A 144,179-nucleotide genomic window follows, 5' to 3' on the forward strand; every position below is an offset into this window, starting at 1 on the left:
AATTTCTTAACTTGTTATAAGCACTGGCCTATTGGGAGGAAAAGAGATCTGAAACGTACATAATCACAAAGAAAGAGAATTGTGGGTGTAAGGATGAGTCATAATATACCTGTTACTCAAGCTTTTAAAATTAAGCTAATTCAAACCCAGCAGAACGAATATAGTATCAGAATGGGATACTGGAAGTAATGGTGGTGATACATTACTACTACTAGTCAATTTTAGGTTAGGAATGCGTGAAGGAACATTTTTAAATAAATACTTTGCGGTAACTACTATCTGCTCCTCGAAAAATATTCTATATGAAGTAAACAATTTGACAAAATATAAGAGGCATAGCAATTAAATAACGAGATTTTATAAACATCGTATTTACAGAAAATGGTGCATTTTAAGCAATCACTTCTTCACGGTAACCCCAATGGAATATCATTAGCAATCTAATTCTTGGGAAAAGCCTGAAGTCCATCGGAATCAGATCTAGGTTGTACGAATGGTATGTCAGCGTTAAAATGTTGATGTTTATCTGCCATCGCGTATTCTGGCTTTTTGAAAATGGTCTCTTCTTTTATTAAGCCCCTGCTTACTTTGTTTTCAGGTTTCTAGGTCATATTGGCCCATTTTCTTTCAGACTTTCTTAATTGTTCATTTCTCATGTCACTCATTTTGCTGAAATGTTATTTACTGAATTTCTGTAGCATGAACTATACCATAGAACGAGTTACAACTTGTACTGTATGATTATTAGCTAGCAGTTATTGTCTATCACGTCGTAATCAGTGCTGCTAGTACATTTGAGGGGAAAAAAATTTGAGCTACCGTTCACTCGTGGTTCAGTATTTTTTTATGTTTCAAGTAACATTGCATCAATACAATTGTTTTTTTTTGTTACTCATTTTTAATTTTTTACAATTTACCAAATGGACTTTTGTTTATCGGATCCATGATACAAACATGGTTCCTACTAAACGTTTCTACTGTTTCTTCATGCAATCTCACATAGATACTCCTTACAAGTATTTTAGTAGGAATTTCACAACACACTCGAATATTTTATACAATCATCATTTCCACCATAAGGTTATACGCTGGAAATTTCCACTATCACAGATAAATTGTTATAACCAACAATAAATGTACTCTTTGCTTAAAACTGCTTCTGTCGTTGTCATTTTATTAATTTAATTATGTTAAATTAACTATTTAACTAACTATTTACTTTGCACAGATTAGTTTTTTAATTAATTAAAATGTTTTGGTACCCTTTCAGACAGTTGTTTATTTTATTATGTTCCAAAACCGCAAATTATAAACATATAACTAACTTCCTGTGGTCGAATATTAAGATGCCCATCAGATGACTAGTTTCGAGTCGATAATATTAACAAAGGATACCACAGAAGTTTTGACTAGCATCCAAATCAGGTTTATCCCACAAATTATCAGGGTTAATAATTAACAATACTGCCTCCACTATCGGGAAATTAATTTGGGTACTGTCGCTAGTGATTCTCCTGACAAGTGTAAATTGTGAGCTGTTATTCGTTTCTTGTTGACAGAAAGGAATAGTGCTGCGGAAATTAATCGAAGAATGAGTCGAGTGTGCAACGATGTTGACTGACAACCACAAAACTTGGCGAATGTCTGCAGCTTTGGAGTTTCTTGATCGTCACAATACTGAAATCTATTGAAATCCATTATGACATTTATTCTGCATGACACGCCGGAAACAAAACAACAACCACAACAATAGATGCGTAAAAATTTTCCAGCAAGACCCAAAAAATTCAAATAAACCTTCAATAGCTTTAAGATTAAGGCAACTGTTTTTTGAGATCAAAAAGGTGTATTGCTTGCGGAGTTTATGCAACCCAATTATGCAGATTAATGCAACGAAGAGGCAGTCTGACTTCTGGAATTGTTCTATTCCACGACAATGCCTTTCCTCACAGCAATCGTGTAACACAATGACTTCTTCAGTATTTTCAATGAAACAATTTCAAACAACCCACAAACAGTCACGAGTGATCTTTTCTCTGAACTGAATTAGTGGATTGGATGGTGGCGATTCCAAACTGATGTGCAGCTTAAAGAAACCGTCACAACTCATTTCCAATCAGATACATTTTATGAAAATAGTATACAAAGCTTGTTCACAGATATGAGACATGCTTCAATCGTCATGGTGATTATGTAAAGAAATGACAATAAACTTTTTTTTGTGTAATCACCAGTCTTTTCGTTACAGCCCATCGGGATTTGAATAAACAACCCACGTATATTTGCTCTTGAATTAAGGGAATGAATTAGATGTGACAGATCGTCCAAATTTAAGATGTGGTTTGCGTTAGAGGAAAAAGAATCTTCATTTAAAATAATCTCCCAGCAATAAATATTAGTAGGTTACCTTCACAGCATTGGTGAACCTAATTGGAAAGGCACATTTTCTTCTGATGATTACAAAAGTAAAACAATTCTCTAACTTTGGAAAAATACAGTATACACCCACTTTCCATTTTGGTTTACAGAAGCAAATTCAATATAATAATTATCTGCACTTATCAAAGAATCTTCAGTGGGTTCTCTCTAGTTTAAAAATATAAACTATACACGAAAACAGCAAAAATGATCAGAACGTAGCTTAAACCATCCAATAAAAAAATGACTGGTAAGAAATTCTCACGTGCCGACAAGTATATTTATATATATTTTTTTCGAAGAATGAAGAATTTAAAAACTAGTAGTATTATCAAAGATTATATGCTGCAGATATTTTTGGATTTTGCATTTCTTGTCTACGATGCCAAATTTATATCTTTTGGCTAATCACCTGTTTGTTTTATGTTTAGATATCTATACAAGAACAAAAAGTTATAAATGATAAAAAAGACCTAAATAATTTAAGTGAAATTTATAGCTCTGTTTTATAAATTCTAATACAACTACAAATATTTTAATTGATGACTGCTACGTATTTAAGATGTTAAAATCAATGAAAAAATAAATTACTATTTTTACTTTGATATTCATGCTGTAGGTGATCTATTGATTAATATAAATACGCAAATTGTCAGTGTCATTATCATATATTGATAAAGACTGAAAGTAGTTGAAACGTCTAAATTTTTATCTATCGTTCAAAAATTATAGAAAAAAACTAAATATATAACAGAAGATACGTAAAATAAAGACGATTTAAAAACATAAACATATATAGAAAGGAGGAAATAAGAAATTGAAGAAATTTATAAGAATGTTTAGACATGCAATCCGAGTTTCAACTGGTACGTGCATGAGGACACTTAGAATATTTTTTAAATGCTATGTATTCTCTTCATTATTATTTCCAATTCGAATAAAAAGATCACATATATTTTCGTATACAAAACATGCATTTTAAGCAGGTGTAATTTTTATTATATCATTGCGAGAAATAGCTTAACCGTATATTCTGAGAAACTGCTATAAAAAATCAAAACGAAATGAATGTCAATTCGAGTTACTCACAAACAGAACGAATGGCTTTTACGGATAGCTAATATCTTTCTCAGCGAGCTATGCACATGAAAATCGCCTGCTGATATCAGAGATAAGATCGTGATAAACTAAATTGTCTGTATACCTACAATCCACAAAGTTTTTATTAATTTTATTGTATCTGGAAAATACCGACAATAATCTACAATAATATGTTTTTGTCAAGCGGTATATATTGAGGATTTAACATGAACTTGTTTCCACTTCGCTACAATTTGGGAAGTGATTCCCTACTTATATGCGATAATAAAAATTTGTTAGAACTAATAATCTTTCTGGTTGATGGTAATGTATCTCATGTATTTTATTGTTGCCGCACGGAAACCTATCAAAAAATAAATTTTACACAGGAAAGGAAAACTGATTCAGCTTAACATTTCTATTTCGATGAATAAAGTTCACAGAAATAGTACAACAAATATTATTTTCTTTTATTTGTGTAACGTTTTCACATGATTAGTATTTTTCATAAAATTTTTATGTAAGATATAGAAGGTTTTATTTGTTCTTAATAAGACGACATATTGAAGGATTCGTGACAAACCTTCGTAAGCACAAAACTCTACAGTAATGAGAATTAAATAAGAAAGAAATCTGGACGTTTTTTTTAAGCTTACATCTTACATGGAAATAATACTACGTATAACATACATAAATGCCTTTGTTCCGCCCCCAACCTATTTATAAATCGAAAAAATTATTTATCACCTAGTCTTATTATATCCCATTTACAGGGTGTTCCGGAACTTGATGCAAAAAACTCGGGAGTGAATAGATGGCGTAAAATTAATGCTGTGACATAAAAACAATTCTGATATGTTCTAAATTATACATTCGAACATTATAAATTTTCAATGCATGTTTGCGTAAGTCCATGAAGTGTGTTTGACGGAATGAATAATTCTACACTATTATTTGTAAGCCAGGGGCGGCTCATGGCCAATAGTTAAAAATCCGTAACTTTTACAGGGACAATCTTTAAAATCTAAAGATAACAAATCTGTTTTTCAAAAAAAGTACTCTTTGTTTAATTCGATAAAATTCATGGTTTAGGATATATGTTTATTTTTAGATCGCTGTGCCATAGAAGAAACCATAACTTGTCATTATTTATTGAAAATACTAACAGGAGGTATGAAGACACAATCAAAAATTTCTTGGAGAACTTATGAATAAGTAAATAAATATTTGTATTACATACTATCGAAGATCATTTTACATATAGTATATGCAACACCGGTAAACATAAGAAACGAAATGATCGATGGGCAGAATCTTGGAATGCTCTTCCAAGTTCAAAGAAATATCCTCTGTAGACTCCGGAAGTGTGTAGAAGTGCAAGGTGCCCACATCTAACATTTATTATAGTTTTTATTTGACAAGTTGTAAGCTAACCAACAAAATTTTTCTATATTTCAATTTTTTCCTTAAGTAAGTAACACATGTAATGTGGACAGTATGCAGTTCAGTTAGAAATGTACTTTTTATCTCATGTCAGTATTTTCAATGATAATTACAATTTGTGATAATTTTCTTCAAAATGTTTTTTATTCAATTACAGTTTCCTGGTTTTGTACAACGATCTAAAAATCTACATACCTCCTAAGCCACGCATTTAATCGAGTTAAACAGAGAGTACCTTTTGTTGAAAAATTCATTTAAATAATACAGCTTGTCCCTGTAAGAGTTACGGATTGTTAACCATTGGGCATTAGCCTCCCCTTGCCTTAAGATAGTAGTGTAGAACTATTTATTTCGTCAAACACACTAAATTGACATACGCAATCATTCTTCAAAAATTCATGGTGTTCGAATGTATAATTTAGAAAATATACTGAAAAATAAGTTTTGATTTTGAAACTTCAAAGGCCTATAAGAATTTTTTTTCAAATTAACAAATAAACAAATTAAAGAAAAATAACTAAATAACGTTTTTTTCTTAAGCTATGTTACAAATTCTGGTAAATCGTTGCAGCAAATTTTCCAATGTCTGCTTTCTTGGCTATTTAGAAATTTCTGTTGATAAATCCTTTGTGAACAGTTCTTATCACTGGCACCCAGTACAAAAATCATATTTGTCAATTCTTGTTTCAGAAAATTCATGATCTTAATTGCTTCCTCCTACGTCTAGATAATAACTAATCACTCTTGACTTGTCAAATGTTAAATTCACAGGTTACTTGATAAAACTATGAATATTTTCATTTCATTTGTTAGTAAGGTGATGTTTGCTCAATTTAGTTTTGTAGATACTCTATTTATTTTATTAGGTAAAGGTATAAAAGAACTGGTTTGATTTTGTCACAAAACTAGAAGTATTTTAAACGTAACATTCACTGGTTACTTGTTAAAAAGGTGAATATTTCTAAATCATAATCTAAAATGCAAATTTCCTTAGAACAGTATACATTACTGGATGTAATTTGAAGCGATAAAGTAGTTTTTTAAGATGGTGAAATAATATACTGCATGTTCCATTTAAAAAATTGAAGTTTTTGCTAATTGAAATCTCCTGAATTAAGCTTATCTAAAAAACACCTCGAACTCCAAACGAAACTTCTACTCTGTTCAGACATTTCAGCCATCCGTTACCTTCGTACTTACCAAACAAGTTCAGTTACTTCTCACTGATAACGTTTACTAGGCAGCAATTATTGTGCACCAATTTTCGTCAAAACTTTATAGTTTTCGCTACAACTTGGCAACGTCAGAATTTATAGGAGAAGAAAAGACAAATATACCTTTTTAAAAAAAACTTTACTTCATGTTGTCACGCTTATACTGAACACCCTGTATTCTTCAAAATATTTTAGAAATTTGTAACCTTGCAAATATAACTTTTATTAAAAAAGTTATAGCACTTTCACGCGCTAATGGGCCACCCTGTTTGTCTGTGGAAGAATGGAGGAGTAATTGTTTGTTAAAACATGTGTAGATATATATTCTACAAATGTATAATTACAGAAATTCAAGAATTGGAAGGATTCGACTGGATCTAAATAAAAGAAAATTCAAATAAGCCGAAAAGCAACAGGTGAAGTGCGACCATCCAACTTGAAAATATCAAAATTAGAAGATAGAATGTACCTATTTTGGTAATGGTTATAGTCACCGCATTTGAAGATATTTTAAAAGCTAAGCTTCCCATCAATTCTGGTGGAATATCTGTAGAGGACCAAGCAGAGTCAGCAGATTATATTTTTGAATATGAAGCTCAACAGATAAGGATTGTTAGTCGATTCACATTGACATTATAGAAAATAGTAATGCTGAGAACAAAAATGTAAATTCAAAATAATATTAAAATACATACTTCAAGTGACATAACAAATAATATATTGGAAGCAATTGGGAAAGGCATAGAGCCAAATAGATATATTGCTGCTTCAATTGAAAAATTAACCGAAACTTATAAAGACATAAAATTAGAGATTAGATATTGGAAAAAATTATGATATTCCATAATATAAGTTTGAGCATCCTAACTTTAATGCAGATCAATTCATTTAAAAATCACAATTGATTATTTATATAACTTATTTTAACTGCTCTGTCAACTTCCAATATTTCTGTATTTTTGTAATATAATCGGCCTCATTTAAACCCTATGCCAAACATTGGGTGATAGTATTTATATACACTTATTTTAACAAATTTTAAGACAAATATACTTTCAATTACCAGTGACAAAACACTCCTAACGTTCACTGTTTTGGTGGTCATTATTCTAACAACGTAAATGTTATTATAAATCGCTGTAAGCCACGTTGAAACTATGCGTTGATATGTGTAACATCTATCTATCATGAACATTAACAGCGCTGTTACCTCCAACATTTTAAGCCCAATAGATATCAAAATGGAGAAGGGGTAGAGGAAATATCGAGTCTCGCCCCCGTAAAGTGGCATTCTAAACGTATTTTGTTATACTGAAGAATTTTAAAAGATTTCCTGGAGAAGAAGACAATCACAAGTGTTTATTATACTAATTCAGCTCTAAAAATACGAGAGGTCGAGAGAAAAGCCGAAATAGCTCAGACAGATTACGAGTTAGTCGAGAGCTTAATTCTCCATATTTGGCCCCTAGCGATCTTCGTATGTTTCCAAAAGGTGAAGAACACTTGTGTGGTGAACGATTTTTCTATGTTAACAAAGACATATATGTGATGATTCAGTGGTTGTCGGTTAACCTTAATGGAGACTATATTAATTGAATTGATGTATTTGCCAATTTTTTAATGTGATGGCGTCGGAGGCTAAGCAGAAGGATCAGTATCGTATTTTATGCGCTCTATTTATTTCGTTCTTCTTTTATTTTTTCCCTCCTCATGTAGTCATCGAAAGGACAATAGTCCGTATATGACAGATTTGAGTTCCTGTAAATGGATTCTAAAATGTACGACAGTTCTTAGTGAAGAATTTGTCAGCAGTGTTATTTGACTTTTCACATGACAACGTTTCATACCCACTAAAATACAGAAAATTTGTCTGAAGAGAGTATTGGAAATGTTGCTGTTAACCTCCAGCATTATTTGGCCTTTTTCGACAGTTATCTGTATTTAAATGGCTAAATCAGTGACGTTATTACATTGGACTTTATTCATATTTTGGTAAGCATATTTTCTACTTCTCTACTGCATGTTATTAAAGTAGTTTCCTAGAAACCTGAAGGGAAATATTTAATATAATTCGAACAAGACGTTATCTTTAAATTTACGAAACTATACCGAAAGTTAATCACGTTAACACTCCTCTGATAGTAAGAGGATATTCGTGATGTTCTTAAACAAAAGTGGTAAGTACTATAAACCATACATAATTATACATTAAACCATATTTCTATATTTCATGTTACGTCGTTGTATTACGTTAGGATAAATCCAAAGGCCGAATAAATCATGGTTTGTGATCATGACTATTATTTAATTAACTTGATTCGATCGTGGATATACCATAATTTGAAAGAAATAGTTAGATTTATTTATTGCTTACAATTCTTACTATATTATGTTTAAAAAAGCTAGCAGTAAGCAGAGAAGCAATAAAACTTGATTCTCTATTTCAAGAAGATAAAAGTTGACATAAAATTTTCTACAGTAGTACAGTGATGTTTACCTCAATCTTCTATTTAAATAATCTGATTTTAGTATCATCTCGTTACGTGAAACTTATTTCATATATATTCATAACGGTTGTTATGAATATTTTCAGTGAAATCTTATAATATAGTCGATTGTCTATTATTATCACTAGATTTACTATGAGATATTACAATATAACTCGATTATACACATGAAGTAGTTCTAGTTTCAGGTGATTTTGTATTTTTCAGTCCAAGAAATATTTAAAATTATGTAGATTAAGGTTGATAGACTGATCTATAAAATGCCTGTCTTGACAGATAGATATTACCACAAAGGTTGCCTAATTTTGAGCTTCATTTCAGTTTTTTTTAAACAAAAGAAGAATTGTTAATTTAGAATTATTTTTTCCTAAAAATAAATACTATTGAGAAAATAATTTGGCTTGAAAACTATATTGGTGACTGTTCTTTAAGAGCTTCAAATTACATTAATTTGCTTACGAATCTTAAACAAGGGTATGCAAGCATCGATAAGCTCAACGATTAGGACGTCCACTATAAATAAAAATAAATAAATAAAAACCACATAATGGAGCTAGGAAAAAAATTATACACTATTTTAAGAGAGTATTTGAGTATGGGCGCACGTTTCCTCACAACGGAACTAAAAAAACAATTTAATCATTCACAGCGCTGTTTGGAGCTGTTTAGGCAAAATAAAAATGATATTTTGTACCATGAACTTAACAGCAGTTTGACAAAAGCCGTCCGAAGAGATAAAAATGGGAATGCTCCAGCTCGGGACGGAGATATTTCAGGTAAACGAAAAGGTAGTCCAAGAGAAATGAATTTCCAAAATTTGCGGAAGCCGTATTTTATAAAATTCCAAATAACATAATAAAACATCCTTGAAATTGGTTAAAATTCTACGCCTAATATTGTCACTACCTTTTGTCAAATTAAAATAATAAATTCGTTGCTCCAACCTTCAATCTTCAAACAGATAACGTGGTGTTTGTGACAAGTTAAAAATGGCATTATTAGTAGCTAAGTAGAGATTACAAAAAAATGGTATAATTCTTTGGTGCTGCTCAGCAGAAGGATGTAAAGCAAAGTGCCATACCGATGGTGGTAAATTAGATTAGGTTAGGTTAGGTTAGGGTAGATTAGATTAGGTTAGGTTGGGTTAGGTTAAGTTAGGTTAGGTCAGCTTCATTTTTTAATTAAATATTCCGTCACAAGTCTAATTTCTATGGCAACCACGATCATGAGTTGGCAAATTATAGAAAAAGTTAAATTTTTATGGCGGGTATTAAAACTAGAGTTGGCGCACACCCAAACAGTCGTCTGGCAAGTTTTCTTTTTATCTGGTAATACTTACACAAATTATTCTTAAGGGTCTGCTATAGTGGAGGAGAATAAAACAAACCATTTCGACACGAAATATAATATTGAATAAAGTTTTTACATATATACAATTACGTAATATATAATATACAAGTATAACTATACATTTTCAAATCTCCATTCTTATATAATTATGTAATCTCTAACATGTTAACCTTGCACATTTGAACATTCATGTTAAATACCTATGAGTTTTATTGATATTTAAGAGCTTTTTAAAACCAAACATATATGTCGTATAATTCTATTTTTATTAAACAAACTAATTGAAAATTCATCCTACGTGAAGAAAATATTTGTGAAATTACGTAATGTAATAATGTTTACTTACTGTAATTCTATAGATACTAGTTTGTGTATTTTGTGTTTTATAAAAAAGCATCGAGTTATGTAATATGATGCAGAATAAACGTTGGATTAGATGAAATGAGTGGATTATTCCCTATAGTCGACCCGTGACGGATCAAATTTTTTGACGTTTATTGGAAATAACATTGTAACATAGTAGTGGAGCTATTTACTAGTGAAAATTCAACTCTACAGCTTCGGTAGATTAAAAGAATATTTTATGGTTTTTGTAGGTCAGAATCATTTTTTTAAAATGTGTTAAACTTTTTAGAGTATGTAGTTGCTTTCATTCTTCAGTTCAACTACTCATTCAGTTGTTTGTATTGGTTAAATTAGTTACATCACTGACCATTACGGTAATAAGAGGACGTGGAAAATGTTACTACAGAACGTGATAAAAAATATTTGAATCCCACTGAAATTATTATACAAAGGTTAATAAGAAAGTAATTAGTAATTATTCGACGTCCCAACAAAGTGAAACATGTATTCGCTACCAGTTTTTTCGATATTAAAATTATTCTAGTTGAAAAAAATTATTAGCATGTGTGTGAAGTGAATAGAAATAATGTAATTCAAAAATATCGAAAGATTATAAAAAAACCATCACAGAGTTGGAAAAGATTGTCCTAAAATGAAGAAAGCTGAGCGAACGGAGGCAACTTCGATATTTTTATACACCTGCATTCTCTAATAAATCGAATCTTAACAGATCAATAACACCTGAGTATGTTATTGATCATATTCATCAACATCGTCATCATAATATGACTTTTACGGAAGAATATTTCACAAAATTTGTGGGTTCACATTCTAAGACAAAATCCAAGCGTCGAAAGTTATGAGATTTTGCAGATTGATTTAGATAGAATTCAATTAGGCAAAAGTAAATGAGTAACTTCAATCTCACTAAGTTTAGTTGAATCTTATGAGGCAACTTAGTTTTTCTTATCACCTTCATTGGCTGATAGATCGAATCGGAACAGTTAACGAGACAAACGTGTACAACTGAATTGCGAGATAGATGCTAGATAGAAAGGATGCTTAAGATCACTACTTTTTTCTTGATAAAACTGCAGGTTGATCTAACAGTATATTCTACTTGCCATATATCAAATCTGGTGATCTTGTTGGTAATTCAGTCCTGAGTATTTTATTGATCATATTCATCAACATCATAATCGTCATAATATGGCATTCATGGAAGAATATTTTACAAAATTTGTAGGCTCACATTATAAAACAAAACCCAAGCATCGATATTTATGAGATTTTGCAGATTTATTCAGATAGAATTCAGTACATATCAAAATAAGCAAAAGTAAATGAGTAACTGTCGCTGGATTTCGTTAAATCTCATGAGGCTCGTGCCGTTTGAACCTTATATCAGTATACGGTACTGAAAGAACGTGGCAATTGAAAGGAATAAATTATGGCGTTGTCTTTTAGAATGATCACTTGATACTTCAAATTCATTTTCTCGAATGTGGTGTCACAATAATTTCGGAATAGTACTGTCAAACTTAGCAGCTATAGGAGAGCAGTTCTAATTAACTGCCGAAGAAAGTTTTTGCATTGTAAATTCCGAACTTACAAGGTAAACCATTCCCGAGAAATCCTTAATTGATCATTCGCCTAATGTTTTTCACTTATTTGCGAGAATAAAGAGCTGATTAACATCACGTTGTTTTGAAGACGACAACGAGCTGCAGTTGCCCGTCACGAGATCTTAGGAGGTAGAATTCATTGATGAAGGATGGTACATCGTTATGTTGTTATTTATATACTTCTTTATTCAATTTCAAAACATTCGCTATCTGTATATTCCTCTCATATTGATCGGAAGAAAATGCAATACTAACAGCATCTACTATTTTTATAGAATAACAACAATTTTTGGTTTCAAAATGCTCTCAAACTTCTAAATATATTTAACATCGACTATCGTACATTGATGTTAGTTTACACTAGGTACAAGTTGTTGTGATTAGTTATCTCACAAATTTCATGTGTGTCAAGTGTTATTAAATATCAAGCACTTAGTTCTCATTTATTATCTGACCAGAATAAAAATTTGTATATTATTTCGATCTCTTAAGACCAATATATACTATACTCAGTACTACATTAAATTGTACCTATATATCGGAAGTATTTTCAACCGTTTCTAACCACAAAAACTTTTTAATATTAGTAATATCCCGTTTTACACATAAAAATATAAGGAACCCTCATTTTCTTATTGGCTTTATGTTTTTTAAATCGTCGGGCTGAGACTCCATATTTCTTTTCATATGTTTATGTCCTTTTCATTATAGTATTCTCCAGAGTTCTTTCTTTATTTAATCCTCTATGGGGTAAATCCATTGCTTCCCTTAGTTCACTTCCTCAATTATTATCTTTAACAATTATTGACGTTTACCCTGATATTAATCGATTTATTTTGTAGCCCATTACAATGTCTTCTATTTTAGCTTTGTGCTTTCTACGTATTCCCCAATTCTTTGTTTCTGATATTATTATAGGAAGAAATATGTATTATTTTTTGTGCGAAAATGTATTTGTTTGTCACCTATGCTCGTTTTATATCTTGGTACTGTATAATCTTGTTGGTTTATTGGTTATACCACACGAAACATCGGTTTTTGTTCGATAACTGCATACATTGATATATATTCCAAAGTAAAGTATATGATGATTTATTAAAACTATATCAAATATAGAGAAAGACTAGTATATATCAATTTACTTTATGACGGTATTGATCTGATTCAACTATATGTTTAATCGTTCTCAATAAACTTGGTGGTTGAAACTACAGACTTTCAATCACGCGGCAAGGTTCAGTTGTATTTTTGTACGTTTCAATTTTTATTTTTAAACAAATAAAAATTAAAGTAGTTAATACAATATGATGATAAAAACAAATACAGCTTCTACATTCATGTAAATCTAATAAAACATGTTTTATGAGGTTTACATTGGGCTAGTCACACAAATTTTATGAACTACCAGTATATTGATACTAAAGAATTTTTATTGGAAATTATTTGGGTGACAAATCATTCAATATTCACGTGAGGATATCACGTGAGGAATTTATATTTTAGATTCCCAATAATGTAGAGATCTTGATTTGGAGCAAGTAAAAACAAAAACAACAAGAAAAGACTGGTTTCACTAATATAATTTCCTCCAACAATCTGTTTTAATTCATATAAAATGAAAACTATTATTTTTGGTTTTTCCTCTAACTCATTTGCACTGGATTCTTTGCCACAACAATCAATTTTGTTAAATTTAAGAAGTGGGTTACTAATTTTAATCGGTTAATTCTTGTTTTGTTCACTGCATTTTCGAACAAATCAAGAGATGACACTCCAAACCACTGTTTTTTAACTGTATGTATGTCAAACTGGAATATGAACATTTTGCAACATAGTCTCGACTAACATCTGAACAGTTGTCAAGTTTTGGTAATAGATATTTGTTACCATCCTCAAAAAATTTTGCTGCCTGATCGTTTAACAGTTTGTTCTAAATTGACACAATTGGAAGATCATGTTATTAAGTCAAGGTTGTATGCGTTAAGAACCAGTACTTTCGAAGTTGCGTCTTTTTGTCATTTTCGTGGTTGTGTGGGAGAGTTTGAATGATGTCAAAAACTGAATTTTGGTAAGCAATTCACATGCACCGCCAGGTAAAATATTAGTATCCTTGTGGTAGTAGTACAAAAAGGAAAAAAGTGTTATGTTCAATTGGGGTAAACATATCTGGCAAAAATTCACATTTAAAAACATTCTATAGAATGTCTCCATTTACTTCAAATGATGATAAAATTGGTTTTTTATTGGCATCTAGAATAATATATTACTGATAAATCAAAACTTCGAGAGTAATATCTATTAAAACAGCCTTTACAATTGAAAAAGACCTAAAATAAAGACGATTCAACAAAAAAAACTTATAATTAAAGTTCTAGGAATTAATAAATTGAAGGAAAAATAATGTATATTATAAACAATAACTTTTCAGGTCTACATATAAGTTCATCAATATGGTGAACTTTGCTGGGAAACTGCTGCTGTTGGTTGTGTTTACGAGTATTACATAAAAAATTAACCATTTTTGACTATTTCTTTTTATATTTCAAATATGGCATCATCTGTAGGAGACAACAACTAGGAAATTTTATATTATTCTTCAACATGTAGGAATTATTCATATAACTTTGATCAGTTTCGTAGCAGTGCACTACTATTGAGCAAGTGTAAATACGTGACGTTATCATGTTACATTCGCTAACTATATGGCAGATTTAATCTGCCTAATTTAAATCAGGTTCAAGTGGAAGCATATATTTATGGCTTTTAAGGTTAATATTTGCGGTATGATGAAGTAAAAATGTCTTTATATTCAATTCTAGCTGAATTCCTTTTATATCCTTGAGGATATTCATCAATAATTTGCAAAAAACTACTCATACAACTTGTACCGTAGTATATGCACTAAAAGTTACCTTTTTATCATTTTTCTTCTTATTATTTTCATCTTTATTGACTTTGATTACACTTTTCAAATTATTATCTTTATTTACTATGATATTTCTGTCACTAATACTCCATTTTCCATCTACTTTATCAGTTCCCTCGTCCGCAAACTCTCTTAGTTTAGGACTTAGCCCAAAAAGTCGATTGTTAATATTTTGAGCATATTTTTCACCTCTTAAATAATTGGATAAAGATAGGTTTGGACTGTGCGCTGAGAAATGAGCATCCCCTCTTTCTATTAAATTGGTAGTGTAAGATGGAGGGTAATCTTGAGTTGTGTCTATGTACCGGTAAGCCATAGGTATAAAGTTTCTGGTTTCTGATCTACTTCTTGGTTTCTTCAACAATCTTGGCATTGAATTAGTCCATCCATCAAAAACTTTGCCTCGATTTGATGTACTGTCTAATTTTTTCGATTCATACTTGAGTATCTCCTTCTCTTTAGGCCTTAGAATAGAAGTTATACTCGGTTTTCCCAATATGTTGAAATTCTGTAATTTCTTAGGATGCGGTTCGTTTAGGGAACTTTTTATAATCAGCCTATTTTTATCTAAATTTTTAACTGGATCGAAGCTCACGCTCACTCTCACAAATTGGCCGCTATAAATATCTTGTTTTTCTTGAATAATAGGTGGTTGAGGAGCTCTACCTTTCCTTCGACGCTGTGGTCGTTTAGGGGGTTCCAAAAGATCTTCCGCACTATTCCAAACCTTCTTCAATTTAGTTTCATCTTTGACTAGATTTGATTTACTGTTGTCTAAATGTAAGATGTTCTCTATAGAATTGGACTTGGTCTCTATTTTAGCTTTTGGACCTAGTTTCGAATTAATAGTGTTGTATTTAATGTCGTTGATTAGTTGACTTTCTACTCTTTGTCTTGAATTCACATCTTTGAACTTGTTTTTTGACACGTTCTCAATTATATTCACTGGAGTAGTAACATCATCTATGCCGGTATGTACTTCTTGCTTCAATGTTCTGTTTTCTGCTTCTCTTGTAATTTCTATATGAGTTACTCCATTCTGATCAGTTCTCTGAAGTAAATTAAACCGAGTGTTCAAATTAGTCCCATAAGCTTTTTGATTTGCCACCGCTTTCAAAGTCGTAAAATTTGTATAAAAATTTTTCAGATGTCCAACATTATCAAAAGCAAATACTAACGCTTCATTTTTAATAACAAAAATCAGTATATTGGTGCATTTGACATCAGTGTAACATATGCAATCGACTAGATTAAAACTTTCTTTTTCCAACAACTCTTGCTTCTTTGCTTGTGGTTCGAAAACCTTGGCATCTGGTGTTTCGATATCAGAATCACTACTTGAGGAGCCGTTGGCAGAATCAGTCTCAGTATTCGGTTTGCTTTCGCCCTCCGTTAATTTTTCTGTGGTAAAACTATCGTTGTCACTAGATACTATGGATAAACTATCTATATCGGATTCGAATCCTTCATCTGGTGACGTTGAATTTATTTTTCTATCCGGTTTGGATAGTAGAATTAAATTCAAGTGGCAATTATTGAGCTGCAAGTCGTATTCTAGTAGAGGCGGGGACTTCCTTTGTGCCTTTTCTACTAGTGTTGACAGGGATGTAGTGGAGACTTCTCGTAGAAGTAGGACTGGCATTTTGCGATAGCATTATCTGAAACAAACAGAAATCTTATTAGCTTCATTATCAAAAGTTAGTTTTGTGAATTTTCAATAAATATATAAACAAATCCATATGTTAATAACATATTGATACCTATTGATACGTAATATGATAAAGCTGTTAAAATAATTCACATTTTCAATTCAACCAATTTTTGCAGACTATTTAAATATAAATCAACCAAATACTATAGTAGAAAATCTCTCTGCAATCAACAAAAATATTTACAAGATACCTTGGATGATGCGACAAAACAGGATAATGTTTGAAATGATTACAAAGAAAGAGAGAAAGAGAATTTGTCCATAGAAATGCTCACTGATTCAAATGTAAGGAAGATAAAAATAATCTGAAATTTTTTATCCACCTGATATAAATCGCCGGTTCTCTTCATTCTCAGACTTTTCATTCTTAGACTGAGGTAAGAAGGTCAATATATGTTAATAAGAATTGACAAATCTAAATCTTAACTAACTAACAAAACTCTAAATCTAATTTGCTAAGAATTTACTAGGTGCCAACAAGCTGGTCTATGGAAGAGAGTTGTTTTCAATAGGTCCCGTAGATCTTTAGGCACTACATTGCAGTTGTCCTTAAATTGGTTGAGTTCGTAGATGCGAGGACTCATCGTAGAGTCACCACAGAATGATAGGATCGTCGATTGAGACTATTGGCTCCTAGAGACACATTTAGTACCGACAGAGAAATCCTAATTCATTAGTTAGAAGAGCATGGATGTATGTTGGTCAAGTATATCATCGAATACGAATTTTAAACCTATTACTGCCAACATTGTATTGTTCCTTAAATCTGAATATTGTCGTCGCCGTTTGTTCTGGTGTTGCAAGAAAATACAGTGAGACCAGCAAAGTATTCTTCATGCACTATTGTTAGGGAAAGGTCAGGAGGCGACGTGAAAGATGACGGTATCTAGAATTTGATAGGAAGCCTCAAGTCTACAGCACCATGGGTGTTTTAGTATGGGGTGCTATTATGATAATAGATTTTCAATGAAGGCAACATAAAAGCACGCTGCAGTTCAGAAAGTAGTATAAATGTATGTCAATTCATACCTTCAATAAACCACACGTTGCCAGAGCTTTCATGGATCAATATCATATCAAATGTTTTCATGGTTACGAATATTGCTGAACTAGTCATCAATTTAAAGAATCTACATGATTATTGAACTTGCAGTATCTTTCCGAGACTTTATGAGCACTCTCTAAAGTTAAAGAGATAGCTTCGAATGAATATCATAAAAAGACCAATAGATACCAATCAGCATGGTACCTAGCTGCATTAGTAAGTGAATCGCAAGTTCATAACACATTATTGATCCAGCTATTTCAGTAATATGAATAACGAAACTAGAAATCATTCAATATTCAGTATATTTTCCACAAATAAATTATATGTAGGTGTTTAAATTTGTTTACAGTTAGTGTAAGATCATATTTCCGAGTATCTCACTAAGACATACACTAAGAATAGTGGAGTAATGTGAAACAGACTTATATCTATCGCAAAACAAAACTAACATAGGTTTAAATAATCCTGTTCAACTCGCATCCAAAATCTTTACTGGCTCAAGTAATGAAATCAAATTTTCCAATCTATATAAGAAAATGTAAAAGCTTCTTAAATATGTAGATGCTGTGAGAAAATATAAACGTTTTGTTATAAAGTGCCTAGTGTGACTGTTTACTGTTATTTAAGTCTCGAGACCAGAGTTTTAATGCACTAATTTGAGATTCAAACAATTGTTAGTACTTTTGTAAGGTGTTTAATTAATGAATAAAGTTGTTTCAAAAAGAATTTAATCAAAAATCTTCTGACTAAAATTGGTTTTGTTATAGAATAGCTTACTCTATATTCAATTGCTAAGCAAGCCTATCCGGGGTTTAAAAACCACGTTCTGTCAGACAGTTTCGTAAACAATTATCTTAGAGATTCCAAGCTCTCTATACCATTTTCAAAGAGCTGCTGCTTTTACAACTACGTTTAAAGCTTAGTTATGGTTAATTTTCTTCATAAAGAAATACCATTATACTTGTCTACGCAAGTTTTTACTCTAACAGTATTATTACGATTCAAAAAAAAGCTTAATTTACTCATTGCTCCAACAACTTGAGTGCTGTTAAAAAAATTCTAGCAAACTATAGGAGAAAATTAGCTCAATATTAAAGCTGTTGATTGAAAAAATGGAGTTCAAATAAATATGGGAATGTTATTGGATATATGTATCCTCAAAAATAGGGATAATATCCGTGTCCATTCCTTACATTTATTCAAAAGCTCATAGTTTGAGCAGCTTAAGATGTAATTTTATGATTTATTTTTTCTCAAATATTTTTTCTCAAATTCCGAGAATTAGGTACAGATTTCATATACACCTCCATGATTTATTTTTTCTCAACTATTGGGTTGGATTGCTGATTAACTTTTTTAACATTTTTCGAGTTTCTTCTGAATTCAAGTTAAGTATTTTATCTCCCAATATTATTCGTATTATTTCCAACAAACACCTAACAATTTATTATCATCTTACCCAGACCTTGTATATGAATTCTCATATTTAATTAATATATATTGAACGTGAAAACCCTCAACCGAATCTCCAAATGTTACTTCCTGTCCATTTCTCTTGTGACTATATGGTTTTCCAAATTTAATCTTCCTGCCGCAAACAATTAAACCCAAAAAGCCCCTATCCGGGAAACACACTTGAAGCAACTGGTTTTAATAGACTTTTTAGCCGTTTTTACGTATTTTTTGTAAAGTGAACAACAGGTATGTTTCTCGTTGCACCCTATTTCCTTGTTTGATGCATCAGACCAAAACGAGTGATTTAGCATTCAAGCCAAATAAAAGAAATAATTTCTGCCTAACGTATTATATATTATATTCATTTTGTTATCAAATGGCGTGTTATAGTAGTTGAGACATTAACAGATCAAAAGGGGTCTAATTTTTAAAACTGAAATTTTTAAAAAGTGGATAGGAAATGAAAAATTAATTCAACCCGCTTTAGTCATATAATTAACGTTTAATGTAAAACTATGTAGTAATGCAATTCAATCAAATATCTCAAAACATCAAATGTTAAACATAGTTTAGACATACTTGGTGTTATCAGGACAGCAACGTGCCTCCTAGTTTCAATTCTTAAATCTGAAGCGAAGTTAATTTTTTTTTTCAGTTTCTATTATCATTTTCAAGATAATTCATAAAATTGTTAATAAAACGATATGAATTATGACTTTAGACAAATGACGAAACTGTAATGGGAGTACCACTCTAGATTTCATCTATATAGAAAATCCAGAGTAAGCCGAACATTGTCACCCTTACCTTCCAGTAGGACAGTTTGTATAGACTGGTTTCCATTTTCTAAAAAATACGTACTAGACCTGAAGGTTTATTAGTTTGAAAACTGTGTTTAACCTTCCATAAAAATTGGCGGATTTTCAATGTTTTAGTGGCGAAAATTTGTATGGCCATAAATAAGAAAGTTACAATCATTAAGGAAACAAACATTGTGCAGAATGTTCTGGTTTTCGATTATAAACCAGTTTTGAAAAATCCAATTTTATTAATTTGTAATTTTTTTACTACATCGTAAGACATTTCTACTTGTCAAGCTACAGTAAGTACCGTGAAAAAGTTTGATGGAGTTTCTTCTCTATATTAACGAAACTATCCATAATTTTCATAATTGTCAATAAAAAAAAGATTTAAGATAATAGAAGTTATTTCTGAGAATTAGGTACAGATTTCATATACACCTCATACCTTACACGTTGCCATTTGATCCTAATTTTTTAGTGATTATCTGCAATTTGCTCAATTAACCAAAATATTTAATTTTCTAAGACTAAAGTCTTTTTCACCATCCACTTTTAGTTGTCTGTAGTTAATAATCAATAACGTAATATAAAATGATGCGTGATCCAACTCTGGAGATGCGCTCAACCTACTGCGATCAACATAATTCAAAGATTTCAATCCAAAACACTAAGAAATCAGGCGGATGCTCCGTGGTATGTCAGGAAACATACACTCCACACTGATTAGATAGAAGAACTATCCATTAACGGTCCACGCACGAGAGGACTACGTAGAACTTGGCCCCAAAACCTACTAGAACATTGATAAATAGTATATGAGAATTAGCACTAACGAATGCTTCCCTTTTGAGTCAAATACAGTCAACTAATTTACTTAATACTCACATGTGATGTAGACTGTAAATATGCAAATAATGAAAAAAAAATCATAAAAGTTCTCTCATAAAACTCACAAAGTTTTATGAGCTACATCTAAAAAAATATTTTATATATTTTCAAAATTTACCTATAACCATTCTTGTTTAAAGCCCGCCTATGGAAAATACCATATGACAAGACATCACCATATTATAACATATCAGAAGAAATGTACGTGACTTGTGGACATATTTTGTTGTTTTTCTTGCAGAAAATATGACATTTGTACTAGGATGTCATATTATAGATAAAAATGACATAAATTGTTGTGACATTATGAGCTTTTTGCAAACATTATTTTTAAAAATAGTTTCTCTAGGTGGTGAAATACAAAAGTCATTCTTTACTTCGAATAAAACGCGTTTTCCTTCAAAATGCATATAAATTGAAGGATATGAAAATATTTCAAGGTACAAGTTTTTGAATAATTAATTTATAAATATTGTTAGATTGCTAAAGTAGATTATGATCCCTCTGAGAGCTACCAAATAATGTAAAAAATTATTTGTTTACGTACTAAATACGTTATTACATATAGATTGAAAATGTGAATTCCAATAGTATTAATTTTACTGACTCTCATTAGTAGAAGGGGAATTTTCACTAGTGTTGACACTAACAACAAGACCATAATAACAATCAAGATTTTGGATTGCCAATAAGATCAAAAAATGTCAGGTTCTATTGACTTTTAACAAAATATTGCATTAACCTGAAGGTATTATTTTATTCAGATATTTGTTCAGTGAATAGTTTTTCGTAATCTGAAATTACCACCAGCAGATGGTCAAGAAATACCGGAAACAGTTCTTCAAGTTTTTATGATATCAATCGCAATTTGCGCACTATGTACAGTGTAGATATTGTTAATTAACGATAATATATTATATGTGATAGGTTTTATATCATTCCCTTGAATTATGACATTATAAGTGATTACCTTTATCGGTTATATTACAAGATCACAGATAATATTCGATTTATTTCCATGTCCCGAGAGTACCTTTTGAGAGTTCTTTCGAAAAACACCTAGAATAAAGAGATTTATTTGGACTTGTAGGGCGTTTTGGTTTTCACCAAGGGACTGTACTAATATGTGCTGAATGAGCAAAAGGCCTCAAACCACATCAATTCCACGGAACAAATTCGATAAAAGTTTCTGTCCAATTCGACTTATGTATCAAGTTATCTATTGAACTCTCCATAGATATTTTCTGTAAGAGTTCAGCAATAATATTACAATTTTTCTTATTCTGTACCTTCCACACGTTTCACGATAGTATATCATTTTTTTATTAGTAATATTAGCACAAAATTCCTTATTTCTATGTTCACGAAAATACTATTCCCAAATATTCTAATATATTTTTTGTGATATTTTCTGGTGCTAAATTTCAGTTTCTTGATTCTATCACTGTAGCTATAACCGTAAGCAATGTTATGGAGAAATTAACAGTACTAATAATAATTATTCCTAATTACCTAATTTTTTTAGATGTATCCGTTTTATCGATGGGGTCTCATATACAAATTTCAAATTCTCATAATACTTACTAATTAATAATAATAATCCAGAACTTTATCAATACTATACTAGCATCGGTTATTACTTCATAATTTTCAAATCAAAATATCCCATAAACGGTACATACTATCTAGTCTTATCAAGTGTACCTTTTTGGTGTAAAATTAAATGATGTTTAAATTCACAGGAAATTTTGCTTTATAAATCTAGCATTAAAAATGTTATGTTCAATACTACTTGATACATACCGTGTAACTAGTACCCTCTATGAGAGTCAAGACTTAAAAACAAATTCATTGGATGTATCGGCTTCCTAAACATATTCGTGTGAAATTTCAATAAAATGCTGCCAGTAGTTGCGGTAAAATCGTAAGATGTTTTTTTTCTTCAGCTCCCTTTATCTTGCGTTACAAAAATTTTATTCTGAGCAAACCTCAAATCATATATTTCCCAGTTTCTATCTATCCTAGATACGGGATCAGAGTACAGATTCAATTTAAGTTTGTGAGTATGTGATAATCAGTGTCAATTTTTGTTGCGAAGAGAATGTTGAACAATTTCTGGGAGACTTTAAAGATGTTGAACAACGGTATTAAACCTTGAGAGCACCAGTATTCGAACCACTTCACTATCAAGTTAACTACATTGATGCACATTGCATTGACTGGAAAATCTGATGAATATTGAGTATGCGATTATGGAATAGTCAGGACAGTTGCGTTTAATATGAGAAATTGAGTCAAAAATACACAAATTGTGGTAAATGTCAAACAATCTGAAATGATGCTTCGCAATAGTTGCGATATAATACAATTAATAATGATGATGACTACGCAAATATTATAATTTTATTTATTGAGTCTCACTTGATTATCTATTGGCATTGAAAAAAATTGCTTCATGAGGCAAACTTAGATAATTACAGTTGTTATTAGTTGGGTCTAGTTGGGTCTAAGTAATTGCGTAAACTATATAAATTTATCAAAAATCACCTTGTTGTACAATTAGTTGAATATCGTAAGTAAACAAATAGTGGAAACATGTTAAATAGTACTAAAAACCAGTATATCCAACAATTATAACTTTAAAAATATGTTTAAAACTTCCTAGGCAACTCGTAATATTAAACAACAAAACTAATTGGTCGTTACGTGATTTCAAACAAACATTTAAGGAAGTATTTATCATTTGTTATGGCTGGTCTTTCCGAATAACATAAAATGATGCCGTATTAATGGAAAGCTTCGAAAAACTGTATTTGCAGTGACTGATTTTCTCTTCATACATAAATATTAACATCGATAGCCACTCTCTACTTAAATAGGTTGAATAAATATTTTATTAACAACACATCGCTTAGTAAAAATCAATAGAAACTCTCTTAACTACTAATAAAATTATTTAGTATATAAGAGGTGTCACCTTTTCTTTACTTTAAAGGAATACGAGAATGGTCTAGAAGTACCTATGCCAACGAAGAAAACACAAAAATTTCGGAAAAAATTTATTTATTTTTCAATGTAATCACCTTTCAGTTCTACACCCTAAGAATTGTACAATTCCTCAAAATAGCCAATAACTGTCGATATCACCTCTCCATTGTTGGAAAATATTTGACCAAGAGATCTTAATCTGGCAAATAGAGTGCATGAGATAGCAAATCGAATTTTAATTCATCAATTTTGGCAATTGCATGAGTGGAAGTGTGAGCTGGTACATTGTCTTGATAAAACAAAACTATCTTGTTAGCCAAATGCGGCCGCTTTTGTTTGATTTCTACGCTTAAACGTTACAATAAATTCGCATAATACTCGTTGTTGATAGTTTTCCTTTTTCAAGGTAGTCAATGAAAATTATCACACGGCGCATCCCAAAAAACTGACGTCATGACCATACCTGCAGATGGAACGGTCTTTGCCTTTTCAGTTCGTTGTTTTGATTGTTCTTTTGTTTCGGGTATGAAGTAATGGACCCATGTTACATTTATGGTTATGATCCGGCGCGAAAATGGGAACAACGACGCTGTTTTTGTTCCATTGTGAGCAAATACGGCATGTCAAATTTTCAGTGAATATGCGATATCCGCACTCTTCGAAATGCTTATTATGTCTGCTATCTCGAGCACTTCCAGTCGACGATCATCTAGTACCGCTTTTTGGATTTTCTCCAAAATTTCCAAAAGTCGTTACCTCAATTAATCTACCACTGCGATACTGATCTTCGTAGGTCAAACGGCTTCGTTTGAACTATGCTACCCAATATTTTCCTGCTGATAACTAAGGAGCAGTCTCAACCAGCTCTTAAATTGGTCGGGCTAACGTTTTTCAAATAGAAGAATTGTATCCCTTAATGATAACCAATTTTACCATGTTTACAAATTCACTGAAAACCTTCACTATTGATAGCTGCCAAACAAATACTAATCAATGTGGCGTCTTCAAACTTGAAACATATGCTGAATAGACTGAGTACTTTCCAATTCATTTGTATTTTTGAAGCAACTACCGCTATCCTTAGGTCAAGCTAGGTACTTCTGGGACCACCCTCGTATATTCACTGGATTGCATTTTTAGGTGTTGAATCGCACAATGTGAGCTGGTGCATAATTTTCGGTAGAGTTTTCAGATAATAATAACATGTACTGTTACACTTTCACTACGTAATATAATCCATATAATCGATTATGATTTTTATACAGTGCAATTTCATCATTTCTGTTATAAACGAGATAGAATAAAAAAGATCAAAGAAAAAAACTGCATTATTAATAGTATAAGGATAATCACTTGTCATTACTACTAGCAATTTCAATGCTTTCTCGAAGATTCATTGATTGAATGAATAAAGAATATCACTATTTTAATAACTTTCTATGTATTGATTGTTGATTAAACACTTTTAAAAAGAGAAGTCAATGACTATGTTAATTGTATTCATAAATTGTACATTGATTTTGTAGACGAATTCTTATGCGAACTCACTAATCTGCACATACCTTGTCAGGGATATAACGACGACATAGTCATTAACGCAAAGGGATGTTTTGATAAAATATATGTGGGTGACATAGTTCATAGAGAACTCAACTCAGCATTAAGTTGTCCACCTGAACAAAACCTACCTAATTACATTCACCATGAAGAAGAAACTCAATCTCAAACCCCTTAAGCTAGACGAACTAGCATTTGTATGAAAAAAGAGGGGAATTATCTGGAGCTTCCCCTAGATAGAGAACTCTTCTGGAACAATAACATGCAATAGATAACCACTAAATCCACGAAAACCTTGACGGCATACAGAGACTTCACAGGAAAGAATTGGAATTGTAATCTGAAAATTATTGATGAGCAAATAGTCTGGTCTTGGTCCTGGTCTTGCAACCTCATATGTGTCATGGATCTTGCTTAGTTCCGTCTTGGTTTTGCTGCAAGAGTCTTACAGGTCTTGCAGTTTATTATTGATCATAAACAGTATAAGTATACGAAACCATCTTATGAAAGCATTTTGAAAAATATGAAAATCTATTATCTGCACCATCCCGCAAGGGATGTGAAATCTGTATTTTTTTAATGGTAGGTAACTGATTTCTCTAAAACTGGAAATTGTTTATGAAATGAAATTAAAACATTTTCATTCATGGTCGAATTTCACTGGAATCTATGGTAAAATTAGTTTCTGATTTATTAATACTAATAATAGGTACTAACCATTTTTTAAAATTGAGGTTGGTTTTTTTCGTATTTTCGTGCCAAAATACTTACACAACGGTTCAAAAAATATACCTTGTATTCACCATATTTCGTACCAATTCAGATAATTGTTTTAAGACATGTAAGAAAAAATTGATATCAACATAAATAGGTAGATATTTAGAAAAAAAACGCCACGCAACAATTGTGAAATTTTCTTATTAATCAAAAATCATGTCGTTATATCATACATAAACTTGGAAAATGGAAATATGAGAAACAAAAAGATATATTGAAACAGAAAACGTAAACAGATTATTTCATTTCTGATGCTCAAATATATGGTAGACAAATAATAAAATTTTCTCTTAACCACCCCCCTTTAATCAACCAACAAACCTCCATTTTGAATGGGTTTACAAGATCCTCGTTTCACAATGAGTACAATTTTTTATTTTATTAGTAAGTATTATCACAGTTAATATTGTTAGTGGAACAATTTGTTCAGAAACAAATTTTCATTTAAATTAGCTATACTTATTCAATTTTCTAAATATTTTAATGATATTTTGAGATAAGAATACAAAAAAGCGGTCTTGGACTTGCACAAGTCTCGCACAACTCGGTCTTGGTCTTGGTCTTGCACACTCGGTCTCGGTCCTGCAAAAAAAGCAAGACCAAGACTTAGACAGCAAGACCAAGAGCAGTCTAGCTCATCACTACCAAAGATCCTGTGGATGTATATGGCTATAATAGGACTAACCTTCACGCATTGGGCAGGGGACTGAGATACTAGATCTGTTCTGAACTCCACGAGAATTTATCTTTCAAGTTATAAAGACTAGCTTGCATATATACATCCGGGGACATCAGAACATATCCAATGGCTGCACTAGTAGTGATTATAAATGATCAAATCTAGGACAGGATAAAATGCTGAAAACGTTTAGCTTCGAGAAACACTATATTAGAGATGAACATAAATGCAATCGAATGGTATACATACTGCTCAGACAGATCTGGAATTCTTATTTATTCTTTGTTTCGTTTCACAAATCTTCAGCGGTACACCAACTATATATGAAGGAATATATGCAATTAAAAAATGTAAATTTCAATTTAGAAATAAGTTGTCTTGTTCGATACAAGCAGCCATTAGAGCTATGAGGTCCAAATAAGAAAGGATAAACCGTTCAATTCATAATTTTGATGTGAGCGTTTCAGAAAATGACTGGCTTCAAGCTACTAAATTGTGCAAGCATTAGTTACCAAAGTAGGTGTCAATTTTCATACAAAGACGTTTTTGCATCCCAATCAATATAGCGTCAGCTATGTGTATTAGCATATTCCCAGGGATTGACCGGATATATGACAACGATCTATATAAAGAAATTTTATCGTTAGAAGAGGTATTTTTCAAATATTTATATCAGAATGTTGAGTATTCCGTAAAAAGCATTTAAAAAAATACTCAACAAAATGTGATAAGCAGTAATTCTTGACAACTATTGTATTTAATTAAATATAGTTAAACGCTTCCGAAAAATTACGCCATCACCAATCATATAATGGTTCTTTTGTTTTTTCTCTAGCGAATCAAACAATAAGTATATATATTATATAAAAACATTAATTTCTTCACGATTATTTTGCAAAAAAACATTCTGAAAAGTATGTGATGCACTCAATCTCTATTAACTTTATTAACAGAAATAATCTCTCTAGTAGTTCTGTTGGAAATAGACAAATGCAATTCACTTGTAATTATTTCACACTTTCGTTCGAATATCGAGCGATTCCATACAAAAAGACAACATACATACATCATTGTCTTGTTTAGAAAGCGTGAAAAATGGAATATTAAAGAAGAACGCGTGCTTCAATATTATGAAAATCGTTCGAATTTTTGTTAAAAGGTTTGTACACAAAGAGTTTATAAAATTATATACTAAAACTGGAAACTTTAATAACAATATTCCATACACAATAAAATTAGAGTATAATTTATCGAGCTAGTACTGTTAATATTTTTATTTCCGTAATGAATACTATACGAGGTGTTTGAGAAAAGTGCGATCAATGAAGTTGTGGGACTCAAATATAGTGCATGCTAGTTTTATTTCATATTTTATTTCGTGATTTCACGAGGTGTTTTCTGAAAACTTGAGAGAGGCTTATGAGAGTTTTTGTTTATTAGGAACGGAAATTTTGAAGTGACACATTTTTAGACTAAAAAGACGTTGAATAGCAGAAGGAAGGAAGAATTTCGGCATTTATTTTGGGGGCATGAGTAATATATTGAAAAAAGAGAAAAGTTCTAACCAGATACAATAGCATGGTACATAACTTTAGAACGAGTTAGTCGCAGTAATTTGTTAAATGCAGGCATATGCTTCATCCCAAATCAAATTATAGAGGGAAGATGTTGAAAGAATGAAAATGAACACAAACAAGATGAAAGTTATGATGATAAACGAAAAAAAAAAGATTTTAGAGGGACTACCGTCATATGAATATCTCTATACAATGACAAAAAAACAATATAATGAACAAAGAATGGACCAAACAGAGTCAGTATATAAACAATATTATAGTTTTCGATATATGAAGTGATCTTAAGTCATAAGCATATAGTTATTTAAACAAGAAAATGTAACAGAGAGTTGGCTAATTCAGGAAATTCTCGACACCCAATTTGCAGCAATAACGTTTGACAAAAATAAAGAGGAAAAGAAAATATGGAAGAATAAGAAACGAATGAAATATTGAAGAAACAGTTGGATTGATATTTATATTTGATGAGAAGATACTATTGGAAATATGGAGATTGGTAAACATATTCTTCCAAGTTTTTTTGTTACGAATTTCAAAATACTGAATGGTAATCTTTTTTACAAGTTATAACTATTTTAACCTTTGCCTCCAACCTTTTGATGTCATTAAAATTTCTCCTCTTCATTTCATATTAATTGAATGAATAAAATAAATAAACTGACCCATTGGCATTTCCTGTATGTGTTATGTATATAGAGATGAATAAAAAACTGTGACTTCGTTACGTAAGAGTTCATCTTCTACTATATAAAACACGGAAGAGAAAACGGATGTTATTTGACAAAATTTGAGATAAATTTCCCCATTTTTCATTTATCACACCTTTATTATGACAATTTTTATGTAATTTAATTGTGATTAAATATATTAATTTGAAAACAATAATTCGAACAAAAGCTCCTTGGTAAATATTCATATTTATTCATTTATATAATACTGGGATGAATCGGTAGCGAAATTTTTCTATTTTCGACTCTGGAGAATCAAAAGATGAATATCGTACAGATATTATCAACAAATCTTTTTGAATATATGTGAATAAAACTAATTCTGTCATCGGTTGAAATACTCACAAATTGAAAATCTAAACCATAAAATTCAACCTTATCGATACTCAATTATAATTATTTATTGTTATGAAATATCCTTAGTAAGTTCATCATCTTCTAGAGTTTCATCTGTGAAGTTCTCAATTTAATGACAACTTTATTTTTATGTAACTTCTATGCAGTCCTGAATATATGAGTTTCTCAGGCATTACCTTCACATTTTCCTATAAATACGTTGTCGATAAAGTTGTTATATATTATGATATGACATATCACTTTTTTTCTATAATTATTTTGATTGAATCCATTTTTTGCCCATATTTCAATTAGAACAAAGACCAGTTCACTTTATTTTACCATATATTTTTTGCAGCTCGTTTCTTCCATATTTTGTGCAACCAAATATTAGTATATTTAAACGATTCTTCTTTGAATTTTTAGAATATTTCAGTTTATGAGGCAGGCTAGATATTATTCTTTTCTTGTCTTCATAACATAAATTTATATATTTATATGATACACTCCGCTTATAAATACACATTTTTAAGCATTGTTATCGGTTTACGAAGCGGATGATTAGTGACTTTTCAGTTCATCAATATCTTAATATTTTGAATTACATGTAATTAATTAATTAGAATTCTACATAACTTTCCAGAAAGATATTCCAATTATTCTAGGTTGAGCATTTAACAAAATTGTTTGAAATCATTGAGGACGGGTCACTAACAAAATAATGCAATGTCTTGAGGATGAAAAGTACTGCTCTGCTGCGTTCTTGGATGTGAGCCAGGCTTTTGACATAGTCTGGCACACTGGACTGTTGTATAAGATTAAAAAGCTCTTTCCCCTTAACCTCTTCTTCATTCTCGAATCTTATGTAACTGACTGCCAATTCCTTGTTAAATACCATGAAAACTCGACATTCCATCTGGACCTCCACAGGGAAGTGTACTGGGTCCTTTTTTTACCTACTTTACATTTCGGACTTACCTATCAACGCCTTAACGGCCACATTTGCCGACGATAATCCCGTTTTATCCTCGCAAGAAGATCCTCAAATAGCATCCCAACTTTTACAAGCAAAACTGGATGGTCTACAAGTATGGTTAAAATTGTGGAGAATAAAAATCAATTAAACAAAATCGATACATATAACATTCACAAATAGAAGAGGAAATTACACACCCGTGATTCTAAACTAGGAAATAGCACAACGGGAAGACGTAAAATACCGAGGGATCGAAAACTAACGTGGAAAAAACACATCTTCACTAGAAAGAATCAACTTGGCCCTTAAGCTGCAGAAGCTCTACTGGATTATCGGACGAAACTTCAAGCTATCTCTTAAGAACAAGGTCTTGATATACAAAATTATTCCCAAACCAATCTGGTCATACGGAGTGCAACTCTGGGGCTTGGCATCAAATTCGAATATAGGAATTATCAAAAGGTTTCAAGCAAAAACTCTTAAGCTAATCACCGATGCTCCTTGGTTTGTACCTAATACTGCTATCACTCATGATCTGAATGTTAACTTGGTTAAAATAACAATGAAAAAATTGGGTGAAAACTATAGTTATAGACTCAAAAGGCATCCAAACAGACTTGCTAAAAACCAAGTGTCGTGAAATATTATAAGACGTAGACTTAAACGATTTATTAAATATATATATTATTGAGTTATTGTTCTATTGTGAACAAATTTTAAACTAAACGAAAAATTTAAAAAAAGTGTAATCAGTGTAGATATGTTTTGTGATACCCAATATTGATAAAATAGACAATTAACAGCATACTTTCCACGATTCACTAAATTTTAAGGAATTTATTCTTTTTCTTGGTGTATTCCTTTACATTCAAGCACGTATTTCTAGTCGGAATTGTAGAACAGTGAAATCGCGAGAATATCTAACGATAGTAGCAATATACCTATAGAATTTTATTGCCAAATTATACTGAATTTATTAAAGTGAACACAATAAGAAATGTTTAGAAATAAAAAAGTATCGATCGCTTCTTGATACTTCGCCAATTGGCATTTCTATAGTCGAATAACGGAACTAAAAGAGATACATGTCTGTGTGTTTTAGATGATAAATAGATCTTCCCACATATTTTTGGAAATCAATTTATTTAGAAAACGGTAAAAAATAACATTCCAATTTGATCAAAAGGTAGGTAGAATTTATACAAACAATGATAAAATATACTTACCCTGTTCTAGAACTAACTATACTGGTAGCAAATAAGGATTATAAAAAATAATGAATTACCTAAAAATTATGAAACTTACTCACTGAAAGTTTGTGACTAGATATATTTTCAGTTTGAGATAGAATACTTATGAGAAAATGATTCTAACCTAAACTTTTTTCACTTTCAAGAAGAAATTCCAGCACATTAGATTGTCTTTTATATGTATTTATCGCAGTTTCAGGGTATCAGATGAACTGACAGAATATCTAACGATAGTAGCAATATACATATAGAATTTTATTGTCAAATTATATTGAATTTATTGAGGTGAACACAATGAGAAATCTTTAGAAATAAGAAAGTATCGATCGCTTCTTGAGTACTTCGCGAATTGGCATTTCTATAGTTGAATAACGGAACCAAAAGAGATATAAGTCTGTTTGGTTTAGAAACAGTTAGCCGGATAGGGTGAAAACAAAAAAGGATAAATAGATCTTCCCACATATTTTTGTGAATCAATTTATTTAATAAAACTGTAATAAATAACATTCCAATTTTATCAAAGCATAGTTTGAATATGAACTCTAGAACTAACTATACTAGTAACAATTAAGAAACAAACCAAGTTACTATTTGAAAGTTTGTAACTACGTGCAGTTTGAGATAAAATAATTATGAAAGAATGGTTATCTTTGATTTGAATCCAGCTACCAAAAAGAAATTCCAGCACATTAGATTATTCTATTTATTGAAGGTTCTGGGTGTCAAATATACTGTGATGTAAAAGATATATTTTGTCCCCTCTTTTGCTGTGGCTCTCAGCATGCTCAGTGTTTACAGCTTATCTGTTTAGCTTATTGTACGGTCAATTTAGTCATTCGACGTATAAATTCCCATGAAGCTGGAAACCAGTAAAATTGTTTAAAATACAATTGAACATAGAATTTGAATGTTCCTCATCATTTCTGTGTATGGAAAAAATATTATTCAAGGTCAGATGTTTTTTCCGCAATTTTCAGCAAAACAGTGTGTTTTGCGAAGACGAAAATTGTAGATCATAAAATTATTATATTTTTTCCTACGAGTCACTGTTTCTAAGATGTAATGACTCAAAAAGTTGTGAAAATTGTCGTATTTAATGATTTCATTAATATATTTTCAGCAGTAAACTTTTCTTACAACATTGAAATGAACCGAGACTTGTTGTGAGTATTTGTAAGAAATTTCTGTTGACTGGTGGAAACTGTCATAAGTTCGTCAAATAAATTATCAATTGACGAAGATGTTGCTAAAGTACGACGATGTTGTTCCGCAGCTTTATCGTGCAATTATTATAGCCATTAAATACGACAGTAACTCTGAGACATTATAACTTTTACTACTTTTTGGATCGGTACAACTCAGAAACGGTAGCTCGTAGGAAAAAAGTAGTACATTTTTTGTAGATAAGTTTATGGTCTACAATTTTTGTCTGAAGTATTTTCATGATAAAACTTACCGTTTTACTGATAATCGCAAAAAACCCATTTGTTTGACCTATGACCTTGAATAAAGCTTTTTCCGTAGACGGAAATAATGGAGAACATCCAAATTTTATTTTCAATTGTATTTTAAACAATTTTACTGATTTTCACCTCGATGGGAATTTATCTAGCTTCACTCTGTAGTTTCAGGTATAGGATAACACTGGCTGCCAAAACTTTCCACCTTCTCTTTCATAAGCTTGGTGTTATGCTCTGAAGCTCCATAGTATAATGATCATTGATGATATAGTACGTTTTATAATAAATAGTAATTTAAAGCAGCCTTGGCAGAAAGGAAAATATGTGAAATTGGAGAGAGAGACACTATTAATTATCTTTTTCATATTGGAAATAAAGTTGACTCTTGAAGATCGTTCACGCTCTGGTCGCTCATCTGCGTGTGATATTGAGGTTGTAAAGGAAGCTCTAGAAAACTAAGCTAGTACCAGCATTCATGATTATAGGACTTCCTAAGACCTTCTAAAGATACCATAATGGCATACGAATTAATTGAGATCAAAGTGAAACGTCGAGTGGAGATATGTAAACAACTCTTCTTGCCCTGTAAAAAGATCATCGTTTTATTTAAACGCATTTGTTACTACCGATGAAAAATGCATGAGGTTTTATGTGAGAAATATCCAGGTTTAATTAACCGAAAACGAGTTCTCTTACAATCAGACAATGCTAAACCAAATACTGCGAATGTTACACGGAATGAGATCGAAGAACTATTTATTTAGATCCATGGCGAAATTATTGCGTGGGAAAAATTTTATCCTAAATTTTTGCATTCAAGCCCAAAGAATAGTTTTACCAAGATCTCCATAAACGTTGGTTTAAAACCATTGTGCTGGAATTGGAAATATATTTTTTTATAGTAGTAGTTGTTAAAAACTGTAATTCTATTGTAAATCATAAAAATTTAATGATAATATCCTCCTTCAAACAAAATTTTGAATATTAATTGAAAATTTATTATAACTATCGTTCTACAGGAAGTTTGTTTCCGAGAAATATAATGAATAATTGTTTAAGAAATCCTTGACCATCCGTTAATTTTATGCTGACAATCCCGTAAATTATAAGAGATGCTCATCTGTAAAGATTATGACTCACTGATATGATTTCCTCAATTACAGAATTGAAATTTGTTATTTGTTGATTCTTGTATACGAACCGTGAAAAAATTATAAACTTAATTTAGAACACACACAAGGCTTTTGAGTGATATAATTTATGTATATTAAGAAATAATTACTTTTGGTGATTAAATTTATTGTCAATCACGAAATTAAAAGTACAACCCCGTAGGTGATCAATCGTAAAATAATCATACTCATATTCAAATGATGGATTACAGTAAAAACTTTTGACTGAATTGTAACTAAAGTATTTTTCTCTGCTTCCTGCATTCCAAGCAAATACTGGATTAAATCCTTTTAATTCCTTTATTATTTCTCAGAACATTCTAGAATAATAGTAACGATACCTATAGCTTACTGCAATAAACAGTGCATAGAAAACTGGTTGAATTTGAAAGGAAATTCTTAATAACATTAATATGTTGCAAACAGAATCTCTGGTGTTGGATACATAATATACATTAGCTTTAGAAAAGTACGCCATGTGGAAAGGGGTTCAGTGAATAGGAATTGGAATCAAATACAAATTAAAATGAACGTCAGCCCTTCTAAAAATTGGGTTTCCAAATGATTTCTAGATAATGCGAAAAAGAGATCAAGTTTTATAAAGTTTTTTAAAATTTCTTCCTCACAACTTCCAAGAATCTTTTTTTCACATATTTCGCGAATTACTAAATAGACATTGAAATCGAATTAACTTAAATTGAACTTGCAGTTCTAAGTAAATCAAGTATTTATACGGCTTCCGATATTGAGAGCCAGAAATTCAATTTTTGATAATCAATCAAGCATCGAAAATGTTTCTTGCAATGTATTAGCCAAGGAACTTAGTAACTAAACAATGAAAACAAAATCCAAAATCAAGATCAAAATATTTATTTTTGATAACCACTCAATACCTTCAAGAATGTTTTTTATAACGTATTAGACAGAAAATGTAGTAAATAGTCACTGAAATCAAATTAAAATCAAATTAAACATCTAGTGCCTCGAAAATATAGTTTTTATATGGTTTGTAGTTAATCCTGGTTGAGATCAGGAAGTTCACTTTTTGATAATCAATCAACAGCTTCAAAAATGTTTTAACAATGTTCTGGTCAAGAAACTAAGTAACTAAAAAATGAAATCATATGAGCATAATGTTGAACATCCAAGGCTATACAAATGAAGATTTCAAATTATTTCTAGATAATCCAAAATCAAGATGAAAATATTTATTTTTGATAACCATTCAACACTTTCAAGAATGCTTTTTACAATATATTAATAGCAAAAAATTTCAATAAATGGGCACTGAAATCAAATTAGAATCAAATTGAACATCTAGTGCTTCAAAAATCAAGTTTCTATGTGCTTGATTGATAATGCTAGTTGTGATCAAGAAACTCACTTTTTGTTAATAAGGCTATACAAATCGAGTTTTTAAATTATATCTAGAAAATCTAAAATCAATATAAAAAAATTTACTTTTCGATAACCAATCAAAAGCATTAAAAATGTTTTTTAGAATGTATAGATAAAGAAATTCAGTAAATAGGCATTGGAATAATTTTAGATTCAAATTAAACATCCAGTGCTTCAAAAATCTAGTTTTTATATGGTTTATAGATAATCCTAGTTAAGATAAGGAAATTAGTTTACTTTTTGATAATTAACCAACAGCTTCAAAAATTTTTTGACAATGTATTAGCCAAGAAAATATAACTATATTGAAATTATATGAGTATCCAGTTGAACGTTCAAATCAAGTTTTCAAATGGTTTCTGGAAAATTCAAAATTAAGAGCAAAATATTGACTTTTCGATAATTAATCACAAACGTCAAGAATATTTTTCAATTTCCATATAACCAGGTTTTTATATTGTTTATAGACCATCTGAAATTGAGAGCAAGATATTGTCTCCTGGATAATCAACCCCAAGCCATGTTCTTTATGATTTATACCCTCATATTATTAAAAACAGTACAGAGACATAATACATGTAAGAAACTGTCATCATAGTGTTCATTTTGGATTTCAATACCATACATTTTTCAAAATAACAAAGATACAATTGTTAGACGTATATATCGAAATTGTAGGGATGTTTAAAATTAATATATGCTTAAGAGTACTCCTTATTAATAGACGATTTTTATTGAAATGGGAAAAGGTATCATAAATGAATAAATTTTTTGTTTCAGCATCTTGCCTCCTTTCCTTTATTTCAAATTGATCTTCTCTATTTTATATTAAAGAAAGCGTGTTTCTCATATATAATTCAAGCTTATTCTGACTGCATAGTACATTATTCTACGCCATGCCTTGAACGTTTTGTGAGAAAACTTTTTCAAATCAAAATGTCACACTTGTATATTGCATATACGGTAGCTATATTTCTCAATTTCAGAATACAAATAAATGTTTTATAATGTTAGCATTTCTCGTATCATCTGTGATAGCAAGTTAAAGAAAAATTTATGAATTCAAAGATACAGTTTTATAATAAACTGCAATTAAGCGTTATCTTTGCGGAAAGTACAGTAACAGCTAAATACTAATAACTATTCAAGTTACGCATCCAATATTCTAATTATCGAAAGCAACAATTAAAATATACATACAGTTATGATTACACATTTCTGAATTTAATAATCCAAGAGGTATTGTTTAGAGAAAAATTATAAGATATTATTATCTTCAATGGTATAAACCACCAATGTAATTTTTCCGAATGGTCGATAGTACATATAAACACAATAATTAATACTTTTTCGTTTCCAAATAGAGTTATACAAAAAATTTTGTTCTAATCAAATAATTCTTTGTGAATCACAAAACAACATATACCATTTTTTGTAATGTTCCTCAAAATAGCCAATAACTGCCGATATAACTTCTTCGTTATTGGAAGTGAATTATTTGTTTAAATTTTGAAACAAAATATTTGAAGAGAACTGAATCGGGTGCGTATGGTGTCAGAAGTAGCAATTCAAACTTTAGTTTTGGTTAATGCAATAACGGATTTGTGTGCTAGTACATTGTCTTGATAAAGGACAGTTTCTTCTCATCCAAATGCGGCGGCACCATTTCTTCGTTTCTTCAATACTTTCAACGCCAGCAGATGAAACAGTACTCAGCTTCATCTCTTTCTCTTGCTTATTACATTGATACTTCGGTAAAATGTCAACTGTAACAACTTCACGACACTATTTTTGTACAAACGCCTTATTCATTTTACACACAGTTTCTTTGAGATAATATGCGATGTAGTTGTTGGATTTTCTTTATTCTTTGAAGTATTGTGTCACAAAAAAATGAATTTTGTGATTTTCACAATGTACTGAAAATACAAATACCAACTAATTTAGCATTTTCAAATTTGTGGCATAGATATTGATTGTGTATTTGCTAAAACAATGATCTCTTTCCAACAACAACCACAATCCCTAGTTCGTACCAATTACTTCTAGGACTCTTTCAGTATACAGAAATGTACTACAAAATACGATAAAGGCGTAGTTCATTCAAGCGATGAAAGTTTTTACACTTCAAGTAAATTAAAGCTACGACAAGTATCACTATAGTCATCATTCATTAATGCATGTATACCCTACACGTTTTGTGAAGTAAGAACAGTGTAAACTTTCATCCCTATGATTATGGTATCATACATAAAACATTCGGCGAGTACCGATCAGATTCTAGGGGACCTGCTAGTGGGTGAGTCTCTCATCAAGTGTGAGCAGAGACATATGACACATAATCAGATATTTTCGATTCGTAACGTACGAAGTAGGTTTGTTGGAATAATAACCACTCAATATTAACTGCTTACAGTGGATAATGATAGAGATTTATAGAGATTTTGATATGAATTTGACCTTCAAACAGTCTCTAGAATATAACATTGATAACATTTAAGTTGATGACTGCGTTTCCAAGCAAATTCTAGGGGAGCTGCTAGTGATTGAGTCTCTCATCAAGATTGAATAGTGTGATTGACATATGTTACTTCATTCTCATAGCTTCCCAAAATTTTGAAAACGGTTTCATTAGATCCATTCATTCATTCATTATTTCACAATAAAAAATAAAATGTTTTTGACGATAAACAGACAGTTATATAATAATTCAATAATAATCACCTTGCGAGGTGATGTTACTACGAAGTCAGACAAATAACGAAAATTGCACTAGTAGACAAACACTAAATCGGATCTCATACACATCGCGAATATTTGCAAATGCCATCACGATGTGTTTAAAAGCAAGAATGATCGCACTTGTCCATATTGTATGTCTGTGTTTGTTTTGTTCTCAGATGACGTCCAGAAACGAATAATTGTCTTTCATAGTTTGAAGATACCATGTAAAGTAAGAAATGACTAGGACAATCATCTGAAATTAAAGTTTTAAGTTGTAATCAAAATAGAGTTAACATCCATCACATTCTCTTATGTATTTAAGCTTTTCGAAGTAGTAGATATCCGTCAAATAACCATACATATGCCACACAGGCTGCGATAGTTGATTTTTGTTAATGGTAAATAACAGCGAAACCGATTCCATCAACATTTGATAAGCATTTGCGCGGTACTCATTGAATGTCATTTCTCTCGTACCATCTTTCTGAGAAATATCAGCAATACTTCAGAATTCATGATTTTCAACTTCTAATTTCAAATCTCTCATAGTGATAATCAAGTATTATGAACTGGTAAGTTTGTCAATTGTGAAATTAATTCGTCAAGTCGGGATCAATGTTGAAAATGTGAATTAGTCTCTCTTCATCTCCATGCTCTAGTTAAAATCATTAATCGAGGAAAATAAACAATGTTACTGAATTATAAAACGAATTGAATTAATACATTCGATTTGCGTACTATTTTCTCTGTATACTCATGTCTAGGTTATTTCCTGTCATAACACACATAATTTAAGCATTCGAAGATATTGTCGGTAGTTTTTTCAAGATTGTATTCTAAGATTAAGCCATCTTTGGTATTAAACGACGAAGACGAAGATTACACGTAAGAAACTAGACAAAAGTGCATTATCCGAGAAGAGTAAAATAACTTCCGTGGTAATCGGTTGTCACAAAGTGGCAGATCAGTTTTTTTATTAAAAAGTTTTTATTGGTACTCACTCTAACACTGATTATCTTCAGATTTTATTTGAGATAAGTCATAGGCGAACATTTCTTTGTTTTGACAGGATATCTAAATATGCTAAATTATTAGGAAAAATATCATTTCAATTATTCATTGGAGTAGTTGGACTTCCATTGGGCTGAGGATGCTGGACTCAATACAGAAGAGAGTAATTTGACTTATAGCTGCTGATCCCTCACTATTTTACCGGAAAAATAGTTAAAATCATTTCAAAAACGTAAAATTTACTTACAGCTTCTCAAAAATACATTTATATCGATTGCTATTTTCCCTTGGCTACTTTCAATGAGTTCGAGTTCATTCTATACTTTGTAGTGCATACGCATTGTACTAAGTTTTTTATTAGTCCATTTCATAATGTGTTCTAAAATATTTTCGCTAAATAATAAACCCCAAACTGGAAGAGGATCTGTTGTATCACACAAACTTCGTGATTTGGCAGTCAATATGGGAATTTTTATGACAATATCATGTTTTGGGGTCTTAGATGATGAGCGAACTTCAGAAAAAGACCATCTAATATCGATTCTTGACATAAAAGTGAGCTGAGGGACTTTCTTGAAGCGTTCCATCATTTTCAACATCTTCAACAAATGTCTTAGCTGAGGAATATAAGAGAGTGAAAAGGCATAAAAATATAATCGTCAATATCCAATAATAGTCGATAGGTAACAGAAGAATATATGTACAGAAATGTAAAGGAAACTTGATTATATGGGAACTATTACTTCCTAATAATTATCTGAAAAGCTATTGAGCGAAGATAAAATCTATTCTCATGGATGCTAACTTATAATGTGATGATGTTAAATTTATTGAAAATACTACAAAGGGTTTTTGATGTATACAGTGGAATAAAGTTTGAAACACCCCCATTTTTAATTGCTTTGTTCATTTACCATTAAACTATATTTTCGAATTATATGCTAGTATCCAGGACAATGAATTTCAATTTTACTCAAAAGCAGATTTCTTAGCAATTATCAGAAAACTTTGTTGTCAATAGCATATCTTATTTAAATCTTTCTCAAAGACCATACCAAGATATAGTTTTTTTTGTTTGTATTTGTTAAAAAATTACCTCATTTTCTTTTAACAATTCCTATAGAATATTCGATAATGCACTACAAAATATATGTTCATAATATTTCATTATAATAATTAGAATAATTTTCCAAATGTGAAATAATTTTCTAATAATGTTGGATGCCATACAAAAACAATCAAAATCATGTTGAAATATCTCATATCCTATTTAAGATAATTTTGGACAGTTCCTATACATGAAATTAGTCCAAATAGATTTTAGACATATAAAAAACTACTGTGCAAACTTAATAAGAGTTTGTTTACATACAAAATAAATAATGAATATAATAATTACTTTTCAACAAGAATCAGACAAAATTAAAAATAGAAATAATGCTTAACATTATTAAGTTCGACGTCTATGCAAACAATTGTATCCTCCAACAACGGCAGCGGTTCTAGCAGCAGAAACACAAAGAGGAGGCTTGCTGAAGCCCCATTGCGGCGTCAGAAGGCAGCGTTAGAAATAACTTCCTAAGCCGGTATTATTTATCAGATTTATAATAGAAGATAGTCGTCGTAATCTTCGAAAGATTTCGAGCCGTTAGTTCTAGTCGACGCGCGCGGTCTTCTTTCTCTAGTATGCCTCCAAGGATTTTTCTCATTATTGAATAGGAATAGAAAGAGACGGCATAAAAAGATCTATGTTCAAGATCATAAGCGTGCATTCGAAGATTACGGATAATTTGAAAAACATTATTTTGTGACGTTTATTCAAATTATCATTAATAATATATTTTTTATGAGAATTTTTATATTAAATGAAAAAAAAATTTCAAATAATTGATAGAGAGCTACCTTAAGCGTAAACTCAATTAGATTAGATTATATTCCGTACGGAAGGAATGATTAATATACCTCGTATATCACTCTAACTTTAACAGATTTATTGTGAAGTGCTCTATCAGATCCTAAAGTGGTATCTCAATTAGCTTTCACTTATCCTTTCGGTTTCCGATGTTGACTTTTACCTCTAGTTTAATAAACCTGATCTCAAATAGTGCTTCACATGCTACAAATGCTTTTTCCGCCAGATTAATTCTATTCAGGTTTGCAATGCCCCAAGTTTTTGTACTACTATCACTCCCTGGTCGTGGTTTGTGTGTCGAAATTTTATATTCTTTTTCCATCCAGTTATTGATGTTATGAGAAGGCTTGTTGAAATACCTGAAAACAGTATGTCTACAATGTTTTCCGCTAAACCTTTTTCGGTTAAAATTTCGGCTCCTCCATTATCCATCCAAGTAACACGCTTAGTCTTTTATTACCAAATTGTTTCATAAATATCATGTTACATCTTTGTGAGAAACATTTTAGGTTTTAAAGGTAATTTGGAGTACGTATCAGCTTTTACTTTTCGTTTTCGATATATGTTTTATAAATGTATTCTACCTGATTTCCAAGCTTTCATAAAATAGCTTTATTGTTGTTTTCTAGAAAAATATTATATAATAGATCCACAAGTCCGTTGTTAGCATCGTTTATACACAGAAGCTGTTGTCTATAAGAAGTTTTTTTATCCCCTAAACAACTGTTCTTATAACCTTCAGAAGATTCGTGGGAATAGATGAATCTTTTCAGCTTTATTATATCTGTAGAGTGTCGCTAAATCAGTTGATCGATTCATAATATGTGATGTCATTGTAATATGGGCACTCATATGATGTGTGATGTGTCATTTGAGTCTCCTTACCAAACTGTTAACTGAGAAAATTACTGAGAAAAATTTAGAGATAGAGAACAAAGTTTGCACGTAGAGCCATATTTTTTCACTGTAAAGTAATTTTAAATGATGGTACACGTGACAATTTTGGTTGGATTACCATATTATTTTCATGATATTTTTTATTTGTTTAGAACTAGTCCATTTTCAGGAAATTTAACATTGATGCTGATAAAAGTCATATACGACATGACAATTTCAATTTTCTTTTTTGGAAGAATTGAATGGTATCGTCTTCTTTGGAATTATCTGGAATATTTGGAATATTTAAACAATGTTTAAACATGTTTCTAACTAGTTTTAGTACCATTCAACTTCCGAAAATTATTATGTAAACGGTTATTTTCATTATTAATAAAACTAGTTGGGCTACTGGGGCAACCTTGGCACTAATACTATGGTAATAGTGGCGTATCTTTTATAGGGCTTATATAAAATCCCTATTTAATTTGATCTGGGAATTGATTTTCTTGACATCTGCTTAACTTCCTAGTAAATTATTGTTTTGATTGTTTGTTTTTCTTTAGTTATTTAACCACAGTCTTATTTTGCTCGATACGTCATATATTCATATTCATATATTTTTTTAAAAGGTGATCCCGTCTCTAGAATAGAGAGAAAACTGAAAAATATTTGGGATTTGCTATGTAAAAAAATTTCGTAACGCCATCCGTATTCAAGATAAAGGGCATTGGAGAAAAAAAATAGAAGCTGCTACATCCAATGAATTTCTTTTTACGTCTGACTCTCATAGAGGGCGCTAGTTACACAATTTGTAGCAAGTAGTATTGAACATAATTTTTTCAATATTAGATTTATTAAGCAAAATTTCAAGTGAAATCAAACATCATTTATTTTACACCAAAAAGATACTCTTGAAAAAACTGGACTTTGCTTTAGGACTGAGGACTTTGGTTTCTTGTAACGTTACAAAAAAATCCAGTCTAATCAGCATAGGATGTTCTTTTTTAAGGTAAAATAAGTATGGGTACTGAGCTATTAGAGACCTTAGTATGAAACAAACAACAATTTGATGATCATGTATTGCGGTTCTGGGACTCATGACAAAACTTTTGACAAAACAAAATTGGTCGAAAAGGAGAGAGTATAAATGAAGAGGAAATGCGTATTACATTACATTCACTTGATTAAGAAGAAGTTATTGCATAAATTTCAGTCGGAAAAAAATATTGAGCCAAAAATATCCATTAATTCAATTGACATGATGTTTCATGCTTTGGTAATGAATTAGTAAAACGAACCAAGCATCATAAAAAACTTAGTTCGTTGATGGTATCGAATAATGTGCTTAAAAATAATAATAAAGTGACATTTTAACAAAACAGCTATAATATTGCCAATGATGTATATCCTCTTCATTTATTTGCTCTCTTCTCCAGATTATTAGATTAGGAATCAAATTGCTCACGTTTGTTTATATTTCATTTATTAAAATACTCAATTTTCTACCGGCGTTTTTAGAAACGTACTTATTTATCATATTCAAATTTTTACTGTTTCCTAGAGTAATTTTTTGAGTAATAGAAAGATGAGAGCACGCCTATGAAGAGCGTGCTTTTATTGAGAGTGAATGTAATATGTAGGTGTTGAACTCTAGCTGGTATTTAATTTTTTTTCTCGTCTGAAATGCGCAGTTATTATCATCATTATTATTTCCTTTATATTTTCGATTCATTATGCAGAGCAGAAGCCACAGATCGGAAAGTATAATTTACTTTGTCATTTCTCATTTAAGCAAAACTATGCAGATAAAAATCTTTAAAGACTAACTGGAATTCAGATTATCTACTTATTATCATTTATGATTGATGACTGTCTTATCGTTCATAGTTTTCTTATTTTTATCTTTATAAATAAGTATCTTTATCTTTTCATTATTTTAGATTGCATCAGGTCTTGTAAATCATAAATTCGAATATATGCTCTAAGGCCCATGCCCAATGAACTACCATATGAAACTGTTTCTGAAACTAGTTATAAATATGGTTTAGCCATGAAGTTTTCTTCAACTTTCACTTACATCTGTCATTCGCATATGCTTAAACATAAAATACGGTTCAGTGAATCCCAATTTTTTTTCTATTCGAGGTTAATTCATAGGAAGAGATCCTTTTAATACCATTAATAATAAATTTTAAAAAACACAATATATTTTTTCAAATCACCGGAGATAGACCAATGAACAGTAGATGAGAAGATTAGAAAAGAAGCCATCGATATGTAAACTCATATCAATCTGATATCGGTAATAAACATTGTTAGAAATCATACATACATACTTGTGTATTTCTCTGTCGGCTCTGTTTTTTAGAACACAAAGTTTTCACTATAAAAATACGATATGACTGGACAGTCAGTAGTGAGATAATGGAGAAGTGACTATGAATTGTTGAATAGTGCCTTTAAAATATACGTTCATGGGTCAATCATATTAATAAATTAAGAGAGAGAAAACAAATAGGGATAGGATTGAAGAAATGATGTAGAGAAAGATGTCTTATCTGGGTTATCTGATAAGGAAAAGTAGTCATAAAGCTAATTATTGATAGGAAAATACAATGTAGTCATAGTCATACAAAATACAAAGGAGCTTAGAAAATAGGCAAGCCTAATGACTTAAAAGAATTGAAGAATTAACCAGAATATGCAATATAGGACATCTATAGCCAATGATCGAGAAACAAATTACAAAATACATAAAGATAAATAAGGTTTGTTAAACTTTATTTCCACTCATCAGGATAAATTGTAAACAAATTAAAGTATGTTGTTTATTTATAAACAATTAAGGAGCTCCAGTAATGTTGATGAACTTATTAAAACATTGTATACCGGGTGTACTATCTGAAGGCCAGGTGCAGTTTGTGTCCAATGGTTAACAATCCGTAACTTTTACAGGACAACCAGTACAATATAAACATAGCAAAAATGAGTTTTTCAATCGATTTTTTGACGAAAAGGTAACCCTTGTTCAGCTCGATGAAATTTATGGTTTGTGAGATGTTTATGTAGATGTTTAGATCGTTGTAGATGCGAAGTAAACCATTCGCCGTAAAAAGACATTCTGACGAAAATGGTCATAAATTTTAATTATTCATTGAAAATACTTACAGGAAGTATTTCAACGCAATCAAACATTTTTAATTAAACTGCATCGTGTTACTCACATAAAAAAATTGAATATGGGGAAATTTATTTGGTAAGCCTTTAACTTACCAAATGAAAATAAAAAAACTTATTAATGCTGGAAGTGGGTACCTTGCACTACTACTTATTTTCGGAGTATACCGATATATTTCTTTGAACTTTGAAGAGCATTCCAAGATTCTTCGTCACAATGAAAGTTTATTCTATCAATAGCTTAGTTCTTTGTGTTTACCAGTTTTGCATATACCAAACTTTTAAGATATCTTCAAAAAAATGAGTCCATTGTATTTATATTAGGGGAACGTGGTGGCCATGCAAATGGACCTCCCCGATCAATCCACCATTGGGAAAAATGTTATCAAGATGATTTATTACATCATTTAAAAAAATGGAAGGGGCTCCACCTCCATAACATGGGTGGGAGATATCCTCCGTAGACTCCGGAACTGTTTTAAAGTGCAAGATGCCTATTTAGAACATTTATTATAGTTTGTATTTTTTTTATTTTTATTTGATTAGTTATAGGCTAACCAACATTTTACGTTTTTTCTTTATGCATGTAACACGATATTCGACAGTATGCAGCTCAATTAGAAATTTTTCATTGTGATTTGATACTTCCTGTAAGTATTTTCAACAGATAATTACAATTTATGATCATTTTCTTCAGAATGTCTCTTTATGGCGAACGGTTTCTTTAGCATGTACAACGATCTAAAAATCTACATATCTCCTAAGCCATAAAATTTATCGAGTTAAACAAAGAGTAAGTACCCTTTCGTTACAAAATCTATCGAAAAATTTTTAGATTCTACAGGTTATCCCTCTAAAAGTTACGGATTGTTAACCATTCGGGTATTCGCCGCCCCTGACCTTCAGATAGTAGTATAGATTCATTTATTCTGTGAAACACTACATAGACATACGTAATCATCCATTCGAATATATAATTAAGCAAATATACTTATTTATAAGTTCTGATTTCGCAGCTTTTAAAGTCCTATATCTCAAAAACGAGGGATCGTATGAGACACTTTTTTGTAATGGCATTATCTTCACGTCATCTACTCACTCTCGAATTTTTTGCATCAAGTTCTGGAGCACTCCGTATATTTCTACACAAACCTAGCTTTTTAGTTTTCTTTGAATTTGAAAAATAATTGATATTTTATACGTTGACCCGAATTTGTTTAGTACAATAAAAAAAATCGTGACTGTGACTACGCGCGTCTATTACAAATATTTAATAAGTCGTTGACTTCCTTCTTTTTTCGACTATCATTTCTATCACTTTCATTTTCTGCATGATTCATTCTCACGATTGTGGTTTTTAAATGGATATCAAACCAGGAGTAGATCAACTTGTCTGTTTCTCATTTCTCAATACTGTTCTGATCAAAACATTTTTCTTAAACTACTAATCATTTTGAAACTGAAGATTTTAGTTTATATTGTAGATATTTTATTATTATATCTTCTTACAGACAGGTACATTTTACTCGTCTATTCATGTTTTATAATTTAATATTCAGATGTAGCAAGTTAACGAGGTATAATAATGATTTTTTTCCAAGTTCCAATAGAACTACAATTAAGTGCATCTGTCTAAATAACGGCGTATAATGCCGTCCAATTTATAATGATTAGATTGCTTCCTAACGAATACTCTCCATTTCCAATGAACCAGATAAAATTTCAATTTCAGTATAAAAAGAGTATTCAAACTTTTTTGTATATTTTTCACAATATATCAGCTTACTACTATGGGTACTTCCATCGAATCCAGAGTATGCTCTACTGGTGTATACTATATGTACTATTATTTTCGTTTATTGATATGAGGATAAGAAAAAATCTGCTCCAGAAGCAAGAATTTTCCCATTAAAAGTTCATTTAACTACATTTCTAATCATCATTTCTTTGACTCAGCAAACAATGCTACATCTGATAATAGGTCTCAGTAGTATGGTATTCTTTCAAGAAATATATTAATGTATCTGCTTCTCAAGACAATAAATTCATGAATTGGAATCTAGAACAAGGAAATGACAATAAAATGGAAATTGGGCAAGCTGCCTACCGGAAGGCGATGTCAAACAACCGGTAGTAAACTGCCTAGTACAGCTTCGAGGTACCTTCTCTATGTGGAATAGACATAGTACTGTGATGATTATGCCCCAAGGGCAATAATCTTATACAGCCGAATATTCGTAAGTCACCCGAAAGAATGTATCTATTAGTTCCCGTAGTACATACAAACTTTTAAACAATTAGTTTGTTTGAAATATTTTTTTATTTGTCAGTTTTTCATTTATACCTACGACATTACTTTGAAAATTCAGTACCAATATCAATAATTGACCAATATTTTGCATTTCTTGAAGAAGTTGCAAATAAAGCAACGCAAAACTAGTAGAAAACACTAACTAAATTGTGATGTGGAGATGCTTTACTTATCTATTCGAAAACTTTTCACTGATCTCTCTGTAGTGAATGATAAAGGAGACTTTGATGGCAAATAAGAATGTTAATATTTATAATTTTCTTAAATTATATCAATATAAAGGTAAGAAGAGTGACATCCATAAAGATCCAGTGTGTTATCTAAAGAAAATTTATTGATGTGTCATCTAATGACATGGTTTTCCTACGCAAAGTTGCAATATTTGGTGTTTTTGGTAGATGTCAGCGACATGAACTTGTATAAATATCAGTCAATCGTTTAAAAGTGGAAAAATTCGTTTTTGTTGTAATAATTCTACGTAAAGTTCTCTTGGTAGAAGCTAGAGCAAATGTGACTATGCTAGATTTCGCATTTCCTTAGAGAACGTAAAGACCCTGACAAAGAATCATAAGTCAACCTTTGCTGCAGGAAATTTAGCGGAACCTTATAAACCTGTAAATTCTATGTGAATACAACAAATTAATATATGAAGGTGAATATTTATATTTTTATTCTGTTGAAGAGGAATCGAAAACTGTTTTCAACGCGCTTTATTGCCAGCACGGGCCATAATGTCTAGTTTGTACCCACAGAGGCATACAGTAATAAATTATGTAGATAGTATCTATAAGGTATTAGAAGAAAATAATGTTCTGGTCAGACATAAAATCATATTAGAATATATTAGTATGCCTACAGTTTGAGATCTATGATATATTTTATCTAATACTCTATAAGACGATTTATTTTATTCAAATTACACGAAATAGCAAACCTGGGATTGATTCATTAAATACCACTTAATACAACCGTTTATTATCCAGTTATAAACTGCACATCGCAGAAAATGTAATTTCACGATACTGTATTACATCATTCACGTAAACAGCATACTGTGGATAACGATGAGGGCTTTTGAAAATCGATATATGCAGGATATATATCTTGCAACTTATAATAATTGAGTTTGATGCGATAACGTGGAATATAGAAAATAAACGAATTAACGTTGATTTGAGTTATTGAGGAAATATGCGAACACTATAGGCGAGAAAGAATGACTCCGGTTAATAACTGCAGAGATAGATCTTGCAGATTGTATATGACTAGATTGTGATAAATGTTGTAATACACCAATAATACTCGATCTGAGGTCACCACAAATAAAGTTATACTTTTTTCTTGAGGTATTATCTTTCAAACAACAGCTTTCAGAATTTGGGGTTCATATAATATGGAAAAAATACCGTTGAGAATAATGTTTGGTTTGGTAAGTATCACATTTACTCTTCTCCGGAAAATCAACCATCATTAACTAGTTCAGCCTTCCGTGAATCACAAGGGTTTCAATTAACCAGATCGAACCAGACATCTCAGTATCTTCTTGAAAGTAAGAAATCATTTCTAGCTGAAATTTATGATGTTACCAAATCCTTTAGCAACAGTGAGTAGTAAAATCGCAGCACCAAACTCTACCAACCATTTTTCTCAAGGCTCAACCATGCAGGAATCAAATGTGTGGTTTCATATGCGTTAACGCACGTTTTTAATTTGGAATGAATTTGATTGAGGGGCACTTGAGAAACTGCAAAGAAAAACCACGGATTCAAAGGGTTCCGCAAGTGATATTAAATACAATATGCTTAGAGCACGTTTATTTTTAATGTAGAGATTTAGACCATCTTAGATCTCAAAAAAATTATTTTCAGTGATTTTTATTGTTTCTCACCTCATTAGGTTCTCGAGTGTATAGCAAGAGTTATTAGTCTTGTTTTTTTTTCTTGGGTTAAGCAAAATAAGACTGTGTGCTCTTAGATAAAACAAAACTTCAATCCATGCCATCTTTATTACAAAAAAGATCAGTAATAATACATTTGGCTAGTAGATCTACCAACTATCAGATCCTGAATTAAGATGCTTAACTACCTCTACGTACAATGATTTCCCCAACAACTGTCGAATGATTTCAATGACATAATACGTTATCCAAAGATTTCAAATTTGAAATCTAAAACACCCAAAAACAAAAAAAAGTAAAATTATTTTTCAAGTACCTTATAATGTTTGTGACGCTGTTTATATAGGGCTAAATCTCATATTTAGAAAATAGACTAAAAGGTTATCAATGATTAAAAAATAAAACTACATTAACTACATTAATAAGATTCAAAAATTCAAAGATTCAAATACAGAGAAATACAGAGAAAAGTAAATTTTTAGAAATGGTTCATTTGTACATAAAAACGACAAAGTTATCAATATAAAAAATAATTTACCAATAAAACAATTTTTGTTACACTATCTAAAAGCATTAAAAATGTCTATAACACTATACATACATTAATACTACCATTAAAAAAATAAGAGAACGATGGGTACAGAAAACTCCACATGCGGCAAGACAAAATAACATTATCCATATAGTTCCCGAAAGGTTAAATTAGGCCGTATATATATCGATGATGCTCAACGATCGAAAAGAGGTAGTTACATAGACAAACATAATAAATATCCCGTAAACCATGACTTAAAACACAAAAAGCAATTGAAAGAGACAATAAGTATCAATATGATATTCTACATGAGTTTGCCGACATTTTATATGAGTATGTTAATAATAATGGAACAAATCTGACAATGACTTAATGATTAAAAGCGAGTTCTATATATACTTTCTATATACTTGAGTCTGAATGAATTGGATCCAGTAGGTTCAGCAATAACATCAAAATTTTTTAGCAAAATTATCGCCTTTTGGGATACAAAAGTAATATTTTATCGACTATTTGTCAAAGGGAAACCAATTGACCAATTGGACCCTATTGGACCGAAGTAACAGTCCCATTTAGAGAAGGACAAGCTCTTGAATGAATTGAACTTCGAATTGCTTCCACACTACTATATTGTCCATATCTGGTTTTTGGTTGATTTAAAATGGTAAAAAGCCTCAAATGAAGTAATACCAATCAGCTTAGTTAGTCATCACTTGTGCGGTCTAGGCTATTTTGATCCTAAAGAAGGATCATTCTATAAATCTCGAAAAAATGAAGAATGAAACATAATTTATGTTAAAGTCTCTTGCTCTGTTCTCTATATCCTTCAATTGTTGGTCGATGAGTTATTCCGATATTATAAATTTATTCATAGCTCATCACATGATCTTGATAAAACCTATTTACTTTACTTAATCTTGAAGCCGTTCTACCTTTACAGGTGTAAGGCATGTTGATGTTGAGTCATTACGAGGGCTCCCTTTTCTACAGAAACTCCCATTATATTTTGTTTTCTGTTTTCTGCCATCTTATTCCCTGATTTTCCCTAGGATCCTTATTCCTTTTGTTCGGCGCCTCTTCGGTCTTCCTATTTTTTGTAATTTCGTGCTTCATATATTTTCCTTATTAATAATTCTTCTGGTTTTCTCATAACATGGCCAAATTATATTAATTGTTATTCTTCTATTTAGTTTTTAAATTCATATTGTCCCTTCTAGTGTTTCTCTTTATTTGGTCGTATCTTGATTCATTATCTATGTTCCTCTGAAATGCAATTATTGTACTTTATGTTTTACTTTTTTGTTTCTGTGTGATTGTACATGTCTCAGATCAAATGGAAGATAAGACTAATCTTCCAGCTGCTCTTGTTCCAATCTTCCATCCAAAGTATTTGAAGCTTATGAGCTGCTCTATATTTGATTTTGACAGAACCTATTTAATTAGAATGATATCCTAAAATTATAAGGATGACTCAAAGTTCATTAAACCGATCGGTGTAATAACATTACATACGCCCAGAAAAATCTGAATTTAGGTAATTGATTTAAAATATCTGGTTTATTAAGAAATATATTTTTATTCATTGATATTATATCGAAGCATGTTATTCACTTTGATTAGGAGTACATTGAAATTTTCTCTGTAGAAACTCACTCAACTATCTCTTATACACTATCATACATAAAGATAATATTTGTATTACGTCAACATAATTGACAATCTCTATCAATGATTTTACATAAATTATTATTCATATTAACAAGTTTTCTATTATGTTGGTTAAGCCCATTACAATCATGGAGCTATAATTACCGTATACCGAAAAAACGTCTCTTGCTATAAACGATTATTTATGTAAAAACCTGTTTAGTTGATTATAAAGATTTCTCTTAATAGACAGGAAACCATTCGTCTATATGAAGAATGTGATATTTTTATTTATAGGACTAGTTACTAGTGGTACTCACTTTGTGCCTTCTGAAGACGCGCAGAAATGCGCTAAAGATGTATAAGCTCATATCACAGTTTGAAGAAATATATTTCCTACTTCGTGTACAATAATCAGTTCCAGAATCATTGTATTTTCCTTTTATACAATGTAATAGTATAACTACTACTGTATCTGTTTTCTCAATAATGTGAATACATACAAAATAGAGATGTTAAAAAAATAGAAAACATCAAGGCAATAAAATCAACGAAAACGTAAACAACACAATGATATAACCTCGCCACTACCGTGAAACCTAGTATTAGATGTACTACTAAACCGATTAACCCAATCAAGCATACTCTATGAGTAAATTTGAAAGTACCTTATCCAGAAAGAACTGAACATAACCAAAAAATAGTGCAAGTCTATAAAATTGTATAAAAATGTAAACCAAAAAAATCTAGGGTACTAAGGGCAGACAAGTAACCACGTTTTTATGTGAAGCTTCAGATGAACAATATCTACTGGCAAAATTGATTTTAGTGTTTGGGATCTTAGGCGCATGTTGTAGAGATGATTTAATTTAGACGATGTGGAAGGTAATTGACCCTTTATTGTGTGTTTGTTTGACTATTATCATAGTGTGATTAACATTCGAGCACTGATGAATTTATCGTGAATATGCGGGCTAAAAATATGAACGGCAGAAGATTTTTGCACACCTAAATTGTAGGTTTCACGCCCAACATGCTGGATGCCATACCATCAGCGCTGGGATATGAGGAAAGGCGTTCTTTGGTAACAATGTTGGTATGATAATTCGCTCATTCTGAGAAGACACGAAGGATGGCGTTTTTTCAACGTAGTACCACAAAAATTGTTCAACACTTCTCACTTGCAAAATACAAGGCTCTGCTGAATCCCTCAGCAAAATTAAAACAGTTGCGAACCGTCTGCTGCAATATCTTTAGTTCTAAAGAATAAAATACCGAAGGGACTAAGTTTCTGCAATAATACAAATTGTATAATAAATATTATTAAAACCAACGATTCCTGAATATACTAATTATGTTGTTGTTGTTTTCAGAAAAGTGTTAGATGAATAATTGTTTTTTATTATAATTAACTTAAATTGTATATTTTCATACATGAACAGGAAAAAATTTCCGTGTAATGTTCTGAAAATTCCAGTAAAAAGAGATGAAAACAGGGCATTTTCAGGTAAGTACTCGTATGATAGAATTTATGTTTTAGTCTTCCAGAAGCTTTTATCCTGTAAGAACTGATGTTAATATCATAATATCCTTCTGGGTAACATTACCTAGTTATTGAAACAAGATAATATTGGAATCAAGGGGTTAGCTAGAATACAGCTAAAATACCGAAAGTAAGTGATTTTTAAGGTTATTTTGATATTTATGATGATTAAGTTTTTTATTAAATAAAATAAATGTTGAATTTAATCTGACCTTGAATAATGATGAAATATATGTCTTATAGCTCTAATTTGCATCAACTTCATATTCCATGTAAGTTAATTGAATACTTATCTTATTAGTTATATTTAATTATTTCCTACCCGACCTTGATATTCAAATTGTATCTAATAAATTGAGACAGTGAAGCTCTTCCGGTCTCAAAATCGGTCAGATAATCAAACAGCCATAGAAAAAATTACAATATAGGTAAATATCACAATAATGTCGATTTGAGTGAAATTAGACCGTTCAGTTCGAGCGTATATTAACAATGGTTAGACCATTATTCGGTTGAGACTCTTCTTGTAATTTCGATTATTAGTGGCTAACAAATTTAAATTTCAAGATCGTAGTAATATACCTTGACATTTGGAATTGTTATACTTCATTGGATGTAAAAACAACCTAAGATGATTGATTATACGATTTGAAAGTGGAGTGAAGTTAATGAGCTATGCATAAAAGAATATGATATAAAATCTTTGTTTATAAAAGCACGTATCGGACTCAGTCATAACGAACATGTAGACAATCTAGCAAAAGAAGCCCTCAAAAACGGACTACCAATAAATAAAAAAATAACTGTGGAAGAAGATATTAATCAAACAAAAATTAAGTTTAAAGAAGGTTGGAAGCACTTACAAGATACACACAATTACAACCAGAAATTCCCAGTCAATACTGGCTTAGGAAGTATGAGTTACCTCAAAGTAGCATTTTCTCTATAAGTAGATTCAAGTTTGGACGTGCATGCTATCCTACACAACTTTATAAAATAAATATAGTAGATTCCAACAAAATGAGACAATCCCGAACACTCGACCGGTACCGGATGGTGAAATGCTATGTATACAGCAACTTATTATACCGAACGGAGGCTTGGACCTCTAAGATGAACTCACTTAGGCGCTTAGAGAGTATCGAAATGTGGATCTTTCGGAGGATGCTGAGGATCCCCTGGATCACTCATATCAGTAAAGAAGAAGTAATGCAAAGAATAGGCATCGATAGGGACCTTATAGAATTAACAAAAACTCGAAAAGTCTCGTATCTGGACCACATACGTAAAAATGACAAATACAAACTTTTGAAACTTCTGATCGACGGGAAAATCGAGGGAAAACGTGGTCCTGGCAGACGATAGGTTTCATGGCTGAAGAATCTTCGCGAGTGAACCGGCTTAGACTCTTAGACGCTAATAAGAAAAAAAAATGACTTTGCTGGGGTTATAGCCAACTTTCGTTAGAAGAGGACACTCAAAGAAGGAGTATACGTGACGTGACGTGGAACACATGTAATAGGCGTAGAGAAGAAATGTATGAGAACCTAATAGAAATCGATATTTTACCTCCAATCAACTTAATTAGCTTACTAGCATTAAATAAGCTGACTGTCTTCAGCATTGTATTACAATTCATTGGAGATTACAAGTTGAAACTATAATCTAGTTAGTTTCGTCTCCTCTGTTCCTAACTGCACCGTGGTCTACCTTGCTTTTTAACAACCCCTGGGTGTGAAACATATAGCTTTCACCCTTCAGCACTGCAGCTAATGGCTAATTGGACGATGTCCTTCGGCCAAAAAAAGTGTCGTGATGTATACAACATACAGAACAAATATTGAAATGCTTGACAAAGGAGAAATCTGGTTGAACACACTAGTTTACACGGTTTTCATATCCCAGCTGGAAGTTGGTATTTTGTTATTCGTTCAGGTAAAATTATCCAGAACAAATAATAAAAAAACTTGTCACGTCTGAAATTTTCACAACTATTTTGAATGACTTCCAACAGATAGAAGACTTTCAAATTTAAAATCTTTCATTATTTTACGGATTTGTAGGCCAACAAATATACTTTCTTCCAGCTCTCCCTCAGAAAGATTTGTTGTAAATAATGAAAAACATCACTGTTTCTTTTTTTCAAACTCCTCACCAAATTTTTCATGAGCCCCTATTTCATGTGTAAAGGGAATAGTGTGATGTTATTGGGATTTACCAATAGCTCGTGTTTAATGCTCATTTTTGCCGGGAATATACTCATTTCGAATAGGCCATTCTTTTCATACACAATGATGTTTCACCCTACTGTCCCACAAACAAAGAAAACAACAGTATTTTATGTAACCACCCTGTAATCCCAATGACATACCGATGACCTTGAAGTCGCCGCACACTTTCTATAGGTTCTTTATATTTTATAAAATAATTAAAATACTCATCGTTTCGTAGCTCTCTTCACAATTCACTGCGTAACCTATAGGTATGTACAATTTTTCATTATCATTATGTAATAAAACAGCTCTTAGACTATATCTTAGACTATGTTTTATTATACTTTTGATTCATTGCTTCAAAAAGTCCCGGGAAATCACAATAACAATACTCACCTTCTCTTTCGAAAAATTCTGAATTAACATTGCTTCAGTTTCTGAGAAACGTTAGTTTTTTATCTGGTAGTAAAAAGGCTCCATTGTTGTAATCGGGAACCCAGCAGCTTTAGATCTTGATAATTGTAAACTCTTAGATCATTCAATTCGGATTAGTTAATTAAATGTGGAGTATTATCTTGAAGTGAGCACTTGTCAGAATCACTAGAAATCGATTTTAATTCAGCATCAGTTTCATTCCATCTAGTATGTTTGTACTCGAATTACCGGGACAAATTGGATGTGTGCCCAATTTTTTTTATAATATGGCAATGTTTTCGTAGCACAACGGTAACAATAATTTTCATGATTACTAGGTTCTCTCCATACGTTTAACTTCCATATTAATGGAAGTTGAACGTTTTCTGATGACCACTGCGGCACCCACTTTTTGTCTTGATTTGCAACAGGAAATCCATAATAATGAAGATACGAGTATACACTTTTTAAAGAATCTACTACAATGTGTCTTTTCTCTTAAAAAAAACTGTTTACAAACATAACAGAACTTTGTTTACACTTTCCACTCGACATTTCAAATCAATTCGAAACAAGGTAGGTAGGTAATCTTCGAATAAACAATAAACTGTCGACACCACGTTAGGTAGTTAAAAAATCAGTTTTAGGTTTAAGGAAGGTAAGTTACCACATTTATGTAATATATTTATTTTGGGTAGAAAAAAATTCAAATTTGTGAACTAGTCATATCAATTTGATTGATACTGAGACAGAAAGTTTCACTGTAATTTTATACATAAACCCCATGTCCAATGTACATGATGTTCAAATTCTGGCAAGAAAATTGGTTACTTTGAAAAAAAATTTTTAGACAATAAATGTTTTATCATATTGTCTACTATTAATGTATATATGGAATAACAGTATTTACAAACAAATATCATAATTTTGACATTTATAAATTAAGTTATTACCTAATTATCATGAATTTTGTGATAAAAAGATATAAGATAAGTTATTAATGTTACAATACAGAATATATTGCCCATAAAATACTAAAACAGATGAAATTTGAAAAGTTTTAGTATTAGTAAGTTAGTAAGTTTGGTAAAATACTTTTCACTAAATATAGCTAGAAAATAAAAGCAAGAGCTTTCACGTAAGAAAAGCTTAGTAGTTTCATAAACGAAGTTCCTGTTGAGAAATATCTGGCGACACAGGTAATAGATATCACAATGATTCAATCGCTTTTATCATCTAGTCAATTACATAATTTATTTTAGGTTGGTTTGATAATGGGCATTAAGGGTGCTTGTCGGTCAGCACAATTTCATTATGCTAATTTCAGATTTTGAATATCAGAAAGCGTTTGACCGCATTCAACTTGAAGATGTTATACACCACCACCAGAGACATCCCGGATCATTAAGCCTCCTTTAATTCAATATAATAATGGACGAAGTAATAAAAAGAGTACGACAGGGTAAAGGGTACCAGATGGGTGACAAACAACTTAAAATACTGTGCTAAGCGGATGACGCCGTATTGTTCGCTGAATCCGAGGACTATCTCAACACAGTAGGTAAACAGTACAATATGATAATTTCAGCTGAGAAAACAAAATGCATGACAACGTCTAGGTACCTATACAGAAGAATGAGGTGCAACAGCAGGTCGTTAAAATAAATAAAGTAGCAGGATACCTCAACAACACTATTTGGAAAAATCTTAAAACATCTTACATAAGAAACAAAAAGCGTAATGACATACACAGCAGAGAAATTCTAAGGAATTCAGGTTAGTATCAAAATTAACTTAGTAGATTAAGTACTATAATGATTAAATTGGAGTACGTAGTTACTATATTGAATAAAGACAACCAAAATATATTAAAAACAACAACCTCAAATGAAAAAAATCAAATACTATATTATTGTAATTGTCGTATTACTCTGGTTGTTAATTTTGAAATGTTCGATTTTTTGTCATATAATTTCACTTTTTTATTTTGAAATTATGAACTTTTTGGGAGTGTATTAGGAAGTTTTATTCTATTTTTGGGTCCAATACATCGACTATTAACAAACTTTTTTGTCATTTATTAATATAGACTATAAGCATCTCTCCGTGGGCAAGATTCTCAACATCTTCCTTCAAAGTCTCTCTTCCTCTAGCGATAATATACTTTTCATAAAGACAACAAATTGTAAGTAAGGCAAACATGTGGAAAGAAACCAAACTGAAAAAAAAATAAAAGGAGTGACAGCCCAGAAAATTCACTGCAGAGAAGTGGGTTCAATGCAACATTTATGTAAGAGTATATATGCAGGATTAGATAACTTATCCTTTGATCGATGCTGGTGTGAGTTATGAATAATTTTCTTTATAAAATCTATTCGTACTATTGGTTCTAGCTCTGCGCACTCTTTTCCAGAGAGGAATAATTTTAAGTGGTGGTTTACCATTTCTTTGGAGTTTTTATTTATTAAATATATTCTTATATTTTTGATATACATAGGATGTTATTCAGTGAAATCCACCACAATACTTTTAGAATTTTTTCAATATATTTCCATTCTCCTATGCACTTATAAACATAATTAGCTAACTTCTTTATAGATGTAAATAATATATTTTCCAATGCTTGACTAATCTTTCATTGAATATTACTTTTCAATGGTATGAAAACAATATTGTTGATATCTGAGGTTTCAAGCACATTTCTAAAATTCAGCTACATATCCTTCATGCAAGAGCAAATTTATTTCATGATTAAGGCGCTAGCACGATCTTATAAATTCCTAAATATTTATCAAAACATGTAAGAGAAACTATTTGGATTCCTGCATATTTTCAAATTAAAGTCCGGTTTTAGAAATATTTTCATGGCTGTCAACTCTTTCTTCAACCTATTTTTTTTCATTGAATTGGGAATGTTGTTATAAACACGTATGATTTACATTAACCTTGAACTGGATACCGAACGACCTTGTTTATTATAACAACATTGTCAAATAATAAATAGTTATTGATATATTGGTGCACTTGATGATAAAAATCAAACATTTACATAACAGCATACCAGACAATATTTACAACCACTTTCTGATTTGTAACATAATGAAAAACCGAAGAGATAAGTAGACGTGAATTTTTGTTGCGCATAACATGTCCTGCGTATTTATTTAGTTGAAATATTTCTTTACAATGAAATCTACAAAATAATTATGATGATCACAAATAAGTTTACGAATAAAGTTTACCTAAATTACCTATTCCAATAATTATAGTGGGCGATTTCAAAAACTTCTGCGCTCACTTGTTGAAAATAATTAGCAGTAGTTGGTGAATCATCAAGAGTAGATTGAGACTTGAAAAATGCTGGAAAGTTATGCATATTTATTTTAGAATTCATCAATTTGCGCAACTTATAGACGACATTTTTTGTGGCGTACAGTTTTAACAAGCTTTCCATCGAACTGTGGATAGATTTCAGAGCACTTAATCTCTAGATAATGCAATAACAAATCGGATAAGTGAGAGTAAACGAAAGTCTGCAATAAGATCCATCGATAGATCATCGGCTGCAGAAATATTTAGGCGAAGATCTTGATTCACAATAGAACAAATTGATGCAAGAATTTTAGCCAAAAACGTTGATCTTTTTCTACATTTACAGAATATATATTTCAAACCGAAATACACGTTTTGTCCACTTTCTCTACTAAATCTCTCCATCCAATTTGGTTTTCAGTTCTTTCTCTACACTCAGTTATTTGTACTTTTCTCAAATATGATGTAACCTCTCCTATCCATTTCTTTGTAAGCTTCTTTCTTATTCACTTATTCCCTTTCCACATGTGCTCTTTGAACCGGTTTTTAGAAAAATTTTGTCGTCTAAAATGCTCTTCATTAAGATCAGAGGAAAACGTATGTTCAAAATAATTTTCCAATATTATGAATTCATCCTTTATATAATTTTTTCTATTTCAATATTTCTTTCAATAATTATCTTTCAATTCGCTCTAATGATAAACATATTATTTTATTGTTAAGAAAGTTAAAAAAGACATTACCCAATGATCAGTAAATTTTTTCCAAACTGTGTCGCGAAGTTTATTTGTACATATGACCTAAAAATTTGTCAGATTTATTAATTATTTCATAATTTTCAAACATGGGCTTCAAGCTATCAAATTTCATTGCTTTGTATCTTTGCAATTCCAAATTGCGATTGATATGATATGATAGATGAATTTCTAAACTGAATATTGTTCAATCTTTTGAATATCTGTTACACATTGACGTTAAGAATCTTTTCGATGAGTTCGATTATTCAGAAGAAGAGACATTGTGTGCTATTAGCTAGGATACAGGAAGAATAACGAAATTTGGTACCATTGCAGAAGTTGAAGATAATGGGCACATAAAGAATGTTCTGCTTATGACAGCGCAGTTGATTGTATTTGCGTTTTTTGCTTGTACCTTTGAAGTTAATTGTGATACGGTTACGTTTATGTGAAAAGTTGTATGGAACAACATATATGTGAAAACTAATATTTATCTTGATTCCTCAAATAAATCCAAAATAAATAGCACTTTTCAGTTAAGGGCGTAAATTTAAGATGCTGAGATATATTAATTCTCCACACACAAAATAAAAGCTGTCCGGGTTATTAGAAGACTTTTGCGGCTTATTTACAATGTAACAAACGTAACTTAGTTAAATGCAATCGTTATACAGTAGCCTAAATTAAGTTATTTGAACAAAAACACGTAAATGGAACCAGAAAAGAATATATAGATGTCACAAAAAACTGGATGTGACTGAAACAAAATAATAATTTCTTTAATGAGGCTACATCAAATCAAATGAAAATCATCGTGTGACAAAACCAGTGTATTCCAGAGTAATTAGTCAGCTTTGTTCATTTTTCCATAATTTTCACACATGCGTATGCTTCAAACTATAAAATTTCATCTGATTGACTCTGTTGCATTACAAATTGTGATTTATAAAAATCAAAACGACCTTCTCAATTGAATGCCGTTTAATCTTTTGAACATCATTCAAAAAGATATTTTTTTGAATAAATACCTTTCTAATAGCACTAAAAGTTTAATTATTATTCCAAGATTCATGTAAAAATTAAGAAGAATAAACTACCAAATGTTAGATTGAGTAATTTTGTTAAAACCATGTCGCGAGTTTTATTTATATTGATGACCTGAAAATTAGTGAGATCGGTTAAATTTTTCATAATTTCCAAGCATGTGCATGTTTCAAAATATGTAATTTCATCGCTTTGAATCTGTTGAAATTCAAATTGCGATTTATAAAAATCATGAGGACTTTCTAAATATATGAATAGCGTTCAATCTTTTGAACATCTGTTTCATATCTTAATAATCTAAACGGTGTTAAACAGCTCTTCAAAACTATCAGTATAAAACACTTCAGTATGTTCACTATCTCTTCTGTCGTATAAAAAGATATATTATGAATAATGTATCATATATTGACACATTTCACCAGTTAGTAAAAAAGATATAAAAAATACAAGTAGAAAGTATAATTTGCTTTACATGATATTTAGTCAAATGTGCTCAATCGAAATCGACATTTTTGTAGTTACATATATTCAATATATGTTTTGTACCACATCTTTCCCAGATACTTTTCAAATTATAGTAAGTAAGAATACTTATGAATTTGTCTGAAATAGATGTTTGTATGTGAGTCCCTTATTTAATATTATCCACAATATGGTCTCCATTCTATGGACAGCAGTTCTTTGTGGACTATTATTGTAGGGTTTTAATTTAGTTCTTGTTTTCTAGGGTATTATTTAAAATGAAACAGTCAGTAGGTTAGATGAAAAGTTTATATTAACAAAAACAGTAACGATATAAAGTTCATCATCATAAGAATGGGAATATCGACATAACAAAATATAATAATGGTTTATCCATACGTTCAAGTCTGAAGTTTGATCTATCCCTCGACTACACCTTTCAAATCTTCAAAACAAAATAACATCTTTTTTGGAAACAGAATGCCTTACCACAGTCAATGCTCACGTCTTCTAAGTAACTCCTTAACAAAGTCTCGCGCGCTTTTCGACTAATTATATTATATGGCCCCTCTTATAATGGGTTCGTCACGATGATGTCGGCTGACACCAAAAACTACTTGGTAACTTAGTAAAAGTTGAAATATTAGTTCGTAGGCAACTACGAACTATAAATTTGTTAAGTTATAATTGCCTACATTATATTCTATAGATTTTTTATTAAAAAGTTGTTCTAATGTTAGATTATAAAAAAAATTATATCCTCCAATATCGTCTATTGACCAAATACCAAATTCCACAAGTTGATTGAAGAGCAGCTTTATAATTCAATTGAGGCAAGTTTTATAAGGTTATTTTTGTGAAAAAATTGCATACTAACTGAAGACAACTGGAAGTTAACCACTGTTCGAAAGCACCTCAATTTAATATTGTTGAGAAATCGTTAGATATCTTATATCTACATGTTTTGTTCTTTTCAATTATAATCAATCAATTTTATATTTGCAAATAGGACAGAGATAGACTTCAAAATCAAGACGATTTAGAAACCTTAACATATAAAAAAGGTCTAAGAAATAAGAAATTATAGCTTTCTGAATGGATACCTTGTGGCATTAAGACTAGATTAATAGAAAGCAGTTTTTATAAACGTGTCTGTCTTCAAAATATGAATGCTCTAAGATATTTTATTTTCAACTTGTATGCATACACACCAGGTGTGGTTATTGAATAACGAGACTGGTGAGGCCAAGTTTTTCGATATTCTCATCCTTTTTCTTATCTTCAATAGCTCAAACGACTAATAAATACGTGGACACGAGATGCATTCATATGACATAAACATGTCATATGAATGATACACATTTTCAAATTCAGTTTGCAGGCTTAATATAAAATTTCACAACAATACTTTGTTTTTGATTACGTAGATCATTTTTACGCCAAACCCAAAAAGTAGACATACAAACGATGGCGATGGCTTTACTGGTTTGTCCACAGATACGGTAGACATGGCTTCAGCTTAATCAGTTGACAATAGCTAGCCTTTGGCGCATGCGTACATTTTCTGTAGCAGCGTTAGTCTTGTTACTCAATAGATACACATCTTATATTTCATACACTTTTTAAAATCAATTTCCTAAAAAGTCATAGCATTATACTTCCCATAAGCTGTATTCTGTGGAATGAACTCAATTATACTATGTTCTGAGAGCCCTGTAAGTTTCCCCAGGTACATTCCAAAGACTTATTGAACTTGAGAAGTTTGTAAAATCTGCTAATTTTCACTCACTCTTCTTAGAGAGTTGCATCTATCAAAATTAACACGAAAATAAGAGAAAACTGGCATAAATAAAAGAGAAAAATAATTTTTAGAAATCAATGAAATACATATGAACGATAAAGATGTCTATTATTGATAAAACTTGAAAGATATGAGTGAAATTAATAGTTGTATTATATGACTTGAGATGAGACAACTCAAAAAAAATAATTAATTTGGGTTAAAACAGATTTTTATTCTATATTCATGTTTTAGTTGATATATTTATTAATATAATTATGCAAATTGTCAGTGTTAACTCATATTTTGAGAAAAGACAGAAATAAATCGACACATACACATTCGTACCTTGTTAAGAACTAATTTTTCAATAAGAAGAGATCTGAAGACGATTTATTAACAGATATATGAAAATTGATAGAAGTAGATTAATAAGTTCAAATTTATTGTATTATTTTCCAATTCTCTTTGAAATTTCACTAACAGAACTTCATTTGACGACCAAAAAGGAAAATAGAATTGTAATATAAATCAACTTATTTTCAATCAATGAAGAACCTCCCAGTTTCGAAGTTTTACATATTACTTTAAAGTTTTGGCGAATGCGTGCTTTCAACAGTACAGTCGCAATCTCTTTTCAACTTCTTAAGTAATTAATCATGAAATATACGTTAGAAGATGCTACGTCATGCTGTTTCCCATCAAATGCGAGCAAGAGAATGTTGTTTATCATACACCGGGCGGTAAAAGTGAAAAGATGTGGATCATCGAATCGGTGTTTGTTTTCGGAGAAGCTGAAGTAATTAAATGATTGTAGAAAGCGCAATCTAGAGTTAACTACTCCACTACTGAAGTCAAGTTTTAATGGATCTATTGTCAGATAAATATGTCTCTATGAAATTTTGATTGTGTTTTTTATTTTAATCTTTAGAACAAAATAACCATTTTATTGTTGAATAACATTAATTAAATTAGATATTATAGTTGATTAATCGCCCCTTATGAATTTTTTCTACCGTCAATTACATATTTTAAATTGTTATTGAGTTAACTGAGAATAACCAAATTTTTTTATGTGTTCACTTACACTTTCACTGTTAATAATAACACGATAAGTGATAATATTAAAAATGAACAATGGATATACGCAATGTTTTATAAACCTCCAATATAAGTGGAAGTGACTTCAATATTGAATTAAGCTCGTATCTCTAGCTTCACCACCTTGTTTTTAGTTTCAAAACCAAGATGGAGGCCAGTTTGATATTAAATTACAGTATTGAGCACAAAATTTTTCTAAGATCCAGTTTTGGTTGAAATTTGGTTGAACAAATCTTTATAATAATTGAGTCACCTTCAGTGGTTGTCGGTCAAAGTTACAGTTGCAAGATTAAATAGATATAAATAAATGAGCATGGATAGTTTTCCTCAATAATATATGATTTTCTTTGGAATAAACGATACTATTTGAGAAGGTTGAAAGGTTGAAATTAATATTTCATATTTCTTCCTACTGGTATATTGATTGTTACTAAAAGCTATACATACAAGTCTTTAACTACGAAATGAATTGAGTTTTACTATAGCTATACTAAGTAAAAATTTTTTGATAAGGTGGTCCAGTCGCTATTGCTCGATAAACATTCATCTAACAGCTTCAAAAAGAAAAGAAGTGCCCACTATGATAAGATCTAATAATGACAACCGACCGTACATCAAAGTTTCATTTGGATTGTTAAGCTTAAGATCTCGAGGGGTCTTTGTGTATTAGTGGCAATAGAGGTTCCGAAAACTTACTTTTTCGTAGAAAATTAGAAATAGAATGGTCAAAAAGCTATAGTACACTACGTATTGGTGAAGGTTACTGATAATTGTTTAACAAATTATTTAATTAGTAGAGTTTGAAGGACCTTTAACCAATTACCCCACTTGAAATGGATATTGGGAATCAGATGAAAGCTTTAAAATAAAACGACACCGTCTTTGTTCATTTTTTTTTACTTTGAAAAATACCCAAGTTACTATGGTTAGTATCACGCAAAGTAAAAGTCCGGGAATATTGCACATTGCAGGTGTTTGATTTCTTTTTGGTCTTGTTAATTCAGCTTGGAGCTTAGAATTGATTGATTGAAGGTCGATTGTTTCTAATTTAATTGGTTTTTCTGTAGTGGCGAATTCCCAATCATATTTTTGACCTCAGAGGAATTACTTATTTCTTTAATTTTACTTAATGTAGAATTTTCAGTACTGACTTCACATCTTAGCGATTTTGATTAGAGTATTTCCTTTAACCAATAATATGTGTCTCTTGTCATAGTTTGCTTCCATTTTGACTGGAATGGTGAATAAAATGATGTTGATTTTACCTATTCAAGTTTAGAAGATTATCGTTGCTAACTAGTATCCCAACTATGAATTGCGGAATTTACGGCACTAACCATAGTGACAGATTGTTGTATATCTACCTCCAGAATTCCAAATCAACGAGTAACGAAGAAGAGTTGCTGCACATGGTTATTCAATTTAGTTTACTATATCAAATAGTTAACTATGGAAAAAGGCTCGCGATTTTTTTGGCAACATGGGATGTGCGCTCTATGTAGCAGCAATTTAGCTTATAAATGAATTTATAGAACTTCTTATTTTCTCCAAGCTTCGTGAAGAATTACGTCTTAAGGTGCTGATACGTGACCTTATGGGACTTGTGAAACAAAATTTGCAGTCTGAAAGTTTGAGATTCCCTCTTAAGTTTGACCTTTTTTGTACCTTGGTGCTACACTAAAAATGAATGAAGCAAAAACTCTATTTTCCTTTTTTTCACAAAAAAATATTAGCTAATATATTTTCTATGACACAAATATTACAAAACATATTGCGTTCCGTAGATTTAACACATATTATTAGAATGATCAATATGTATATATGTCTAGTTTTATTATTAACTCTACCCATAAAATTAGAAAAATAATATTATTTCCATTGCAACATTCGTGCCAATAGCCAATGTAAATAATGAAGTCTCATTTAGTTTATTTGTTCATCAATCTTTTTTTGAAAATTAATTTACTGCTACTCGCGGCGATTGCGTGATATTGAAACATCAAAAAAGATTCCTCCTAGATAGATTCTGTATTGTGAGAAGTTTTAATATCGAATGAAATAGTTTCCAGTGCCAGTTTCCCAAAAGTTTGGAATAATAATCCGCTAGAACTCTTTATGGATATAAAATCTAATATTGACGTCAAAGAAGCAGTGAAAAGGTGCTGTTTCTCCAAGTTTACTAGTTCAAGTAGTACATTTATAGAAAGGAAGACTGATTCTTCAAAAATATCTTGTGTTTTTTCATTACAAAAAAACTCACTAGTGTGTACACCAATAGAATGTATTAGGATTGCCAAACAGAATAAATTGGTGATATAAATTAAGTATTATTTGTTTCGTGTCTACCTTCATACTTCTGCTTAGAGGTTACAACAATAATAAATGAAATATCCAATTAATAAGGATTCAGATGAGACACTTCTTTCAGGTAAATAAATATATTATACAGAGATATTATTAGTTATTCAGATGTGAGGGGAAGAAGCCAGAATTTTGGTGTAGAAAATGTTACCAAAGGATGATAAGATATTCGATGGATCAGTATAACAGACAAAGACACCTGGAGAAAAATACTAATTCCGAATATTAAAGTTCCGCCCATTAGAAAACCACTAATGTTCAAATTAACAACCGATGGAACTACTCTTATGGCACGGATGTTCTAAGGCTCATTTTTACACATTTGAATTAACTGAAAACTCAGCAAATTATCTATACTATCCTAATATTAAAGATACTACCAAACACATGATATATGCCTATTAAATATGGCAGGAGAATCGGACAGCAACATATTGAAAGCGTACTTTCACCAGTAAAAAAAATTGACCCCTATCTGATGACCAATAATTTTCCTTCAACAATTGAGAAATATGTCCAGCTCAGCTCAATATGAAGAGGAGCTACTGCAAACAATCCAAACAATTCCGGGACATATTGGATTTAAAAGAAATGAAATAGCCGATAAGCTTGCGCGGGGGCAGAAAAGCCTATCATGGGACCTGAACCCTTTAGCGGTATTATCTACAGAACATTAGAAAAACTATTGGAAGATAAGGTAGATAGGAACGAAACAAATTATGGAGACAACCTTTAAAGATTCAGGCAGGGAAATACTTTCCTCGGTAACTATAAACAGAGAAAATCTGCTCAATGCATCAATCTATGTAAAAACCAACTACGAATACTAACATCTGAAGACACTAGACTTATAGGGTATAGGCGTATAGATTTTGTTGCACAGAAGACGACCTCTATCCACATTATCGGACTACGTTACTCGAGAGCTCTATACCAAGGAGCGTATGAAATAGAAGACGAAGATGCAGCCATCCCACATAATGGATTTTCTAAGAGAAGTGGGGTTAACATATCAGCAGTAAACACTGCAGCAGGAAAGGGGGACACAAAAGATTCTTTGAGTATATGATACCCCATACATACATATCTTAAAATTAACACTTGAATTAGATATATTTCTATTTTCTGCCATTTTGGTCACACCATCACGCGTGAATGGCTGGACCGATTTCACTATTTTTTTTGTTGTGTTATTGTTAGGAAAAGGTTCTTATGAAACAAAAAATTTAAAAAATGACGCGAAAAACTAGAAAATTGAAGAATATTAACTTCTATTCTAACCTTAGCGTTTTGGACAATATTAACTTTTTTATTATAACATTATGCCGTTTGACATAGAATTTTGATAAGTTAGGATAGACTAATAAGAACGTTACTAACATAACAACTAACATAACAAATGATATAATCGGTTATAAAGAAGAATAACTCGAAGCGCGGAATGAAGTTGATCGGAATTGATGGAATCGAAATCAAGAACATAGAAATGTTGCGTTCAACCACTATCGAGATGCATTCTATTATAACGTAGAAATCGAGTACAATAATTGTTTTCAAATGACGTCATTTGGAGCAACAAAAGTTATTCAATAAAATTTTATGCCAACTTTCAGGATTCAGGCTCAAATATATCATTTAACAGATTACAAATTCTTGCAAATTAATTTTATGGGCGATTCAGCAAGACAAGTCGATCAGCGTTGTGCACACAATAATTCGGTGAAAAGATCGATTATGGAACAACTCCATAATCAACATAACGAGTTGGTTGTATTATTCACGAACGTTTTGGACCGCACACCGTCTGATAATCACAAAATTGTCATCGAAGCTGATAAGACGCCAGCAGGAGAACACCCAACAATTGAAGAAGTAGCTATTGTTGTCGTGGGTGAAAATTTAGAAAACCGAGATATTGTTTTACATCGGTGTACTAATCAAACACATCGATCATATGACCCTACAATATCTTATCTTATTTTGGCAAGGTGAAGATGGATATCATTTTTCAATGATGAATGATATGATGGATCCAGTTACAGGTTCCGAAACTAACAAAAAATGAATGTTCAATGAATTACGAGGATGAGGATGAACTAGTTTGATATCTAGTTAGCCTAGACCAGTTCCATACATGAACAAAATATTGCGTTACCATAGAAGCGAACAATAACTTATTAAAAGTGTCTGAAGATCACTTGTTTTTGCAGAACAACGCATCTGCACACAAATCTCATGTTGCCATGCAAAAAATTCGTGATTTAGGGTTTGAATTACTAGAGCACCCCCTTATTCACCAGATTTGGCTTCGTCCGACTATCATCTCATTCCTCAACTGAAAAAAAGTTTTAAAGGTTGTAAATTTTCTTTCAACGAGGAGGTAATAAAAGCTGTGGAGGTCTGGTTTGCAGAGCATAAAGAGCAAGTACATTTTTTTGAAAGGTTTAGAGACGTTGTAGGTTCGCTTTAATAAATGTATCCAATTAAGAGGAGAATATGTTGAGTAAAATAATATTTTGACATTGAAATTTTATTTGGTTCTATAGTAGACTAAGAATTTTTCCATATATCCTAGTATTATTCATATTAGACTGATGGTTCGAGAAAATGGAGACAATCATATCTTCAAATGTCAAATGTCGGCGTCTCTTCCACCTATACTGTGGATATGTACGTGAAAGTTAAAAATGAGCGATTGACATTTATCTGGTTGAACCAGGTAAAACTGCAAACTGCGTAGTAAAGAATAAATTCATTTACGGGATGCCATCAATGCTGAAGGAAATTTACAGAATGTGATAGAACAACTATTCCCCCAGCAACATACGTCGGAAGCCCGCGACATATGCATCAATACGCACAGGATGCTATGTCGTATGTACGTCATTATGGCACAACAGATTTGTTTATAACGCAAAGGCTTGACCAAAATTAGATTTTGAATACAATTTGGATTCGGATCGGTAGATTATGAGAAAACTCAAAAGAACACGAAAGAAAAATTGGTATTTTTGGAATAACTCATATGGCTTTACAGATCGATTCCAAAACCAATTCGAATTCAATATTTATCGTTAAGACAGGACAACGTATGTCGGGTCAGCTAGTAACTAAATAAATTTAATTTTGCTATGAAAATTAACTTCCAAATATGGAAATGGGCGAGAAAGGCTTCCAAAATATCTTGATTACTTAACCGGCAGAATTAAAGCCGAAATGTTGAATATGTTATGTCAATCAACATCAGAAAAAAATTAAAAAGCTTAGTTCGGTAGTAGATATATAAGAAATTCAATTAATATATACTTTCACCCGAGACATATCAAAGAATTCTTTAAGAAAGAAATCTCTCAAGTATTGATGGAATGAGAAATGATTAAACATGGGCGGAACAAAAGATAATATAGTATTTCAATAGTCATTGTTGATATCGTACTAATTCTCACTGGAATAGATTTTAATTGAGAACTTGAGTATTCAGTAAATGGTTTAGCTAATTTATATTATATGCAGTTTCACCAAGAAAAAACGTTCAATTCCATTAGCGCTGCTTTTATATTGAAAACATCATATTATAAACAAAACTGGATAGAATTTTCGGTTATTTTGATATGGGTTCAGATATTTAGGGTTAGAATTTTGATAATGGTTCAGATATTCAGGGTTAGAATTAATTCTAGATTGAGATTGTATGGATTTTGGAATGCCAGAATAGACAACATAAGCCTACCAAAAATACGTATCTAGCTGTACCTGCCAACTTTTGTCAAATAGCCAAAACATATTCGTGAGATCATCATTATTAAGATGTAAGTCAATGATAGAACTACTTTGTTACCTTTCTTAGATGAAAAATGATTGAATTACTTTATGAAGATAAGAAAAAAGTATTGTAACTATATAAATTATTTTCTATATTTTGTTTTGAATTATGACCACAATTTTTACATACATATAAAAGTTGGTGAGTGATGGATACACCTCGTAATTCTTTAAAAAAAGCAGCCACAACAGCCTCTGTTTTGAAAATATACCTGTCATGAACTATCAAGTTGCAGAAAACAAAAAAAGTGTTCCCGATCGTCAGGCAAGGCGCAAGTTGAGACGCAGTCAACACGTGCAGGGCAGCACAGTTTCTGTAACTCTTGTCTAAAGGGACCGCGCGAATTGAGATGCAAGTGGTCAATGTGGCACTCGTTAATGTCACACAGAAACTACGTCAAACTCGCACAGGTGTGCCTACAGGTGTTTAGAAAAAATGGAATTGAACTAGTGCGAAACCACCCAATGTTATATAATACAAGTGACCCGAACTATATGAAAATGAAATTGAAACAAGATATTTGTACAAAGATTGCATCCGAAATTAATTTAAAGAACGGTAAGTACCTCCAAATTTCATTTAAATATAGTTTATAACTAATACAGTTGACTGACTCTTTCAGAATTTATTTTCACTTGTTAAGAACTCGTCATCAGAATTCGACTCAGGGCTCAATTTGAGTGATCCATGTAAGGAAAAATTTGAAGAGGAGAAAACAGGTCCGTTTTCATCGAAACGCAGCAGTGAACCGGCAACGAAAACTGTGTCTCAATATACGGAGGCAACTGCGCCACACAGTTACTTCGAGAAGCCTTTTCTAGCGCTGTACTTCCCTGTACGTGTTCTCTGCGTCTCAATTTGCGCCCGGCCTTATTGTTACCGATAAGTTACCGCTGAATGCAACCATTACTTTGCGTTGCTTTATAGAGATAGCTGTAGGAAGTACTTGCTATTCACAAGGCTTAATCTGCTCCAAAGTATAGGTAGAAGTAAGTTTATATTGATAAACAAAAATATTAACAAGAGATAATGAGCCCACGTAACGATATAATAATAAATAAAATATAAATTGGTACTTTATGAGAAGATAATGAGACAATGTCTTATTTTCAAGAAGGAATGTTGAATAATAATAAAAATAACTGTGATAACTGAAGTTGAAGATTGAAGATAACTGAAGATTAGTAGAATACCAGCGATAAATACGATCTACAATCACTGTCTTCAACAAATGGAGGAAGTCTATCAATAACCATATACCAGATATTCATTTAAAAAATTCAAGGAAACATATTATACAAATAATGTCTATCATTATTGAAAAACACAATCTATGAATAACTAAAATAGCTGAAATTTCTCAATGTAAAAATGTGAATTACCTATATACAATATAAATTGTCTATCGAATTAATTAATTAGAGATTAATTGAGGCCATTTCCATAATTGAAATTACAAGAGTGTACGTAGATACTAGTGAATTTTTAATTGTACAGTTGTAAACTGTAAACTGTAAACTGTGAACTGTCGAATTAACAAGAAAAGGAGAGCTACATTGGTAGTAATTAAAAACTTAGCAAATAAGTATAAAAATTCAGAAGTTACTTTGAATTTATGACGACATTTTATCTCTTTTACAATCGATCTGATGTCAGTTATAGAATCGAAATGAGGATGAAGTAAAATAAAATGAAAAGGTGAAGAGACGAATAGGAACTGAGGATGTTATGGAGAAGACAGATGGCATACATGAAAATTGGTTATATAACCACGACTAGAAGTGATGAATAATATAGATATTTCAATAAAAGCCACACGAAACGCCAGGAAGTCGAGGTAGACAACGGAAATCAAGAGATAGATGACATAAGAAAAACCACATATAGAAAATAGAACAATTGAGAAAACTATTGAAGAGGTTTATATCCATGGGTAGATGATGGGAAGCTGATTATCAAGAATAATAAAAAGATACAGGATCTCATCCTTTTAAACAATGATATTATGATTTTGCAGAAATACTTTAAATATACTCAGAAACATATTTTATTCTAAAGTTGGTTTTTCCAATGTCTTGATGCAATTAATTGGATAAGTATTTCTTAAATGTATTGATGTGCATTTATATTACCTATGGTGAAGATCGAACGTCATCTTGGGCCATACTATAATTCCCAACAGTGCGATGTACATATTTACTAAAAATTTATTTAGAGACAGGTCGTCTCGTCTTCTTTTTACCCTCACTCCACCATCATTCATTTTTCTTCTGACCGGAGTTGATAAACGAAGAAAATAGTATTTTATTCTTGTTTCTACGCTAGTCGTTTTTACCACAACTGAATGTGATTTTTCAGATTTCAGTTCAAACACTTCGGATTCCAAGGAGTCTTCCATTTACTGCAAATTACTAAGTTTTATCCTCCTGTTCAACAAGAAGTGATCTCGTCTTATAACTTTGTATATTCGTATTCGACTTGCTTGGTGCCATACCTGATAACATCTGACAATATCCTCACTACTATTTAATCTTTTGCAATTTGTCGTGGCGACACCCGATTCTTTTGAGGCCCAAATTTGACCTCTGCTAATAGCTGCTAATAATGTGTATTTCTTTGCACTCTAAATATTATAAATTCTTGTAAGCTATTGTAAGGTAACGTTGTATTTTGTATTATAGTATCGGAATAGAAGGGTTCGTTCACTACTTAGGGACAAAGAAAATATTTGACCAAATATTCATCTAAGTTCCATACTGAGCGATTATTTCCAATATTTTAACCGAAATTCTTGATTCTTCTGTCGTTGTGTGAGAATTCCGATTTCTACCTATCTAGTTTATGATGAAAATTGAAAATGTATGACTAAAAAGCGAGGTTTGATGGACAGTACTTAATTGTATGCCTTAACAATGGTATTATTTTTACATAACCAAAATAAAAAAAATTGTGTCAGTCGGTTGTGCCGAGACCAATAAGTAGGTATTTAGTGAAAATAACTAGTTTTTTCTTATAGAGTTCAACACATTGTTTATTCAATCCACAAATTTAACCGAAATCCGACTTGAATGTAATTTCCATATATTCTTCTCGTAATTAGGTATTAGTTTTGTATGTGTTTGTGTACTTAAGTTATTTAATTCATGTTGGGAAGTGTAACAAGTATTTTATACGGACGTGGGAATCTTTTGTACAGAGGTGTGCTATAACGGTGTCTTTTTATTAACAAGATAATATTTCAATTCTAGAAAACGATTATTTTTATTGATATATCTGATAAAATTTCAATTTTTTCAGTTTGGGTGGTATAAATAATTGAAATATTAGCATTATTTTTTAATTAATCGTTATTTTAATAAACAATAGATTATAATTCTCATAAAAAATAAAAATCTCAAAGAGAGTAGCGAATTATTGACGACGAAACATGAAAGTTCATGGGAAATTTGTAGCTAAAATTTAACGCTTCTTCCCATGAACTTGGTAGACAATTAATTCTCATTAACTATTTCTAGGAAAGCAACTAATATGAATAGAATTTCAGAAGTTTAGGTAAACTGTGGTATGATAGCAAAGTTAATGACCAATTTTCAAAGAGAATTGGAGAAATTGGAAGCATTTTCAAGAAAATTAATATCATAAAAAGAAAGGTAGATGATTAGATAAAGGCGACAATGACCTGAAATAAACGTCCTTTAGAAAAAAAAAGGATTTGTATTGAAGGTGCTGAAAACATGATATTAATCTATATATTTTACTGACTATGATTTTTTATTGAGAAAAATAGGTTACACGTTTAGAAGTAACTAGAAGTAAGAAATATAACAAATGTGGCCTTGAAGAAACTTATTTTGAGATTACAGCTAGGAGGAGTCATTGAATGGAATAGAATAGAAAACATTTAAGTAGCGAATTTTCATAAAATTAACTAGATTAAGAAAAATATTGAAAGCATTCCGTTTGTTGATGACATATAAATGTCTTTTCCGTTAAATTCTGTAAGTAGCTCAAAGTTATCATCAATCATTTTCATGAAATCACCTTTGGATCTGAAGGCCAAAATTTATTAAGAAGTGCTGTTGTGCATATTTCATGTCACAGAAATTTTACCGGTTGGTTTAATGGACAATACCTAGCAATGTCTTTTGGTAAACCATTGATATGGCGCGATTGCACCCATCATATAAACGACTGTTATTTTTGCTTGACCAATATCAAAGGTTTTTCGAGGAAATCGCAGCATACGGTAGAATACGAAGTTTCTGTGCCTTCTTCAATTTACGGTTCGAAGAAAGTTGAAGCAGTTCTGAAAATTAAGAATTTGAAACATAATTTACAACTACTATCAGTCCTCAAGCACCAACAAACTAATTAAAGCTTTGGATTTAAATTTGCACAAATGAAAAGCTGAAGTGTTAAGTTCAAGACTGACACAGTGGAATCTGTTTTAGACGGAAATTAAAGTTACCTTGTACCGTAAACGTCACAGTTCATTTGATTTGTTTTCTAAAGACAACGACTGTAATGACATTGAAAGCTTGATGTTAAAACTGGGTTATAAACATAGGTCAGAGAAATGGAGACTTTTCAATGATTCCTCAAAGTCTATCAAGAGATATAAAAGGAGGTATGGTGAATATCCGAGAGAAATTACCACTTTTGCACATTTAATTAGGGCACAAATTTTGTGAAAACCATGGACAAAGATGGAAGTGGTTTCAAATTTTTAAGAAAAAAATTTTCTTTCTTCGAGTGACGCTAAAATAAAGGAAGGTGTATTTGTTGAACCCGACGTCAAAAAATTAATTAAAGATCCGGCATTCATTATCACCTTAAATGAAAAAGCGATAGAAGCTTGGATGGTGTTTGTCAAAGTTATTAAGAACTCTTTGGGTAATCACAGAACTCCTCAATATTTTGACTTTATCACAAAAAATATGAGCACTCCAAGGGATGAGAATGGAGAGTACTTCCATCAAGATATCGCCACAATTGAAAAGCGCTACCAAGGAAAATGTAAACTAGCAGTGCTTGCAGCCCACTGTAGATCTTTGAGTAGAAAAACTTCGGACTCTGAATATAGAAGAGATGTGAAACAATCTAGGGAAACATGTTTTTTTATTGTTGATAATAAAACTGGAGTGTCATTAATACTTTAGATTTTTCAAAGCAACAAATTTATGTGACTATTTTATTATTCATTTTTTCTATAAGAATTACGAATCACATAACCTTATTTACGAGGAAAAAATTTATAATTTTTTTGTTGCCTATTGTAATTTATATTTAATCTAGCAAAATGAATACTAGAGAGACCTCTATAGTTTTTTTTCAAATTTACTTATTCTTGGATAAAGTAAATAATAGTAAGCAGCGAAAACCACATATTGAAAATTTTTTTTATTCCAAAATATTTTTACAACGTTTCCCTGTAACATAAACCGTAATGTAGAAATAATAATTGATAATATTATTGATAAAAAAGGAAAATAAATTTTTATTAGTTTGTTAAACTCTGTTGTGTATCTACAATCACAAAATCTTCTGATCTTACAAATCCTTTAAGGTATCTTGCGACGTAAAAAATGTCTTCTTTTCTTAAGTATTGTTTTCATAATGTCGACAGAACCTCTATTTATTTAATCAATAGGAAGAATCTAATAAAGCCATAATATTGGTTCATCCCAATATTACATAAACCAAGAAAATGGCTTTTGAAGTGCTTTATTTCTGACCAAGCTATATCTTCTCCATTTTTCGATTACATTCAGAAATTCTACAATATTTGACTTAAGTATCTTGAGTAATTTTTCTCTTCTTACGGTTTTGGATCCATCTTTCCTTCAAATGAATATTCAGTAAATCTTTTGTTGTTTATTCAGATGAAAACAACTTCCAAATTGTATAAAATTTCACACACTCCATTATAGTATATTATTATTCAATTACTTAAAGTTATTCTAAAGAAAAAAACAGTTAATAAAGTCCAGAAGAAAACTATTCACTCCATACGTAACCAATGTATTATGCGTTGCGCAGGATTGTATGGAGCGAATCAGTTAAATCATTCCACTGTTTAAGACAGTGGTTTGCAGCCTAGGGGTACGCGAGAATGTTGCAAGGGGGAATGAAGCTGTTTCCTAAATAATTTTCGAATACAAACCAAAAAATTCGTAATCCACAATACTCTCGCCACGAATTTTTCGGGTACAAATTCTAAAACATCCGTCCATACTCTTGCTGGAACTAAAACATTTCGTTTTCTTACTGATGATAATAGAGATGAAGGAAACTTGTTTTATGACGAGAAATTCCTTGTGAAACTTGCGTATTTTTGCATACTTTAACGCAGACAAGTTTACTGCATTCATGAAAAAAATTGAACTGTGGATAATAAGTTTCAAAAATAATCACTTTGAGATGTTTCCTACTTTTAATATTACCTGTCTTGCTGTTGAAATAGAAGATAGTAAAGTTCTTATTAATAATCATTTGACCAGTCTATGGAAGCAATTCTCGTTTTACTTCAAAGATCTTGACATGTTCAAATATGAATGGATTAGAAACCCGTTTGTGAATTAAAAATATGATCATTTTGGCCTTACGACAGCAGAGCAGGAAATGATGATCTTATCTAGTGATACTACATTAAAGCAGATTTTTAAGACGAAAATAATATTTTTACGTTTTGGCGGACGATTTTTCTACTTTGACAAAGATTGTTTTAGAAAGTTTATTGCCATGTATTAAATCTTACCTATGTGAAACTGGTTTTTCTACAGTAACTGTCTTTAATAACAAAGTATCGATCTCTCTTAGTGATTGAAATGGAAATGAGATCTGGGATTTCATCAATGATACCACGGTTTGAGAAAATTTTTGCTGAAAAACAAGCTCAACCGCCGCATTAAATTTTTATAATGTATTAATCATATATTCTCATTTTTAGTATTTTTGTTTTTATTATATTTAAAATTATTATTTCTCATAATAAATAATTTTTACATAATATTGTATATTATTTTGTAGCCCAATAAATAAATAATAAAATCAGTCGAGTATTTATGAAATTAGATTGTTGGAAAAATTAAGAAGACGCAACAATTCTTTTAAAAGGGGATTTACGTAGATTATGAAAAAAGTTCGCAGAGCACGTATATCAGATAATTAGTAACAGTAACTGAATCAGCTTAAATCGGAGAATTATTCAACTGGTCGACGCTACAATTGTTTATTAAGGGGAATGCGAAGCATTAAAAATTTTTGATCTCAATTTTTCGTAGAGCTCTACAGTACTGCAAAAGCTTATGCACTGCCCAGGTCTGATCAACATTCTTGGGATATATTCTAGTTTGTTTCTACGGAGCAGTCCGTGTTAATAGAGAAGCTCTAATCGAGTTAATTTGTTTTATATAGTGATATAACAACAGGTACAAAGAAATAACCTCACGAAATCAAATATGTACTTTGCATAATTATTAACAATTAAATTATTCTTAAGGTGCTTTACCCATTTTCGTTACGACATAAGCGATATAAACGTATCGAAATACGTAGAAAGAGACTTAATTTTAATTCCTTATTACTCTACTGTTTAGCAGTAGGTATGCAGTAAAAACACATAGTTATGTCACAAATGGTATTTCGATAATATTGTGGAAAAGAAATATATTATGTAACAAAGAGATTGAAAAATATGTCGCAGGCCACCTGTTGGAAACTCAATATAAATACAGGTTTGAGTCGACGTCTTTAGTAATTTAATAATACTTATTTATGTAAGAATTGGAGCTGGAAATTATTTCAACTGATATTCTTATATTATACGGGGTCGTAAGTTTTCAATAAAAGTAAATAAGTAAGAAAATCAAAAATTAACAAAATTATTTCGTACTTTTTTTATTGATTTCTAATACATTCCTGAAAAACATCTGAAGTAGAAGCTCTTTGTTCGCAGGCTGTGTTTCTTAGATATTTGGTTTATTAACAAAGCGTGAATATGAATAAAAAAAAATGAAAACCAATATAAAAAATGAGATTCCATTTAACTATTGATTAATTGTCAGGCTTAAGTAGTGGCTTAGAGGAATTTTTAGTTGCTTGACGAATTTAAACCCCTTTTGATAAAGACTGGATATTCAGCAGTGGCATTAGCAATTCACTTCTTAAAAAATATAATAATTTTCATGAAGAAATTACAAAGTACATTCGCCATTAGAAAACCTTCAGAATTTTTGAATTATTCCGTTTTAAAGCTTTTTCTTCATTGGGCTGTGGATTTAACTTTTTCTTCAAGTCCTTCTAAGACAAATCTACATCTTGCGATTCAAGCAATTCCTGATTGTCACTATTTTATCTATTCGAACCTATTGGCATTTGTACAGATTGTTCATCATCTTTCTTTTCATAACAGACACATTTGTTTTCATTCAATTCCAACGTGTATGACTTAAAATAATTTTTTTAATTACATGATGCAGTTTGCAATTTCCAATTTCTTCCCATATGACATTTTTTAGGAATCACATTTCATGTTAGCCAGTATGATTGCAAGGTACAATTTGAATGTATAGTTTCAAGTTCTCGAGAATGATCTAGTGCAATGTCCAAAGCTATAATTTTATTCCTTTTAAGTCCAAATTCTAACTTTTTTGAGTAGCGCTTTCTAATTAGTACGCCAAAATACCGTCAGGTCGCATATATACTGATTTTATAAAGCACGAACTGCAAAAAATTGATATTTTAGAACACAAATAACCGATGTGTGACTTTACTCCTAACTGCTTTAAACCACGCGACGGACTTTTAGTTTTTAAAAATGAATATTTTAGTAGGAAATCTCTTCCAAAACAATAAAATCTCGTCTGCATTAAAATCTTGCTTAGATTTGTAACTTCCACCACTTAGGAAGTCTGCAAATTATTTTTGATGTCTTGTTGCTGCAGAAGTGTCTGCAAATGCAATTCCAACGATTTTAATGGAATGATTATCAAACACAGAATCAAGTATACTCTTTATAAATCCATTTGCTGACGCGTTCAAAAAGGACACGGAATCCTTTTTATTAATATGTATTGATTATGTCGACGACGAAATCATGAACACGGAGCTTATACTCTACTTGTATAAGCCTCGAATCCTCCCTTGTCTAATAGAACAAGCTAAATTATGGCAAATGTACCATTTTTCTAGAAATAGAATCTTCCAGAAAATCTTAGTGTATAATTATCGTCGATATAGTAGAAGTATAGTTATGAAGAAGTTTGCGAAATGGTTTCTTAAGCCGGCACTACCCATTATGAAGTTCTAAAATTCGGCGAGGGCGGCAATCTTTGATGTACGATTGAAATACCAAAAATTCTAAAATTCGGCCTTTGTTGTTTGCTTTTTATATAATTGTTATTATAGCAGCCGGTTTATTTACGTTGTTTCTTTTAATTAATTTATAGGAATGTCTATTTATTTATTTGTATTGTTAATCTATTTTATAGAAGTTTTAGAATTCTTTTTCGATATGTGAGGAGTTTATGTGAGAAAGTGATCGAGGAATTGATAGTGGTAGCGATAAGAGAATTATTATAAGTTAGTGTAGTGTATAAAGTTTAAATAAATTAAGAAAGTGAGACACAGTATCTATTAATTCACCCCACAAATAAAATCATATAAATAAAGTAGAAAACCATTACAGTATTAAATTTCAAAAAAAAAAACATTAAACAAAAAGAATCGCTTGTAATTTTTAGTTGGGACAAATAAGTTTAGGGAGAGAAAATATACCATGTTTCTAATATATATCACCCAAAAAATAAATATAGAGAAAAAATAAATAGTACGAAAGAAATTGGAAATATCACAAATATCAATATGGTTTGGGACCAAATTGAAAATATTTCTGTGTAGAAAAAACAAAATATTATGAATCGACAGATATCTTGAGGGTTTTCCTTTATACGTGACTATGGTTGCTTTTTTAAAAGAACCATATAAATTCTTAGTAACGTATTGTTAAAATGAGTTGTGAATGTATATGTGAATGTTCCCAAATTATAGGTCTCCTTCTAAGACGTCTTAGTACTCACATTAAATGAATCACCTGTCACACTTTAACATTAAACCGAGTAATTGGTATAAAACCTAAATTAATTGTGAATTATGCATTTAACAAAATGTAGAACACATTTTACGGTACTTTGCTCGGTAACCTGAAGTTATAAATCGACTGCAAAATACGAGTATTAGGTAGGTACTGCTGCTGAGTTGATGATTTACATCTGCGATGTATTTGATTAGTTGGGTTGTAAAATCGTACATAAAACGAAGGTGTAAAATGTTGTTTAAAGTTGGCACATAAAAACATCCTTAAATTTAATAAGAACCTATTTTATTACCTACCATCAAGAAATATATAATTTTAAGATCGCGTAAAAATGTTTATGTGAAATGTTTGAATTGTAATATGGCAGTGGTGATTCAATTTATTATCACGTATTTGACAAGTACGTCCAACTGTAGTGACAGTATACTTACATTACGTTATGGTATAATGATATCTAATAATATTGATTATAAAATCCGATATAGATAAACTTTAAATTCAATTGATATCTAGTACTGTTCGGTACATACAAAGTTTGTACCAAAAGTATCGATTTTAACTTAATATATTCGCATTCGTGTTATTAGTGACATTCTCGAGAGTAGTTTCCAATTGATTTAATAACACGATTTCGGCAGTATTTCTACTTCTTGAAGTAGTGGAAGTCATGTTGTGGAATTTTATCTCTTTTGCAACGAAGCGATGTCCTTTGAACATCCTTGTTAATCTGGAAAAGATCCTAAAGTAGCTAAGTTGGGATCATAAGAAGGCTAGCAAATCTATACAGCTTGTTAATTTTATAAATATTCATGCAGGAGATTCGATAAATGCGCTGGTACTTCTTTATAGCAAAGCAGCCAATAACCGTTTATTCCATGCTGTGTCTATTTGCTTCTAACCTCAACATATCTTCATAATGAAAGCTTTGACTGCAAATTTACATGTTTTTTGGTCATGAAAATTAAAAATACTTTTACTCTGAAGGCTGCAGTTGTTTCTAAATGATAGCTGTGGATGCTTTATCAACATTGTTAAAGAAACTAGTTTTTTTAAGGCTAGAACAAATCCGTTTAACTAATTATCCTCAATTTATGATAACAAAATGCAATTAATCAAAAAGAATAAATCGAGAAACTAACTAATACGTCCAGGTGGTAATTTCGCACATTCACGAGTTTGTCGAGACAGAATTTTTTCAGAAATTTTGAGACAAATCTCATATTACAAGCCACATACTGTGATCGTTTGAAGCTTTATATCACATTTATAATTAAATGGAATAACTTTAATATTTTCAAACAAAACATTGGAAAGGTTGTTGTTAAACATGAATAAACTTCTGAATAAGACTTTGTTTCAAGTTGAATAGAATGATGTGAATATGTGCAGAGTAGAGAATAGTGAATTAATAAACTGTAATGAACTGAACGACGATTAACCCGATGCTTGTTTAAATGTACTACAAATTCTATCCTCTACTTATATACAGACATCTAAAAATTGTATCAGATTCAAATTTCTGAACATTTTAACTTAGCTCCAGATTCCTCAAAATCCTCTTCCGTATATTCTCTCCTCTTCTTTTAGCTCAGCTATTATAGAGAGTCGATCAAGGAAATTTATAAATACAATACAACTGTCGCATTTCGCTTTATTTTGCAGAATATTCATGAATTTCGTGTATTTAAACTCATTAATATCACTTACTGAAATATAGAAGTTTTCTATTGAATACTTATTGTCCAATCACCGTTATACTCATTATACAATTGTCTATTGTAATATTCCACCTCTTCAAAACATTCTGATTCAGAGCTAATAGTTTATATTTTTGATCTTAGTTTCTTTGTTAATTCAAAGACTTCTATTTTAGACTATTTTATGTACGGGGGCCGTTTTTCTTTCAACCTCCGATCGCTACGTGCAGACGCTACACGGGCAGAAGAAAGCGGGCATGTGCTGTAGGCGATTATGAAGCTCTCGCACTATACACTCTGCTATTGTTGACATTCAGGCGTCAGTCGGCGTTGTGCTACAGCCACGTAAACATGTCTGCCATTATTGATGCTCCTGCCAAGTGTGAATTGCGAAATGTGATTCGTTTTCTACAAGCTGAAGGCCATAATGATACAGAAATCCATCGGAGAATGAGTCGTGTGTATGGGGAATAGTGTCGAAAGTTAAAAGATGGCCGTAATTATGTGCACGACGGAGGAGACCAAGGACGCAAATCTGTCATTTCAGATGACCTGGTTCAACAAGTTGACAGAATGGATGAAGAAAACCGCAGATTTACCATTACTGCTTTGTCTTTTTCCAGAAGTTTCCAGGTCTGTTTTTACTTCATTATTACTGAACGGCTAGGCTACATTGGCGGCAACTTTCTTCGAAGAAGGTATTGAAAAGCTTGTTCGCAGATATGACAAATGTCTAAATCTCTTCGGTGATTATGTCGAAAAGTAACCGTAAGTGTCCCGATGCCAATAAAATTATTGTTTTATATGAACTTGTCTTATTTATAGCCTATCATATGTTGAAGAAAAACGGCCCTCGTATATTACACAACCAATTCAGATTTTTTCCAATTATCACATTTTTCTTGTAACTTCTACTAGTTTTTTTAAGGATCTCATTTCAGCAGCAACGATTTTACTTTTATTTTGTTTTTTTTTACATTTGATTTTATGCTACCGTATATTATTGATGGTCTAACCACTTTTTTTCTTATCCTTGTTATAATATCATTTATATCTCTTTCTTTCCAAATAAATGTAGACCTCGAATTAATACAAGTTTCTTCCAGTTTTTGTGATTCTATGTTCAATTTTTATGTCGATGTTTCTAAATTTTTCCATGAGTGATCCTAAGAAACCGTGCCAGGTTTTAATTCTTACTCTGAATTGTGTTATGGTCTGTTTTCGTATTCGGAAATCACGAATAGTGAATAACGTATTTCTATTTTTTATTAATTTGTTACAAATTCCTTTTTGTGACATCTGACATCATAATTACCTAGGAAGAAATCAGCATATCGTTAGATACTTCTCTTTGTTTTAATATATCATTTAACATTCCAAGGAATTCTCATTTTTTCATTTTCTCCCATGGGCTATATCATTTTATGTGAGATATCTTGTCCTACAGTTTTATTCTCATTTCAGTATAAGCAGTTATTATAATATTTTCATGCTCTTTATTGGAAAACTGTCTAAATGTATAAACGACAACACTATCTATGTCATCGAAAAAATTATCTCTGTAGATACTGATCCACCAAGATGGAATTTCGGGAACTGTTGGTGATAATCATACTGAACATATTATTTACGCTATGACCACACCAACCCACACAACTGCACTAGCTGACGCACATTTCGACAGCCAAGTTATCACCTGAGGGTAAATTGTTTACTTTTAGTATCGTAATATGCGCGTGTAATTGTGAGTTTCATGTAGTGGTAGTGTAAATAATGTGTTTAGTACTCATCCACATTTTTATTCTAGAGTAAAAACTGTCAGAATTTTAGTATTATTGATTTAATTATAACTATTATACGCAGTCAGGCTATTAAATAACGAGACTGCGCGCCTAGATGGCGCCCCAGACGGGTGGGGTGAAAAACGTTGGGTATCTAGATATGTTGTCTATGCACGTTTCGGTCACTATTATAGTATTTGTGCAGTAGCGGTTTGGAACTAACGTGTTTTTTTCTCGTGCCGAAAACCATGTGTGACGAAAAACATGAGCAACGTATCAAGCGCTTTAGTGAGGGCCGAGAGAGCAAATCAAAATTCAAGGCAATGTTGATCGTTTTTTTTTTCGACATTAACGGTCAGACTCCAAAGGGTCAGACTGTCAGCCAGACTTACTAATTGTCAGTTTTGGCAACACTGCGAGTACGAGTTCCTAACAATCGGCCCGAGATGTGGAAGAACAGCTTGAATCGTATTTGACCAGTAAGCACACGTAATCACTAGATTTGGCACCGTGTGACTTTTTTTTGCTTCCGAATAAAAAATCTGGTTTGAGTCGATGAAAGCGGTAAAGCAAAAAACTACAGAGCTCCTAAAGGCTCTCACCAAAGACTGCTTTAATTAACGGAAAAAACGTATACAAAAGGTGTGTAGCGAGAAAAGGGGAGTATATTGAAGGGGAGTATTCGAATGCAGAATAATTTTTAAAATAAACCCTATTTCGTAACCAGTCTCGTTATTTAGCCAGATCTCGCATAGATGGTAAAACACACTTAGATATAATGATATGAAGTATGTTAATATTCAAAACGAAAACAATATGACTTGATCGTCTGGTGCTTTATTTCATTTTAAATTCAAAATTAATTTGTATACAACGTTAAATTAGTCGTTTATGCTAAAAAGTATCCATTGAAATATATAATTTTCTTCTGGATACGGTTATTTTTTTATTGAAAATTTTTGTAAATATTACAAAGTTTGTTGTAACTCGCTTTCTCTGAAGAAGTGTGCCAAGAACATTGACACCGAGAAGTTTTGTTAAAGCTGTAATTTCTCATCAAACAAAATACGAGTAATTATAAGTGTAAATTTGATGTAGCACATCACAAATTATGTAATAAGAGGTTTGACATGAACGTTGAACTTGTTCGTGACAGAAAAAAATGGTAGTAAAATTAGCTATTACTCATGTGTTGTCATTTAAGATGTCAAATTATCATTGATGTTGTTTTCCACCTTCCTTTTTTTACACCTGTGATAGACGTAATGGATGACCCGTGTGAAGTTCAGGATATTTAAATAGAAACATATCAATTTGTTTACCCATAGCAGCCATAGCAGATTATTTGTGTCAACTTTTTGTATGTGGAATATTTACAATTCTGATTATTTGAAAAAAGTTTGATGTGGCATGATGTGATTACAGTGAAAAATTTTCTCAATAAACCGTAAACGTTGTGGATGTCTTTATTTTTGTGACTGATATTGACTTAAGAGCTAATTAATGCAGCCTGTGCAGATCAGAAGAAATAGATGATTTGCAGCTTATTTTAGAAAATTTATATCTTTCCGGTATGATGATTCTGGCTTTTTTGTTCGACGATATCACTTGATATCATTTCCCAGATGGATGTTATGGTGAATAGTCAAGGAACTTTTTAGCATCGAATGAATAGCCTATAGTAAGGGCAACTTGTAAATCTTCAATTCCACAAATTACATGTTTTATCATAAGAAAATTAAGTGGTTAGGTTAGGTTCTCTGCCAATCTATGAAATAAACATTATAATTCTCTTTTGACTTTGTAGGTAGCAAAATTTTTGTAGTGATAGCTCCAATATGTTAGATATATACCTATTTCGACTCAATCAAAACACTTGTACTGGTCATAGTATTCATTTTGTACGCGAAACAGAATACGATATAGAAATTGACAGAATGCCCAAAATGGCATCATTAATGTTTGTTTAATTACATTTTGATAACTGTTATCACTTATATTTTCTTAGTAATGTGATAGTTGTAGTTAATCTCAATTATTTGGTGGAAAGGAACGAGACTTGTTAAAGTCAATCAAATACTCCTATATACTTTAAATTGTGGAGAGTATAAATAAAAACTTTTTTCTCCTTCTAACGGTATATTGAACAAGGTCCGCCAATGGATAAAGCTCGAACGCGGAACTACGTACCGAGAATGTTCCATAATTCATAATAGTATTGTGGAATTATTATTTCATTATTACTAGTATATAGATCCCTTCGCTTTAAAATATTACGTTGCAGAGCACACTTGGTTGGGCTCATTTCCTGGATTTTTACGGTTAACAAGTTCGTTAGAACAAGTTTACAAGGAGGCTCTCGTAAGATCTATCCTTTTATAGAAAACTTGGATATTTATTCAGTTTAGGAAATAATAGTATTTATATGTCAAAGAAATAAATTATCTAATTTCGATGTACATTAAATTGATAGGTCGATATGCACAAACAAATTTTGATACAGAAATTAGTTTCTATCTTTTTCTGCATATAAATTATCATTCAAAATTTACATGATACTAATAAGACAAATGCATATATTCCTCTATAAAATGAAGGAAAGAAATATCGGAAAAACAAAGTATATCCACACAATGTAGCACCTGTCTCTATATAATTTATTTTTTTAATTTCTTAAACTTTTTGATATGTTTATGTTTATAAATCGTCTTGATTTTAGGTCTTTTCTTGTTTGAAAATAAGTTTCTTTTTCAATTTTTTAAATACAAATAAAAATTTAACGTTTGAACCTTTTATGGTCTTTGTCAGATTATTTTATATTTTCTTTCTCAGTAGTATTTGTCGTATACATCGATTTCTTAAGAATATTGAAAGTTTGTTGGCAGAAATCGGAATTTGGAGATAATATTTCAGGAGGAATTTTAGTTTTTTACTTAAATTCATTCGTTTTGAAGATATTTACAAACTTTTTTATATACTGAGGAATTACACAAAGGAAAATTTTGGAATGGATCGTATCTGAAAAAGAAATGACTGTGTTGGATATATATACAGGGATCGTACAACTTGTTTCCGGAATTTGAATATTTGGTATTGAATTGAATTCATTTAAGTTGAGAAGGAAGGAAGAACCAACTTCAATTGTCGCTGTTTCTCTAGCTGTAAATTGATTTATGGTTAATTAGTTTGAAGATAAGGTAGAGACTTTGTACTTGGATAGGCATAGGGTGATAAAAGATGGTTTTTGTTTGGGTATTGTCCCGAGACAATAAAAAATTCTTAGAAAGAAATAAGATCCATTTTTAAATATATTTGATGTGTTTTTGTGCTGTGATGTATTTCGAATTTTGTGTCATTAGACTAGGGTATCATATTTGGAATCGTCTTTGAAGATAGTGTGGTTTGCTTTGAGTTGATGGGCGGTGTGAAGTGGGTACTGAGGAATAAACTTCATAGAAACGATTTGTGAAAATTGATGGTTATGGAAAAAAATATTATTGTAGACGTATCAAATATATAGTCCATATAATATAAGAATTGATACACGTCATTTAGTAAGTATGAATTTGATTGAACCTGTCAAAATTTCATAATTGTTGAACAGAGAAAATTAAAAACAATGATATATGATAAGTAAATATTTAAGTTACCCTTTGCTAAAATGTGAATATTATGAACACATTTCCACTGTTTTGAGCTAAGCGTGAAGCTTTCACGACATTTGTTTGATCATTGCAATGAAATATTACAAAATTTACGATATTATAGAAAAAACAAGTTACGGTAAGCTGTAGTGTTAATATCAAGTTTCAAGACAGTTACATCATTGATGACGTGCATCAATTTTTATATTATATGAGCTATATATTCTCTTTAATCACTGTATTAATATTTTTTTTGTTTGAATTTTCTAAGGGCGAGAGTAAAGATTCTAACTATATATTGAGAATTTTTTAATCTATTTTCAATAGGAAAAAGTTGAATCTTCCCTATTTTTCAGAACATTTCTACTACTTCTACAAGTTCTTACGGTTGGTTGAGTTTTCTCAACACTTGTTCACTTATTTACTATTGAAATGTTGTTGGGAATGTCAAGGTTCGGTTTCAACGGTTTCCTCTTTGTCTCCATGACAAACTTTTGACTATTTTAAATAAAACAATTATTATAGTACTTAACGACACTAATTGCTTACCTAATTACTCTATGTCGACATACAATAGGTAGAAAGGAATCGGTGAACCGAAATAAATGAATCATTTTCAATATTTATCAAGTTAAATCAAAGGAAATGGTAGATCAGTATTACAAAATATAATCAAAAATGACTTGAAAGTTCATTGAAATTATTAGACGTTCACCTATAATTACCAGATTAAAGGTAAAGAAAAATTTTTCTAGGTACGTATTTTTGGCATAAAGCCCTGATTGATATTACCGCTTTTATCTTCATAGTGAATCATTTATACTTATATACAAGGCTTTTGATGGAGTCTTGTTCGAAACGCATGTCTAACAGTCATTATATTTGGATTTTCTGAATCAACAATACAATCAAAATCTTCGAGATTTGCAATCGAAATATGAATTTGTGCAGAGGGCATGTGGGCGCTATAATCTTCTATGGTTTCAGTATTGGTTAAAGTGAACAAAAAAGTCTTGAGCAGTTGCCACGCGGATTTGGTGAGCAATCGTATTTGAAAAGGAACGGGTATCGCTCGATGATGGGGGATGTGCTTTAGGGACTATTCTTCATTTACTACATCTAATATGCACTATATCTAATATGCACCTATCAAACGGTTTAGGTAACTCTTGATATTGGATCAGAAACGATAAACTTAACTTTACATGATCATCATATTAAAAAAAAAGTTTCTCGTTGGGTGCCACATACGCTTAACTATTTAGGCATAGAGAATAAGAAACACGCGGGAAACATTAAAAACGATATTTAATGATGTCCATCGTATTCTTTCTAAAATGGTAACAGGTGATGAAATATTTTTGAAGGCATTCCAAAAGAAGACTGGGTTCAAGCTTTTAAGTAAAGAAAGCTTTGGTTACAAAAGTACTTTGATTTAGGTAGTGAATACTTGAACATAAATAAAATGATTTTATTAAGAAGACTTTTGGTTTTCTTTTATCTCAATATACACAGCGCCACCAATATATTCCAAAAACATGAAGTAGAAATTTATTTCTGTCCTCTGAATTGTAATATTGTCCCGCCTCTGAAATTCAGATTATTCAAAATAGACTTTTTTAATATTTGTAACGTTTTTCAGTTTATTTCTCTGAAGCACTTGACTAGTATTCTAAAGTAAATTTTTTTGATATTGAATATTCAAAGTTATTAGCAATCTAAAATCAAGCTTTCTTAATTAAGTATTGTAGTACTAACAGAAAAGTTTGAATAGGTACTATTTGAAAACATGGAGATTGAATTAGAGTAATCACTAAATTAGGAGAATTATTAATATTAAGGGACTTGGAGATAGAAGATTATAGAGATGTAATACCATCCTGTATACGACAAACTATATTCCGTTACTACAGAAATAAAGAATCGCATACACAAGATATGAATCCTATAGATAAATTCAATGTATGCAACGGTAGGTGTTAACTAAATGCATGTACCATTACTAGCAATATTGTACGAATGCGTTGATAAAGGTCTTGATTCAAAAGTTAACTGACATCTGGTTTATGCGAAGAAAATATCGAACAAATAAAGAACAGATGAAACGATTATTATAAACCGTATGTTGTTAATATGACCTTTTCATAGTTGGACCAGTTGTCGACAGACAAAGATATATGACATCTCAAAGGTGGTCTTAACGACAAAAAAACCTGACGCATATCAGGAAAATATTAAAAATGCCCATTGGCATTTGTACTTACTATGCAGTACACAGAATAGTGAACACCTGCGATGTTAATACATTACTACAGAAATACGAGGTTTACTAAGTTTTGAGAGATAAAAATAAGAACCAATATTAATAATTGGATAAGCCTTTATTGTTTTCTGAAATATTTTCCATCAAGATCAACATACTTTTGCATGCGTTTGAACTATTTGTCGAAACATTTTTTCCATTCCGATTGAGGTACCTCCAAAACATATGATTTTCATGGATCAACCGCTTCTTCAGGTATAGAAAAACACGTTGATGTCGCAATTTATTTTTAATCTGCGTACAGCGGATGATCGATACTTGGGAGCTTGCATGGAGAATGATGCGTCTTCAATTTTTGTTGGTTTTGGCTCGTCTTGATCCATTCAGCAGATTGATATTTATTTTCGGGTTAATTTGCATAGATCCATGATTCGTCGCCTGTCACGATCTTATAGACATTGGTAGCCAAATGTTTACGCAAATGTATGCGAGTGGAGCTAATGTACAAGTATGCCCCAATCTCACGGTATGTTACATGACGATCTAGGAATATCAGTTTACACATAGCATCAATGTCTCCTGGCCCAACAGCCAATTTTTGATGACCTTCACGAAATTCATCCTGTAGCGAAGTACGACCATGATTGAATTCGAATAAACAGCAAAAGACGGTGACTTTAGATGGTGCTTGATCATAAAAAGTCGAAGTGGGATGATTGACACCCTGCTGTTGGTTTACTCCACTTCGAAAGTAAAAAAAACATCGCACGAAGATGTTCGCGATTTAATCCGATTTTTTTACCAAGTATTTCAAGCATTCGTATGGCAACACATTCTGAAAACTTTCACAACTAAAAATGTCAAACTTTATGATGGTACTATCAGATTTTACATATTCACATCACTGTTGCCATAGCTCAAAAGATAAGTAGCGACACTGGTAGTAATATTTTAGAATAAAAGTATGAATAAACTAGGTGGGGGAGTTTTCTAAGATACAATTACTTATACTACAGCTATTTTAACTAGTATGTGACAAGTTTCAAAACATACCAGTTTCTTTCTGCTTCTATAGCCGTTTTATTGATGTCATGTTTACATTTACTGTCTTGAAATGTGGATAATAAACAACGTATCAGCTTTCACCTTCATTTTCCCCTGGATTTAGCCAATTTGTTATTTATTGAGAAGAATAAGCTTATGACTCTGACCCTGGGACATTTCTTAAAGGGAACCAGTGATTCACCTTCTCCTTAAAAGTAATAGTCGAACATAAAGGTCCTAGTAATGATTTTATGAAATTGTGAGAGGTTTGTATTATAAGGGAACAACTCTAAACTTCAAACTCTTCAAGAGGGTAGTGTTACGTTAGTAAAATGATATACGAGGTAAAAAACCTGAACAATAGATTTATAGTTTTTTATTCATAATGTCAACGAAACGTATTCGTCTATTTTTGGAAGCTATCCACAAAATCAAATTTAGCAATAAACAACTTCTAGTTTTCTCAAAAAATAAAAAATATGCCGAAAGTAAAAAGTTTTTCCTGAATTTAGAAATGACATTACAAAATATGTCATAAAAAACTAGGGTATTCATTTTGGGGTGATTAGAGCAAAATTTTATTTTAGTTATTTTTCATCATACCTCGTATCAGTTTGGTGTCATGTATCTTATATAATGATTGAAATCTAAGTAAAGGGAAGTGTGAATTTCTTTAAAAAAATAGTAAAAGTGATTGGAATAGTTGGAATTTAAGAGAAGGTATGAAATCATATGGATATATAGAAGAAAGAAATATCAAAGGGAGAAAATTTGCGCATTCACAAAGCATCCAATGTTGAAATAAATAACCACACGCTATAATTCGTCAAACTTCTCTTTGTATTTTCATTTAGTTACTGAATTGTGACTTATTTACGTGCCGAACATTATAGTGCAATTTTAAAATATCTTAAGAAGACCCTGAATCGATAAAAATTCACTACATATAATTTTTGGAATAAAATATATGTTTAATAATATTTTTATTCAGGTTGATGATAGCTTATTTCGTTGTTGCTTAAAACGTTCATCATTTTCAGAATAGAGAATGAAAGACTTAACGAGATTTAATCGAGAAACAGTTGGAGCGAAACATCTGTCTTGTTGTTTTATTCCATTTCCAAACCTTCAAGTTAACCGCAATTGTAATAGCCAGTACAGTAAAACATCATATCATTTATGTTTTTTAGTAAAGTGATTCTCCCTATGATCTTATGATTTGTTCAGGACTTATTGCTATCGTCCATTCAAAGCTGAATTTTTGCCCAGGTATCAATTTTATGAATGAAGTGCTGCAGCTGTGCTATGCTAACTGTGTCGGAGAAATTCATGTTCGGGGAATATTGGACAGTGATATAAACCGTGATACTACTCATTAAGAGCATATAGTAAATGGGACACATTCCAGGAGAATCCGAAAGAGCTCTTATCGAGCTAATTTCGACTTTACCTAACCGACGAAATTTAAAGATAACCTATTATTCTCAACAGTGTCAACTTTGTTCCTAGAATTTGGTTTTCCTTGCGATTGCGATTTTTGACTTATTTTAGCCGCTTAAAACGTTTATGAGATTCAATGTAGGCTTTAATAACTATTTTAAGCTCTAAGAAATAAAGAAATTTCAAAGGATTTTATTGTGATAGTGTATGGTGTTATTGTTTATGCTATCAGAAAGCAAAATCACGGATCTAGATAGGTATCTGGTGATTACATTATTGTGGGGGTGCAGGAACGTTTGATTATTGTGAAGAAATAATTTAGATTCAGTAACAGGCAAATAATTGTCCATTTTCTTGTACAATTTTTAATAAATATGGTACACAATGGCAGAATTATTATTATTTTGTTACATAACTCCACTCATGTGATTGCAGCCAATTTAAGATTTATTCAATTAGATTTATTTTTAAGAATAAAAAATATCAATAATCAACAAAGAATTTTTGACCACCACTCGAAATAAACACATGTTACAATCCTTTCTCAACAAAGATTCGTTGTAGAAAATTAGAAATTTGCAAAGCCTCGTTACACTATTTTTGAACGGGATGAATTGATAGGGTTGTTTTCATTAAAGTATATAAAATTTTGTAGTGGGTGGGACCACAATTCACCTGGGGGTGACTGATACTAATCGTAAGATAACACACAAAAATATTACAAACTTGACCTTTTTCAACAGTGAGAGAAAACTGAATTTTTAATGTATGTTTACTTCTAATACCCAACAAAATAATGATGAAATATTGACTCTATATAAATCTGTATTCAAGCCTATTCAATGACCTCAATTTTCAATCCAAGTTTATAATACAAACACTAAGCCTACATCTGAATAAACTACATTTTAATCATAACATTTGGTAGATGTTTTAATCTTTATTATAGAAGATCAGAACCCATCGTCGAGCACATCCTATCTAAGAGATTAGGCAGCTTTGGTTTTTGCCTACAACGGCAAACATCAATCGCCTTAGTAGCTTAATACCTCCACACGTTTTGGAGACGCAACGTTTAGTATCGATCATAACTGAAAAAACTTTATTACATATATACATTAACTGTATCCAATCTATAGACATAATCTGTTAGATAAAATGCATCTGATTATATTATGATTTCATTGTTTATGTTTTAAGACGAATAAATATGTCGAGTTCAGTCAGTCTATATTATTGGATCTTGCTGAAGCTATTGAGGATAATGGAGATGAGGCAAACACTAAATCACAAAATAGTGTTGAAGAAAGCGAGGAGGACTTCGAATACTTCCAAAAAAGTACAATCTAATATGATTTTTATTTAGGGAAGGGAAGTTGTTTCAGATTGTTGACACTATATTTTATCCGATAACATCTTAGAGTGATTAGTCAACTCCACAAATATTCAGATTAGGAATATTCAATCGAATTTTAAAATAAAAGGACGCTAAAATTACGAATCTGGTGGAATTCGAAGCTTTCATTAGACTGCTTTAACATATAGATGATTTCAGAAGCGATGGGCAATCGTTAAAAGAACTGGTGTTGAAAGACGGTGATTGGACAGATTGACGTGAAGACGGTTGATTTGTTTGAACTGTTCGTAGAAAATTGTCAAAAATCGTATCCTCTGGGACGAAATAGTTTAATCAGTAATTCAAAGAGGTTTCGTAGAATATGCTCCTTTAGACATTTTGTTTCATCAAAATAAACAAGTATGGTTTCAAAATTTTTATATCGTTGGTCGCGAAATTACTTTATTCCTACAAATTGGAGATTTATACTTAAATAAAAAACGGAAGACTATATAACAATGTTAGTAGTGAACCTTTTCGATCAGACATAAATATTATACGAGTATACCATAGATACAGTTTCTGAGGTTAAATAAATTGTCACTTCTTGGAAATACTGAAAAATAAGCTCAGGATCTCGTAAATATAGATCAAGAGCTCAAATTATACTCAGAATTGATATTTGGATAATACTTGTGATATTTTTGCAGCACTCGTCCTCCGTGGAAACGTCTACCTTCGAGCGTGGAGTTTGTAGAAAAAGTAGAATACGACAAAAAAATGTCCCGACGAACCAACATCTTCCAGATTAAGGTCATATATCATTGTTGGCATTTTGGCTAATGAATTTATGAGTTATCAGGTTACACGACAACCGCAGAGACACCGACGAGAATTAGTCACAGTTATTCTTTCTTAACAACTTATTTTCAAAATAATTATTAATTTTATACTGAGTATATACTATGACGACAAAGTCGTGGAAGGAATGGGCGAAGATCTAAGAGATGCTTACAATTCAAAAAAATCTGGGGAAGACTCAGATTAAAATCAATATAAGAGTTATTTTAATAGCTTATAACACACAACAGACATGCCTTTTGGAAAGGTCGTTTTGTTTCGAGTAAGTGCGATAAAAAAAAACGCGTATCCATCCGGGATGCCTATTGAGCTTCGATAGTTCATATCTACCTATGACCAAGATATTTCGACACCTTCATGCTACGATGGTAGCTGAAGATGGATGCTCTAAATGCTTAGAATTGAGAAAAGTAAACTATTCAAACTAATATACTCTAGATATTGTTTATTTTTGATTATAATCAAAATCCGTGATTTGTGTTATGATTTCTTAATTGATAATAATAACGTAGACTTCTATGATTAATTAATCGTATTTCGATATTCATAACATCTCTAATTAACGGTTTTATTGTTAAAATTTTGTTTTCTCCTATTAATTCTGATCAAATGATTGGTTTAATAATTTCATCCTCATCGAAAATTGCGTGTAAATGGTGTGAAATGATTAATTGATCAGGCAAATTAAACTTTCTTTCTATTTAAATCTAGTTACAATCAAAATGGTTGCAAATTGATCTCCGATAACTTAAATGTTAGTCGAATGTTTACAAAATGGGGTGGAAAATAACGAACCAGAAATTTCAAGTTTATTTCGACTTCCTCGACATCCTATCTTGAAGATTAAAATCCGATATGTAGCAACGTATATTATAGTTTGTTTCAAAAATCGGAAGTTTGATGTCAAAATGTGACCATGAACGTTTATATGGGCATGTTTTATGAAGTTACAAAAATGACCGTATATCCTTCTTCAATTTCGAAAATAAGATAAAGATATTGTTAATATCTTTATAACGTTAAGAATCCTTGTCATGGGACCATGAAGCTATATTTTTGGATCAATAATTTCAAATATCGAATAGTCGACATTACATAACATATCGAAATTGTTTTTGGTATAATGTATAAAATATAAAAATAATGAAATGCAAATTTTAAATATTTTAAATTATAAAAAAGCACAACAATCGAAAAAAAAAAGATCATTCTAAAGGATTCGAATTTGAAAATAGAAATTTCCAACAATGTACCATCACAAACAATGAGAATGTTAATCACTTAAATTCCTACTGACGAGGCTGAAGAAACAAAACAGATTCGATTTTCATCGTTTGGATGATATATCTTTGAAATCAAGACGTCTTATTATATTTTTTTATTAAGAGAACACAAATTTATTTCTGTTCTAACAATCTGATCATGAAGATCAATAAGCAACCTGTAAATAAATTCTTGAATGTCAAGAGTATTATATCTCAGTATCCAATGATTTTAGCAACACTACCGTTAACGTGTTACGCAAGATTCGCACAATACTCTCCTTTTAACTATCCTCGTCATTTAAGCTATTTCACTAACTCAAATGCCTTAACTCTATAGAGCCTTCTAGCTGAATTGGCAGTTTCTACATCGATACCAACGATGTTCCTTAATACCCTATTTCGGAAACGTTGTATCATTTGAATATTACTTATATTAGCACAGCCTTAAAACTGTCCAGACATTTGTAGAGAAACAGTTGGTTGAATATGGACAATTTGGACTCTATCTTAAATACATTACATTTATTATCATTTTTTATTAGGCCTTTGTGTTGTTTTTTGAAATTCTCCAGTGAAATCTTGCATCAATTGTGATATTCCCTAGCGTTGTTACTCTAAGAAATTTAAGTATTGTCTGTTGTTACTAGGATATTTTGATTTCGCTTTTTTAGGATTTACGTTTGTAATCTTTTGGAGAACTAGGTCTAACTACTTAAATCTCCTTTTGCTGGTTCATAACAGTCTTGTACTTTTTGGTTTGGTTTTTCTGATTATTCCCTAACTCTATTTGCTTTTTACACATTATCTTGTACCCAACACTCATCTTTTTCCTTAATTGGTGAGTTATGAGTAATGGATCTTTCTTGAGGAATCTCCCCGAATCTCCTCAGAAAACCCATGAAATGCAAACTTTCAATTATTTCCAAATTTTTGTTTTGTATTCCCGATCTACCTGAAAATTTTGAAAAAAAAACATAGGAGTAGATTTTGATTCGTGACCAGAGGACACTACTTTCATAATATTTGGAAGATCTAAATCTTGAAGATGATCTATTTGGTATCGAATTTTCAGAATAGGTTCTTTGAGTGGCTAAACATTGAAAACCAAAAATTTGGACTACACTTATTGTAGGATCTTGAATTGTCTCAGTTTGTATAAAATTTTTATACAAGGTGTATAAATCGTGAGGAATGCCACATTAATTCTTTTTGAGAGCTTGAAGAGACTACCGTGTATACCGGTTCAAATAACTGAAATTAATATGGATTTTCCAATTTCTCCGCTGATTCTAACGATAAAACCCAACGGTTCAAGAGTTTATATAAGATAATTACTCAACAATTCCAATATTATTCATCAAGAATCAATTATACAAACATCTAGTTACGAGATTATACAATATGCTGGTATACAGGTATTTGTATGCAGTCGACCTTTTGTATTGAAAGTAAATTGATTATTCCTCTGAATAATAACGATATAAAATTTTCTATGATTAATAGTGTAACTGTAATCAAATCTTTAAGGTTATTATGATACTTTGTGCCTCTATAGAAACATATTTATAAAAGTAAACATGATTTTCATCCATTCAATGTAGAGGGGTATTACCACTATTAAAAATTGTTACTAATATTCAATGATTCGTGAAAGCTAATAGATAAAAAATTTTACACATGTATTATAAATAAATATATTTAATTTCAATTAACTATGAGTAGATTCAGGTTTCGCAGCTTTTATAACGATTATAGAAAATAAGTGGCACACTTTGTAGAATTTTAATTAATTAGTTTCATATACAAGGCGTGGATAGAACATTGAATATATTAGATTGAAATGTTGGAAGTGTTTGTATTATACTTTGATGCACTAGATAGATGTTCTAACATTACAAGTCAACAATTCCATCCAAGAAATGAACATCTTCAAAATATATGTCACCGTTGATAGCTCCAACTTTCTTCTGTTATACTTTGGATTTTGGAGAAACTATTAATTATACATTCCTATCTGTTTTTATTCTGAATAAAATTCTCTACCTATATTGCTTCAGATAAATAACCACTAGGTGAATATTCAATATCAGAAAGTTTTTTAGAATTATTTACTAAATGTAAACATAAGTTGATTATTGAGAATGCCAAATAGTATATCGATTAGAAAATTCTCTTTGTATTTATCTTATATTTATTTATGAGAGTCATGAAGATATAACAACATGAGAGGATATGATGAGAAAATAATGAAATATCGTTATGCGTTATTATTAGAATAGATCTCTCATTTACTAACCAATAAATGTAAATACTAGACTTACCTGATAAAACTATCCGAAAGAAAAATAATCCATTAAGACAAAGTTAACAGTCAAAACATAATCACATGAAACAATCAAGTCACAATCAGAATTAGGCGAAATTTTTTATTTTTCAAAACCACGTCAAAAACAAATATTGATAAAGAGTTTGAGAAAGTCTGTCTATTGCACCGAAACTAAGGAAATCTAAAACTATATCCAAAATCTCAAGATACGTCCAAACTATCAAAACTCTATCGACGAATGTTTCCAAATGCAGTTTGAAAAAATATCTTTCCCGCACCGCTCCGCAGCACGAGAAAAAATATAATCTGTGAGTGTAAAATTTGCCGGTGTGTGTGCAGCGTATAAAACACCTGTTAAAACTAAAGCCAGCGAGTCGCACGAGCACCTTCTGGTCAGGTGAATGGATGTTGTATACGGGGAGTTATACCCGCTAGAACTAGGCGAGCGGAGAAATTATCGGGGAGCGCAGTAACTGCACCAGAGATATACCATACGAAAAGAAATGTTAAATAACGTCTGATCAAAAGGAAATTTTCAACATTCTTTTTATCTTTATCCGTCAGTTAAATAAATTGAATTTACCTCAAAGTAAAATTATTCCTAACTAAACGTATGATATACAGGATGTTTCTAAAGTCACGTGACAAAATTCAAGGGTTATTGTTCGTATGAAATTAAGATGGGTATTTTCTATAATTAAATTTCATCAGACCATGCCTTTCCGAGATACCATTATTAAAATATGATATAAAAAATGAGTTTCAGTGATTTTAGAAACTTAAAATTCTGTAACTCTCGTTTCATGCATTTGCAAAGGATTAACCACCGTTTTTTTTTTTTTTTCAATATTCCTTTTACATTATACGAGGGTGATATTAGCGGCCCTTACTTTATTTGATATCAATTTTTTTTTCAAAATGGAGTTTAATGAAATATAATTATAACTTAAAGTGTTATTTTCGTTAAAAATATTAAAAACAAGGTAGAGGTGGTCATTTCCAGTAATTATCATGAATCGTATTACATTTTACATCTTCACTGTTTTTCATTCAATTTATCACAAGATTTGATATGAAATAAAATGATGGTGCTTCACGTGGACGACATCGCAATTACAACGAGGTACACGACAGTGGAAAAGACTCTAAAACCCATCAAACGACATAAAAGAGTCCAATCGACAAACAAAGCCAAACCTCTGGGCATGATATTGGACCAATGTCAATTGCAACGAACATGTTGGAAACTCAATCGAAGGCAATACTTTGCAGTTTAAGCATATTGTAGAAACAGTGAACTTAAGACCAATACCAAATTCAAGTTATCAGGAGTATCATAATAATGATAATCACATATACAACCTCAGTAGCATGGGGACAATTGCGAAACGAACAGGAGAAAATTTCAGATCCACAGGAACATAACGAGGAAATATACATCCAAATTAGATACCTAAGGGAAATACGGAAGATCGAGGAGACAATTGGATCGATAGACTAGATCTCCCAGAATTTCCCACAAAACTAGGAAGGGACAGAGAGTACGCTGAGAATGTGACGCGAAATAGAATTAAGAACTGTACAATGTCAGAAAGTGGTGGAATGTCCTTTTAGCATTTGGTCTAAGGTGGGTGTTCAAATGAGTCTTTGATTATATTTGTGTACATTTCCAATTTTCATTACAAACTCACACAACTCTAATTCATTTTAAACTTGAAACTCTGTTTCAAAATTATTATAATTTCTACGTGAAAATTAATATTTTTGCACTAATATATACTTCTGAGGTTTGATACTTAATATACAGGGTGTTTCTAAATTCATGTGACAAAATTCAGGAGGTGATTGCTCGTATGAAGTTAAATTTTTAGTAACGTTTTTTATAATAATTTTATTTAATATTCCTGTTACATTATACGAGAGTGAAATTAGCAACCTTCACTTTATTTTATATGACGATCTTTTTCACCAATTGACACGACCTTATTTTTGAGGGTTGGTCAAATTATGCGTTATCCAACACGAACCAATCTTTTTGCATTTCAAATGCTTATGCGATATTGAATGTATACAAGTGGAACTAATGCCAAATATGCTTCAATCTCACGGTATGCCACGTGACGATCTTGCATTACCAGTTTACGCACAGCATCGATGTTTTCTGGCACAACAGCGGATTTTATAAGACCTTTACCAAATTCATCCTGTAGCTAAGTTCGACGATGATTGAATTCGGAAAACCAGCGGAACATGGTGGATAGAGATGGTGCTTCATTACCAAAAGTCGAAGCGAGTTGATCGGCACATTACTGCTGGTTGAATCCACGTCTAAAGTTATAGTAAATCATCGCATGAAAATGTGCGCTATTTAATTCCATTTTTTGGCCAAGATAAATGTTTCAAATATCTGTGAATAACTACTATAACAATAGTTTGACCACACGTTCTAAGTAAGTTCACCATTAAATATGTTTAACTTTATGATGGTAATGTCATATTTCAACTCAATTTAATGTAACAAAATTACTTATCAGTTCAAGTGATAACTACACACTCTTTATAGCATCAAATTAAAATTATAATATACGAACTTACGCATAATTGTAATTAAAGTCAAACAACACTACTATATCTTAAGACGACTAATTCGTCATCAAGGAAATGATTACGGTAAATACTACTCAACCACGGATAATTGTCTGTGAAATTAACCAATTATGAAAGTTGCATGTTGAAAAGAATTCTCAACATCTTCATTCTGTTTTTCCTAGTGATATATATTCTTATTTTGTACATGTTAGTATTCGAAAAAATACATACACTAGGTGCAATTGATCATCCCAACAGCTGGTCTAACTTAACTTAATCCAAGTTGGATGCAACCGGGTATGACAACTGAATCGATGCGAGTGGGTAGGTGGAATGTGTGAATATAAGATTTTTCAACGGTTGTATCGGAATTAGAGAATAAAACATAATAACGTACTAAATCTCCACACCCCTACAATGTCTAGAAATGTTGAATATCTAATGCGCTAATGAATGATGAATACAAATCCTATATCTTCAAACTTGTTTAGAAATAATGAATAAAACCGAAATAATACTGTTGTTAAAACAATGTCTAGTAGTATGGTCAAATTTTCTTGTGGTACGAATACAATATCCACATTTGCCACCAAACTTCATACTTTGACTATTCACTCCATAAAAATCTATCATATTCTTAATACTTACAGTTTCTATGCTCTTTAGCCTACAGCCTTCCAAAAATGCAAGCTTGTCTGAATCTCCTTTTCACTGTAGAAGTACTCAAAGGAAGATCCCCGGAATCATTGATCTGAGCTGTTATCACCAGGCCCGTGAATCGTCGATCACTTTTACTGATGAATACAATACGTTTATCTTCAGCAGTTGAGGTTTTTCGACGCAGCCCTGATTGTTTTCTATCGTCAAAGGTCGTGGTGGAATCATATTTTTTACGTTGTAGTCTAGGTACGTCTATGGGTTTTTGTACGAGTTTCAGCCGATAGTTCGTGGATTTTACCCATTTTGAAACTTATAAGTCTGAATTTGCGTAAACGGAGACAATTCGTATACGAGCTTCACAGAAAGATGTCTTGGTCCAAAAAGTAGAAATCACAGCACGATATTGCATCTCTAGTGCCAACAGGGACTGAGCTAGAATCATAAACTCCGAAGAAATAATTCACAGTTAAAGAATAATAAACAAATCAGCCGGTACTTGCAACTTTTAGCTTGTCGCGCTCACAGACAAAATATAAACATGAGCTCGTATAAATTTTCGCTTGATAATATCAGAGAGAAATTTTTTACAGTGTATTATTTTAAAATTCAATGCATGGATTTATAGGGATGGACATAACTTATGACCGGCAGTGTATATCATATATTCGGAGTCACTTTAATTCTTGATGTGACATTGGTGAACAAATAAAACGCTTTAGAACTTTATAAAGCTATAAAACACTCAAGTGAGAAGTATTAAAAGCTGTCGCAGTAGATTGATCTTTCATAGACAGCACTCAATGCCGCTTTTCAGGTTTCATATTTATTTAGTTTAAATTGTAGCGTATGCCTCAATCGGAGCTTTACTCATCGAAGACAATCAAATGTAACTTACACCATTTTTTTCTAAAATACTTTTATTGTTATTCACGAATCGCCAAGAGCTGAAACCTTGATGCTGATTGTATTTTATTATTTATATATTCTACTTTTGTGATTAAAGGTCTCTTTCTATAGAAAATTAATTTTAAAAAACAGGTTAAGAAAATTGACGTTACGACTTCTTTCTATAATCATATTAATCAATAGATCAACCTCAACATAAATAGAAAATGAAATAAAAATGAATAAAATAAAAATCAAAATGAAAATCTGTTTTAACCACAAAAAATGATTTTTCCTTAGCTGTTAGATTTCAAAAATGTAAAATTTTTATGAAAAATTACAAGAGTGTAGAGAGTTCTAGAAATCATCATTTTTTAAATCATCGAATGAATTTTTCAAATAAACTGACAGATAAGAAACATCTGTAAAATTTTAAGATTATGTCACTCCTAATTAACCCTCTAGATTGGTGCTATCACTTTCTACTTACCCTTAACAGTCTCATACAATGCATTAATTCCGGTATTTTTAAGCTGAAAGGCTGCAAAGAAAATAATTTTTCCCAAATTTTGAGCCCTACTTCGCAACTTGTATAAATGTAAAATAGTCATCGGCTGGGGTGAACAGTTAATATTAAATTGCACACCAGCAGCTATTGAACAAATATACGTAAAGAAAATATGAAAAAAATAATCCTTTAAAAAAGGATTATTAATTATATTAAAAACCATCCGCCTACAAGATCCTCCAAATTAATATCAACTGCTGGAAACAATCAAAAACCTTTTTTTCCACAATCCGGAATTGTGGTAAGAAGAGCTTACATATAGCAACCAATACATGAAAAAACTGTCAAAAATCTATTCTATTCTGTTCGTTCTGTCCATCAAATAAAGAGAAAATACGGAGCTTATTGGAAACAATTCATTAGAGGAAATGAAAGCACCAAATAATAAGTTTGAATAAACATTTTGTAAGCACAACAGTACATAAAAAGTAAAGAAGACATAAGAAAAAAACTCACCATCTAGTATTATGTAAATCCCAATTTATTTGGAATTACTTTTTTATTGTTCTATGTCATTAGACATGGAGGGAAGATCGTTTTAGAATTCAAAGTGAGTGGAGAGTCAACAAATTGATTTCCAAGTTGTTATACAACAGAAGTTATTACTGGCACAGAATAATTAGTTGACGAAATTGAAAAAATATTACAAGAAAAAGGTAACAGATCGATAGGTTGATCTGTTGAAATTAAGAGAAATTTATAATTTATTATTAAACAAAGTTTCTACAAATAGGAATAATTATGGAATGGCACATTTCAATCAGTTGGCACCAGTGTAAATCACACTAATATTTAAATCATACTATAATTACACTTATTATGCCAACCATCTGCTTACTCGAAATTCATTAATTAATTGATAAACAGAGACGATGAAAAATTGATTCGATAAAATAGTAATGATCATAGAAGAAAAGAAGAAATAAAAATAAGATAAAAATGTTTGATTATTCTAATGAATAATTTTAATTTCAAATACATTGTCTTTCTTGAAAACTAACTGATTGTTTATTGTGGTTAAACATCTACTGTTTGTGTAGGTACCTGAGATTTTACTGTTGTCGACGTATCGACCTGGGAAGCTATTTATCATAGCTAGCAAACAACTCCAACTGTGGCAATCTCAATGGGAAATTTTTCCATTTTCAACTTTGTAAAAGCTTTCGACAATTTTATGACTTGTTAGTATTTCCTCTTGAATTTATTGATTGCAAATCTCATTTCATAAGACCAATACCATATTGCAATAAATTCCTGACAATGGAAAACTGTTAATGTTAAATGCTTCAACTATGATCATAACGATAATAAACGATATCAAAAATTAGTTCCGTCCGATCAAATAACAGCGAAGAAAAACAAGAAATAACAAATAAAAACAACACAAAATTTTCGTTCTATTAATCTTACCTACAACAACATTAATGATATATTATTGTATGAGAAAAAATAGAATAGTTCAAAAAAAATTTATTGAATGTAGAATCTACATAATTAGATGTTCAATTGGTCAATTATTTACATGACAGCTAATTCAGAATAGTTGGTATATAGGATTTTCTTCTGAAGCATTTCTTTCTAAATTCATTTCTTCTTTTTGCTTCGATATTTGTAATACAATTCAAATCCTTTTTAAACTAAATGAACTTTTTCTCTCATATTCAATTTTATTTGAAAAAGTTCTCTTCAGGTACCATGGTCAATTTGAATAAGTACTAAAATGATGATGACGTGATATAAAAATATGTATAAAAGTATAACAATAAAAAAAATGCTTGCATTAGTCAGTTTAGAATTTCGGCGTGTTAAATTTTGTTATATATTTTAAAAATCAGTCATCAACTTCAAAATTCAGTATTCAGCTTAATGCTTAATAGAAATATTGAGGGTATTGATTCTGGTTGCTATAGAAATTGTTGCCTAGCCTACAAAAATGTAACGTCTTTTATAATCTAGCCAATAAAAATCAACAACAATTTCTATGTTGAATATTTATTGGTTAAATTATGAGTGAAACTTTTATAGGTTAGGTCGTTATGAGTGAAGTTGAATTTCGTAGGTTAGGTGAGCTTAGTTGGTTGCTAATGACATTGATTTTTTTATACAATTTGATTCCTCGAAAACTAGAAGTTTTCTTATTAACACATTAATTATTTTGGGCAATATATATTGTTTCTAAGAATAGACGCTTTTTGTAGTTGTCGTCAAATCTTTGGGTTCATAATGTCCTTATAAAATGTATGTGAGCCTAAAGAACATCTATCGAGATATAACTTTCCATCGCTTTTGTGAGAGGTAATCTGTTTAGTGAGTAACCCATTCGACTGACCATATACTTCTTGTCACAAGAAATTTCATAAACTATATTAGGTAATTTATTGGTTGGTGTTTTATCTTTACTTTTATTAAAAATACATTGATTAGTGAAGATTTGACTGTACGCTATCTCAATATTATGTTGTTTAAAGATTTCAAAAAGTTTAGGAATAACTCATTTTATATATAGTGAGGGTATAAATAGGTTAGATAGCAATGGCAGAAATAGATTTGAAGCCTCTTTAAAAAACATAATATGAATATAACGTACAGTGAAACCCTAAATATTTAATATATATTCACTAAAATAATCCGCTACGAGATTGGTCCGACAAAAACTTAGCCTAGAAGAGGAAAGCGAAAATTTGAAATATATCATTCTATATAATATAATATATATATTTGAATCAGGCTTCAAATAGTATTATATATTTGAATACTATTTTACGAAGTCTGTAAAGTGTACTTCGGTGGCATTCGACTCAATCTTCTGCCCGGCGATTTTATCAAGTTTCCAAATAAAAAGAATTCAGCCATATACAAATCTGAAAATACGATGGATAGAGCGAAGGAGATGTGAGCACTTATTTCCTCGCTTAATGGGGCCATTTGTTTACAATTCAGCTCAATAGTTTATCACCTTCTTTAGAACATTGTTGCCGGATAAAGTCTACTCTTTCCTCTATTCCTTGGTTTCTGGAGCTTACTATAAATCTATGATTCATCTACGGTCACAAAACTAGATAGAAACTTTTTCAGATTGCTCTTAAACATTGCTCTGAAGTATTCTCATGGTCACGCTTGCGTCTCATGTCAAAAATTTCATGCAGGATATGACCCACCCAATTATATGGAATGCTTACTGTCTCAGCTATCTAGCGCATCTTTAATTGGCGATATTCTAATACGAGATCGTGCATTTTTGTAACGTTATTCTCCGTGGTAATAGTTTCCTAGACGTGAATCCTAAAAATCTGACGTTCTTTTTCAGTTTGTTCAATTCATACAATCAAAAGAAGCTGCTAGAAATTTCTCTCGCCAAATTATTTCAATCGCCTAGTATCAAATATGAGGTTTGTAAAGGTCTGGTCACCACTTTAGTGTGGATATAGTTGATTGAAATAAACTGTGACTTTCAAAGTGAAAAAATTCTTCATTTATGACTACAAACCGATACATACATTGACAGCAATTGAATTTTAACTCGATATAACGTAATATGGTATAAGTAAACTTATAAACATAACAATTATCTTTCAACATACTATATATAACTTTCAAGCTTAATTAGACGAGAATTGCTCTCTTATAGATTTTGCATTACAGAAAACTAAGTAATAACCGATATATAATCTTAATGATGGGTGGCCGGAGTTAACTGTTCCCTTAACAGCAATTTTACTTTCATCTGCGATATTTCTGTGGGAATGTTTAACGTTCTACATACCTGATAATTTTTTTCAATACCGGTTTAATAACATTTTGAAGTCGTCCAAACAATACAGAATGATTCTCGAAGCGGTCAGGTGTAAAATACGAAATATTGCAATTACAGGCGTGCAAAAGGAAATGCAGAAACTAAAAAAGACAAAGACAAATTCTTGGAAGACAAAACCTCAAACAATTAAAAAAACGATGCAAGATAAAATTAGAAACTTCGATTATTCATAAACGGGCTGTAGGAGATTATTTTGTTGATGGGTCTCATGAATCAGAAAAGCAAATTTCCGAAACTGGTGATTCACATAAAGTTTGAAAGAAATAACTCATGGATAAAGAGCAAAATAGTTATTGTTGTTGTTTTACTAGAACAATAGTATAAAAATGTGATAAGGTTCTGTTTTTTATCGTGCACATTCCTATAAAACAAATTTTTGACATGTTTTTATTACCTTCGCTTATAAATAAGTAACGAGATTCGATTTTCAAAACGTCGGAGTGATTTTAAATGTTGCATACTTATTTTTTGGAACTATTGTTGATATTCATAGTGAATATAGTATTTACTATTCACTACTACTATTATACCAACAATCACATGATCTAACACCAAGTTACAGTCTTCGGAGACCAAGCGTAATTTAGTTGTCCTACTTTTAATCTTAATTTTTTGACCAGTGAATAATATATCACTCTACTAGGGACGAAAGTCGAATTTTTGGCTATGGCGTCATGATTCCCAAGACGAAGCCGAGGGCATCATGACGCACAGGGTAGAGGTTTCAAATTTCAAAGAAAATTCCTTTCAAGGGAAAAAACTTGTTAATTTATGAAGGAAGGAATACGTTCTTTCTACCTATTGAAGCTATTTTTATATATAATGTACAATTCTTTAAGATACTTATTTTGCATTATTTATACTACAGCGGCTCTTGAAACATGTGAACATCTAGGCAATCGAGCTCCTCGACAACACAAACCTAGAGAGACGACTGAATAAGACAAAGCCTTTTGAATTAGTTATCTAAGTGCTCAGTGTGAAATCAGAGCAAAATGCCGAATTTTGTGTAGACATTCAGTTTTAGTGTAGACAATAATAATTGTAGATATAATAATTGAAGGAGCTTCAACTGAATAAGACCCTTAGTTTACAGACATTTATTGTAATTGAGGATAGAAGAAAATAGTTCATTGATCGTGATAATGATCAGATCATAATGAGTTTTCATAAAAAAAATTATACTTATTTCATCATTATGACTGATGACCTAGGAATACCAGACTTACCTGTCTGTTGATATTTTTAATCAATCATCATTGCTTACGAATAATAAAGTGCTTTCCAATTCAGACAACGACGTTCTCACATTTCGGTGATCTTCATAGCTAGAATTCAAGAATAGCACTTCGAATTGGTTAACTGTCTACCGTATTCATTGCCTATGTAGGAGCTCCCAGATTTGACCGACTGGGTTTAGCTTGGGCCAACGCTGGGAAAACCGACCTTGGCAAACCAAGCCCAAGCCTGGTTGAAGTCTTGGTAATTTAGCTCCTGCTATTCTATAATCAGTCAAGCCTGAACGAGCTCTTTGTAACCTTACCTTGGCAATCCCATATTTACCCAAGCCTGGCTGAACTCTGGGTAACTCGGCCATCCCATAGTCAGCCAGGAATGGCAGAACTCAGTTTTGTTCAAATATCTTATTCATAATACATATCTTAACATTGAAAGTAATAATTTTCTGTGAATAAAGATCTTTTATGCATAAAACATAATAAAAAATACAATACTAAGAATAGTATCACTCCTTCGAATGTTCAATTATTCAACTAATATTTTTGTACATTAATTAGTAGAGTGCATTAATAGAAATTTGTCATATATAATTTTATTAACAATATATTGAAAATCTATTTTTACAAGCAACCAGTCCCACCAAGTCAGGGCCAAAAACAGCTTCCGAGCTAGGGCCAGAGTTGTACAGACTTGGGCCAAGTCTGGGCCTATACTGGGCTCATCGTAAAATCCTATATGAGGTGCAGCTAATTAGTAGAGTGCATAAATAGAGATTTGTCATGAAACTGTAATTTTATCAACAATATAAAAAAATCTGTTTTTACATAAAACTATAATTTTATCAACAATATAGAAAAAATCTATTTTTACAAGCAACCAGGCCTGGTCCAGGCTTGAAAACCAAGCGAGGGACATTCAATTCCAAGCTAGGGCCAGAGTCAAAATAAGGCCTATACTGGTCCCATCGTAAAATCCTATATGGATAGTTAACAGCGACTTTATCGTGTTTCCTAGTGTTGAAGTTTCACTTGCGGGAGAGAGATCTTTATCAGACGATGATTTTATCGCATACGTTAACGCGTATTTGAAAAGATAAGAGAATGTTGGGAAAACTGTATAGGCTTAAAAGGACGCTGATTTGAAAAAAATTAAAATTATTATGGAAAAAATGTCTTGTCCGAAAAGTTTCCTTTTCGGACATTCCTCGTAAATAATAGCGGAGTTTTAATGATTTAAGTTTTTCGTTCCACAATCCCCTGAAGGAAACTCTTTGTTTTCATTAGCAAGAGTCGCATAAAATGTGTACCTCAATTTAGGTAAGTTAACATAAATATTAATTGGTACTACGAAACGTGTCGTTGTGCAATAATTCTAATTTAGCCACATAGAACTTATTAAGATACTGGTTTAAAATAGATAAAAGCATTATCTGATTTTGCCAGTTACTCGACGATTTATTTTATTGAGATAACATAATCTCTAATCTCAACACACCCTTTGAAATAAAATATAGTAATAATGATATTACAAAATTAGTTATTTAAAAAAGAAAAGTCGCAATCGAATATACAAACTATACAAAATATTTTTAAACTGTTGTATACAGCCTTGGATTCACAAAAATCATAGATCGATCAATTTAGGGCCCCAATTATTAATAATTTCTATTGAAACTATGAACAAATGAAATGTAACACCCAAAAATTTATAAAATAAATTCGAGGTAGTTGGCCATAGTTTTTCTTGAGCGCTATTAAAGAGAACATGCTATTACAGAAATTTTTAATTCCAATTAAACTTTAAACAAACAACTTTGGTATGATAGAAACAAAAAGAAACATTTTTATGATGAAATGAATTTAAATTTACAATTAGCAATATCTCCCGAAGTTTCCTGGGAAAATGACCATAACATACGAAGTAAGATGGCCAGTCCTATATTCTAATTTTAGCATAGTTTTTAATTTTATATTTTCAAAACATTTTTCTCTGCATCATATTTAAGCAGATTTTTTCAAATTCATTGCAATTTTTGTATACCTTGCAGTGTACAGTTTCTTAATAATTCTTCACTTCCACGAAAGTTGCTCTCTTCATTTAACTTTTTTTCTCATTCTCTCATTCTTAATGGGATGAGAAAGCTTTTTCTTTGTTAATGCGCGAAACAGTGGTCTCTTTTGCCTCATTTTTCCCTTTTCTCACTTTTCTCAGCAGCATATTATTTTCGTTATCCTTCGGAAGTAAGTCATTTTCCTGCTTATTTTGCCTGTTAGCGGGTTTCAATTAGCATTTGGGGCATAGGGGTGATTTTCTGTAATATTCGAGAAGGGGTGTAATCCGGATCGCCATTGGATGAAATCTTTGGATTTGAAATATTCGATACACTAACAGTGTTGATATTTAAGGACTACAACCTGGATCTCTTATTAGCTCCTTTAGAAAACCTGAAATAGATGCGTCTATATTATCCTCTACTCTGGATTTAGTTTCAGAAATCGCTTGTGTGCTTGAAATGTTAGAAGCACCTACTGATTTTTGTATAAACACGTAGTCTGATACTGCCTATAGATTGAAAGTATGTTGCTCGGATGCCAGAAATTACTTTCTAGACGACGCTACTTGTGTTGTTAAGGAAAACTCTAAAAGATTTACGACGTCCTGGAATTTGGTTCAGCCAAAGTCTACCCTGTTCGTAGAAGTGCATTTTTAATGAATTGAATACTGAATGATCTACACGAATTATAGCGAGTAGACTGAACATCTAGCGGTAAAATAGCTTTCCCGGTTAGTTTTCTTGAAACAAAGAATGTTTTAAACCACTTCGAGAATATCTCTGAAGAGATATATGCTGATTTTTTAAACATTAACCCATCAGCAAATTCTGGTTTTTGCCCTTCACGATACAATCAGTTGGCAAAACGTGTTTGATTTATTCATGTTAAATTGGAAATTTGGTGGTAAAATCTAATTATCTTGCAAACGTATGCTTTCCAGAAGCTGGAACTATGCATTTATTTCAGTTTTATTCTTAGCGTTGGGTCGAGCCAAGCAGACACTTTGTGATATGTTCGTGTCTACTTAAGAACATCGGTAACCAGTAATATCCTGTCAACTAAGTTACTTTGATGAACCGATTCTTTGATTTGAACTGTTAGGAAAGCCATCATCCTAACGTCCTTCATTCTCAATAGAGAGCCTTTGGCTTACATTGTTTTCATATGTAAAATACATTGATTTACCTACCACCACTGGCTATTTCTCCATTTATTCTGGTAGAGGTTAGGTCAAAATGTTACAAGTATAAATTGCAATAAAACCAAAAATTACTATTATTTTTTAAAACTAATATTATAAAAATGAAAAATTTGTTAGAGTAGCGGGGGTATTTTTGGGCAACAATATGAATCCAAACTATCAACAGTTAGCTGATGAACTTCTAGACGCCTACATATCCCTTGGTGCTCGAATGTAATTGAAAATTCATTTCCTCTATTTCTATCTGACATTTTTTCTCGAAAATTTGGAAGCTATCAGTAATGAGGTGAAAGGTTCCACCAAGACATTAGAACAATGAAAATTCGGTATCAAGGACGATGGGATTCGGCCATAATCGGTGATTACTGTTGGTTTTTAAAAGAGAAAGTGCAACCCCTCATAAAAAGAAAAATAGATGTGAGGCCTTATTAGATGTAAACTATAAATATTGTCAATATATACGATTTAAAAAACGTGAAATTATTTTTTTATCATTATATATAAATATATTTTACCAATAAATATGGTTCTATAAATGTAACATGAAAACCTTATGTGTTACAATTATTTTTTTCATATTTTCGTATTTGTATAGGTCCATTTTATCATCATATGCTATTCATTCTTTTGTTACCACAAAAAAATTGTCGATCACGTTTTTGTCCTATATTTTATTTGGAATTCTCGAAAACAGTAGTGCGATTGGCTAAAGCTCATTAAATTTTTAATAACAAATTATTTATTAGTTCAAAATTTTAAATGAATAATCTTCTAAAATTTTGGATTTAATAAAAAACTTAAATGGTTATCTACTTTTAAACCTAAGTAATATTTTTCAAAATAATTCGTATAAAAATTTTTAATATATGACTGTATTCTAGGTTTTATATCATGCAGAGTTCTTTTCTGTATTTATAATAAACTAGTTTCCTAATATGGGCAAGATTAGATTTACATATTTCATATATTTCAAACTAAAATATGAATACAAGATACATTGAAAAAAACTCTTTATGAGTGCTATAAATTGTTGCTAGAGACCTATGGAGACAATTCTCTATCTCGTATGTGACAGTATATGACGACGGTGACCAAAATCAACCAAATTGTGCATGCAGATCGTCAAATGAACATCCGGATGATTGTCGAGGCTGTAAACGCCGATAAAGAAACGGTTAGAAATATTTTACGCAAAGAAATAAACATGACAAAAGTCTGTACCAAAAAATTTGACTCCTGACCAAAAGACTTACGTCAACGGCTCTGCTCAGATGTCCTTGAAAGATTAGAAAGGTTAGAAAAAAATCTGTTTTGAAAGGGACCCGATTTGAGTCGATGGAAGCGGTAAAGCAAAAAATGGCAGAGCTCTAAAGGCTTTCACCAAACAAGAATTCCAGCACTGTTTCGATCAATAGAAAAAAGTATGGAAAGGTGTGTGGCCTGGGAAGGGGAGTATATTGAAGAGGAGAATTCTAAATTCGGTATCAAGGACGAAGGGATTCGGTCTTGATAGGTGATTACTGTTGGTTTTTGAAAAGAGAAAGTGCAACCTCTCATAAAAGGAAAAAGTAGAGCTAATTGTTATTTAAAGTGAGGCATTATTAGATGTAAACTATAAATATTGTCAATTTATACGATTTAAAAAACGTGAAATTATTTTTTTATTATTATATATTAATATATTTTACCAATAAATATGGTTCTATAAATGTAACATGAAAACCTTATGTGTTACAATTATTTTTTTCATATTTTCGTATTTGTATAGGTCCATTTTATCACCATATGCTATTCATTCTTTTGTTACTACAAAAATTTTTTTTGTCGACTAGTGATAGTTATCACCAAAACTACAAAAATAATATCTATTTATTACTAAAAATTGATGTTAATTTATAGTTCGAAAATTTCTCAAGGTAACGATTATAAAATAACACACTGTATCAATAGATGGTCATGAGGATTATATTTTGCTTTTATTTAATTATTATTATAAACTAACATGAGAAACAAAAATATTTAAAGCGTCAATATTCAATGAAATCATTTTATTTATAACTGACGTAAGTAACTGTAGTGAAATTTCTTTAATTACATTCCTCAGTTCTTGATGGGTAATATCTGCACATGTCTATCGAACTCTTACGCAACGTTCGTTTCTGCCCATTGTTTTAGTTTTCTAAACTATTTGTATGTTTATTCTCCAAAGACAAAAGTCTAAAATCTTTAGATCTGAATATTTAGGTAGCTAATCATTCATTGGTTTTTATAATGTTCTTTCAACCATCGCCTATGATTTGATAGAGTAGATTAAATCGTTGGTAACCATTAATGATATATCACAAATCTTTATTTGAGAACCCTAGTAAGTTCTGCGGGTCGATATTTTCGTTATAAAAGAACCGAAAATTCGTTTGTGTAGTTTGATTTATTAGGAAAATTGTACTATACATATTATTCAGAGGGGATTATATAACAATAGCGACAGTTTTGTGTCTATACCACTGCATTTGTAGCGAGCGTGACTTTGTCGTTAAACATCAGATTTTTACAAAATTCCTGTTGCTCAAATATCCCCTCTGGCCTCATAAACAATATTTCGAATATTCTTTATCATTTTTCTTTTACTTCACAATATAACTACATTGATAAAATATTTTGTCAACATTTGTAATTAATTTTTGCTCATCCCTATAACGCTTTTTATTTGCACTGGTTCGAGAAATGTAATTGATAATTACCAAAGAGGTATCGATTGCCCTTGATGACGAATGGTAAATAAACTTAGAGGCCAATTCTTCTTTTTTCCGAAAATGTTTATAGTCTCTGTAGAAGAACTTTCTGGGTATTTCAAACCCAATAGTCTTTGGACACATTACTCAATGATCCACAGCAATTTTAATTCGTTATATTGATATTTGAAACTAAAAGCACTACTAAAGGACAATTCGAATGATTACATGAAGTTATATATGGAGAATTAATCCATGACAATCCTGGTGGATGCAGGAAATGATTTTATAACCCTCAAGAGACTGCGGGGGAAGAAGTATACTACAGTGGCCAAAGGTAATATAAATGAATCATTAGAGATAAAATGGAAGTTGCGTGTGAAAGTTTGCGAATAATGAACAGACCATCGCCGGCGTGTTCTATAATAATAATAATAATAATAATAATAATAATAAATCGACTTAATGGTATGATATGTGTTCACAATATAATTAACAAAGTATGCAGTTATCAACATTATGCAACAGGAGTGGAGAGATTTAACATATATGATATTCTTCCACCTAACCACTTCCAGTCGCTTATCTGTGCAAAAGAACTTTATACAGTCTCAACTATACACTTATTAAATAAATACAAAAACAACAAAGTTAGTTGCATATTCGCTTATTAAACAAAATTGCTTTGTACTTAGATTTAAAAGAATTCATAGCACACAATTTAAGGTCCTCGTGGAGAGCATTATAACCTTTGACATCTAAATAGATTTTTATGCCTCATATGTACATATATTTTGCACGGAAAACTAGTTTTTCTCTTAAATGAACAGATGTCGAATGTTTTAACACTTTCTTAAGAAGACACATAAAATGAAGGTTCGCAACATTCGACATTTTCAACCAATTTAATTCATTCATTTTGGTCGAAATATTGTCATACTTTCTTCGTTTAGAAATGAATCTACAACACACGTTTTGTATATATTGCACACGATTTTTCTATGCCATGACAAGACAAGGATAGTAAACAACAAAACAGTATGTAAAATAGACAATATTAGGATTCACAAAGCTTTTTTAAAGCATTTTAAAATTGATAATACGAGGTCTGGCTATTAAATAACGAAACTGCGCATCTAGGGGGCGCCCTAGAAGGGTGAGGTAAAAAACGCGTAGTGGATTGGGTATCTAGATATCTTGTCCATGCACGTCCCAAAACACGTTTTCGTCACTATTATAGTATTTGTGAAGTAGCGATTTTAAAAGAACGTGTTTCTTTCTCGTACCGAAAACCATGTGTGGCGAAAAGCAGCGACGTATCAATATCAAATTTCTATGGTGACAATTCTCTATAAAGTGCGCGTTTTTATGAGTGGTGTGCGCCCAGGTCACCCTGTGACTGCTTCAACTCCGGAAGTAGTGACCAAAATCAACCAAATTGTGCGTGCAGATCGTCGAATGAGCATCCAGGTGATTGGCGAGGCTGTAAACGCCGATAAAGAAACAGTTAGAACGACCAAAGTCTGCGCGAAGTTAGTGCCAAAAAATTTGACTCCTACCCAAAGCTCTGCTCAGATTTCTTTGAAAGATTAGATAGATAGAAGGATAGAAAAAGATCTGCTTTGTAAGGTTGTGATTTGAGCTGATGGACGCGGTAAAGCAAAAAGCGGCAGATTTCCTAAAGGCACTAAAAATGTATGAAAAGAAGTGTGGTGAGGGGGGGGGGAAGGATATTGATAGGGAGCATTCGAATGTAGAATCATTTTTATAATAAAACCCTTTTTCGTAACCAGTCTCGTTATTTAATAACCAGACCTCGTAGACCTCTTCATATACAAATATTCTTTAAACCTCAGGTCCACATCTAGAATTAGTCCTAAGTTATTAGCAATTTGTTTTTTCCAGTGTCTCATTTCCAACTCCAAATTTAAATTTTGTTGCAAAATTTCTGTACGTCTCCGAGAAAAAAACAATATAACTACAGTCTTACTTGCATTCAGCTTTAGTTTATGTTTAGTGGAATATTCAAGAATACTTGACAGATCTCTATTTAGGTGTGTAGCTGCTGCATCTGGACCTGCAGGATCAAAGTACTGTAGGACCTGAGTGTCATCATCATATAATTTAATGTGACAGTGTGCGACACTGTCACAAATATCAAAGACATAAGTACAAAAGTGTGCCAAGTGTGACACACCAGATACTATTTTGCCAGCCTCTGATGAAATCTCTGCCTCCTTCCTTTTAAGTTAGATTAAAATTTGCAATCTCATCAGAAATATTGCAAACTATAAATCACCTTACACCCCTTCTATATTATAATTTACAAATTGTTAAGACAATAATATTACTATAAATTTCTAACACATCGTAAGAAATAAAAGGAATTACAGTGAATAATACCAGAAAAAAAAATTCAAAATATGTAAACTAAGAGTTTATTGCGTTGTGGAGATCGTTGGAACAATAGGATACATAACTCGTTGGAAAGTGATAAACACAATCACGGGATTCCGTACACGGCCTGCAGCGTCGTGCATAAACATTCCCACTCGTGGTCGTACTCGTTATGTAATATACTATTTCCTACGACCACTTATGAAAATGATAGATTGCACACTCATTTCTACCTAAGACAGAAGCTTATTTCACACATTTACTAAAAAATAACAAAACATACATGTATTGAAATGCTTCTTTTTCTTGTGTTATATATGGTCTCGAACGATAGAGGGAATACGTGAATACAATATGAATCTGGCTGAGTGCCTAAAAGCAAAAGGCCAAATTTAAGAAGACTGAAGAAGTAGACAAGGTGATTTTTTCAGGTTATATTAGTGTTTTTGTGATTTGTGTTCAAATAAATACTAATGTCTGCAAGATAATTTAAACGTTAAAATTAAGTGTCATTACTATTACTGGGTAATGTATAAATTATTCGAATGAAAGTTTATTCTCCATAGTGAAGGAAAACATTTTTCATGACTGTCGTGATTTCACTGATAGGTAAGTTGAAAGTTTAAAAAATATATTTCATAATCATTCTTTTCAGTCAATTATTGTTTAATTGACTTTCTTATTTGAGAAATACGCTTTTTTTCGTAGGAAAAATAGTGTACACAACTAGTTGGAAAGTGCGAAATGTACCACTTTCCAAACTAGTTATGTAATATACTATATTAAACAACATACGTGTTTATAATATTCACTAAACATCCAAAAACAATTTTCTTTATATGTGTATTACAACAAATCATTCGAAAACTCACAATATAATTATAACGTGTTGGCCATGACGGAAATACTCTTTCGTTCAACTAGATGAACAGTTACTTCGCTTTTTCGCGAAAATTATTCTCTCTGTATCAGAATAATAAATGAAACTGTACCACTGTCCTAAGTACCTCATTAAAAGTGTACGATATGTTGAGTGATCTGATAGTGCGGTAGCAAACTAATATTAACAAGTCTGTCATGAATGTTGCTGGTCTTGAAGAGATACAAATGATGTTGATGGTAGATTTAACTGACCAGAAGTTTTTATCATTGATATTGTTAAAATGAAGAGTATCAATGCACTATTCCCTTCTCAATGTTCCCATATGTAGTTTTAAAAGCTTTTTACTATCTTATTCGTAACACGTTATATTACTCTGTGAGTTTATGTAGCGTACAAATCCTGAGAAATCTAATAATATCTATTTGCTGTAGCTGCACAATTTCCTAGTATATAAATTGCACTTCCTGTTCCTACATCTATCGTCTTCTTTTCTTGATGAGCCATGAAAATCCGTACTTTCGTGAGCTCTTCAAATTATTCTGTGTAGAATGATTAGTTACAGAAGCGATTTTCGAGTCAGATATTTGTAATGGAAAGAACCTTACGTAATATTAGTTAGAGGAAATACTAAAACGTAGTATATACGAGGTAAAAAGTATCCGAGATTTTTGTCAACTTATCATAACAATGTTAATTAAATTACGAATAGATATATACATAAATGTTTGTAGAAACTTTAGTGTTAATTAATTTTTATTTTTTCTACATCTAGAACGTACAATTGACGATATAAAAAAAAGTTCACCTAGGTAAATACTAAACGATGTTAGTCTAGGAAATAATTTTGAAGATTATCAGTAAATTGAAGATTTGCTGTTAGTGTTTGTAATAGTGATGTAATAGTAACGTTAAGAATAACATATGAAGGCGGAATTTAATCGCATAAATAGAAAATGGAGAAATAAATTGTAAAATTCAATCGAGGTTATGTGGTGAAATATTTACCAAATTCTGGTTATCGATCGAGGTTTTCAAGTGAAATGATCATCGAAGTCGTAGAGTACTAATTTTTTTCCGATTCTTACAAAATTTTTAATGAAAATGGAAATGATTATTATCCATATATTTTTTATCTGAAACACAAGCACATGAGGTCAAACCCCGTTTCACTTCGGGTTCGAGTGATACCCACCGTGTAGAAATGAATGTGGATATTTATCTTAAACTTCTGTAGGCTGTAACGTTCGGAAAATACGTGCCTTGGTAGCTGATTCCACAAACCTGGACTTTTCCAGAGAAAAGAGTCTCGATAAATTGACATTCTGAGTGTCTGCAGGCGATCAATGTTGTTCATGAGCCACGTATATCTGTCGAGTTAGTCTTGGAAATGTTGCTTTAAGTGGAATTACGTTGGTCAGCTTGAAAGAGCATCTGCCGTGGTGGTATCGGTGAAAGAGAGTCAAGTCAGCGACCCTTCTCCTATGTTCTAAGCTGTCCAAGTTTCTGGTCAACTCTGGTTTGCCTATATCGCCGCATTTTTCATATTGAGTCCAGCATCCTCAAGATAATCTTGAGAGCCGAGTTCTAAATGTGCGAGCAATAATTCAAATTATAGACGAATCTGGGCCTTGTAGAGGATTAAAAGATGTTACGGAGTATATAACTTTTTGATCTTCAAGAGAGCTCCAAGTTTCTGTGAGGCTGTCTTAGCTAACTCGCCTCGTGACTTGCGAGGACATATTCATAATTTCAATACCCAACAACCGGTGATGTCCAGAAATAATCACATCCTAAGATGCAGTGCCAGGCTTCTTTATAAAAGCAGCAGCCTGAATCTTTCTTTTCCTATTATGATTCAGAGCTTCATATGCAATGTTCAATATTACCTTCACCCTAATTTACTGAAATTTTGATGTTCGTATGCGACTAAGACATTAACTACAGATGTCCTCATCAAACAACTTTGTGAACTTCACTTATTTTAAAGAAGATATGAGTGTAGACCGGTTGTATGAATGGATATTCTACATACCAACTCTGAAATGTTCACAGTACATGAGAAATTCTTATAGTTTAGCTCTTGAAAAATACTGTGCAGCTTTCGATCGACGTATCTAATTTAGCATCAATATTTCAATCAATTTGTTGGATAGCACTCTGAAACTTCAACAAAAGTCATCACAAATAAAATCGTCTTATCACGTTAACAGATGAGTAACAGGGATTTAGATCGGGAAGGTTATCAGGTACATAGAATTGAGTTCAACAGACCAGCATTTATGTGCTTAATAGATTTACAAAAAGCCTTCGATCGAGTACAACTGAAAAATGTGGTACATCCATTATATGATAATAAATCCCTCATGACTTGATAAAAACCATTGAAAATATATACATGGACAAAAAATCCAAGCCAAGGTGAACGGAGTGCTAACGGAGCAAATAGCAGTACACAAAGGGATTCGCCAGGGAGACTCCTTAAGACCCTTGCTTTTCTATATCATTGTCGACTAAATAATCAAGAATGTAAGAAAGCTAAGGGGCTACCAGATGGGGGACCGAAATATCATAATATTATGTTACGCTGATGATGCTGTTCTTGTCGCAAAAAGTGAGGATGATCTTCAAAGACTTTTACATGTGTCCAAAACAAAGTGTATTACCACATTCAAAACTCCGATAACATGTCAGCTAGTCGTAGACGACCAGATAATCCACCAAGTAATGAAATTTAAATACTTAGGAACCGATATTTCAGGATTTGGAGACGTAGAGAACGAAGTAAGAGAGCAAACAACTAAAGCCTTAAGAATAGCAGTATGTTTGAACGAAGCCATATCGCGAAATAAACATATCGGAATAGAAGCCAAATCGAGAATATACAAGGCTACGGTAAGATCCATTATGACCTACAACGCAGAGACACGGCCAGAAACGGCGAAAACCAAGAGAATGGTGGAAACAGCAGAGATAAAAGTGCTACGCAGGATAGCCGGTAAACCCCTACTGGACAGGGAAAGAAAGGAGAACATCAGAAGATTGTGCAAAATAGATGACGTCAACGAATGGGTTCTATCAAGAAAGAAAGAATGGAATGAGCACATCTTATGGATAACAACAGACTGGTCAAGATAATGCGCGATAAATCACTATTGGGCCAAAGGAGTACCGGCCGGCCCAGAAAAAGTTAGAGCGACAACATTGAAGCAGGATAGGAGGCAAGGATGTCGAAGATAACTGAGGCGACTACGCCTAATACGAAGAAGAAGAAGCATCAAGTGTTTGTCTATTGGCATTCGCCATTACAGATAGCGTTTAGCGTGTTAAGCATCAATTCTATGTGAAATTATCAAATGAAATGGAATTCAATTCATAATAATATCAAATAATTATATCCAAGCGAATATTGTAGAAGAACTAAAATTCTCCAACAATAATTTTTTATTATTATTCTAAATACTTAGAAAGGATGTCTCTTATGTTACAAAATATTAATTATCTCGTTTAGAATTTTAATGAATGGAAAATATAAAATAGCAAATAGCCTAATGAATACAACTTGAACTTGATATTCCCAAGGTTTTCTCTTTTTATACTATACGTACACAATATAAACTATTCTCACTGTCATTGTTGATTGAAATTTAGAAATGATTACACGCAATTTGCTGTGAGAAGTTTTTCTGTATAATATGTACTCGGGGAGAAAAGCATGGACATTGTTTTCATGCAACTAGACAATCAATGACTCAATTGAATAAAAGTTGTAGAAGTGTCTCTAGTAACAAGCTGTGACATTTTCTAAAATTTTTTTCACATATTCATATGAATATCAATCACGGTTACCATCTAAAAGTATTTGTTGTTATAAAGGATGTCCGAAAAGTGATTAAACTTAACTGAAATACGTTTTTTTCGAGGGAACGCTGTATATTTCATTTTTTTATGAAGAGTTAGCGTAGAAGGTTAATCTCAATTAATTCATTTGATTAAAACAAGTGAAATTTACAACAGTGATTTCATAATAGGGTGTTCAAATATTCACTTCGGCCAAATTCAAACATCATTTACTTCAATATTTCAAATAGAACACATTATACACACATTAGAAAACACGCGAGTAGTCGTTGGAAAACTATACACAATATTTTTCAAGTAATACCACGCAAAGAAATTCTTGAAAGTCGTATCTGTAGATACGGGTGGCCAACTGCATGGACCTTCCTTTATCCATTCATTTGGAAATTTTTTATTTTGATCATATCCTAGAGGTAGTTGAAAATGCACTGTCCCGTTTTAGCCACATTTTTTCCTTGATATTTGGAGGTATATGAAATCTTAGGAATTTTCTTCCATTTAAGTTACCATTGATAAAATATATCCTTTTACGTGATTTTCCGCAATCTCACACATTTTCAGTGCCATAAAAGCGAAATTATATAGATTCTTATGTGAATAGCACAAATTGGAAAAAGTCTTCATAGGTGATAAGGAATTAAAAAAAGCGTATTCTGTGGTTTATTGCTATATAAATACCAATGCACTTGAATATAACAATAAATAACAATTGATTGACTTACACTTACTTACATGTACAGCAATTTGTCTGATGCGTCTTTTTGATTCTCAACTGTTATTCCTAATACCAGAAAATCATTATTTTCATCGCTCGTTACTTTGTTCAACTCCTATTTTGCACACTACTGGTGTGAGGTATCAGGTTAATATTTGGGCAGCAACTTTAGATAACAAATTAATACGTTATCACATTCTACCTGGAAATTTAAAAGGTGATATTTACCTGGATTTTTAAATAATTATTTTTCGAGATTTATCGCTAAACGAGCCAAGATCTCTATTTTTCATGCATGATGAAGCTCCACCGCACTTCGATAGAATGTGTCGTGTCGTAATTGGTTGATTAACCATTTTCTGAATCAATGGAATGTTAGAGGTGGAAAAGCTCCGATTATTTGGCCTCCTCTGTCATGGATAACACAGTTTAGTCATTTGGTAATAAAAGATTTTATGCTACAGAGGTAAATTAACCTCAAGAATTGCTCAACATCACTTCATAGCTGATTTCCAATCGTTTAGAAGATTGATGGATTCTTTAAAAAGAAAGGATAGTTTTGTGTATTCATGAAAACGGAGGACATTTTGAGCATCTACTCTAATTGAATTCTATTTTATGTTATTATCCTTTTTTTAGATTTCCATCTTGTGTTTTTTGTTTAATTAATACATTTATCATTACTTCACATTAGCATCAGTTATTACTTCATAATATTCAAATCAAAATATTCCAAAGACGCTACACCATATGGAGTTTTATCAGAGTGCCATTTTGGTGTAAAATTAAATGTTCAAAATTTTGCTTAATAAATCAAATATTGAAAAATTTATGTTAAATACTACTTGGTACGACCTCTATGAGAGTCCGACATAAAAAGAAAATCATTGGATGTATCAGCTTCCTAAACATATTCATATAAATTTTCAATACAATGTGCCAGTTTTTGTGGCAAAATCGTAATTTTTTTTCTCTTCAACGCCCTTTATTTTGAAATTTATTTTCAGTTTTTTATCTATCATAGATCACCGGATCACCTTTCTGAAGCAGCCTGTATAGAGTATTCTATTCAAAAAATTGTATATTGTATATTAGATGTGTTCAACTGCTTTTAGGACATCCTGTATTGCTAGAAATTATATTTTAAATGGTTGCCGAACTTGCAATTCATATAAAGAGGACAATTGTTCTGAAAAATGTTACAGTTTGCCCAATAGTGACTATATAATTACATATGACTCATTCTATAGATGAAGATATATATAGTTTTTTGGTATTCTGAACACTCCATCACACTCCTTTCTCGAAACTCATCTTCCCTCAATTTCGAAGCATTATTTATGGATGAGCTCGACAGGTACGTTACTATTTCAAAATATAATCTCGATCAATTTCAACATATTCGTTACCACGATTCCACTTGTTTTTTGCTTCTTGCTATTATTAATTATCATTTAAATATCAACAGAATAAAGCTCAATTCTTTCAAATAACTTATGAAATGTAAACAGTCGGTATTTAATGAGGTGAAACTCGACATTTGAATTGAGTAATGCGTCATTTTGTTCTAATAGAAAACACGATTCAAATTAATTAATTAATAGTTATAGATTGACATTAACGATACACATTTTTACTCAATTATCTCAATTATTGTCGTTGCAATGAAATGAAATACGTTTTCTATTTAGCTTGTCCTGTTCAGGTCAAATTTAGCTCTGATATAATTCAATATTTCTCTCAGTATAAGACTAACATAGTCGACAATGTATGAGAAAAAAATTATTTTAAATACTTAGTTAATAAATGGTAGAATAAAGTATGACATGAAAGAAATGAACTTCACCACAAAATAGCTGTTTTTTTTAAATATAGGTATCGAATGAAAATGCTAGTAAAAGCGTCGATCAGTCTTGGTTACAAGTCGACTAACCACTTTCATCATTTTGGGCTCGTTAAATTCCTATTAAAGGCAACTGCTCATAAAATCATATTAGTTTATTATTTGGTGACCAGTAATGTGAGTCAAAACTTACTTAGATGAAGTTTTATCATGTGAGCTACCACCATTACCGCAAGTTATAACTATACTTTATCTACGATAGTAATAAATACTAAGATACAAGAACATGGAATTAACTTTATATACAAATTTTCAAAGTTACATATAACAACGATAAAAAAATTTTTGCTAGTAATTATATCTGTTTATTAATACTATTAGTTGGAAAAATCGGTGAATATATGAAAAGGAATTATTATGCAATTTTATTGTTTCTTTTTGTGCTTGTTACAATTATATATGAAAGCGTTTTCGTAGCGGGATTGTGGCAAAATTAAACACCAATGTACTAACTCCATTATATTTCCGAGCTTCCGAAGCTCGGAAATATATTAGAGTTAGTAGTAGTGTGTTTAATTTTGCTACAATCCCACTAAGAAAACGCTCATAATTCATCGTTTCAATTTACTTATATTTAAGAAAATATTGCAAAGTCATTTTCCATTGCTCCCAATTCATTGATGCCTATTTCTTGTGAGTGACATTCTGCATTTTGAAATTTTAAGAGTAATATCGTCTACGATACGTTGGTACTAAGAAGATTCTAATATTTTTTGAGTATGGTATCTAAATTATCCGTAATGGTGAATTTCCTATCTTCAGTTATTTCTTATCAGAAGCATCGTTTATGAAATTATAGAGTTTTTTTTCGACAATGGGATTCTCTGAGCCCAAACTAATTGAGAGGGTTTGGCTAAGTGAGGGATACATAATGACCATGAAATTACCATTCTTTGCTAACAACGAAGACGGGCGGATATTATATCAATTTATTTACTCTGCCAAATCATTAAATGACACAACAAAAAACCAAAATGCACAAAAATATAAAAAATACAAACGTAAAATTGGAATTGAAGGAAATGGAATTTGGTAAGTATGGTAGAGTTGCCATATATAGCATCCCATGGCTTAGATGTGGTAGTACATTATTACAGTCTTGGGTTATATATTCAGCTCAGATCTATTAATTCTTCTACGGATTATTTTTGCTTGATGTTATAATTTGCTTACAATCATTAATTCAGTTTTTGATACTTTGATGCCAGATTTCACTTACATGTATTTTTTCGAAATATTTTTGATATTACGATATCTCCAACTATACATACTGAAGCTTGTCATTTTATCTTCAAGCAATGAATGAGAATATTTTAAACGTATTCATACTGGGAAGTAATTATTTGTAGATAAATTGTATGATTTAAAATGAAAAATAGTGTGTGTCTAATTCTTTAAAAAGTATATACAATAAAAACAAATTATCTACTGAAGCTGGTAATGTTTTCATACAATGGGACAAATCAAATTCAACATAAATTAATAATGATCGTAACTTCCACTTTCTCTCTGCAGATAAAATACATGCGCGTTATCCGGAAATAAATGAGGATTTATACGAGAAAACGATGTTTCGATAACCTATAAAATGCAAATTTTTAGTTGAATTAGGTACCTATTAATATTTCTCAATCATATAAAATATTACTTTTTGGTTTCATAATAAAATCGACAATTTCTAATCTAAAATTTTTTATTTTGTTCCAAGTAATCTATTAATTTTAACAAGTTGAGCCCTAACCAAAATTATAAACTCTTCCCTGGCTTCAAATTTTCTTTTTATGTTACTACATTTCCTATGGGGTGTGCATACTAGGATTTTTTTTAATTGTTATAGCACATTCTACTTCCATTCGTTGTTAAATATCTGCATTTCGTATTTTGTTTGTTCTAGTGACTTACTAGCACTACAGTCCATGGAATGCTTTTGTTGTGGCTTATTTTCATCGTACTATTCTGACTTTTAATGTATCCAAATGTGTGATTGGTATGTATTTCATGAAAATACTTGGACTGAAGAAAGGTATTCAAGTCTTATCCTAACTTCTTATTTATTCGTTCTTTTATACTCCAGTTCATATCACGAATTTTCTTGATTATGTTTTATCTTATCAATTGTCGTGTTTACGTTCTCATTATATACTTGTGCATTTATTCTATTTCATTGCTTATGTTCTTATTTCTGTAATTTCTTTCAGATAGTTGCTTCAATAACTTTCCTTTATCTCGTGTTATTTTGCCTCTTAATTGCACATATTTGATACAACAAATATTGTTAAGGAGCCTATCTTATCTACAGCTTTTTTCAACATATAGATAAATACTTGTGGACCTTAAGCTTGTTACACCGCCCGCAAAAACTAACACCACGGGTATTTTGTGGAGTTATCTTAAAGAATTTTTGTGCATCAGTGAATAACACATCCTTCAACTATGTTGTATCCCAGCTATGATTCATGCACTAGAATTATCTCATTTTACATCTTGCGGGGATTCTTCAGGTAATACTTTTGAAGAGGTATTTTAATTATTTATATTCAAGTCTGTGCTAGTAACAATATATGAGCAGTGTCATTTATAAATAAGAACTGAAGGGTAGCTAACGTGTTTTGAAAAAATCGAGAAATGAAATGTTACTTATATACGGCGAATAACAATTTTCTTAAGTAAGCCTCGTGAGGGGTAGATTATCCTGTTTTACATTACTTATCTTTTCGTAATACTCTCTTTTTCTAATGCAATTAATTAATGGATGTTTGCGATAACATTTTCCAATATTTCACTATTCCTTGCAGCGTTTATTTAGATATTTTTCTTCTACTGATTCCTCGCTTGCTCTCAATCAACAGTTGCAGAAATTGATATTTCGTATTACGAATCATACGCCGTTTGCCTCTTTTTAATAAATTCAAAAATTTCCTGTTGTTTTTCTGTATGTTAGTATCTCTTCATATGTTAGTCTAGCTGTTCACGGCACTTTAAGGATTTTGCGATATATTTCAAAAACCTTCATTCATTGAAGAAATTAATAGCAGATTCGTTTGTTCAATTCATATAACAGTTAATATCGAGGTAAACTGGTAATTCTGGGTGTTTAACCTGTAGATACTCGTCCTAATATCTACATCTACATCCGCCCAATATTTATCAGTATAAACTTTTATATTAATTGTCCATTCACACTAAATCGATCTAAATCAAGCCTCTTTAACAGCCTTCCTGCTGTGTATCAACGGATCTTTACCAATAAATATGCATTATCTTCCATTTTCAAATAAATTCTAATCAAAAATTCTTCTCTTAATGAATATCGAAGATTCAAAAAATTATCACAAATTGTACTAGATATATAAATATACAAATGCATCTAAATGTTTTTGATTTTAGGTCTCTTCTGTTATAACATTAGATTTTTTAATAATTTTTGGACGAAATAAAAAATTTAACATTTAAATGCATTAATATATCAAAAGGTCGATAAGAAATTGTTTTATCATTTTCAGACCTATTTTTTTTTTCATTTATAGCTTTTTCGTTCTCATAACACATGTTTTCTTACCATATGTACAAGGACTTTCCCAACAATTATCGAATTATTTCAATAAATATTATATTAGTATAAGTCATAAAGGACATAATACATTATACAAATATTTCACTAAATTAAAATCTAAAACACCAAAATCAAACGAAGTGATATTATATATCAAATGCCTAGACCAAGAGGACATCAATGCGATAAAAAAATAGAAATGCATTAACGTACCATGAAATATCACAAAAACATAAATTCAATTATAAAGATAAAAATTTTAGAAATTGTTCACATTCATAAGAACGAAAAAGCTATAAATGATAAAAAAGAACTAAAAAACCTAAGTAAAATTTATAGCTCTATTTTGTAAATTCTGATAAAACTTTAAATAATTTAATTGATTACTGATATATATTTGAGATGTAAGGACTAAGGAAAAAACAAATTTTCTTATTAGAACAATTCAATATATATTCGCCCGCGGTATTCACAACGCTTCCAGCATATTTTTATATCTTTATATCAAATGTGCTTTTCAAAAAAATCGAAACACCTGATTTCGAAAGACAAATTGATAAACAATTTTTCATATTACCGTTAATTCAAACATTGATTTTAACGGAAAAGCTTAACTCAAAAGAAAAGTTGCAGAAAGAAGTTAACGATGCCGTAAGGAAGCATTAATGAGTAAATGCAATATGACATGCTATATTTTTTACAACACAAGAATCAAATATATAATAATCTTATATTGCCAATAACATTAGAAAAATGGGATGAGTACTTCTCTAAATTGTTTACAGAAACAAGACCAGAGTTCAAAAATCAAAGACAGGACAATATAAACATCATCACATCTCCGCTTAGAATTACAATTAAAGAAGTAAAAGACGTTTGTCAGTCACTAAAGAATCGAAAATCTCCAGGCCCGGGTCAAATAGCACCAGAGTTAATTAAAAATGGCACTGAAAAACTTTCTTCTCATCTGCAAATGCTTTTCCAGAAGTGTATAAATGGTGAAGCGCTACTCCAAGAGTGGAAAACATCTTATATGACTACCGTATATAAAAAAGGGGGCAGAGAAAATTGCGACAACTACCGGGGACTTACAGTGCTGTGTACAATATCCAGAATTTATGGAAAAATCATAAAAAATAAAATCGAACAGGAATATTGCAACATGGAGGCAGAAGAACAGGCAGTCTTCAGAGCGGGGAGGTCGACTATTGATCATTTATTTACGATTTCGCAAATAATTGATAAGAAAACCGCCAAAAATCAAGAACTCCACCTTTTGTATGTTGACCTTAAAAAAGCATATGACAGCGTACCGCAAACAAAACTATGGGATGCCTTGGAAAGAACAAATATAAATGCGGCCCTAATAAAAGCAGTACAAAAGCTTTATGAAAACAGTAAATCACAAGTAAAAATAGGAAACAAGGTCTCAAAAGGATTTTCCATCAATAAGGGGTTAAAACAAGGATGCTGTCTGTCGCCCACACTCTTCAAGATATACCTGGAACACGCACTAGCACACTGGAAAAGGAAATGTAAGAACATGGGCATCCCACTAATCGATTCCACACTATATACCCTGTGTTTTGCAGATGACCAAATAATCTTGGCACAGGACTACGAAGAATATATGACAAGAAAGCTAGTAGAGGAATACAGGAAATGGGGTCTAGAAGTAAATTTTAGTAAAACGGAATATATGTGTATTGGAGGAGAACAACAAAATTTAATACTTGAAGAAACACAACAAAAAATAAGTCATTGTACAAAATACAAATACCTAGGCATGATCATCACTAATGATGGAAGATTAGATGAAGCAATAACACAAAGAAATAACCAAGGAAGACAAGCGATAAGACAACTAAATAGTGTATTGTGGGACAAACAAATATCCAAGGAAAACAAACATCGAATATACAATAGCATAATAAAAAGTATAACAACATATAGTAGCGAAATCTGGCCTCTAAAAGAAAAAACAGTCAAAATGCTTGAAGCCACAGAAATGGATTATTGGAGACGCGCGGCAGGAATATCAAGACTGGAAAAAATAAGAAACGACAGAATCAGGGAGATCATGAAAGTGCAACATACGATTACGGAAGACATTAGGGTGAATCAGTTAAGATGGTACGGACATGTCCAAAGAATGCCTGAAGACCGCATACCCAAACAAATTTTAATTTGGACACCACAAGGAAGAAGAAAAAGAGGAAGACCAAGATTAAGCTGGAGAGAAGGTATCGAGAAGGATATTCGAGAGGGAGGATTGGAAGAAGATCTTTGGGAAGATCGAGAAAAATGGAAACTGGGAATCGGAAGACGGCGAAGAACGTTTTAACCCGATTAATATATATATATATATATATATATATATATATATATATATATATATATATATATATATATATATATATATATATATATATATATATATATATATATATATATATATATATATATATATATATACAATCAAATATATCTATGTTGGTCACTGAATAGAAACCTACAATAAACATATAGATATCGGTGTTGTATGGACTTTTAGTAGAGCCGAGGCCCGCGCCGACGGGTACATACATCATAGTCGTACCGCCATTCCCTATCTCCAATAATAATAACTAATTTGATTTGAGCGTTAATATGATACTTATAGCAATTTTTCTTGGTACGTAACCAAGGCTTCTGCTCATTTTTCCTGAAAAGAAATAACTTTTTTCATCTGTTAAATATTACATATAACCTGTTCTCAGATGAAGCAAAGAACGTCCAAGATACTAGTAATCTTGGACGTTCTTTACTTTATACTTCTCTCGATTCTTAATAAAATGAAATAACGTTTTCCAACAGACATTCGCATAAATTCAAAAAACCCTGCAGGGTGATTTCTGAGATAGAGATTATGAAATTCGCCAAATTCATGACGTATTTCGTTAATAGGTGTAACCTAAAAGCTCACAATTTGGGCTCCGACTAAGCTCATGATGTTAATGTGTGTTGTCAGGTTTCGTTGCAAGATTTAGCTGTGTTTAATATGTACAGAGATTTTCTATGCTTTCAAGTTCAAAATGGAACGCCACTCACTTTTTTAACCTAAACTGAGAAAAGTATAGAAATAGGTTGAGGTATCTTTAGGAATAAAGCTACTTGTTGAAAATGAAATACAATGATTTATATTTGAAATTATAAAAAAACAGGTTAAAAAAGTTACCCGCAAAACTCATGAGTTTTGGTTTACAGGAAATAATGAAATAAATTTTACAAAAAAATTAATAAGAGTTGATCTGACCTTTAACAACACATGAGACTCCCTACTTGTCAGGAGAATACAAACAGGACCAAATCCGTGGAATGCGGTCAGGATCCAAAGAAGTTCATTCAGTCAATCGTCCCGGACTAGGTAGTTCCACGAGTCAAAGTTTGGAGTTAAATCCCAATTAAAGTCGTCTGAGTTTTAAACTCCAATAAAGGTCCTATGTCCAAAACTAGGTCCCTTTCTTTTTAACGAAGAAAACTTAAATCTACTTCTTCTTGGATATCAATTAACAGTTTAACATTCCAGAGTTTTTTAAATCGGCTAAAGGCTAAATTCCGCTTTTCAAAAATTTCTGGAGAAATTGATCTTAACGCTACAACGGTCGCTGACCAAAAAGAACAAGGTAACTATCTCTCCAATATATGTTTATTGGTAGGTAGTTGGTAGGTTTATATCGTATAATGTTTATAACAACAAAAGTAACGCAAGCTGCGAGCAGTGAAAACGTTACATAAGGTAGACACTACAGTTAAATTTTTTTTTCTGTTCTTTCCCCGCTCGACGCAATCAAAACAACATCCAAATAAACACTACTTAATTTCCATGGGTATTTAGCCCATCCATAAGCAGAGGCTATCACCTCAGAGTATAGTCACAGAACGCCCATCCCCAGCAGACCGAGGCCTGTTATCCACTACCTGACGGCGGTCTTATATTAATAGTGATATTTAGACAAAGAGCTACTTCACGATTAACTACATTTTTACAAAAACACTCACCTTTTACACAAAGAGCCATATTTTAGATTAGAGAGATATACTTTTGCATAAAGAACTACATGTTTTAAATGAATAACTTGGGTAACGTTGGGTACCAAATTGTTGTGTTTTAAATTATCTATTTTTAACATTAAATAACTCCTCTTAATTAAAAAATATTGTTCAATTACATTATCGGAAACTGAAAGTTTTCTTTAGCAATGGAATTTGTATTTTTTCATAAAAATTACTGGCTACATACACAAGAATCGTTCATTGTCCAAATAGTCTTATAGATTTTTGAAGATAACGTTAATCGTATACAATGTCAATAATGGCCGTTTCATAAACTTTACTTTCCGTTTGCCGTTGACGATTGCTGTTACAAAATTGAAAACATTGAAATGCATTAGACCATTCATAATTGACGTTTGACGTCGCAGTATGCCGTTGCAACTTTCGTAGCAATAGAAAGGAGACAATAACTACCGTTTGATACGTTTGTCTCAATAAAAAACCTCTTCGTTATTTTCCATAATATCTTCCATAAAAACCGGATTAAAAACCAAAGCACAAAAATATAACGAACGGTATACACGTCAAAAATAATTAAAAAGTTTTTACGTTAATGGTAGCAGTTCAGTTTATGAATAGGGCGTAGAATTTGCTACGAACGTCAAACGGCAAACGTCACCCGCGAACGCTAACAGCAAACGGAAAGTCAAGTTTATGAATCAGCCTTTATTCTTAGTGAAAACTTCTGAAAAGACAATAAAAAATCAAGAGATACTGATGCTATATTATTTAAATAAGTAGAATAATCGTTGAGAAGTTTTTTATTCGGATATTCAGAGAAAGCTTGTGAGAACAATATATAAACCTCTCTCAAATTATTTCTCTACTGCAGTGAATATATCTAATGTGTGATCATAATTAATGGAAATAGAAATATTAATTTCTACTAAATTTGAAAGAAAATGAAATCATTGATGGAATATTATCTAAACATCGCTGTGCTTTTGAATGAAATTGACACACACGTTGACTAAAATAGAAAATAAAAACCTGTCTATATCGAATGAATGTGAAAGTAAAATTCTGATCAGACTTCCTCTTCTGAAAACCCGTATGTATTTCGTTATTAAAAGTAAATGGAACCTTATTAACATGGTGACTGGCCTCTTGCAGTAAAAGTATACTTTAGAGATAGGAGATTTTTTTAAATTGAAAAGTTATGCGATAAGATAATATCTATACATTTGTGTAAAATATAAAATATAAATATAGATATTAATTTCATTTAGAACGATTTCTACTATGAGATAGATAAAAAAGAGACATCGATTAAAAGTTATGAGTTGTAAAACTTTGTTTTTTCTCTAATTATGAATCCAAACTCTTTAGGCAAAAAGTAATTGTTGAATATTCAAATTTCATAATCGTTTTCATAACAAAGTACGTTGACTCTTTATTTGTCATCGAGCTAAAAGACGCATTCAAAGAAGCAAAAAGTGTAATGTAGTTAACATCCAAATTAAACAGTTCAAATGTAAGGGATATTGATTAAATTCGATTTTAAAATCTAGAACAAAAACATTTTATACTATTTCTAATAGGTTATAGATTTTTTAACGTTTCAATGCCAAAAACGAACCATATTAAGTTGAACATTGAATCAAAAAAAAAACACAGAATTTGTTAAAAGTGAATTTGTAAATAACTAATATTGTATGTGACCCTCATTTGCATGTATCATTACTCTTCATTATGCTTTTAAAAAAGTGGTCTAATCAATTTTTTGCGATTTATGCCCAAATTTATAAAAGATTTCCAAGCTCCTATATGATTTTTCCACACGTCAATGACTTTTTGTAACTGATCCCCATGATTCTCAAGGGGATTCCGATTAGATGCTCAGATGGAGACAATTAGATGAAGACAACCTTGATGAAAATGGGGTACTGTCTATAGGTAATCATTCGACGATCTGCATGCAATTTGGTTGATTTTGGTCACTGTCGTCATATACTGTCACATACGAGATAGAGAATTGTCCCCATAGGCCTCTTGCAACAATTTATAGCACTCATAAGGAGTTTTTTTCAATGTATCTTGTATCCATATTTTAGTTTGAAATATATGAAATATGTACATCTAATCTTGCCCATTTGGGAAACTATGTTATTATAAATACAGAAAAGAATTCTGCATGATATAAAACCTAGAATACAATCATCATATGTTGAAATTTCTTATATGAGTTATTTTGAAAAATATTACTGATGTTCAAAACTAGAAAACCTTTTAATTTTTTATCAAATCCAAAATTTTAGAAGACTATTTCCTTCGAAAAATTTAAGCCAACCAAAAAGCTGTAATATTTTATGTTTACCTAGCAACGATCAAATTTCAGCGATAATACTGCACTAGTGCAAATTATCGATAATTTGCACTAGTGCCAAATTTTCGTCTAGGATTAATAAACATCATTTGGTTTTAATTTTATATTTTAAGAAAAGGAACAATTATTGAAAATGCAATTAGAATATACAACTTTACTGGAGGCCGACGATGGTGTTTCTATGCTGCTTCCACCACTTCTTATTGTTACTTCGCTACTGTCATTTCGCATTTTTTGTACAATTTCCTCGTGGTGTTCACTATTTACTTGGAGGTAACTCTTTATCGAGGCCTAATTTGAGTGTCCGGTAACCTTCATAATTTGATTTTCTGAAACACCAACCTTGGCAAGCTGAGTAACTGCCGCAGCACGGTTCGAGTGATTTGTCACTTTTATTCTTTTCGTGTCAATTCCTATAGCTTCCGCTGCATCTCTTGTCCACTTTGAAATTTCATTTCGTCCTACTGGACAATTTTTAAAAAAACCTTTTGATGTTTCTTTCATCCATGATGGGTTTACAGTTAAGAAAAGACGATCGACCGTAATATGTTTTCCTCTTTTTTCTTTCAACATTTTAAAAAGCCTGCCAAATTATAATGATAGATTGTTTGATATCATGCTTTACATTAAATACCTTATTGGGCATTTATCAGGCTCGGTGGTGTTTTGGACTAACCATCTTTTTTCTGTTAACCTATGACTCCCTCCTTGCGCTGTCTTAGAAAAAATAGGATTATAAGCTATGCGTCCTGTAGGGTTGCCGTAGTTGTCAAATTCTTCTTCAAAGTAACTCAAAAGGCAATTACATGCTTCTCCTCCTCTCCACGCCAGTTCATATGAAGCAATATGAAAGAACTTGCGTTGAAGTCCGTCCGGAGTCGACTCGTCCCAAATGGCACACATTTTATCAATATCTTGTCCTGATAAGCTAGATACACTTGTTTTTCTTTTTTCAGGACACTTTTGCAACTGCTGTTAAACTCTTCTTCATAACATTTTTGTTGCAAAATTTTCGCTACTGTATTCCAAAGTGTTTTGACAACACCTTCTTTATATTCTTCCCCATCACTACGTCTCATGTTGAAAGCGAAATCTCTTAGAATTACGGCCAGCTGTGCGACAGAAGTTTCCTTGGTCAAAGTGTATTTTCTTTCATCACAAAATTGTTGAAACTGTCGCCACGCAGAATCTCTCGACTTTTTCGTATTCAGTGGAGTTAGTTTATCCACTGCGGCGTCTATTACTTGCGTGGAATTCTGCCCAAAACGTAAACTCATTTTGAAATATTTTTTCACGAACAAAACTGTTGTCAATAAGTTACCGTAGATACCAATTCAATGCCAATATGATGATCGTCAACTACGGTATAATTTAAAGAATAACAAATTTTAAACACAGAATTAAGTTTATTTTAAATTAAATTTTTCTCAGGAAATAGTCTGCCAAAATGCCCTCTCGTGCATGTCAAATTGTCTCATAATTTCCTCGAGTGCGCATTCGCGCACTCGAGAAAATTAAATTATCGACAATTTGACATGAACTCGGGACATTTATATTGATAATTCATTTAAAATTGTGAACTAATGAATAATTTGTTATCAAAAATCTAATGAGCTTTAGTTAGCCAATCGCACTACTGTTTTCGATAATTCCAAATAAAATATAAGACAAAAACGTGATCGACAATTTTTTTTTGAAGTGACAAAAGAATGAATAGCATATGGTGATAAAATGGACCTATACAAATACGAAAATATGAAAAAAATAATTGTAATACATAAGGTTTTCATGTTACATTTACAGAACCGTATTTATTGGTAAAATTTATTAATATATAATGATAAAAAAATAATTTCACGTTTTTTAAATCGTATATATTGACAATATTATAGTTTACATCTTATAATGCCTCACATCTATTAAAAACAAAAACTTAAAAAAATCACTTTAAATAATAATTAGCTCTACTTTTTCCTTTTATGAGAGGTTGCACTTTCTCTTTTTAAAAACCAACTGTAATCACCTGTCAAGACCGAATCCCTTCGTCCTTGATACCGAATTTCCATTGTTCTAATATTTTGGTGGAACCTTTCACCCTGCTCATTACTGACAGCTCCCAAATTTTTAGGAAAAATTGTCAGATGGAAATGGAGAAAATGAATTTTTAATGACATTCGAGCACCAAGGGATTTGTAGGCGGCTAGGAGTTCATCAACTAACTGTTGGTAATTTGGATCCATATTGATGCCCAAAAATCCCCTCACTACACAAACAAATACCTTCCATGTTCTTATTTCCTGTCTGGTGAGCTTTTTTTGCAAAATTGTTATCGTCCGGCAATTTTCATATTTGTGGCCTAATAACCTTCTTTCAATTTGGCATTCACTCAACTGGGGAAAGACTTCTCTGTTATTTGAATCCATAACCCTTTTTATCCAAAGCCTTTAAAAAGTTTTTATCAATCCAAGTTTAATGAGAAAGGGAGGCAGAAGGACATTTTTGGGATCTACAATGGGTATAAACTTAACATTTTGAGATCCCGTTTGTAACTTACTTCTTGCTTTCCAATTTTTTTTAAATAGTGTTGATCTACTGCCCGACTGTCCCATAGACAAAGAAAACATTACCTTCATGTCCCCACATATCTGCCACTTATACTTGTTGTAGTTAATTTTGTCTAAAAGCAAGAGAATATTTTCATAAATTTATTTGATCTTCACACTGCTTTTAATCTGTATTTATACGATTCAATAAATAGTTGCCACTCACTGAGATTATGCTCAATATTAAGTTCCTTCATTAGACCATCAATATCCGCACACGCACACCTCGAATTTTCCAAACTGTAGAATGCAGAAAATGTAGCATTTCTTTTCCTAAAGGTCGTAATTTTTGTCTCTTCGCTAACAAGTTGCATTGCTTAAGATGAAAAGTTCAGACTGTTGCTTTGATAACCCCAAATCACGTGCTAAATCTAAATATATGTTTTTATAAGAGGTGAAAACAAGAAGGAACCCATGCCAGCAGTTTTTGTATATCCTCAAATTTATTTTTGTTGATAAGTCTAGGCTTTGTATTCATAACAGGTAGTTCTGTAGGCCATTGGGGCTCTTTCCTCCGCCAATTAGGTTCTAGATCCACAATTTCATATTCTTCTTGGAAGTTGGTCTTATAGAAAAGCTTGTTTGGTTCAGATGATCTAAGTTTCAGTTCTACTGCTTCACTACTTTCAAAAACTTTGTTGGTGTTAGGTTTGTTGTTCTTAAAAGGTGCTTTGTTTTGTTCATAAAGTGACTTGAAATTTTTAAGGACTTTGAGGGTCATATCATACACCTCTATCAAATATTTAAATCGGCACTGGTGAACGAACTGTTGCCAGTCCCATAGCATCGTCATTTGTGTGGGACGAACCAGCTTTTTGGCTCTCTCAATCACGGAATGAGCTCCATCAATTTCCATATGGGTATGCCCTTTTAATAAATATACTTTTAACGTAGGCATTGTTCTCAAAATCCATATGTAAGCTGACACTATCATATAATTTGGATTTTGAACTTGAACAAACTGTCAGCTCCACTAAATTTTCTTGTGCCCATTTAAAAATGCACCCACTGTTTCATCCCACATTGCGCAGTGGCTTTTTCACTTAATTTGAAAACATTAACTGTTTTGTTACAAATATCAATCAAATCATAAATAAAAGATTGAATAATGGAGTATAATTATTAATATTTGAAATTATTTGTACAACCACACAAAAACACCAAAAAACATGTCAGTTTTTGACAATGTTGCCTTTTTCTCAGCCGGCAAACTGTCTTAACACACTTGCATCTCCTTCACAATCAGTATTCAATAGAGGTATACAGTTGTAACTCAAATAGCTTGAGTTTAACTCTATCATATCATTACAGATTCATCAAATTCACATGGGCTAGGACGCCATTCATTAGCTGTGCAGATACAACTATCCACAAACTAAACTTTTTGGACAAAAAGGGCGTTCTACTTTTGTTTTCCGGACAATATATATATATATATATATATATATATATATATATATATATATATATATATATATATATAACATATGTCTATTTATGCGCATCGTGCACCGTTGCGTAAAAACCGTTCTTTATGCTAAAAGAAACAGTTTCAGAATTTTCCTATATTAACGATTTTTTTTGGCTGTAAGGTATACCTTGAGATCAAACTCGAACTGTCAAAAAAGAAAAAAAAAATTACGAGTTTCAATAAAGATCTTTATCGTTACAATCAAAATGGGATCTTTCTAGCCAGTACAAGCATGCCAACTCTTACTTCAAATTTCCATACACGTGTAAGAGTTGTCTGGAATTGTTCTCAGTATTTAAAGCAGATTTCTTCTTATGGATTCCGTGGCGTGTTTTCTGAGCCCATTTTTTCTGTTTTAAAAAGTGTAGAAAATCACAGGAAGTCAGATGTGGCGAATACAGTGACATGCTAGTCGGCTCATTTATGAAGCGTAATTCGTAATTTGAGTCGATTCATAAGAGACTCTGGGAGCCTCTCTATCTCTCAGACACTGACAGCACGACTTTTGAGTACAATTTCTGTGGCGTTTTTTTATGTTATCTTGACGACCGAGACTGGATGTTTTCTGCCGCTTAAATATTTGAATTCTTTATAGAATAGACTTCCCAAAACACTTCAGCAGTTGTCCATAACTCCCTAATTTTATGGGAAATACAAAATTACAAGCAAATTCGTTGCTCAACTTTTTTAAACGGTCAATATTATCACATAATCCCATTTTGCATGCACTTTAAATGAAACATTTCGGATAAAACTTGATCAGACCATTATGCTTTATTATTTTATAAGCTAAAATCTTCACAAAAAAATAGCATGAATCCCATATATGAATTGAAAAACATTTCTCATCCATTTAAAAAGCAGTTGAAAAATCAATCGAGCTACAGAAAGAAATAAAATTTGCGTTGTTAGGATACAAAAATAAAGATTGCACTGATATTCATGATTGGAATTGATTTCTTTGGAGTTTAAAATAGAAATAAAGTCCAGTCCTTCTAGTTTTATTCTAAAAGTTTGACGTTCTGTGTGGTTTGGGACATTTCTTCAAAAGTAACATTTTTTTTGAAAATGTACTATTTCTTCTTAATTTATGTCAGTTGACGTTCGAACATATTTTACCCAGCTGTTAATCATTTCTTTTTTCCGTATATATTGTAGCGTTATATAATAGTATTATAATAAATAACTTGAAAATTTTATCTCTGAGGAAACGCATCTATTTTGTAGACTGTTCAATTCATTAAACTTAAATAATTACAACTCCTTTCTACGGTTCGGATTAGCTTGAATTGATGTTTAGTCCCAATTGAACTGTTTTTCACAGTAATAGAATACTTTCAACAAAATATTATGTGTGATTGCATCTTAATTTGCAAATATATTCCCATGGGAGTAGATGATTAGCAATCTCACGAATCCAATGTTCGTGTAACTTCAACAGTTAATGAAGTTTCTAATAAGATATGTCCGATGCAAAATTAAATGATTCAATCGACCCATTATAAAAGGTTATTATAGCGAGACCGTCTAGAATGGAAGAATTTGACTCTTAACTGCATCTAAATGTCGAAAAATACAGTGTGGATTCAATAATTCACAGTAAACTTTGATTCATGAAATTCTCCTACCCAGTATATAGTATTAAGTTAGTCTGAAAATATTTTTTATGGAAAACTTACATTACATATATGTCAAAGTAAAGTAAAGCTTTGTTCTATGTCTCTCTCATCCGCTTATGCACGTACCAGCAAGAAATGACGGGTGTTCATAAATATTAAAACTCATTCTTGTCAAATTAGAAATATCAATAATTTTTTGAAATTAAAGTCATTCAATTTTAACAATAGTCGCAGCCTTATAATTTTTAAGCTAAAGTTATGAATTCAATTTTGAGAATAGTCGAAAAATTATAAGATTTTTTACATCATTTTTCGCTTAATGCTTAGCGAATAAACGACAGTATATCAATTCTGGAGTGTTATGAATTGATAAATACTTTACCCGTAACTGCTGCAGGCATTCTTCAATATTCAAACTCATCCTTGCCAAACTGAAACCATCAGTAATTTCCTAAGATAAAGCAGGCAGTCAATTCAATTTTGAGAATAATCACATTAGTTAATGCTGGTAGACCAAGAGCCGGTTTTTTTTATAAAAAACGTACGGAAGCAGATATTTTTTTTGAACATATTCAGGGGTGTCCCCTGAATGTAAATCCAAGTGGGCGTTATGGGGGAGGCTTCACTTCATCCGCCATTTTGAAAAACGCATTTTATTAAATATCTCGCAAACCAGACATCATACGACAAAAATTGTGGAAATCCATATTATAGATAATAATATTTGCCATCTTTTTTATTCGAAACTTTTTTTGTAAAACGCATAGATTTTTAATTATAGCACTCCAAACTTTCTGCTAAATATTTAGTTACGCCACATCGTAAGAATTGTTATTGTTATTCTTAATATTATTATAATATATTGTAATATTCAAAATTATTTCTTTTTTAATAGAAGAATATGAAGGTTGGTATTCAATTTGAATTTTTTATTTTTTTAAATTTAACGTGAATCTGAGTTTTTAGAAAAATTGCTAAACTGTTTCAATTGTTGCAAATTTTGTAAAATACTGTGTATATTCGTCTGCACTTTATTTTCTCTGTCTAAAATTGTTGTCGAAATCACTAAAAGAAAAAGAATTTTACGAATGTTACTTCAAAAAAACGGACTCAAGACATTTGTTATAATATAGAAAGTGGCGCATTATTTTACGGGGCGAGTCTTATTTTTTCCGATGTAGAAAGAAGACACTCATCGCCTGAATCTGTCTCTTCTGTCTCCGCCATAACTGGAGGAGACGAATCGAAGATTGGGTCTTCTTCGATTTCGTTTTCAAAAAAGTTTGAATAGCGCTATAATAAAAATTGCAAATATTATTATCTACAATAATGATCTTCACAATTTTCTTCGTACGATGCGTGGTTCGCGAGATATTTGATAAAACGTGTTTTTCAAGATGGCGGTAGAAGTAAAGCCCCCTCCCATGACGCCCACTTGGATTTACATTCAGGGGACACCCCTGAATATTATGATTAAAAAAAATACCTGTTCCCGTACCTTTTTTTCAGGATCTACTTTTTTGGTTGTGGCTTTGGACTATAGAAAATAAATATTGGAAATAGTCTTAATATTGTTACATTCGTTTCAATTTTCAGTTTATAATTAGCGATAAAATTCAAGCAATAAACGTTAGTACATCAATCGCTGAAGGAGTTACTACGAATCGATATGAACCATACTTTACTCATAACTTCTACGGTTATTCTTTAATATTGAAGATTATTCTTATTACTCATCTCTTGTGATACTTATGACTTTATATACGTTAAAAACTCAGTAACACGTATACTCAAATAACATACTTAATATTTTACTGAAATTAATAAATTATAGTTCTTGTTATCATTTAGCTTCCTTTCACAATTGTTAGCTCTTTTCATGACCTAATGATTCAACCCTACTCCAATGAAGTCTTTTCTACCTCTTCTTGTAACTGTTCTTCCTTTTTTTTTATCGTGGAAGCCCTGCCCTTTATTTTCAGGTAATTGGTTTTCTCTGATATTTCATTTTTGACTATCACAGGAATAGGAAATGGAGTGTTTTTAATTAGTTCTCTTCTTTTAGTTTATTTCCTTAAGAATCTCATTATATTATTTCTATTTGTATAGAATTGCCTAATGGTATTAACATATTTTACACACTTGTGATTTTATATCTCTCCATGGGTTATCGACGTCCTTTGCAGTTCGATTTTCTTTTTTGTCCTTTTGTTCTTTGAAGAAAAAAGCATAGTTTCACTTCTTTCGTTGTTAATTTTCGCTACAATTTTGTTATTTAGCTCAAACCATTCCGAAATTCTACAATATTAGACAGTAATTTCAAGTGTTTCATCACCTTTTTAATCGTCAGTAGTACTTACTTGTTACTTCCGATGACACCTGTAAGCATTTACGTAATCGATATTCTTTCTCCGGTACAACGCATTGGTGCCTAGATACATTGGCGGAGAATAATGGGGATTATTTTCAAACAAATCATTTTTCCCAAAATCAAGATTAAACTATCTCTCAGATACCAAAATAGATTATCAATAAAATCATCGAATTGAATCCTTTTCCTCAGCCCAACCTTTTCCGAGATATTACCTTTAAGGGTGACTTAAATTTAATTTAATTTTTTTCTAAAATTTCAGTAATTCTAGAACCTTCTGTAATTGTCCTGAATTCGCAAAGGACTAATAACGTGTAATTTTTTAATATTACTATTACATTATACGTGCGTGAAATAAGCATCCCTTACTTTATTTCATATCAAACCTTTCAAGATGAAGTGAAATAAAAATTTGAAATCCTCCTTTTACTTTAAAATATTTTTTATTCTTAATTTTTTTCCCTAACCAATAGCTGCAGAGAAAAAGAAATAAATACCATAATTTATCATTTTTTCATTACATATCATGGAATGTACACGTTTGGAAAAAAAATTTAGTCAACAACTTTTAAGGATCCATCTTAATTTCTTACGAGCAATCACCTACTGAATTTTATAGCATGAAACTATAAACTCCCCAAATAACTTCTCTCTTCTTCAATCGCGATGGATTCCAGGAGAAAATCTGTGAATGATTTGAACTTGTTTACCTTAGGTCGCTTGACATAAGGCAAGGCAATTGCATGCATCACAATATTGCACGCTGCTTGACATTACGCAAGTCTCTCCCCATTGCATTATGGTTGCCACTAATCAAAATTCCATAAGAAAAATTGAACAATTTCTTAACCTCAAGCTTAATTTCATATTTTGTGGTCGGATTATAGGCTACTGCCTTGCTTATGGAATCTGATAAGTAGAAAAGAGGGCTAGGTAATGGTGGTCCAAGCCCTGGTCAGATAGAATAACGGAAAACAAATTCAGCTATTAAATTAGTCGAAAAAACATACAAAATTATAGTTGAGAATGGATGAAGCAAAATTTTACAAAGAAGACAAGAAACGTAACATCAGCAGATCAGAACCTCATTTCTTCCTAGAATTGCAACTTGCACGCAATAAAAATTGCACCAAACGGCAAGATCTCGCGATTGAAACAATCAGCTGAACTTCATCCGCGCATGCTTTTGATCAAGAAAGATTGCGTCTTGCATTGCACTGCACGTTATCCTGCGTCATGGCAAGCGGCCTTTGAATAAACAATTCTTAAAGAATCAAAAAAATAGGAATAAAAAAAACTACTTCAGTCTATGATATAACTTTGGTCTCTTTAAGTTTTATACCATTTTCTAAGGCGTCCAATTCTTCCTTTTCATACTATTCTTCCTCTATATACCCTTTTTGTTATTTATCTCTTATTAATTCACTCCAGATGCCCCAGACACTATATTCGTTTCTTTTTTACAACCTTCACGATATCTTTCTCTTTGCAAAGCTCATTCAACCACAAATTATCACTAATTCTTCAACTATCTCCATCCATCATCGGTCTATAAATTTTCTAAAAATTTCCGAAATAATAAACGGCTTTCTCTTATTTTGAGTGATAGTCAAAGTTTCGGCTACCAGATAGTATTTGAGCAAATATAAAAAAAATCGGTTTCCAGCATTTAACGTAGTTTTTGTATCCTGATTTGATGCATTTCTTTCATTAATTATTGAACCAGATACTGTTACCAATCCACAACCAAGTTCAGTATGTATTGCACGGCTAATTGGTTTCCTCTGTTCATCACAATTATTTAGTTTATTCCTTTTTAATGAAAAATGCTACAGTTCGTGCCTTTTCTATCCCATCTTTCAAGTAGGCAATTTTATGTTTGACAACAAGTTCACACCATCAGCAAATACAAAAGTTGGTTAGATATGTTCTTATTCGACTAGAATGATATTTCCTCATTATTCATTCTAAACAAAATTCTAGATGAGTGGTATGTACTTTAACTTTAGCTTCTGTGGCTGAGAAAGTCATATTAACAAGTTTTATTATTTTTCCAGGTAAGTACTTTGATATCAATTGGAATATAGGGCAACCTTTTTCTGAAAATTACAGCTGCCATAATTATACGTTTGTAAAAATCAATCACTCGATGATTTCTAAATTTCAATAAGAATTGGATCAATTAAAGATTGAACGTTCGACAATTTACTAAATGTAGCACAGATAACAGTAGAAATGTAATCAATTAATAAATTGGCATTTCAGATTTATATAATAATCAAAATGGACTTTAGGT

The 144,179-nt window shown here is 31.4% G+C and overlaps 1 protein-coding gene across 2 annotated transcripts; it reads right to left on the minus strand.

Moving 5' to 3' along the window:
* Positions 1 to 10,051: 10,051 nt before the first annotated feature.
* Positions 10,052 to 98,761, minus strand: LOC130891504 (uncharacterized). 2 transcript variants are annotated; one of them, XM_057796300.1, is made up of 2 exons: positions 98,343 to 98,761; positions 10,052 to 16,566 (listed from the first exon to the last, which is right to left on the minus strand). In XM_057796300.1, exon 2 carries the CDS (start codon positions 16,548 to 16,550, stop codon positions 14,856 to 14,858), a length of 1,695 nt encoding a protein of 564 aa, XP_057652283.1. In that variant the 5' UTR covers positions 16,551 to 16,566; positions 98,343 to 98,761; the 3' UTR covers positions 10,052 to 14,855. The 2 variants fall into 2 exon arrangements, with proteins under 2 accessions (XP_057652283.1, XP_057652284.1); XM_057796301.1 differs by lacking the exon at positions 98,343 to 98,761 and adding an exon at positions 80,674 to 80,827.
* Positions 98,762 to 144,179: the final 45,418 nt, after the last annotated feature.

Source organism: Diorhabda carinulata, chromosome 3, assembly GCF_026250575.1.
Source record: "Diorhabda carinulata isolate Delta chromosome 3, icDioCari1.1, whole genome shotgun sequence".
In the NCBI taxonomy this organism is placed as follows: domain Eukaryota; kingdom Metazoa; phylum Arthropoda; class Insecta; order Coleoptera; family Chrysomelidae; genus Diorhabda; species Diorhabda carinulata.

Bases quoted from the DNA above. Each gene is read 5' to 3' on its own strand.
- LOC130891504 (XM_057796300.1), bottom strand. From the start codon at position 16,550: ATGCCAGTCCTACTTCTACGAGAAGTCTCCACTACATCCCTGTCAACA.